This window comes from Rhinolophus ferrumequinum, chromosome 11 (genome assembly GCF_004115265.2).
Source record: "Rhinolophus ferrumequinum isolate MPI-CBG mRhiFer1 chromosome 11, mRhiFer1_v1.p, whole genome shotgun sequence".
NCBI lineage: Eukaryota > Metazoa > Chordata > Mammalia > Chiroptera > Rhinolophidae > Rhinolophus > Rhinolophus ferrumequinum.
In genome coordinates this window covers 14,202,475-14,309,671 of record NC_046294.1, presented here as the reverse complement: position 1 = coordinate 14,309,671, position 107,197 = coordinate 14,202,475, and the positions used below count along the sequence as shown (strand labels likewise).

General features: G+C 39.5%; 2 protein-coding genes and 1 non-coding gene across 7 annotated transcripts; 1 reads left to right on the top strand and 2 right to left on the bottom strand.

Moving 5' to 3' along the window:
- Nucleotides 1-2,252: 2,252 nt before the first annotated feature.
- Nucleotides 2,253-16,307, top strand: F2 (coagulation factor II, thrombin). The gene is made up of 14 exons (XM_033119702.1): nt 2,253-2,374; nt 2,753-2,916; nt 3,597-3,621; nt 3,862-3,912; nt 5,230-5,335; nt 5,448-5,584; nt 6,788-7,102; nt 7,439-7,570; nt 7,666-7,792; nt 8,268-8,435; nt 8,924-9,097; nt 9,342-9,523; nt 15,811-15,881; nt 16,042-16,307. The coding sequence occupies exons 1-14, from the start codon at nt 2,296-2,298 to the stop codon at nt 16,183-16,185; spliced, it is 1,875 nt and encodes a 624-aa protein (XP_032975593.1). The 5' UTR covers nt 2,253-2,295; the 3' UTR covers nt 16,186-16,307.
- Nucleotides 16,308-17,930: 1,623 nt separating this feature from the next.
- CKAP5 (cytoskeleton associated protein 5) lies at nt 17,931-104,203 on the bottom strand. 5 transcript variants are annotated; one of them, XM_033119697.1, is made up of 45 exons: nt 104,117-104,203; nt 76,340-76,433; nt 75,645-75,838; nt 73,863-74,069; nt 70,957-71,128; nt 70,211-70,343; nt 69,878-69,978; nt 67,346-67,459; nt 62,359-62,463; nt 59,816-59,905; nt 59,538-59,702; nt 58,855-58,983; nt 58,111-58,293; nt 55,113-55,226; nt 54,721-54,831; nt 53,650-53,742; nt 51,959-52,144; nt 51,423-51,517; nt 48,941-48,998; nt 48,726-48,851; nt 47,965-48,101; nt 47,647-47,821; nt 46,944-47,057; nt 45,292-45,420; nt 41,881-42,075; nt 41,396-41,531; nt 40,268-40,356; nt 38,415-38,540; nt 35,989-36,138; nt 35,487-35,690; nt 35,138-35,273; nt 34,513-34,706; nt 33,399-33,571; nt 33,147-33,170; nt 32,059-32,232; nt 31,717-31,837; nt 24,953-25,132; nt 24,290-24,477; nt 23,686-23,761; nt 22,773-22,961; nt 22,541-22,678; nt 21,963-22,046; nt 21,709-21,868; nt 18,780-18,931; nt 17,931-18,631 (listed from the first exon to the last, which is right to left on the bottom strand). In XM_033119697.1, the coding sequence occupies exons 2-45, from the start codon at nt 76,394-76,396 to the stop codon at nt 18,389-18,391; spliced, it is 6,120 nt and encodes a 2,039-aa protein (XP_032975588.1). In that variant the 5' UTR covers nt 76,397-76,433; nt 104,117-104,203; the 3' UTR covers nt 17,931-18,388. The 5 variants fall into 5 exon arrangements, with proteins under 5 accessions (XP_032975588.1, XP_032975591.1, XP_032975589.1 ...); XM_033119700.1 differs by having other exon boundaries at nt 18,780-18,868; XM_033119698.1 differs by lacking the exon at nt 104,117-104,203 and adding an exon at nt 86,226-86,308.
- LOC117031382 (small nucleolar RNA SNORD67) lies at nt 34,903-35,013 on the bottom strand. The gene has a single exon (XR_004424528.1). It is a non-coding gene; the product is annotated as a small nucleolar RNA SNORD67 (small nucleolar RNA).
- Nucleotides 104,204-107,197: the final 2,994 nt, after the last annotated feature.

Sequence of the window (107,197 nt, the reverse complement as noted above, 5' to 3'; positions counted from 1 at the left end):
TCCTCAGAAAAAGAAGGACCACTTACCTCCAGACAGGAAGGATGAAACCACACCTCTCTTCTCTCCACTTCTCAGGAGCCCTCTCCCTTTCTTTACTCAACATGGAATTTTTAAAGAAATTAGTGAGGTGAGATCTTTTCACCATTCTAGTTAAAAAAAGGGAGGGGGGATAGGCTCAATGTCATTAGGAACAGGGATACAGATTAAAACCACGATGAGACACCTACATGTCCGTCAGAATGGTTAATACGAAATGGCTGGATAATGTAAGGTGTTGGTGAGGATATGAGCAGCTGGAACCCGCAGACGTTGCTGTTGACACTGTAAACTAGCACAGCCACTTGAAACAATTATTTGTCACAGCAACTTAGCCGAAACATATGCCTGCTGTATGAGCCAGCAAAGCCACTCCTGGGCCTGGAGCCGACAGAAACAAGTGCTTATCAGTCCCAGAAGACTTGTACGTGATTGTTCATAGCACTCTTCACAATAGCCCCAAACTGGAAACTGATCCCAGTGCCCAATCAACAGGTGAATGGAAATAAGATGTTCCATAGTCATCCAATGAGAGACGACGCAGCTTTTAAAGGAAGGACTGCTACACGCAGCGTGGATGAATCTCAGAAACGTGCTGAGCGAGAGAAGGCAGACACAAACAGGTATATCCTGCAGGTTTCCATTAGATGGAGTTCAAAAACAGGCAGAACGGGTCTGCGGTGATGGTGGTTAGAATAGAGGTTCTCTTAGGGATGACGCAAAGGAGGCAGTTGGGGGCCGGAAATGTTCTCTCTCAATCTGGTGATGGTTCCATGGGTGTGCGCATGAAAATTTGAGTTAAACACTTAGGATTTGTTTTAACATTATGGTATATACGTTAAATCTCACCTTAAAAAAGAAAAGAAAAGAAATATATAACATAAATATATATAAATCTAAATGTAGGAACTGGGCAACCCAGGAATTAAGCTGATTCGTGGGAGTCCTGGTCCCCAGTTCTCTGCATTGGGAAGAGCCCTCCCTGTGATCTTCCCAGACTGTACAGAACCGCAGTCCAGACCCTGAACGGTCAGTCCCGAAGGACAGCCAGGTAAGAATCTGTGTTTCTGCTCTTTGTCCCTCTGTCCTACTTAGACCTAGGACTAATATTTACCTTGTGTACTGTAAACAGGAAGTGGGGGAGGGGCGGGAGCAGGGCTGGGCAAGGGGCAGTGTGGGACCACCAGGTGCTGTAGGCTGGCCAGGCCTACAGGGGGAGCAGGAAGGGCCCCACCGTGAGACCCTGGGAACTGGGTTGGCCCCTGTTTCCAGAAGCCAGGCAATAGGTTCTAGGAGATGAGAGGAAGCAGAACAGAAGCCTAGGAGGCCTGGCCCTGACTCCTCCTCCCGGGCACCCCTGCACACAAACACTCCTCCACAGCTCCCCAGGTGGGAGGCAGGGAAAATGGGACCTTCCTTCCGTGGCTGAGAGGCTGAGAGCAAATGTTGGCTGTCCCTGCCCCAAGTGTGTCCTAGGGCAAGGTGGGCAGCGCTTTGCTGACTTCACCCTTGTCTCTCTTGTATCTGTTTGTGGGAATCACACAAACCTCCCTGTTGGTTTACATCCATGTACCTACTGATTAGTAAGCACTTTCATGGGCTTTCCATTCACAATCTCCTTTAATCTTCCCATCAAAGTACTCTTCCCATGTACAGATAAGGAAACTGAGGCACACAGGGATTAAAGCAACCGTCACCATATGTTAGGATTGGAAGGAATTGCAGAGACCTTGTGAACCCACTGGCCGCAGTTGGCACATGTTCAGGGAAGTGGGGGCTGGATGATGGTGGTTACATTGGTCTTTCCTTTGGGACTTCCTCCCAGACCATCCATCTCTGGTCCTAGGAGGACCTGTGCTCCCAAATGGCGGGTGGATTACCCTGTTTCCCAGAAAATAAGACCTAGCTGGACAATCAGCTCTAATGCGTCTTTTGGAGCAAAAATTAATGTAAGACCCGGTCTTATTTTACTATAATATAAAACCTCGTCTATAATAATAATGTAATATAATGTAATATAATATAATATATAGTATAGCATAATATAATAATACCAGGTCTTATATTAATTTTCGCTCCAAAAGATGCATTAGAGCTGATGGCCCAGCTAGGTCTTATTTTCGGGGAAACACAGTATCTATTCACTTGTCCCCATGGCCCTGACCTGCTGACCACTTCCTCTCAGCTGGTTTCTTCATAGTAGTTTAACATTAACCTGAGAGGTCAGGATGAGCCCTCTGCGTCCCAAGCCGACACACTATGGCGCACGTCCGAGGCCCGTGGCTACCTGGCTGCCTGGCCTTGGCTGCCCTGTTTAGCCTTGTGCACAGCCAGCATGGTAAGGGGGGCTTGGAAGCTGGGATAGGCTGGCAGACTGGGATACGGGCCCATGGCTGAGGTCCCCTGGCTCGATAGAGAGCACAGAGCCAGCCCCAGGTGGGCCTCAGCCACAGTATCCAGCTTAGGGAAGGAGTCCAGTGCTCAGATCTGGCCAGACAGTGACGACTTCTCTCTTGCCATATGGGGAGTGGACTGGGGTGACCCATGAAAGGAGGGGAGCTAGTGGGCTACCATTAGCAGCCTTTCAGGTCCTGCCGCCATCCCAGACACCCCTTTTCAGAAGCCAGCAGGCCAGGCCAGGCTTGCTTCCTGCCCCCACGATGGCCAAGACAGCCAGGCTGCCTCAGGCCACTGTCCCATGCCCCTCCTACTGCAGTGTTCCTGGACCCTCAGCAAGCAATGTCGCTGCTCCAGCGGGTCCGACGCGCCAACAGTGGCTTCCTGGAGGAAATGCGCAGGGGCAACCTGGAGCGAGAGTGCATAGAGGAGCAGTGCAGCTACGAGGAGGCTTTCGAGGCGCTGGAGTCGACCAGTGCCACGGTGAGGGAGGGAGGGCCAGGCTGCTCGGACGAGGGCCGGGATCCCTCCCAGTGGGCCCAACTCTAGGAGCACAAGTGAGGGGAGCGAGGAGCATCCCAGCTCTTTAACCTCATTCTATCTCTGGGCCCCATTTCACTGGCTGCCAAGGTGAACAACCTGTGGACCTTGGAGGTCCAGATGTCTGGTCTTGGGGGCTGATGAGGCTCCAGGACATCGGGAGGCCTCTCAGGCTTCAGACATCTGTCTACTTCAAGATCTCTGGAGCCTCTGCCCCCGTGGCCTCTCTGCTTCAGCTTTTCTGCTAAGTCTCTGCGATCTTGGGGCGTGGGGCTCTGGTGGGGCTGGGAGCCCTGGGCCTAGGCCTCTCTGTTCCGGGAACCCTGCAACCTTTCCCTTCCTTGGGGCTCTGCCTGAACCCCACGGCCAGCACCCCATGCCCTCTCTTCTCTAGTCTACCCCACCCAGGGGAATCCCTTTCAGACTTGGGTGCGGGTGGGAAAGCTCTCCTCTCTTTAGTGGGCCGGGGCAGTTGGAAACAAAAGCAGGAAACTGCCACAAACCTTCCCAGAGTGACCAGGGTAAGGGAAAGAGAAAAGTATAAGGAGAAGACATAATGTTTACTAAAAACCAAAACACAACAGCATCCTGCCATAGCCTCATGCTCAGCCCTTGCTTTTCAGGATGCCTTCTGGGCCAAGTACACAGGTGAGCACTGGGAAGGGTCTGCTTCAGGAAGAAAGTCCTGGGGACCCCACTTAGAGAATGTACTACTCTATGGTCCATCCAATCATCCACCCCCACCCCTGCCTCTTCCCTCCCTCACACCCTCCCTCCGTCCCTTCCATCTGTCTGTCCATCTCTCTGTTTCTGAATGTCATCCCACCCTTTACTTGAGCCCACCTTGTCCTTACCCCAACTCCAAATGTGTTTCTGGGTCTTTTCCAGCTTGTGAGTCGGTGAGGAAACCTCGAGAAAAGCTCGTTGAATGTCTGGAAGGTGAGGAATCAATGTGGGGGTGGGAGGTCAGGATATGAAGGGGACTGCCTGGGAGGAAAGCAGAGGCGTGTGGGTCAGCAGGTTGCCCAGCGGCGGCAGCCCCCAGCTTCTGATTCTGCCTTTCTGTTCTGCTGTCAAGGCTATTTTGCACCTAGCTCTGGTAAGATGATTAATGTTGAAGGAACAAATGAATGAATGGATAATGAATTAATGTTCAAGGCCTCATTCTCATCTGAAGCCCTGTCCATGCCAGTCTTCCCCATGTCTCCAGGGCAGAGCTCCGAATATGTCACATTCATTCTCCAAAACCTTGAGTGGCTGCCCCGTGCCTCCAGCATAAAGCACCAGCTTCTTAGACTGGCAAACATTGCAGGTTCTGGCCTTAACCTCCCCTTCTAGCGTTATCTTCCATTGCACCAACCGTGAACCCAGACCCCAGCTACTCTGACAGCAAGCTCTTCTCCGAACATGCGAAGATGGTCCTACTTCCTGGATCTTCCTTACATTGTCATCTTCCTACTGAAAATCTCCCTGTCCTTCAAGGTCTAGTTCAAATGGCACCACCTTGCTGAGCCTTCTGAATACACTGTTAGTGTGACGATGGACCCCACAACATGAACTCTTTAATCACTGGCCATACTTTCATTTGTTAAATCACTTATTAACAGACATTTCACTACGCCCCTGCTAGGTGCCAGGCACTTTGTCAAGTGCTGGATGTTTTGAGAGAATCAAGAAGCTCACAATTTCATAGGAAAACAAAACCATAAAACATCAATGTAATTGCAGGAAACATTCTGTTCCAGGTACCAAGAGAATGCCAGGAGAAAGAGCCTTTAGTTTGCTGACAGAATCAGGGACAGCTCCCCAGAAGCAGCAGAGTTTTACCCGGATTTGTGAGATACATTGATGGACAAACAGGAGAGCATTCCCAGGCAAAGAAAATAGCATGTGCAAAGGCCCTGAGGCACGAGGCGCTAAGCTGACAGGATAGGTAGACCAGGGTCAGGTTAGGCCTTGTTCACTTTTTCATCCTGCTGGCCATGAGGACCCACTGAATATAAGCTCCATGAGGGCAGGGACCTACTTTAATCATGACTGTCTTATTCATCACTATGTCCTTAGTACCTGGCACTGCGCCTGTCCCTGTGTCACAGTAAATATTTGGTGACTACTGTTAAATGGATTGGAGTACTGCTGAATGCAGAGGAGGTGCTGAGTAAGTGCAGGTTAAGAGTTGTGAGCCAGAAGGAGTTTGGAAGGGGTAGATGGAGCTTTGCTAAGACAAAGGGGGGGGACGGACTGGGGTCTCTGCAGGTAACTGTGCTGAAGGTCTGGGTATGAACTACCGAGGGAATGAGAGCTTCACCCGGTCAGGCATCGAGTGCCAGCTATGGAGGAGTTACTACCCACATAAGCCTGAGTAAGTGATGGGCAGCCTGTCTGCCAGTGGGCTGAGAATGGGGGTGGGGGGGCAGGCGGGCTAGGAGACACTGAAGGGGCACGGCCTCCTGCTGAGCCATTTCCTTTTCTAGAATCAACTCCACCACCCACCCTGGGGCTGACCTGCAGGAGAATTTTTGCCGCAACCCAGATGGCAGCCCCAGTGGGCCCTGGTGCTACACCTCGGACCCCACTGTGCGGAAGGAGGAGTGCAGCATCCCCATCTGTGGTGAGCTAGGGGTGATCAGGCTAGGGGTGTAGCTGAGTACAATGAAGCCTCAGACGCCTGGCCCAGGCGTCTGCATGGGGCCTGGGACAGGAACCCAGGGCCTGAGTCCCGTTAAGTGGGGGTTAGTCATTTACAACCTATTTGGGCCTGTTCAGTGAAACCAGGAGACCAGAGGGAGTTGGCTTTCAGCCTCCCCCTCTCCCTCCCACTTCACTTCCTTATGCTCCAGCCTGTGGCTCACTCCAGATAGGCTCTCCTTCCTGCTCGCGGCCCTCTTTCCTCCAGGAAGCCCTCCCTAACTGTCTCAGTCCACGTGCCCTTTCGAGCACCACTGAGCAAGCCTCATACAGTCCATTCTGTCATTTTTATTTCCCGTGATGTGTCAGTTAGCTATAGCTATAATCGTGCTGCAAAACCCACAGAATCACCAACAACCACAAAAGCTCGGGGGCATACATTAATAACCATTTATTTCTCATGCGTCTGAGGGGCGGCTGGGGTGGCACTGCTCATGTGTCTGTGGGGCCCATGAGGTAACCCGGGCTTGGCTGGCGGCTTTGCTTCAAACTATGGGTCCAGCTGGGCTTGGCGCTTTGTGGGGGTTGGGTCCGGGTCTGCTCCATATATACTCCTTCTGAGGCTGCACAGCACCATCTTCCCAGGGTGATGGCAAAAGTACCAAACAGTGAGCAGAAACTCACACTGTGTCTTCAGGCCGAGGCTCAGAACTGGCACCATTAGTTCTGCCTGTGTTCCATTGACCAGAGCAGCCCAGGGTCAAGGTCAAGAGGAGGAGAAAGCATGCTGAAATTGACTTACTGCCCTGTGTAGACACCCTTAGTCATCCCAGCTATATTTCCTGCTGTGCCTCTATAAAAACACAGAATCTTTCTTTAAAAACTCCAGGCAGGCTGTACCAATAGATTACAGATAGCCCTGTAATAGATTACAGGCGGTGAAACCTAGTTACTGTCTCTGGCCTATTATATACCAGACAGTTGTGACATGTATTTTGTTTAAATCTCTCAGTCACCCTACAAGGATGGCATTAGCAACCCCTTTCAGAGGCAAGCAAACTGAAGCTCAGAAAGGTGAAGTGTTTTGAGGTCACACAAGAAGAGGACTGCGAGGCAGGTGTTCAAATCCTGACTGCCTGGTTCTACGTGTAGTCCCACTCTGCTCCCTTGCCTTCTCACCCACCAGGCACAAGTGGCTTCACTGTGGAACTGACCCCACGCTCCCGAGCATCCACGGTGAATGTGTCACCTTTAGTGGAGCAGTGTGTCACTGAGCGTGGCCAGAATTACCAGGGAAACCTGGCGGTGACCATCCATGGGTACCCCTGCCTGGCCTGGGCCAGCAGCCAGGCTAAGACCCTGAGCAAGGACCAGGACTTCAGCCCCGCAGTGCCACTGGTGGAGAATTTCTGCCGCAACCCAGACGGGGACCAAGAGGGCGCCTGGTGCTACGTGGGCGGGATGCCTGGTGACTTCGAGTACTGTGACCTCCACTATTGTGGTGAGAGGGCAGGGCCTGGGGTGGGGACCTGAGACAGGTGACAAAGCCTGCAGCGAATAATGAGAACAGCGCCTTCCTTAACCTATGGCTTGACACATGAGTACCTGAGTGCGCTCATTACAGCTGGTCCATTAACTCAGGTGGGAATAGATTTTATCCCCATTTCATAGCTGAGTACAATGAGGCCTCAGAGAGGTTAAGTTGCCTAGTAATCCAGGTGAACTTGTGCTCTTAACCTCTACACCAAATGGTCTCCAGTGCCAGAGTCTTGGGGAGGTCTAGAGGGTGGGTGAGGAGCGGCGCAGCCCTGTCCCATCTAGTGCTGGGTCCCTGCAGAGGAGCCGATAGAGGAGGAGTTGGTCGACGACGGGCTGGGCGAGGACTCCGACAGGGCCATCGAAGGGCGCACCGCCACGGAGGAGTTCCAAACCTTCTTTGATGTGAAGACCTTCGGCACTGGGGAGGCAGGTGAGGCGGCGGGGGCGGGGCCGCCGGGCCACCCGTGGAGGCTGCGCACGTGGTCTCTCACCGCCCGGTCTCTCACCCCTCGGCTTGCTCTGCAGACTGTGGGCTGCGGCCTCTGTTCGAGAAGAAGTCACTGGAGGACAAAACGGAGCAGGAGCTTCTGGAGTCCTACATTGGCGGGCGCATCGTGGCGGGTTCAGACGCGGAGTTGGGCCTGGCGCCCTGGTGCGTTCCTGACCCTTTACTCGGCTCTGCCTTCACTCGGCCTGGGCCCAGGGAAACTTCTCGACCCTCACAGGCCCAGCACAGCATCTCATCGAGTTCTCGCAACAGTCTTTTGAGATTGGGTTTATTACTTTTCACATGCGGAAGGCGAAGCTGGGCTCAGAGAGTTTAATGGACTTGCCTAAGTGACACCGCTCATGGGTTGCACAGCAGGATTTGAACCCAGGTCTACTGACCCCAGAGCTCTGCTAAATGACGCAACTCTGGACTAGAAGAAGCTGGGGAAAGGTGCAGAAAGCACGAGGCCACCCCTTGCCGTCACGTGGATGCCCCAGTCCCCAAGGGCGGCCAGGTCAAGCTGGGGTCTGGGCCCAGCGGGCAGCTCTGTCAGTTAGTTTTAAATCTGGGACTTCCTGCTTCTAGGGCTGGTGGAGGGGCAGCTCCTCAGGTCTAATGCTTCCTGTTCCCCCTATAGGCAGGTGATGCTTTTCAGGAAGAATCCCCAGGAGCTGCTGTGCGGGGCCAGCCTCATCAGTGACCGCTGGGTCCTCACTGCTGCCCACTGTCTCCTGTACCCACCTTGGGACAAGAACTTCACTGAGAATGAACTTCTGGTGCGCATTGGGAAGCATTCCCGCACCAGGTACAGAATGGGGGTCCAGGGCTGTCTGGCAGGGGTCTGAGTCCTCCTGAGCGATGGTGCCAGGCTGTGGTGGTACAGCTCCCACAGTAGGAAACCCAGCAGCCTCTGCTGTAGAATCCACGAGGCTATGTCCTGACCGAGGCCTAGAGCTGGGGTCAGAGAAACTAAGACTTTGCAGAGTGCAATCCTGGCCTGCCCCTCGCTCCCCCACCAGACACCAGGTCATGTCCCGGGAGTGACTTCTGAATCAAGACTGTTGGGACCTTGCCCTGCAGCCTGCCGTCCTGCCCCCATCTGCCTGGACTGTTTGATTCCAAACTCTGTGCAGCTTCAGTCCAGGAAGGAGCTACCAAGCGCCACCTCACTGACAACCTGCTGGTCACCCTGGCTCCCAGACCTTGAGGGCAGGCAGTTTCCTTCCTCAAGGAACTGCTGCCACTTTCTGGGTGGCTTATGGCTTCCCCGTTTCTCTTTTGGGGTCTGCGCAGGTATGAGCGAGGCATTGAAAAGATCTCCATGCTGGAGAAGATCTACATTCACCCCAGGTACAACTGGAGGGACATGCTGGACCGCGACATTGCCCTGCTGAAGCTCAAGAAGCCCGTCTCCTTCAGCCCCTACATCCATCCTGTGTGCCTACCGGACAAGCAGACGGCAGTCAGGTGGGGCTGCCAAGTGGGGCCGCTGGGGGGCCGCCAGCTAAGAGGCCTGGGCTGAGTTCTGGGCTTGACTGTCCCTGTGTAGGCCTTGCAGAAGTTTCTTCCCTTTTCCAGGCCTCAGTTTCTTGGAGCAAACCCACAAGTTCTTTCTGCACTGGTGTTTGAGATTCAGGTCCTGAAGGGATGGTGCTGGGGCCAGACTCCTACGGGGGTCGGTTCTTACTAGGTCCGTCTCTTTTCCTCAAAGATTGCTCCTGGCTGGACACAAAGGGCGGGTGACCGGCTGGGGCAACCTGAAGGAGACGTGGACAGCCAATCCTACTGACGCACAGCCCAGCGTCCTGCAGGTGGTCAACGTGCCCATCGTGGAACGTCCAGTGTGCCAGGCCTCCACCCGGATCCGCACCACTGACAACATGTTCTGTGCCGGTAAGTCCCTGGGGTTTGGCTCGGCCGGAGGGAACGGCAGGGTCTCCGGGTCGGGGAGATGGAGACAGGTTAGGAGCACAGACCTGTTTAAGTCCTGGCCCCAGTCACTTACAAGCCACATGACTTTGGGCAAAGTTGCTTAACCTCTGGAAGTTCAGTTTCTTCCTCTGTAAAATGGAGATAAAAGCCTCTATTCCAGAAGGTGGTGTGAGGCTTCAACACAACAGTGTATACAAAGTGTTAGGCGTGGTGCTGGTCACTGGTGGTCAGTATGTGTGAGCCCAGATAATGACAAGAGACCATGGTGGGGGAGGAAAAGCCATTCATTTGTTCAGTTGTTCAGCAAATATTGATTGAGTGCTTAGGGGTCCAGGCAGTATTCCACAGTCTACAACAAGGACCCAAACAGATGCCTGTGTCCTCAGAGAGCTTCCTTCCTAGAAGGAGGGATGGTCAATAAAAAAGATCTAGAATCGCAATCCCTGCTAGGAAGAAAAATGGAGCAGAGTGAGGGAGAGAGACATGGGGACAGAGGTGATCGTCTAAACAGACTGGTTGGAGAAGGCCTCTCTGAGAAGGTGGTGTTTGAGCAGAGACTTCTTCACTAGAAGAAGTGAGCGAGTCTAGGGCAAGTGCACTCCAAGCTGAGGGGATAGCAGGTGCAAAGGCCCTGAGGTGGGGGCATGTTTGGCATGTCTGAGGAGGAGCAGGGAGGCCTGAGTGACTGGAGTGCAGTAAACACAGGAAGGGCAGCAGTAGGTAAGGGGAGATGGGTGGGCAGGCAGAGGACGGCCACTTCCCTTAGGGCCTGGAAGAACTTTGGCTTTTATTGAGATACAAAGTTATTGGAGGGTTTGGGGCAGGTGAATAAATGGCCTGACTTAAAATAAAATTTAAAAAATAATTTTAGTATGATTTCAGACTCAGAAAAGTTGCAAACATAATACAAAGAATTCCTGTATACCATCATCTAGATTCTGCCACCACCACTTTGGGTACGTGTGTATGTTCATATACACACACACATACACACGTACTGTTTGAGAGCAAATCATACACATGGTGCCTTTTCACCCATATAATCGAGTATTTCCCAAAACCAAGGATGTTCTCTTACATAACCACAGTACAATGACTAAATCAGAAAACTGATATAATACCATTATCTAATCTGTAGACGTTGTTCAAATGTTTTTCATTTATCCGATTCTTTTATAGCAAAAGAAAAGAAAAATGTTTTTCTTATCCAGGATCCAGTCAGGATGGCTCATTGTCTTTAGTTGTCAATCATTCTTTGTCTTCCATGACCTTGGCATGTTTGATGAGTACAAGGTAGTGCATCTGTGGATTAGCCCTCAGTTTGGGGTTAAGGTTTACTCAGGGGCAGATTCAGGCTAAGTGTGCGTGGCCTTCTCAGTGCATCCCAGCAGGTGTGTGATGTTGATTTATCACTAACTGGTGAGATTTTTAACTCTGACCTCTTGGTTAAGATGGTGTCTACATCTGCCAGGTTTCTGTGTAAAGTTCTGGTTTTTTTCTTTGTAATTAATTAATATCTGGTGGGGAGAAATTTTGATACTGTCTATCCCATTTCTCATCAAATTGTTCTCCCAACTATTGGGCTGCCACATGGTGATTTTCTAATTCTGTCATTCATTCTACATTTATTAGTTATTAATTTACTTCAGGGAAGACCTTTCCTTTCATTCTTGCATTGTGGACTCACGGGGCCTTACTTTATTCCAAGGGTTATAATTTGTTATTGTCATTATTTTGATGTTCAAATTACCCCAGATTTGGCCAGTGGGACCTGACGTCCCTGCAACCTGACGTCTGTGACTTTTGGAGATGTCCCTGTCATTCTTTGAATACCTTCTTTCAGCACAGACGAATGTTGCTGGTTCATCCTTCTTCCTTTCTAGTGGGGAATGGTATTTAGAAACCAGGATCTGGGTGGTAGGTGTGCACATTGCTGCTGGGCTGTCATTGCTCCTAGGTCCTCTCAGTAGACAGAACCGGAAGTATGCTTTACGTATAAAGTAACATCTATATCTATTTCCCCCCCACCTCTCTCTCTCTCTCTCTCTCTCTCTCTCTCTCTCTCTCTCGCTCTCTCTCGCGCTCTCTCTCTCTCTCTCTCTCTCTCTCTCTCTCTCTCTCTCTCTCTCTCTCTCTCTCTCTCCTCTCTCTCCTACCTAGCCATCAGTCTAAAACCATGAGTTCACATTGAAACTCCCATAGCAATCCAACAGGATTCATTTTAGCTTCCCCCTTTCCACATCTACAATGCTTTGTTGACAGTGAGAAACCTGACTCCCATTCTCCATGTTATATTTACTTATTTAATCAATAGTAGAGTACACACTTTCAGAATCACTCATCAATCGCTGTTAAAACAATCCTCCTAACTAGAGGTCAGCGTTTCTTCAATTGTTTCTGTCGTTGGCCTGAGGATATGTAGTTAAAATACTAAGTTCAAAAGTAACTTGGCTTGGATATTTTTTCTCCCCCTCTGTGTTATTTATTTAAAATACAGTTAGGTTCATTTGTTTTCCATTGTATTCAGTTTTGCCCCCCCCACCATCTTTGTTGTTTTTATTTTGCTTTTGGAATATTAACATGGTTCTAAAATTCAGACTCTTTGAAACAGTTATACTCAGAGAACTGACACTCCCCTTTCCCTCCTCTCCTGTTCCCACCCCATCCTTTCCATCCCATTTCCATCCAGGCCCTCTAGTTAACCAATCTCAGTAGTTTGTGGGTTATTCTCCTTGTGTTTCTTCTTGCACAAATGAGCAGATACATGTATACACTTTTATTTACTTTTTCTTCCACATAGGGTAACGTACTATAGATATTCTTTTGTACTTTGCTTTTTTTCACTTTATGTATCCTGGAAATCCACTCCATACTGGTTATAAAGTTTTTCCTTATTCTTTGAAAAAGGTTTAATAGCCACATTATACTCTGTTACGTGGATGTACCCATAGTGTAATCAACAATTTCCTGTGTCTGGCATTTAGATTCTTTCCAATATTTTGCAGTTGAACATCTTTTCATATGCTTAGTGACCATTTTTATATCATTTTTTTGTCCATTTTTCATCCCTTTCTCATCAATTTTAAGAGTTCTTCACATATTAATATTAGACCTTTGTTTGTGATACATGTTGCAAATATTTTCTTCCAGTTAGTTTTTTTAAACTTTACAATTTTTTTGCCACTCAATTAAATTTTTTTTATGTAGTCAAATTTATTAACATTTTATTTTATTGCATCTGGGTTTTGAGTTAGAGTTAGAGAAACTTTCCTTATATTCAGGCTGTAGAGAAATTCACTCATGTTTTCTTCTAGTACTTGGTTTCATTTTTCTTATACTCTTGAGTCATTTGGACTTGATACTTGTGTATTATGTAAGGTATGGATCAAATTTATCTTTTTCCAAATGGCTAACCAGCTGTCCCTACACCATTTATTAAAATTTCTATCTTTGCCCTAGTGATTTGCCCTTCATCACCTACTAGATTTTTTAAATCTGTTTCTATTCAAAGACATTCTATTTGGTTCTCCTGGTCTGTTGTCTATTATATTAAAACATTGTCTTATTTTAATTATAGAGGCTTTAGAGTATATTTTAATATTTGGTAGGGCTTGTTGTGTCTTAGTTTTTCTTTTCCAGAGTTTTCCTGGAAATTCTTGCATGTTTGTTTTTCCGTTTTTCCATATGAACTTTGGTATCAACTTGTCTAGCTCCATAAAAAGGCTTGTGGGTATTTTTATTTGGATTATGTTAAATTTAGAAATTTAGGAAGAACTGACATCTTTTTTTTCCTTTTTTTGGGAAACAGTGTCTTTTTCCCAGGACCCATCAGCTCCAAGTCAAGTTGTTGTCCTTTCAATCTAGTTGTGGAGGGTGCAGCTCGGCTCCAAGTCCAGTTGCCGTTGTTCAATCTTAGTTGCAGGGGCCACAGCCCACCATCCCTTATGGGAGTCGAACTGGCAACCTTGGGTTGAGAGGATGCACTTTAACCAACTGAGCCATCCAGCAACCTGGGAGCTCAGTGGCAGCTCGTTGTCTTCATTCTAGTTGCGGAGGGCGCAGCTCGCTGGCCCATGTGGGAATTGAACTGGCAACCCTGTTGCCCAGAGCTCATGCTCTAACCAACTGAGCCATCCGTCCGCCCAGAACTGGCATCTTTTTGCTGTTGAGTCATTTTATCCAAGCACAAGAAATGTCTTCCAGATTGTTCAGGTCTACATTGTCCCTTTCCAGGGGACATTGTCCCCTTGGCACCTTATTTTATATATTTGTGGTTTTTTTCCTCTTAGTTTCTTGAGTGAATTAGCTAGTGGTTGCAAAAACAAACAAAAGATAACTAGGAATTTGACTTACTAATTAGGCCTATTGTTTTTCAATTCTGTACTTCTGTTAATTTCTGTTTTTATCTTTAAAACATTTTTTTTTCTTTTGCTTTCTTTTGATTTATTTTGCTGTTTTCTTTCTAATCTTTTGAGCTGACAATTTATTTTTTATTTTTGAGTAGAGCTATGCATTTTCCTCTGTTCATAGAAAACACTATGCAGTGTTTTCATTATCATTATTTTTCTAGAAATTCTGTCATTTCAGTTTGTATGTATTCTGCTTTCACCCAAGAGTTGTTTAATAGGTGGTTTTTAAATTTCCAGATGGGAGGGCCCTTTTGTATTTTGATTTTGTTAAAAATTTTGAGTTTTGCTGCATTGTGATGAGATTATTGTTTGTAATATTTCTACTTTATGGAACTGATTTGAGAGAGCTGATTAATTTCTATGAGTGTTATACATGTGCTTGAGGTGTGTAGGTGTGTTCTCTATTATCCATGTGTAAAGCTTGATATATATTCATAAATGTACCACACTTGTCATTTAGGTCATTTATATTTTCAGTTCATTGGAATTGTCTTATACTGAGTTTAGTGTGTTAAATTCTCTTATTAATGTATTTCTGTCTCCTTACATTGCTTGTAATATACAGAGGATGACAAAAAAATGTATAAGCATTTTAAGAAAGGAAAAAATTGAATTAAAATTATGCTGATGGTAACCACTTTGAGCACCTATTGTAATTGCAGAAGTCAAACGTGACTTGTATTCATCTATTGTTATAGATATATATTATTACAATTTTAATACAGTATTTTCCTTTCTTAAAATGTGTACACATTTTTTTGGCACCCTCTGTTATATTTGTTACTTTATAAATGTGGTTGCTGTGTTATTTGGTGCACATATTCATAACTTATTTATTTATTCATTGTGAATTGTGGCTTTTAGCATTAAAAGTGTCCTTCATTAATTATTTTCAATTTCAGGGTTACTATCCCTGCTTTTTTTGTTTCCCTCCTCCCATCTGGCAACCATCAGTTTGTTCTCTGTATCTATGAGTTTCTGTTTTATTTATGTTGTTCTTTAGATTTCACATATAAGTGAGATCATATGGTATTTCTCTTTCCGTCTGACTTATTGTACTTAGCATAATACCTTGTAGGTCCATTCATATTGTCACAATGTTAAGATTTCATTTTTTTTAATGGCTGAGTGATATTCCATTGTATGTATGTATGTATGTATGTATGTATGTATGTTTTTATTCTTAGTTTTTTGTTTCCCTATAGAATCTTTGTATGGATCTGTTTAGTTTTCACCTATTCATTTTGTAGATTTGGGGTTATTTACAAAGGTTTATATTTCAATTGGACTCACTTCTTTTATCTAATAGCTATTTTTCCATCCTCATCTCCACATAAGCTTTAATATTAGGTGTACAATTAGATATATTAAATTGATTTGAAGTTTGGGTGTTCTCTGTATGTTGAAGTTATGTTGAAGGTGTGGTTTTTTTGTGTAGCTTCCGTTGTTGTTCTGCATTGTTGAGGATATGTGGGGAGATTGGATAAGGGCAGCCGCCGTTATCCTCGGCTACCTGTAAGTCTGATGTATTTTTTAAGTCCTTCTGCCTGTTGGGTGGAGAATGGATTGAGGTGGGCAAAAGTGGAATTAGGGAAACTAGTAGTTCAGGATAGAGGTATGTTATGTGACCAGGTATAGAAGTGGTGAGAAGTGGTTGGATTTGGGATATATGGTGAAGAGAGATCTGACAAGATTTGCTGAAGGATTGGATGTGTGGGGTGAGGAAATGACAAGTCAAGGACAACTAGAAGGGGACAAGTGGACACTCACAGCTGTCTCTTGGAAGGGGAGTGGCTGGAGAATGAGCTATGCTTCTGAATACTGCCGTTCTCTCTCAAGGTTACAAACCCGAAGAAGGGAAACGAGGGGATGCTTGTGAAGGTGACAGTGGGGGACCTTTTGTCATGAAGGTAAGCTGGCTTCTCTAAAGGCCAAGAGCTGGTGGGTAGATCTGGGAGGCAGGGTGGGTAGGGAGGGACCCCAGGTGTCAGTAATAGTTACCTGACATGACAAAGTAATACGGACACGACGTTGCACTTGACTATTGGAAACCCCATGTCTCTTCCTCAGAGCCCCTTTAACAACCGCTGGTATCAAATGGGCATCGTCTCATGGGGTGAAGGCTGTGACAGGGATGGAAAGTATGGTTTCTACACACATGTGTTCCGCCTGAAGAAGTGGATAAAGAAGGTCATTGATCGCTTTGGAGGTTAAGGGGCCGCCTGCATTCTAGGCTCCTCACTGCAAAACTACAGAAACTAATCCAGTGAAAGCATTAGTTTTGTGGTTTGTTCCTGTAACTATGGTTCTCAATAAAAGTGACCCACTCTACGAGCCTCCGTGCTCACAGCGCTGTTCATTGCAGCTCAGGCAGAGCCAGTGCCACTAGCGGATAAAGAAGACTTAATAGAATCCACACTCCTACAACAGGGCCAGGTGAGAGGACAGCGGGATTCCTAAATGTGCCTAATCATGTTCTTTAGGTCATTTATGTCCTTATTTGTTTTTAGTTAATTTGATCCGTCTTGTACGTACTGCTATTCCTGTTGGGTGCTATTATTCCTCGGGGGAACTAGGCACTATATACAGCCTAGAACAGGTGTGGGAGTTTCACCTGGTGTGAAATGCTAATAGCTGGTCATCACCTGGAGGACTGTGTTGAGAAGGGTCATCCCTGAGCTTGGAGGCGAAGAGCGGAGTCTCACGTCTGCCCTGGGGACAGGATAGGGGGAGCATGGACATCACGTGGTTACCATGCTTGGCCTAGGAGCTTCAGCTAAGAGCTTTAAACTTCATGGTTTAAAGTGGGAAGGGACCAAAGGTAGGTACCTTTACCTCCCTCCCCTCCCCGTTTTCTCCCCTCTTCCCATTTTTCAGTACGTCAGGGAACAGAGACTTAGGACTGAGTTCTTTGCCCTCATTCTTTGGTTCTGGTTGACCAGCAAGCAGGGTAAAAACTGGGCTTCAGTGAGCTTGCAGGATTGTGGCAGCCCAGAGCTTTAACCAAAGCAGGGAGAAGGGACTAAGAATCCTAACACCCCAAATCTTTTTAAACAAGGGCACACATTCTCACAAGACCACTTCCCTCCAACACAGTGGTCAGCATTGTAAGCTCTGGGCACTTTGGGTTTTCAAACTAGCTGTGTTAATTCCAGACCCAAGCACAGCCATTCTTTCTAAATAGGTTCCACGATGGCAATGAACTTCAGCTTCCCTTCAGCAAACCATTCCCTCAGGCTCCGAGTGTAAGGAAGAGAGGCAAGTTTAGCTTCAGGCAGCGTAGGGGCCACCTGAAAACCGTGATTGGAATCAAGAGGATTCCTTTGCCATCAACCTTTCATTTCTTGACCACCAGCTGAGGAAGAGGTAGTCTAGACAACTTCCTTTGAACTTAATGACTGCCCCAAAAGTCTGCCACCTGAACCCAGAACCTCTTATACTGAAGAGTTTTTCTGACCGGAGTGAGGCCCTGTGGAATTTATTCCAGAGGTGACTCCTCTGTTCACTTCCTGGCCCTCACTCAGACTGTGGGGGAAGCAACTGTTAGTCTAGACTCAGAGACTCTAATAACTGGGCAGGAAGCTCTTAAGTTCTCCCCATACTCCTTTAGTCTAGTGACTCCAAATGTAGTCGCAACCCCTGGGCACAATCTCACGTGCATTTGGGCAGCAAAGTGGCAGGAAGCCTGAGTTCCTTGGAACCATAGTGATGACGGGAGGGAAGCCATGACCAAAACCTCAAAACAGGGAAGAGTGAGATTTCTTTGTTCTCCTCGGAGCTGTCTGTAGAAAGCAGGAAAGGTGAGGTCCTCCTGTTCCAAAGGAGTAAGAGCGCACGTCGGAGCCAAGAAAAGGCAATGCCCACCCTTCTCTATTTGGCTGAATACCCAGCTGGTCCCAAGCACAGGTGACAGAAGAGCTGCCCACCACTCCCGGGTAAGGAGCAGCTTGTAAGATGGGTAGAGTTAATGCAAACTTTATTTATAAAAGACTCTTAAATTAGCTGTCTCATGCCATGCATTCATACAGAATACCGTGACCCTTCAGGGCTACAGGGAGAAGAGCTCACAAACTCAAAGGGAAACTATTAAAGAGTTTCTAATAGTTAAAAGCTAGGAAAGATTAGGACAACTTTACAAATGAGCAATTAAAAAGAAAAAGGAAAAGGATATGGAAACGAGTCTGAGCTGAGGGCAGCTGTTTACAAGTCTGTACACTAAACTAACACACAGACAGTCTCCTAGAGGCAGATGCTGACGGAGAAGCAGGTATGTACAAACGCTTGTGCCACACGACTCCTCCCAGATCCACGTATGATACAGACAACCAGTCCGTGTACCCTAGGCCCGCCGAGGCCACTTGAGCTCTGAGGACCCTAGTTTAGTAAACTAAAGCTGCAGGGCTGGGCGTGGGCAGCTTCATTTGCGGCTGCTCTTTATCCTCTCCAGTCTCTTTTTCAAGTCATCGATGTTAGCTGTGGAGGAGGACGTGGTCATGCTTCCTGAAGAGTGAGTCTGGTTAGAATCCAGGTCTGAATGCTGGTGCTGCTCCCGTGACTCCCGGAGCTGAGAGAGTTTGCTGTGCAGCATGTCTGTGGACGAGGCAACGGTAGGAACTGCTGGTTTGGAGAGCAGAGAGGTCAACGGAGGTCGGTCATCTTGCTGTCGAGAGAAGAAGTGACATTGTCTAAGCAGGTCAAGAGGTGGCTCTGGAACAACATATACCACGACTGGGCCACTTCTGGGGGCCCGCCTGTCCCTGCCCTACTTGTCACTGCCCCCCACCCACCCAGAGGGAAAGGAGCAGCACCTTCGTATTGTCCAGACCACATCGCTGTCGGAGGATTTTTAGCCTTTCCAAGTAGACGGATGGTCCCACCTCTTCTCCATTTGTGTTACCTGTGGAGGACACTGTGCTTGTGGGAGCGGGCACACACGTGACCTCCATCTGAGGGGAGATGCCTAGAAATGTGAAAAGAATCTTCAGATATACACACACCCCACTTCTAGTCAGCCCTTGTTAATCTGCACCAAAGGAAAGATTTGGGGGTTTGAAGATCGCCACTGTTCTTAAAGACTAAAAAATCCACAAGAATCCACCTGGAGTTGGTGATAAGAGATGCTCTGAAATATACACGATACAGAAGAGCAGATGTAAGCTGGGCCACCCACGCACATCCTGGGCTGTATAACTGTAACCCCATAGCTGACCCGGGCGATCCAAACAGCCTGAGCTGAGCTGCCCCTGACTATACGGTCAGTGCCCAGCCGAAGAACAGAAGGACTTGAAATGTTTGGAAGAATCAGACCAGGTTCGCAACAGGTGAGAGACACAGGGGAAAGGTCTTATTCAAACTGGGGAGGGCAGCAAGGAGCGCAAGGATATGGTATATTCACAAGGAAGAAGGGGAAACAGAGGCATCCAACACCTACCCCAGGAAGGGCTAGGAACTGGAGCATCTATAACTCCCAGCACAGAGATCAGTATTCTGGTAGGAGAGGGGGAAACCAAAAGAACCCATCACAGTGCCGAAATTTCCGAGACGAAACAATCACAATAGGCAGGCATTCAAAATACCCAATGTGGTGTCAATGAAATGCGTTACATAAGGCAAAAAGCTCAAGTACTAGGAAGACCCTCCCTCGAGAAGAGTGAAGAAGGTTACTCTAGGGAAAAAGGGATCCTTCGACGTACAGATGAGGAGAACATTCCGAGAGTGAAAAATGAATGAAGAAGCCAGCAGTAATGGCTGCTTGAACACTTGAAGGCATGAAAGCATTCGGTAATTCCTGGGGTCACATGCTTGTGTTGCCAGTGTGCTGTTTCGGCCAAACGCATCAGTCAGCTGTTGAACATCAGCAGCAAGGACTTTGGAAATGAGAAGAGGAGGCCCTACCCTGGTCAGCAGAACCAGTGTGTCCATCCGTCTGTGGCGTGGCATGCTGTTAGACATTCTGCCCGCTGTGCTTCAACAAGAGATTCTAAAGGGGTTAAAAACTAAAACAAAGAACTGACTTAACATAACTGAAACTTCAGCTCAGCAAGATACATGGTGAGCGAGAACAGGACTGGAATCTGAAGACCGAAGAGGAACATGGTTTATAGGCAAACAAATTCTAGAACACAGGGGGAGGTAAGCTTCCCTGGACTCGGAAGCACTAAATGCAGGCAAAGGGGCGAGCTCTGCTCTGCAGGGTAGAGGGCACTTCTGCAGTTGGGTCCCTTTGTGGTTTAAGGCTGCTGACAGCTGTTTTCTGTAACTGACACCCCCTAAATCTTCTTTTTGTCTCTAGATCCTGTGAGCAGTAATTCTCAGATACTGGCTTTTTCACTGTGGAAACAGTAACATTTTAGCTTAACATTACGATAAGCATTCATTCATATCATTCAACAAATACCTATTGAGTGCTTACTACGTGCCAGGAACAAAACAGACAAAAATCTTTACCCTTATGGATTTTAAATTCCACCAGAGACAGAAAGACACCACACAATTCACCTAATAAATACATTAGATGATATGTTAGAGGTGGTTTAAGTGCTATGTGGGGATGAGAGGATGGTTACAAGTTGTAAAGTTTCACTGAGATAATGGTATTTGAACAAAAACCTGAAGGAGGAAAGGGAGCCAGCCACAAGGCTTTCTTGGAAAGAGCAATCTTAGGTTGGATAAGAACTGTAAGAAACAGCCAGTGCAAAGGCCCTAAGTGGGTGAGTGCCTGGTGCGTTCCAGAACAGCAAGGGGGCTAATGGAGTGTAATGGAAGTCAGGGAGAGTAGGAGACCAGAGGTACCAGGGGGCCATATAATGTAGGACCTCACAGACCTCTGCAAGGCTTTTTGCTCTTGCTGAAAGGGAGAGCCTTGGGAAAATGTTTGAGAAGTGTCGTTTTGGTGCTATGTGTGGAAATGAATACAGGGAGGCGACTGGAAGCGGGGATGTCAGATAGGAGAGCTACCACAATCCAGGGGAGACGTGATATGCAGACCAGGGCAGTAGCAGTGAAAGTGATGAGAAGTTTGGTGGATTCTGCATACAGTTTGGAGGGAGTGCCAACAGGATTTCCTGACAGACAGGAACAGAAGTCTCAAAAGCTTTGGGTCTGAGGAAACTAGAAGGATGAAGTTACCATCACCTGCCAAGGAGAAAATGTAAATGGAGCAAGTCTGGGGGGACAGCAGGAGCTTAGTTTCTGACACGCTGAGTTCACGACGTCTATTAGAAACCGCAGTGGAGATGTCATGCAGGACATGTAAGCCAAGATGAGGAAGGACGTCTGAGCTGGACCTCCCCCAAACTGGGCCTTTTGCTGGGATATAAATGGTATTTAAAGTGATGAGAGGAGGTGGACTAGTTAAGGGAGTGAGAGTAAGAAAGAAAAGATAATCATGGACCGAACCCCGGGGGACGGCAACATTAAGAGTTCAGGGGCAGGAAGAATCAGTCAGAGGGGCCCAGGAGGAACAGCAGCGAGGTGGGATGACACCAGGAGAGCACATGGAACCGGAAACTGGGGGAGAAGCTGCTTCAAGGGCTGGCAGGCACACTGCCATTGGCCCACATGATGATGGGTCAAGCAGGTGACTCTGAGCTGACCATTGTCCATTGCAATGTGCACATCGCTGGTGACATTAAGTATCGAGGTGCATGGTTATAAATGTAAACCAATCAAAACCTCCGGTTCCTAAGCTGGGAGCTATTTTGAACTTATTCCTGGAGCTACTAGAGGAAACCATACCTGTTGAAGTGGGAATACGGCCTTTGCCCTCCCTCTCCATCTCAATCACCCGAAGGCCTCTCTCAACATAGCTCTGAAAGAACTGTGACGAGTTCTTCAGAAATGGTTCAATGTCAGCATCTGAATATTTCTTCTTATATTCATATAACTCTGCTAGGCCCTGGTTAACAAGAAAAAGGAAGAGGTAGGGATGGATGTTAGGGACCGTTTTCCATAAAGCAGATCCCCACTTGGCTCAACGCTTTCCCTCTCACCTCTTTAGTATTCTCTTTAGAGCCAATCTTCTTAAAAATCTCAGCTAAGAAATCATTCACTTTGGCCTTTGATGATTTTTCATCCTGAAAAGTTGAAAGACACAAGGAAGGACTGGTTGGTTGGACTTGAGTCATTAATTAGGAACCAATGGTTGGATAAGAATGGAAAATATCTCAAAATCCAGACCTTCCTGGTATGTTCTAGCAGGAAACAGAAGCACCGACGCTACAGGGCTTGGAGCCGACCCACTGAATGCCTCGTCTTAGGTTTTCAACTAAACTAGATGGGAAGGCCCTGACCCATTTCTCCCTGATTAAACAGAGCTCACAGTGGACGTATCTGATGACCCGTGCCTTAGGCACAGACACGCAAACTTTTCTTAGGGACCAGGAAGCACATGGTTGTAAACATTTACATTTGAAATGTTCACGGTGGAAACAGTGACAGCAGCACAGCAGGGGAGGGACTGGACCAATCCCCAACCTTCACGTTACACCTGAGACAGGCTCCATCGCCTTCAACAAGATCGCTCCCACACAACCTCACTTCCCTCAATCTTTCAAGTCAGGACACTCACAATTCGAGATGCTCCCTTTTCTGTTTCCTTATCAGACTTGCTCCCGGTCTGGTCCATGCTGTGCTTCATCATCCGGCAGAGGTGGGCCTCCAGCTCAGACTCATTCTTGTTGTCAATCATTGTTAGGTGGTCTAGGATCTGAGGGAGACACATGCACGTTCAAATGGCAGCAACACCATTTCCATGACCTTCTCCGAAACGCCCTCAGGGACTGGTTGCTGTTCTCACTCACCTTAGGCCCTTTTAATTTGCATAAAGTGTGCAGCAATGTCTTTAGGGTCCTTATGGGAAATTCACTTTTGCATTGCTTCAGTTTCTCTTTGGGGAAGACCTTCATGAAAATGTGTATATCCAGAAGAATTCTGTCCAGATTAATACTGTTGATGGTATCAGGCAAGAGTCGAACCATCCTCCAGAGACACTATTGAACAAAGAAACAAAAGTTAGAGGGAATGACAAGAATGAGGATCATTTCTGTCACCATTCATCTTCCTTAAGTTCTGGGATCATTTCTAAAAGATGCTCAGGGGTATGAATGTGGCGCCTCATATCTTTGAAGCATGGTTGCTAAAAATGAACAATTTTACTCACTTCAAGCATGCCACTGGCTAAAGTGTGACAAGCCATTCATCTAATCATCTCCATTCCTCCTTCCCACTCCCTAGAGAGAGGGGCCTTAATAAGAAAACATGGAAATTCTGTCTTGGGTTTGCGTGGTATCTAAGAGTAGAGTAGTTCACACTGCTTACCCAAATCTAACCGCAGGAGACAAAATATTTTACACTGCTACAGTGTAATGACAGTGTTATAATGTTACAGAAATGTTCATTCGGGGTTCTTCCACAAAGCCAAAGTATTCTAGGGCTATCTATATCTTTTTCCCCAAAAGGAAATGAAACTTCTTTTGATTCCAGGAGAATTGGTGAGATATTTACAAAATAGCTCTTCCTTTTCACTGTTTGAGGCCAGGAATTATTTAGGCCTGAGCTAGGGATATAATTCGGAGGAAGGGAAAATAGAGACCAACTATATTTTTCAGACGTGTTTTGGTTGAGTTTATGTCTTAATTTCACTTCTTCTCTCCCCACACTTTAATAAAGTTTTGCATCTTTGAAAGAAAAGAGATCAAATTATTTCAACTTCACCTTCATAACAAGTTCTGAGAATTTGGGAGAACTGGCTGTTGCTAGCAGGCTGTCTTGGAGCAAAACAAGTAGGGCACTAGAAAAACAAAAACAAATCCAACACAAAGGCATTAAGTTTCAAACCTGCATTCCAAATGAAATCAGTAACTGAAAGGCCAAGGGTAAATATTCTCTATCCATTTAATAAATCGAGAGCGAGCTCATGGATCAAGAACTGTCTTTGAGGTTATGTGACATTTAGTTATTAAGAAAATAAACATTAACAATTTAAGCTTCATAAATCACTGCTTGGTAAATAGTAAAGCTTGTCACTACTTTTCATTGTCACTGGTAGCTGAGAAAGAAAGAAATGTACATGAGAGAGGGGGTAACTGACAAACTTGACAGCCCTGTTCTAGAAAACTCATGATATTGGCTGGCTTACTGAGTTGATACTAGTTTTAGCTGCTATCCAGGTTGGAATACCTTTGGTTCTTGAAAAAAACAGTAGTAAATCGACTTAATAGGCAAACCTAAAATTACAACTGATCTAGTGCCTTCTGGTTTCCATGGGCAGACAAAAGAGAGGCAGTTCTAGGCTGTAGTGCTGAGAGCAGAGATATACCTCAGGATGTTGGTCTGGTCTGACTTCTCCAGAACCTTCACCACCAAGAGGTTCACAGAGCGGATCACCTGTTGTCCTTCCTCCAGATCTTCGATGCGAGAATCCAGCATCAAGGTGATGAGGCCGTGCATCAGGTCTTTCAGTACTCCAGTGGAGGCCTCCCGGGCGAGGCTCTCTATCTGGAACAGCTGTCCAGTCATAATTGTGTTAGAGAGGTACGAAGCTCAATACACAGAGCAAGGAAGATTCTAGTAAACAATTACATTGTATTTTAAAAAATTCAGATTAGGAAAAAATAAAAATCACCACATTCCCCCAAAACTCCAATAATAGCCATAATTAATTTGTGTGCTTCCTTCCTATGACAGAAGTATTTTTAATGTAAGCAGTTATATGTGAAAAGCCAGCCAGGGCCCACCATGCATAATGAAGAAACTGGAAGGATGCAGAATTCTAGGTTGTATGTAAGCATTCTGCTTTCTATCCTAACAATAACTGTAAGCTGGAGTGTTGCCCAGCATCCAATGGAAGTAGTCAGTAGCATGCACGTAAATTTCTACAAGTGACATAGGACACCGCTGGGACATCTACACTGACTCAAGCTTTAGAACTGGGGCGGGATGAGACACTGGAGAGAAGGTCGTAATCTGCAGGTGTCCTCACCGAAATCATGTTGCCAATGATACAGCTGTACAACTTGATGATCTCGTCCTTGTCCAATTTCTCATCTGCCATGTGTGTGTTGTAGACGAGTCTTAGCTGCATGAACGTGGCTATCAGAAACTGATCAATATGGCCAGACATAGCCTCGGCTTTGTCTTCCTGTCTCAGGACCTCGTCGATCTGATAACAAAAATCCAAGATGTGTTTTACAAGCTTCATACTTCTAAGTAGCAGGAAGATACTACAAGGTGTCTCTGTATTATTTATTAGCAAAGCATTTCCAATATCTTAACCTTTAAAACACCCCAGTCATTTTACATATAAATAACTAGTCCTTAGAGAGTCCATTATTCAAAGAATACTTACTGAGCAAGATACTGTTAGGCGAATTAGTTGCAGCTCCTATTCTAAGAGTCTCACTGTCTGGTTCAGAGAATAATAATTCCTGTGTTTAAATGTCTATTAAAGAGTGTTTTTATACCCATTATCTCATTTGATCATTCCAACAGCTCTGAGAGGTGGACAGGGCTGAGAGTAAGATCTCTATTTACCAGATGAGAAAAGTGAGGCTCGGAAAGATCAGACTACTTAGTCTAAATTCAAAACTCAAGTTTCCCACATCCACATCCAGTGTTCTTTCTGCTTTGGTACACGGGTTGTTACTAATGGTAAAATGGTACTATGGGAAAAACATGTATTTCCTGTTCACTACTGTAAAAAGATCTTTATGATTACATAAATAACACCCTGAGACAATCATGTCAGTCTTCAGCGACCATCCTTTCACGCAGGGCTGCCACACTGGGGGCACTATTTATACAGATTACAATGCAAATGGTGCCCCCTGGTGTTGAGGAAGCCAGTGATGGTGCTTTCATTTACCTCCATACATGTAGACCCCATACGTAAGCACATACGACTTTATATAACTGGGACTATTTAACAATGCTGTTTCAACACGGGCACCATAAAATAAAATAAAAAATACTACCTTTTTTTGGGGGAGGCGGCTTCCACCTTTTTCCAAAGTTATTAACATTTAACAATTTGGTATATATTCTTTCATGTTCACAGAATCATACACAATCATATATGCACATATACATGGCTTTGGGCACTGCTTATTCTATAAGAAGATTAGAGTATATGTATATACTCTGCATCTAGCTTTTCTAACTCAACAGAAAATTATGAAAATCCCTGAAGTCAAAGGAATATGGGAACATCTTGTTTTATGGCACTTCACAGATGCTGCATGTTTTACAATTGAAGGGAAGACCCTCTACAAGCAAAAAAGATTACAATTTGCTTTGATACCCACTTTCTTGCAGTGGTCTGGAACTGAACCCACAACAGCTCTGAGGTACGCCTGTAGTTTTATTTTTAAAGGCTCACAATAGTTCACATATGCACATACCAAAATTTACTCAATCATTCTCTTACTGTTTCCCCAAAAATAAGACCAAGCCGGGCCATCAGTTGTAATGCGTCTTTTGGAGCAAAAATTAATATAAGGTCAGCTAGGTCTTATTTTCAGGGAAACACGGTAGTATACTTCCATTCATTTGGAAATTCTCTAATGTCATTCAATAAAGCTTTGTAATTGTCTTTGTAAAGGTCTTACATATACACTGCTTGATTTATTCCTAGGTACTTAACATTTTGTTGCTGAGGGTTTTCTCAATTTTTTTATTATGGTAAAATAATATATAACATAAAATTTATAATTTTAACCATTTAAAAAAATTTTTATATTAGTTTCAGTACTAATTTTTATATTAGTACAAAACAACATAATTAGACATTTACACCCCTCACAACGTGATAATCACCCGCCCCAAGTCTACTACCTCTCTGACATTGTATATAGCCGTTATAACATTTTAACCATTTTTAAGTGTACAATCCAATGGCATTAAATACATTTACAATGTTGCATAACCATCATCACTATCTATTTCCAGAACTTTTTCATCATCCCAAACAAACTTTGTACCCATTAAATAACTCTTTATTCCTCTTTCCCCCAACCCCTAGTAACCTCTGTTCTCTTTTTTCTCTATGTATTTGACTATCCTAGGTACCTCATGTAAGTTGAATCATACAATATTTGTCCCTTTGTGCCTGATTTATTTTACTTAGAATGTTGTCAAGGTTCATCCATGTTGTCGCATGTATTAGAATGTCATTCCTCTTCATGGCTGGGCAATATTCCATTTCACACACACACACACACACACACACACACACACACACTCACCCCCCCCCCCAGTTTTGTCTATCCATTTATCTGCTGACGGACACTTGGATTGTTTCTACCTTTTGGTTACTGTGAATAATGCTGCTATAAACATTGGTGCACAAGTATCTGTTTGAGTCTCTGCTTTCTAGGAGTGGTTTGGGGATCTTACTGTAATTCTGTTTAATATTTTGAGGAACAGCTGAACTGGTTTCCACAGTGGCTGCACCATATTATATTCCCACCAGTAATGCACACAGGCTCTAGTTTATCGACATCCCCGCCAACACTTGTTATTTCTCATTAAAAAAAAAATCCTAATGAGTATGAAGAGGTATCTCACTGTGGTTTTGATCTGCATTTCCCAAACAACTAATGGTGAACGTCTTTTCACGTGCTTTCTGGCCATTGGTGTATCTTCTTTGGAGAAATGTCTATTCAAGTCCTTTGCCCATTTTTGAACTGGGTTTGTTTATCTTGTCTTTGAATTGTAGGAGTTCTTTATGTATTCTGAATATTAATCTGTTATCAGATGTATGATTTGCATGTATTTTCTCTCATTATGTAGAGTGGCTTGTCACTCTTGTAATAATGTCCTTTGATGCACAAAACTGTAACTCTGATGAGGTTCAATTCAATTTTGTTGTTGTTGTTGGCTGTGCTTTTGGTGTCAATCCAAATCACGACCAAATTCAATATGATGAAGATTTCCCCCAAGTTTTCTTCTGAGAGCTTTATAGTTTTAGTGCTTACATTTATGTCTTTGATCTATTCTGAGTTAATTTTTGTATGTAAGGGTCCAGTTTCATTCTTCTGCATGTGGATAAACAGCATCATTTGTTGAAAAGAGTGTCCTTTCCCTACTGCATGGTCTTGTCACCCTTGTCATTCAGACCACTAATCTGGTTTCTGTAGTGATCCTCCTCTCCGTCAGTCCATCTACTCAATTTTAACATTCTACAACTATGATTTTTTGCTTGGAAGAATCTTTGTGTATAAATTCACCTTAAGTACTCTTTCTACACCTCATTCCCCTCCTCCTGTGGTCATCTTGTCTCCTTCAGCAGTTTTATTTTCCTATAACACTCCTGTTCTGGTTATTTTACTTTTCCTCCCAGCTACTGGGTCCCATAAGGTGTGTTAAGTTATTATTCTTCATCTGTCCAGAATTCACTCTTGGGTCCGTCTTTTGACAACCCTCAACAATGGCAATCTGAGAATGGGAAATATAGCAGTTTCTGCCCTTGTAGATTTTTGATATACCACTTGGCAAGCTGTCAGTCATATGGCAAAGCACCAAGAGCAGCCATTTCTGCTCTTCGTTCTCTGAAAGTACAAACACCAGAGACTTGCCAGTCTCAGATAGTGAATTTGGCCTTTTTGTCCAGCTCCCTGGAGTTCTTTGGGGCTAGGGAGAACACCAGGTCCTCCCATTAACACTCACATAGGACATTGTTGCCCCTTCTTTAGGAGACCTACTGATCTCCACAGACGAGGAGAGCTCGCTCTCCAGGATTTTGATCCTGTTCTCTGGGCTCTGCACTATAGAACCTCAGACTCTCTTTAGAGGCATATGGGAAAAAGCCTTAAGATGGACTTGAGGCTTGCATATATACTTCAGGCGCTACCTACCTGACCCAGCAGCTCCTCTGCTCAGAAAAGGCAGATGGGTTTGGACTGAAGTTGATACAGGCAGGCAACAAGGGATGGTATGCATTCAAGTCACTATTTTCCAGAATCCCCTTAATTGCCCCGCCCATATCAAAACTGTTAAGAGAAGACTGTTAAACAACAGCAAAAATCTTGTGCTAGGATTCCCAATTCTGCCTTTCTACTTCTAACTGTCTGTCATGATTCATGGGGATGTCCAGTGGGCTACTCAAACTTAACAAAGCAAAGACAGAGCTATTGATTTCCAACTTCTCAAGACTGCCCTTCCCCCAGCCTTCTCCATCTCAGTACAAAGCACCATCCAGCTGCTCAAGCCAAAAATTAAGGAGCTGCTCTGGATCTATCACCAAGTGCTGTGGACCGCCGCAACCTCTAAAAGATACCCTGAAACCACTCTACGTCCTCTCCACCACGATCATCCTACTGCACATGGTATTATTTCTCATATGAATTTCAACCACAACTTCCTGACAGATCTCTCAGAATCCACTCTTGCCCTGCCTATAATCCGGTCTCTACAAAGTGGCCAGAGTGGCTTTTTCCTCAATAAAAATAAAGTTCAAACATTACAGAAATGTTGGAAGCATAATAAAGGAACTTTTTTTGTCCCGTGTCACTGGAGAGTAAGCTGTCAGTCTGATGCTTCCTGCGCCCGATACTTCAGTGTGTGTTCTTCATAACAAGGACATTCTCCTTCACAATCACAACAATCAAAATCAGGAAATTAGTACTGACATGACTGCCATCTAATCCTCAGGCCCCATTCGATTTTCTCCAATGGCCCTGACTGTTATTTACAGCTAAAGCCAGTCTAGAATCATGAGGTGCATTTGTCGTGTCTCTTAGTCTCTCTTCAGTCTAGACCAGTCCTCAGTCCTTTCCCTGATTTTCTTGACCATGACACTTCATAAAATATCCCTTAATTAAGGTTTGTTTGATCTCCTCATGATTAGATGACATTAGGAATATCAGCAAAGTGATGCTGAATTCTCACTGGATCCTCCTATCAGGTGGCACATTGTTAATGTTCATTTTGATCACCAGATTAAGGTGGTGTCTGCTAGGCTTCTGCACTGTCAAATTACTCTCTGTGTTTTGTATTTTTTTGGCTACTTTTTGTATATTTGTCATTTGCATTTTGTGGGGAGATACTATGAAACTACATAAATACCCCATTTCTATTCAAATTTTTAATTTATGTGCATGGATTTGTGGATTCCTATTTTATTACATTTTCTTGAATCCAATAAATTTATTCCATATTTTCCAATAAATAAGATAGTGATGACTTACAACCCAACAAATGGAAGGGTTATCACTATCTTATTTATTTTGATGCTGAACCTGTCCCCCATCCACACGAGTGTGTTGTAGTTGGCTTCTGGATACCTCTGACATGTCCCTGTCGTTCTCTGAGCCTATCCTTGCTCTCTGGCACAACAAGATGTTTCAGGATCATCTGGTATTTTTCCTGATTTAACCCTGGAATCAACCACTTGTCCAGGGAGCTCTCATTACTTTTAGTAGAAAATGGTATATAGAAGACAAGATTTGAGGGTGCTCCTTGCTGCTGGGGTACTGCTGTTCCCAGGTCCTCTCAGTGAAGAGCTAGGGAATACATGTATGTTATCTGTAACATACATTTATACCACATACATACACCCACATTGGTATTTATTTCTATATCTACATATTGAAAACCATGAATTCATACTGACACATCTAATTCTAGTCCAATACCAGAGTTCCCTCTATCTGCGTTGCTCCCATACTTGTCTTGCCTCCCTCTGACAGTAGGAGATAGCTCCTGTTGTCCTTAACCAATCCCTTTGAATGTAACCAACCTCTCACCTCTGCCAGCAGCCCTGCTCGCTTGCAGATGCTGACTTCTCCAGCTTCGGCTCTGACTCCCCATTCTGAGCCACCTGCTCACTGCCCTGGCCCATGACACGCATGGATGTCCTCCTCCCCTTGCCTTGGGTCCCACTACCATGCCAGACCGGCTGCCTGCATGGGCATCCTCTTCATCCCGCCCGGGCTGATTCCACCTCTGCGTCACCCCTCCTGTGTAACACCCTCCTCACAAGGCTGGGGCTCTGAGACTCACATTGGGCCCTGTGGCCCCACTCCCAGTGCCTTGCCACAAGGTAGATGCTTATCTTGCTCTACCCGCCTATAGGCTTTAGGACTGGACTATTAGGGAAGGGAAGCAGAGGAAGAAGAGAATGATTTTTTAAAAACATGTAGCTCTTTACTTAAAATTCTCTACTAGTGTCCCATCACACTTAAAATCCAATCCAAACAACTTACTCTAGGGCTTTTAAAGCCCTACATGATCTGGTCTCATTCTATACCCTTCTCCCCGCTGCCCATTGGGGCACATGGGCCTTGTATTGTTTCCTTTTACGTGCCAAGCTCATTTTTATCCTAGAGCCTCTATACATTAGCTACTCCTTCTGCTTGAACCCCTGACCACCAACCTGAGTAACTACTCAGTTCCTCTTTCCAATCACCTCATTTGAGTTATACTTAGTTACTATTATCTGATATTTTCTGGCTTACTTATTTGTCTCTGTCCACTAAAATCTAAGTAAGTTCCCTGGGAGGTGGTCCCTACTTACTCGCTGCTCTATTTCCAGCCTCTGGTGAATGAACATGATGATAAAGAGCAAGGCTCTGTAGAGCTGTATCCTGGGAGGCAAGTGACGCCTGAGTGGGCCCTGTGCACTTTGCTCATTGGGGCGATACTGAACACTGGCTGCCTCCGTTAACACTGCGACCAGTGTGCAACCATCACTCTTACAGCTTTCACATCCACCAGTGGAAGGACTGTCATGCGTAACACCCTCATTACCTGCGTCAATGCTTGGATGCTTGTGTTGATGTCACCACTGGCTACTTGGGAGATAATGAAATTGATTGTGGATGCTGTATTACTGTGCATATCATCGAAGTGTGGAGAAACAGCCCGGATCCTAGAGAGCAGAGCAAAGGGAAAACATTCAATCTTTATTACAAGATAGCCCAGGGAGCTGGAATTATGCAATTCCCCACGAGATCCAGGTCTTAGTAAAGAACTGCTATCATCTAGGTAGTAATCAGTTCTAGAAAGTTCTAATTGCACAGAGAGGTCTCTTCACATTTGCACTCCATGATCATGAACTGTTTATCCTCAAAATCAAAGAGGTGAACTTACTTGGGTTCAGGAATAAGGACCGGTTCAAAAATGTCATCCAGTTTGTGCTGAACAAGTTCTGGCATTTCACATCGGACTGTACCATTGTCATTCTCAATCTCATCTAGATCCAGCTGAAATTCTCGGCGCACCATCTGGGCTGCCTCTGGATGCCCACTCATGCTTCGAGCTTGGCTGAGGGGAGCAAAAAAGAGGCTGCTGAACTAAAGAGACTCCACCAAAAGGCAGGAGTAGCACTGCCAGCTGCCCCAAAGGTTCCAGACAGATGTTCAACTTCTGGTTTCAGCCCCCCTGACGGATTTAAATCTTTGAGGTTAACAAGTGTCTTCAATGGGCCACAACGCTGGTTCACGAATAACTTTAATTTCCATTTATAGCCCCTGCCAAATTACAAGTATTCTCTCTAGTTCACTAAAGCCAATAAACCTTGTACTGCTATTCCAGATGGGGCAGGAAATAATTAGTAAAGTACAAACTTATATTGACTTAAAGCTCTACTTCTGGGCAAAAATTTAAGAAAAATCTGGACTGGCTGGTTCTTTGCTACCAAATAACTCAGTGTTTAAGTTTTGCGAATCACAAGCATCATTCCACGCAGTACTCAGTGCTTTTTACACTTTGAGGGACAGTCTCCTCTGTTTAGGAATATTCACTCTTGTCAGGTCAGGGCCAGAATTATATCCAAGTAATAGGTATTTAAGGTTTCCAAATTCAAATTGCTCAAAATATACTCATGATACAACCCAAAACAGAGCTGTCTTGCTTAAAAGGTAGTATTTTGAGTCCCTAAGCTAATTCTGGGTTGCATGCATTTTACTTAGCCTTATCTAAACAAAAGGAACCTGAGCATGGCCAAATATATAACATAAGGAAGAAGGGTAACCAATATTTTAGCCACACGGCATTGAGTTGCCACTTCTGCTAGCCAGTGGATTTGCGTGAAAGGCTGGATTCGTGGGATACTTATGGACACTCTCTATCCTGGTTATAAACTCTAAGCCAATCACCCTCCAGAGGGGATGAATCCAAGTCAGAAGTTAGAAAGATATAAGAGCCCTGCTAATGAGAAATTAGCAGGCAGTACTTACATCCTATAAGTGCGATACATAATTCTGTCCACGGAAAAGCAGTGAAAGAAGGCACAAGACTATTTAGAAGTGGTTTTGAGACAAAGACATAGACAATGAGACTGAAGGATTAAACATTTGGTTACAAGACATTTACCCACTTTGTCATGCATGACAATGGCTACAAGAACGCAAAGTTATGTTACAGCATAAGCTCTGAGCACACAAGGCAAAGTCCACAGAGATGCTCTCAGACTGTCTGCATCTACATACTTGAGCTTGGAGGACATGTCTTCCGCTGGTCCCTTGCGTAGCATGTTGGCATTGGAGCTTATGCTCTGTGTGCGCTGAGGTTTCTCTTCCACCTGTTTTACTGGTGCAGCAGCAGGCCTCTTTGCTGACCGCTTAATTCTTTCCTCGAGCATGCTCATATCCTTCTCAGAAAGCTGTAAAAGAGGCCAAATTCAATTATTAGCATACCCCTCTATTATGAGAAAATAAAAAACCTGATTAAGTGGAGGACTCAGGCATTAATATCCGTTTTCATATCAAAGCAAACAGAATTGACTATGTTAGGATAAATTTAATTTCAAAACACTATCTACATTTTTAAATCAACTACTGTTAAAACCTGCCTTGTTATATAATAAGAAAACATATGAAAAAAGGGAAGGATACAAAAGGAAAGGCTATTAATAACTATAAATAAAAAGGTCAAAAATTAAATGAAGCGTCCTCATTTTTGCTGTGTGACTAATGGGTAAGAAGCTTCACTTTCGGTCATCTGTAAAATTCTCATCTGCTTTATTTTCTTCACTGGCCTGTAGTGAGGATTTCATTAGACTAATACAAGTAAAACTATGTAAGCACAGTGTAAATATGTGTGATGCTAAGAGGTAGCTGGAGTGAAGAACTGAGGTCCAGCCGCACCATGACTGGCTCGCAGGAAGTAAGGAGTTGGACGCAGCACCTAATATGCCTAGAGACTCTTGCTCTGACAGGTACCAGCATCACATTAAACACAAGTGAGTACTTGTTCACCAAACACTAAGTGCACTTAGAATTTAAATCTCAGACGAGCTCAGATGTCTTGATTCAACAATAGCTCTCAAAAAAAAAAAAAAATAGCTCTCAATTCTAAAAGCAAACTGCTAAGGGTAGAATGCTCAGCAAAGAAAACGATGTCCAGTAAAACATAGCCTAACTGTCCTACAATAATCAGAGACATCCTTCAGGGTTTATCAGGATTCTAGGACACACTGATAGGTTGAGTTTAAAAAAAGTGGTAAAAACTCAGCTAGCGTTGAGATGGCATGAAAACGGACACCGAACTGACCTTGAAGTCAATTCACTACCTGCTGATGATGTTCTGAGAAAAGTCACTTACAGTTCCAATCAGTTTGAACACCTGATCCCCGTGGACATTGTACACAGTGACGATGGTGTTGAGGGCAGCATTGCGCACGGCGTTGTCACGGTCTCCTATGTGAATTGCTATCTCCTTTAAAGCTTTCCCTGGGGTTGGTTGGCAAACATTCATGCCATAGGACTCGACCAGACACCCCAGTTCTTCCAGGCACTCTGCCGGGGGAGAAAAGCTAGGTTAACGAGACTCAATACACATTTGACATAGAGATCTATCTTTACTAGATACATGTCCCTTAGCATAAATTAAGGACTAAAATCTACTCCGGCTCTGCCTAGAATTTTCCCTTCTTATAAAACACACAAGGAAACGATGGTGTTAAAGCAAGTGCTTCTGGGAGAAGGGGATGCCTGTGAGTCAGATGGCCCCTGTGCACTTGGTTTTGTCACCAGGGTGGTACTGAGTGGTGCCCGTATCACCTGATACTGTGGCTCCACCAGCGTGCAACTCATCACTCTCACAGTCCTGATCAGAAGGTTAAAATTAACCACAAAGACTCGGAAAACATTTCCTTGTTCATCTATAAACTATTTCTTTTAGAGGTTGCTGCTGCAGACTCCCGCCTCAATTTAAATGGTTGCTTCACCTGCTCTCTGTTTTGAGTTTTTGGATTTGGTTCCTTCCATGATGAAGGGGAACATCTTGCTGGCTGGGTAGACAAGGCACATCCGGTTCAGGATGGCACGGACATCTTTACGAATGACATCCTTTGGTTCTCCAACCTAATTAACATAATGATTCAGTGAGGCATTTTCTGAATAGCAAAGGTTCTCCCTCCACATGAATCACTAGATCTTAAAAATAACAGGGGCATGGGAACGAGTGGTGGAAGGTATTATCCTAAAATAAATGGAAAAGGGAGAGGGAATAAAAGTATAAGAACTGAGGTCAGCTGGAAACTTGAGCAGTCTTCCAGAGTGAGAAAAGCACATTACCTTGAGGATGAGATAGGGGATGAAGGAAGATGCTTCGTTCTCAGTAAGGTGATACTCCTCTTCACTTAGCAGGGTGAAGAGTAATTTTAAATATTCTAAGGCTTTCATTAGGACGCTCGTATTGGTGTCAAAAAACCGCAGGGTAAGCCACTTCAAGATAAGATCCAGGCAACCGATGACACCCTCTTTTTCACTCTCCAAGTGCTTAAACAAAACATGACAAAACCCCGACAAGTAAGACTGCATAAAAATTTAAATTCTATTAGGCAAGTATCTCTTAAATTTTATTAGAGTTCAAAAAGAAAATGATAGATTTTTAAGCCTCCATTTAAGACCTCAAATTATGAACACACAGTCATTTATTCTATCAAATAATAAGACAACTCCAAAAATAGAGAACATGGTTCCAGTTCCTTCTCAAATGCAAACTTCTGATTATTTCCTAGGGTTCAGTATTCCCACGTGGATGAGACACATGCATATTTATCTACTGGAAACTTACATCAACCATGACAGCAAGGGCTTTGTTATGATGCTGAAAGTCTGAGTGAAACATCTCATCTTGTAACCACTTAGCCACACAGCTAGACATCTGAGTCTTTAGTTGCTCAATGTATTCATCCCGTGGAGTAGTAAAATTCCACTTCAGCACCTGAAGAAAAACCAGTGAAAAGGGGCTGTAAGTTGTTCAACTGGAATGAGGTAGAGAACTCTATTTAAAGTAACTTCAGGAATCAATAGGATATTTTTAAATTTAACAAGATTAATTTGTAATGAAATATGACTGAAAATGTACTCTCAAGCTTTCACATCTCTGGAAGCTTAACTCTGAAAATCGTCTAGGAATAGAATTTTTGGCAATTCTTAGTAGAAAAATCAATGCTCTATTTATTATTGGGTAACTTGGTGGACCCTGTTGGTCTGACTTCAGTAAAAGGAATATTTGAAGTATCTATAAAAATTTAAAATGTACATACCATTCTAGGAGTTTAATATGGATATACTCACAAATGTACATAAAGAACACCTTCAAAGATGCTTATGGCAGTATAGTTTATAATAATGAAAGACTAGAAGCAACCTAAATGTTTAACATAGTGGGTTGGGGATAAAGAAAGGTACATATATATGATGCACCAATATAAGAATGAATGAATGAGGGGGCAGGCCCGGTGGCTCAGGCTGTTGGAGCTCCATGCTCCTAACTCCGAAGGCTGCCGGTTCGATTCCCACATGGGCCAGTGGGCTCTCAACCACAAGGTTGCCGGTTCAACAACTTGAGTCCCACAAGGAATGGTGGGCTCTTCCCCCTGCAACTAACATTGAACACAGCACCTTGAGCTGAGCTGCCGCTGAGCTCCCAGATGGCTCAGTTGGTTGGAGTGCAGGCTCTCAACCACAAGGTTGCCAGTTCATTTCCTCGAGTCCCGCAAGGGATGGTGGGCTCTGCCTCCTGCAACTAAGATTGAACACAGCACCTTGAGCTGAGCTGCCGCTGAGCTCCCGGATGGCTCAGTTAGTTGGAGTGCATCCTCTAAACCACAAGGTTGCCAGTTCGACTCCCGCAAGGGATGATGGGCTGCGCCCCCTGCAACTAGCAATGGCAACTGGACCTGGAGCTGAGCTGTGCCCTCCACAACTAAGACTGAAAGTAAAACAACTTGAAGCTGAACGGCACCCTCCACAACTAAGACTGAAAGGACAACAACTTGACTTGGAAAAAAAAATCCTGGAAGTACACATTGTTCCCCAATAAAGTCCTGTTCCCCCTTCCCCAATAAAATCTTAAAAAAAAAAAAAAAAATGAATGCACATATGCACACAGATATGGAATTCTCTCTTAAGATATTTCAAATATTATTAAAAAAAGAAAAATACAGAACAAAAAGTATGGCATGTTCTCATTTGCCCAAAAGAAGGGATATACGTTTATATACGTATGATTATACAGGTATGGAATACTACTACTTCTGGAGTAATGCCAACACACACACAAAAAATGGTTAATAATAGCCTCCCTGTGGAGGGAGACTGGAATAGGAGACATGCTTTTCATGCTACACTCTCCACTTTTTGTACTTCTTTAATGTTTGTGAAAAACAATCTATATATATAAAAAAATTTTGTTACACTAATAAAACCAAAGCAACATCAAAAGAAAAATCACTGAACTAGCCATATATAGTCACCTTGTACCTTTTAAAGTATCAGGTACAAGAAGGATTAACAAAGTAGCCTACCACATGTGTCGTCGATAAAAACCAATGAATAATTTCCATTCTTTCATTCTAAAAATTAAAACAACAACAAGTTCTATTTTCATTTGGAGGAACAATAGGCAACAGCTCTATTCTACAGTTTATTTCCCATAAAGTAGTCTTAGAGAAACAAGAGAAACAATAATTTATAAACAATAAAGATTCAGTTAATGATTAGATGTTTCACAATGATATGAATTTTAGACAGCAAAATTCTTTTTTCTTTTTTTTTTTTGTAAATTTTACTGGGGGATATAGAGGAACAGTGTGTTTTTCCAGGGCCCATCAGCTCCAAGTCGTTGTCCTTCAATCTAGCTGTGGAGGGCGCAGCTCAGCTACAAGTCTAGTCGCAATTTTCAATCTTTAGTTGCAGGGGGCGCAGCCCACCATCCCATATGGGAATTGAACCGGCAACCTTGTTGAGAGCTCCCGCTCTAACCAACTGAACCATCCAGCCACCCCTCTGGAAGCTCAGCGGCAGCTTATTGTCTTCAATCTAGTTGTGGAAGGTGCAGATGACTGGCCCATGTGGGCATCGAACCAGCAACCCTGTTGTTCAGAGCTCCCGTTCTAACCAAATGAGCCATCTGGCCACCCAGCAATATTATTCTTGATTATAAAACAAAACAAACAAGCAAAAAACTCCTGAGAAGTCTTATTCCTTTCTTACCTTTAATCCCTTTTCATCTTTCATTCTTTGCTCCTTTCCATTTGGAACAACAATAAAAACAGGACCGGATTTGTCTTCATCGTCCTTTAAGCTGGTTTTGCTCGGCACTTTCTTTCCTTGTGCACTCTACAGCCACGGTTTAGGAAATACTGGTTAGCGAGGCTACTGCTCCTTGGAAATACGATGTTGCTGCCCAGTAAAGGGCACTACACAAACAGAGACACCTCTCGACATTATATTCCACATGAAGGAAACAGATGAGCCCCAGAAACTTGCACGTATTATGTATCTGTACAGGTTTTCTAGAAATGTTTCTAATAACATTCTTACGTAACTGTTGGTTGGTCCTCAGACTGGCATGTAATGTAGTTGATAAAACTCTATTGTCTATCATTGGTCTGGGTCACAGACTATTTTTGTTTATGAGGTAGTTTTCTTTCTTGAAATCTTCAACACTATTTATAGCTTTCCATACTCATGACATTTTGAATGGTATTCACACATTTTACAACACTTAGTTGAGAAAGCTTTTCTGTTTCTCTCCATTTAAAATATATCTCCATCATAGGACTATAACTGGAGACCCTTTGAACCTGTTTCTAGAGAAAGTTGCTAAAAGCATTTTAAATACTTAATTACTACAGTAGTTTTTAAAAATAATCCAAGATTTAGAATCTTTCTATCAGATGGAAAGAAAATAATGAATAGTCAGCATATATATTTAAGGTAATATTTGAATTTCACTAGTTGAACCATTATAATTATAAAAGTAGCAAGAGTACACTACTTCTAGTTGGCCAGAATTTCTTTCTATTTCTAACGCTGAAGTCACTCAGTCAAAACAAACATGAAATCATTCATGTGAAACTGCTTTGTAAACTGCAAAAGACTGAAAAAAAAAAAAGAGTCAAAAATACTTCAAAGCACTTGTGATCAAAATACTAAAATAAACACTTGTTAAATCTGGAATGAGGACAGGAAAAGAACAACTTCACTGGACAGTTCAGGAGATAATTACCCCTTTAAATTAACTCACTGATTTAAAGGACCCACATGCAGGAAAGGAAAACAAACAATTCTAATATTTAGACCAATGGCCACAGAGCGTTCATTCTATAATGAGCATATAATAAATGTACTGGGTAATAAAACAGTTTCTAGTCTGGTATTTTTTTCATCAGTTACACACAGTTAATGAAATGGTTTTCTTGTTTACATTTACTATTATTGCCTACTTCTGCAATTTTCCTTTTGTAAGTATTAAGTAATCAATACTCTAAATACAATGACAAATTCTGAATCTTGACATACAAACTGATAAATTGGTGTGATTCAAAAACTTAAATGAAAAGATACCCACAGGACATTTAAAGTTGAGTATTTGAACATATTTCTTTAAATTGTCCAACTCTGCTTGGATGCTGAACAGATTGGTGATGCATCAAAATAAGTCCCCTTGGTGTGGGGACAGAAGGTATGTCCTTGCAGATGAATCGGAACACCTTCTGATGACTTAACTGTGCCCAACTTAAAGGAAGTTCATTACCTGATTGATTCTTCTTCCTGAGCTACATACGATTTCTTTCTCTCTTCACTACTACAAATTTTCCCCAAAGATCTGCATGACAGAAATCATGACAGCACCCCTTGAAAGCAGGATATCTCTGTTTTGGGGCCTTATTAAAAAAATGAGCCACAGAAAAATTTAAAGTGTAAATAAATCTTTAAAAGACGATAATATCAAGAGTAATAGTGTCCTTTCGTACATAATATGATCTTTTCTAGTAGAATGATGCAGTGTATAAAACACACTTAAAAGTAATTCTACATCTAAGTATGCAGAGTTAACATACCTTGGCTTTAGAGGAAATTCCTAGAGCTTTGGCCTTTTTTGGATCAGGCTTGGGTTCCACAGTGCCAGAAACAGAATCTTCAACAGGTGCTTTGAGAAAAAAAGCATGTATTATATAAATATAAACTCTAATATCATTTTATTCTGGGCAGGTTAAATATATAATAATGAGAAAGCCTACAGTTTTAAATGTACCAATTTATAAAGTGTTTTCAGTTAGATTTTTTTTCCTCTCCTAATCCCTCTTTAAGCATAACCTCAAGAAATTAATTCAATATATCTACATCTACTTTACCAACATTTAAACTGCAGTTTTAAAACTATTTTCTAAATAGCAGTTAAAAAAAACCTTTTTGCTGTTGATACTTCCTTAAGTGCCTGTTATCTTTGATACTCAGTATTCACTACATAGCAAGATTCCAATAAATGTTAAATATACTTTGATACTAGTAACAGTTTTATACACATAAAATTTCTAACTTTAGAGTATCAACAATTTTTATCCCACAAAGCTGAATAGTATTATTTTGTTTAGGCAGTAAATCTAGAACAGAAGTGGTTATGGTTTAGACTTTTATTTTACATGCTGCAATTTTAACATCGGGAGGAAGAAATCAAGAATTTTCCCTTCAAGATGATTAGTAAAATACTACAATGTATCAGTAAACGGCCAAGTGCAGCAAAAAGAGACTCATTTGGAAATAAGTGGAGTTCTCTGCTGGTTCACGTTCTGGCTGCCTCTCTGGCCTTGGGCAAGTCACTTAACCTTTTAGGTTTCCCTATCTGTTAATAAAGGGGATTAAGCTAGATAATCCCAATTCTTCCTCTAATTATAATATCCAATAACAGAAAGTAGTTGTGGAAACCTTAAAAATAGGCTGGAACACTCGCTTTCTGGAGTATTTCAATGTGCTACTCCAAAACTCCATTTTGGACTTGGAAACCAAATCAATCGTCTTTGTACCCTCAGCACAGTTCCTGGCAAATGTTTGAGAAAGCAGGGTAAGGATAGACGGAGAGAGGGCTTGGGATCTAAGCCATGAGGAAATGTGGTAAAAAATGAAGGCTGATTTCTTTTAGAGTTCCCTTGGGCTATTTCCTTCCCCTTTAACCACGTCGAAATAGTTACCTGAGGCAGGCTGGAATTTGGCTGGAGCTGACCCTCCTGCTGGTTTGGAAGTTGCTTTAGCAGGTGCAGCAGGCTTGGCTGGCATATTAGCTTTGGCTTTTTCTAGCATGGCCAATACCTGATCTTTAGAAGTTGGCTAGGGAGACAATACAACAGAAGTGAAAGACCACATAAATGAGACACTCATACTATGCTTCCTAGTTTTAAGTACCAATGAAATAAGGGAGGCAGCACCCAGTACAAGAGAAGAGACACACATTATGCAGTCATAAATTAGCTACCATTCTAGAGGGCCATAATTTTCACTCCTGCAGTCAGCGGGTTCTTTATTAGTTCTACATTGCTACATATTGTATTTTTGCCCTCACTGGGATTTTAAATTGAAACTCCTAGGAGATAATATGGTGCTCTGCCTGTATAAATTCATGTTCAATATTTTTCCTATGGCTTTCAACAACAGCAGTAGCAGCAACAAGGAGTAGCACCTTTAGTTTCCCTGTAGCCTTGGCCATTTTCTCGTATCCTAAATGCATCATGAAGAATGGCAAGGCATCTTGGGCCTTCTTTCGCACGTCCCCATTGCGATCCTCCAGGCAGGAGTAGAGATGGGGGACACACAGGATAAGGTCTGTGGGCGTGGAACGAAGAGTCGGTAGCTTCTCAGCCAGCCAGCCCAGCAGCTGCCAAAAGAAATAAAGACCGGTTATGAACTGCAAGTGGAAAACTGTTATTATTTATGATCTCAGGCCTAATGATTCCATCAGTACCAAACCCTGACTTAGTTCTTACACTACAACTTTCCAATATGAAATCAGTAATTTTCTTTGGTTAAGAACTGTGCTATATGTAAGTAATATATGCAAAGATGACAATCTTCTTCAAGGACACAGCTCTTTCGTCCATATTTGGGCATTAAATTATAAAGTTTTAACCATTCTTAATGCATTTTAAAGATGAAAAGCTTTCACTTGTCTAAACTTTTTTTTTAATTCTAGAAACTATTCAGCTAGACAAAACACAAAGCATTTATTTGATCAGAAGATAACAAGTTCTACCAGGACTTGTTTTCAGCCTTACATTGACAGTTTTTCTCCGTACTTCTAAAACAATTCATATCTATATTTACTTTTAATTGAGTTTTATTGAGATGATTATAGATTTATTGAGATGATTATAGATTTTATTGAGATGATTATAGATTATATAATGTATGTGTGAACATTCGATACAATTTTATTACATGTATGTTACTATATCTGCCAGCAGTCAAAAATTTTGAATAGTTCCATCGCAAGGATCCCTCGTGTGCCCCTTTTATAATCACATCCATTTCTCTCCTCTTTCCCCCCAACCTTAATCCCTGGTAACCACTACTCTGTTCTCCATTTCTAATATTTTGTCATTTTTTAAAAAAACTTTTATTTATTTTTAAGTGTGTTTTTCCAGGACCCATCAGCTCCAAGTAAATAGTTGTTTCAATCTAGTTGTGGAGGGCGCAGCTCACAGTGGCCCATGTGGGGATCGAACCGGCAACCTTGTTGTTAAGAGCACTGCACTCTAACCAACTGAGTTAACCAGCTGCTCCCTATTTTTACATTTCAAATGTTTTATATAAATAGAACCACACAGAATGTAACTGTTTGGGATTGGTTTTTGTTACTCAGCATAATTCCTTGGCGATTTATCTAAATTATTACATATATCAATGATTAATTTATTTTATTGCTAAATGGTATTACATATATGGACATACAGTTTAACCATTCATCTGTTGAAGGATCTCTGGGCTGTTACAAGTCTTTTGGCTATTATGAATGAAGCTCTATAAACATAAATTTTTATTTTTCTGGAATAAATGACCAAGATTACAATTACTGGGTCATATAGTAACTACACGTTTAGATTTTTTAAGAAACTGCCAAAGTGTTTTCCAGACTGGCTGTACCATTATACATTCCCACCAGCAGTGTTCACGTTTCTCTACATCCTTGGCAGCATTTGGTGTTTTCACTACTTTTTAATTTAATAATTCTAATAGGTGAGTAGTGATATTTATTGTAGCTTTAATTTACATTTCCCTGATGGCTAATAATATTGAACATCTTTCATAAGCTTATTTTCCATCTGTATCCTCTTTAGTGAAATGTCTGTTCATGTTTTTTACCCATTTTGTAATTAGATTTTTTTTTTCTGTTGAGTTTTGAGAGTTCTTTATATATTCTAGATAATGGTTCTTTATCAGATATAGTTTGCAAATATTTTCTCCCACTCGGCAGTCTTGTCTTTTCATCTTCTTCAGTCTTTTGCAAAGTTCTTAGTTTTGATGAGTTCCAATTTATCAATTTTTCCTTTGATGGACTGTGGTTTTGGTGTCAAGTCTAAGAATTCTTTGCCTGAAGAATGTCTATATCCTGAAGATCTGTTCCTATGTTATCTTTAAAAGTTCTGTATTCAAATTTAAGTCTATGACCCATTTTGAGTTAATTTTTGTATAAGCTGTGAGGTTTATGTTTTGGTCTATAGATGTCCATTGCTCCAAAATCAATTGTTGAAAGGCTATCCTTCCTCCACCGAATTACTTTGGTAACCCTATGAAAAATTAGTTGACTGTATTTGTGCAGGTCTATTTCTGGGTCCCTCTTCAGTTCCACTGACCTGGGTCTATCCTCCCTCCTCCCACCCCCCAGATCAGTGTTTTGATTGCATTAGCAATATGGTAAGCCTTAATATATGGTAGAGTGATTCTTTCCATTTGCCCCTTCTTTGTCCAGATTGTTTTAGCTAGAATATAAAATTTAGAATAAGCTTGTCTTCGTCTATAAAAAAAACTTGCTGAATATTTATAGAAATTACATTAAACCAATATACCAATTTGGCGAGAAATGACATCTCTACTATGTTGTTTTCCAATCCACGAACTTGGCATGTCTCTCCATCTATCTGGGTCTTCCTTAAATTCTTTCATCAGCATTCTGTAATTTTCAGTATGGATATTCTATATTTGTTTTGTTAAATGTATATCTAAGGATTTCATCTTCTTTGGAGTGACTGTAAATGGTATTAATTTTGGTTTCCGTATGTTCATTGTACGATTATTATAAAGAAATGTGACTGGTTTTTGTGCATTGATTTTGTATCCTGCAATCTTACTGAACTCAATGATTAGTTCTAGGAGTTTATTTGCAGATGCCTTGGGATTTCCTATGTAGACAGTCATGTTTTCTGCAATTATGGATAGTTTAATTGATTCTTTTTCTAATCTGTATTACTTTCATTTCTTTTTCTTGCCCTATTGCAGTGACTAGAACTTCCAGTACTATTCTGAATAATAGTGAAAGTGGACATTCTTGCTTTGTTCCTGATCTTAGAGGGAAAGTATCCAGGCTTTCACCATTAAGTGTGATATTATCCATAGAAGTTTTTGTAGATTTTCTTAATCAAGTTGAGGTAATTCTCTTCTATTATTAACTTGCTGAGAGTTTTTTTTTTTTAATCACGAATAAGTGTTGGATTTTCTCAAATCCTTTGTCAGTTGATATGATCTTGTAATTTTTCTTCTTTAGTCTGTTGGTATGATGGATTACATTGATGGATTTTTGAATGTTAACTGTATTTTTATATTCTGATTAAAACCTTATTTCACTATTTAAGAGTGCAAGAAATGAAAAAAGTTCACAAAAAGGCTAGTCCTTTAAAAACTTTTATTATTTAAAAAAGCACATGAAAGGGGGAAAAAAGAAGCAGATGAATACAAAAGCTCCAGGAATTTGATTTCATTTTATTAACTGTTTTATAATGAAACACATTCTGTCCATGTATGTGTATTTCTTAGGTAGGTCCAAGCCTCTATGTAGGTAAAAGACATCAGTAAAGCACACGATATTTGTAGTACTAACCTCTTGCCTCAGGAAAGGATTTTCCTTTTTGAGTTCTTCAGAAAGGTCTTCTCCCTCCAACCATTCCTTCATGCCAGTCTGTTCTGCCCAAGCATTCACAGTTGCTAAGGCAGCAGCTCGAACATTGTTCTGAATGGAGGAGAGAATTAGCAAAGATAATCAACTAGGGTTTAGAGGAAATAAATAAAAAGCTTGTTACTTTGTGAACATCAACAATGGAGGCTTCTCTAAGGTTCACGTGAACATATTTGTGTTAGGTGTCTGAATGTTAGAGACCTTGACTTAATGTTAGGTCTCTGAATGTTAGGTCTCAGAGACCTTGACTTACAGACAGAGCCAAAGACTGCTACAGCCCGGGCTACAGCACGCCTAAAGGAGACTTGCAGCCCCAAGGGCTGTTGGTTACAGACAGAAACCAACAAAATGTTGGCCTGCACCTGCAGACAGAGCCAAACTTCTGATAACAGAAAACGCCACAAAACAGCTACTGGCTTGCAGGCAGTCAAATGTTCAAACAATGCTACCCTGTCAGCACAGCCCCTATAAAACCCTCCTTACCCCCTCCTTTGGGGCTGCAAGTCTCCTTTAGGCATGCAGCCCGGGCTGTAGCAGTCTTGCTCAGTCCAGTATACTTTTCTCTCTTACAATAAAAACTTTCTTAATTTGCCTGACCATGCGCGTTCCTTTACTGGCTGACCTATCAACTTGGAGCCATTTTCTCTGAAACATAAGCTAATTCTATAGTTGTACTAAAACTCCATATTAAAGTAGAAACATAAAACTCCAAATTATAAAGATCCTGTACTCAGTTAATTGGGCAAAACTGTAACCTAGGCATAAAATATCATGTAAGGGGAATAGATTCTTAGGTTTTGTTTCCTGAATCTCTGGGGGCTTTTATGTCCATGGTTATCTTCCAAAGAATGTAATTCTACATGTTAGAGAACTCATAATGATTAGACTGAAATTAATAACAACTTAACCTAACATTTATGTTTTTGTACTAATTTGCATTCATAGAATGAGAAGGACTTACAGACACGAACAATATTAAAACAGCCCAATTCCTCACATTAAATGAATTACACGAAAATAAAGAGACATTCAAATATTCAATCTAGGGCTAAATAGAAGAGGCTTGCAACATTCAATGAGACTAATTCTAGGACTGTGAGATTGCCAATATCTTACTGAAGTACTAGAGGATCCTGCTCTGGTAGTTCAGGGAAAAATGGTAGAAAATACATGATCCAAAAGTTCATGTATTTATTCATTCTTTATACCAACACTTTTAACAGCGATGTCATAATCCTAATAGCAACCATTTTTTGAGCTCATACTATATGAAACAGGTACAGGTACTTTATGTACAGACTCTTTATTTAATTCTATAAGAATTAAATTTCACAGATAAAGAAAATGATTTGCAAAAGAGAAATAATTTAGCTAAGGGTCACAAAGCTAGTAGGTGATATATCTGGTTACATTAATACTGCCTGGGAGGTAAAATGTTTACTGTTTTCCTCTTCATGCTCTTTTCTATAGAGGTTATAAACTGTTGACATGTACTCTTACATGTAAGCAAAGAGAACTATTCTTAGCCCGAGTGGCTGGCTTACTCCAGAATGGAGCTGTACGGGAGTCAGGTTTACCTTGCTGTCTCCAAGGACGGTGATGACAGGGATGCCTAAGTTCTTCACATGTTGCTTGATGTTTGGGCCCATGGCCACTGCCAACTGCTGGAGGATATTCAACGTCTGCTGCACCTGAGTGGAAAGAGCCAACACTACGTTCAAATCACGAGCAAGCTGTGTACAGTTTTGTAAGCTTTCTGCTATGTAGTCAGTGCTTAGGAGTTACTGGGAAAGTTAAGAGACAGGGAAACCAGCTCTTTATGATGATACTCTAATTAGCTTATGAATAATTTTCAGGTGGTGGCTTCTCCTTTTATCATCAGCTCGTAACATTGGACTATTAGAATTTTAGACCAAAGATTATATTGCTTTATAACTTTAAAGTAAGGTAAAGCCCAGTTTAAGAAAATCCTGACATAAAAATCCAAATTTAAAAATTAGAAATTAAGCATGTTTATGTGTACTACAAGCAGTTTTGTATAAACATATTTAATATTCGAGTCCTGTAAAAAGCAAATCCTGAGATTCATGAAAATTTGATTAATAAACCTGCCGTCTACCAACATATCTTAAGGAACACTTAAGAAATTAAAGGAAGCTATTTCTAGTTCAAAGCAAATAAAGTGACCAGTCATTTTTTTTGCTGGTGATGATTACATTGAAAAGGAACCTCCTACAGGGGAAAGAGGGGCGATAAAAAGAACAGGCATTTTCTACGTACCAAGATTTTATTTGAATCATTGAGTCGACCTTTCAAGGCAGTTGGAAGTTCACCTATATTCGGTTGGATAAATTTTGCTTCATTGATAATACCTGCAACTTCATCTAGGCCTTCTTTCCTGATCTTCCAGTTTTTGTCCCCAATCTTAGACACCAACTCTGAGGTGATTTTATCACTGAAAAAACAGAAGACAGAACCCTTAATCACAGACTCCTAAAAGAATAATGTTGTCACAGAAGTAGCCCTAACTGAGAAGAGAAGGCAGCATACGAAGAAGTCAGGATAATAAATCACACAAACCATGGCCAGCAAACCTACCTGATTTCTGTCCTTGGCAAAAGATCCACAACATCATTGCCCCCATCATCTGGCTCGTCTCCATCTTCTTCATCGGCACCACTGGTGCTGTGTTTGGAAATCCCTCTGGTTGGAGCAGGTGGGCTCTGTCCCTGCATCTACACACAAAGAAATCCACCAGTGAGGCGAGAACTTGATGAGAGCAAACAAGTTAGAGAATGGTGCCTGTGTCAAACTTTCATGTTTCTCTATAATACTTAATATTTGCACTGTACACGTGTCAATTCCTATTTAGATTCCAATTGGGACATTAAATGGCAAACGATACTTTTATATAAACCTATTAGAATCTGATTTCTCAATCATGAAGCTGTCAATCATGAATGCCTGCCAAACATTCTCAATCATGAATGCCTGCCAAAACTTAGCAATTTCCATTAGAAAGTTTATTCAAGGAAGGTCAAGATTTTTTACTAAAAAAAAAAAAAAATTTTTAAATGTTATATTTAATGTACTTTTTGAATAGGTCATACATTCAAAAAATGTTTGAAATTCTGAAGGCACAAAGGATATAAAGAGGAAACTCTCCCATCCTATACCATAGCTACCCTGTTCTCTTCGTCACAGTCATCAATTTCTTATGAAGTCTTCCCAGGGATAATTTATGCATATAAACGCAAATACATACGTAGTCTTCATTCCAAAGAGTTAAAAGTTTAAACTTAACTAACATGAGCTTTCTCAAGTACACCAATAGATTGTATAATTTGTGAAATCTTTACCTTCTCAAATTCTGCATCTATCTGGGACAGGAGGGCAGGCTTCTCATCCTCAAAGAACATTCGCAAAGAGGGACCAACATACAAGTACATCACACCAAGCAGGGTAATGGCAGAAGTCCTCACAGCCTGGCAGACAGAAGAAAAAGAATTTTCCAAATCAGAGCAGAACCACAAAGATTGCTATAATGTTCCCGTATAAGCTGGTATGTACTCACTGGGTTAGTTGCAGCAAGAGCTGTCTTCACATTGCTAATGAAAGCTTTCACATTCAAACTACAAGAAATAATATTTAGAATTAAAAACAAACGAATCGAATTTATAAAAACAAATCAATCGAATTTATAAAGCCAGACTCTAGAACTGGCTCCCTGTGGATATGTCCCTGGAATCTCACCTATTCTCTGCACACTCCTTTAAAGTGAGCTTTAAATACTATCTATCTGCTCATTACTCCTATAAGCAGTGTTGACTTCTCTCCTGAACTGCAGATTCAGATACCCACTTGCTTTTGTGACACTTCCATGTGTACATCTAACAAATGCCATACTACATCTGTCAAAACCAAACTCTTGGTTGTTCACACCCCAACCCCAAACCTGTCCTTCCCGGTCTTCCCTACCTCAGTGAAGAGCCACATCACTCTCCCAGTGGCTCAGGCCATCCTTGACTTGAGTCATCCTTGACTCGTCTCTCTTACGCCCAATATCCTGTTCAGTTCTACTTTCAAAATATATTCTGAGTCATAACACTTCCACCTCTACAAACTAAGTCCAAGGCACTATAATTTCTTGACAGGCTTATTCCAAAAGCCTACTAACTAGTCTCCCTGCTTCTGCCCTCACTCCTCACTATCTGTTCCCTGACTACAGTCAACGATCCTATTACTCTTGTGCTCAAAACCCTCTCATGGTTTCCAGCTTATTCAAAACTCAGAGGCCCTATATGACCTGGACTCCTGTTCTTTCTCTGATCTTATCTCTCACCACTCTGTACCCCCTCACTTATTCTTCTCCAGCTACATTCTGAAGAACAATCACTCCTTGCTATTTTTAAATACATCACATGTGTTCCTACCATATGGTTTCTATACTTGCTGTTCCCTTAGTCTAGAATATTCTTCTGCCAGATGGTCACAACTAGCTCCCTCATGACCTAAAGGTCTCTGCTCAAACGTCATTGTTTCAGGAAGTACTCTTATTCTACCCTAGAGAAAGTAACACCATTCCAACCACTCCAAAGTGATACCACCTGACCCCTTATCCTTTATTTTTATTCTGTTGCTCTTATATCTCCTGATATATTTTTTACTGTTCGTTGTCATTTCTTCTTACTCAAATATAAATCCCATGAAAGAAGGAACTTAATCGTGTCCACGATGTATTCCTAAGGCCTAGAATAAATGAATGAATATGACAGGTGCTCATACGTAGTTGTTACATAAATGAATGAAAGAATGATCACTGATGAATAAAAAAAGAGAAAAATGTTCACCTGGCTTTTCTGTTATGCCAAGAGATTAGTTTTACATCAAAAACTATATAATTAAGAAAGGATTATAACAATACCCTCAACTATGGGAGGACACTACAGCTACTATACAATTTTTTGCTTGAATGACACTTGAATGATAACTTCTAGAGTAGTGTCTCTTCATTTGGTAGAACTTAGAACACTGTTTTGTAAGATTATTAAGAGGCATGTTATAAAAAGCAGCATGGCACAGAGAAAGGCAACATACCATAGCAGTTATTTATAATATTCTCTCCTGGAACCAGAATGCCTGTGTTCAAATCTTGGCTTTGCCACTTCCTAGCTGTGACTTGGACAGATTACTTAGGCTTTCTGTGCCCTAGCTTACTCATCTATAAAATGGAGATAACAATCCCTCACATGGTTTATATGAAGATTAAATCAAATGAATTATTATTTAGAAAGTGCCTGGTATAAACTCTATAAAATTTTGTTAAATAAAACAAATGTGTTCAATATGCAAATACGTTTGAGAAACAGTCGGTTAAATAGAGTTAGACAAGCTTCTCCATTGGCATGAATTGCCTTTAATTCCCTAGTGTACACACTACAGGTCTCTAAACATGTGATTAGAGCAATTTCCAAATGTATTTGACTAGAAATCCTGGCAACTGGTTTTTCTGTGGGACAGTTATTAACACTAGAGGGAAATCAACTTAGAGAATACTAACGTTAGTGGATACCAAAATGCAGGAGCACAAGTCAATACAGATAGTCTTTGACTTATGATGGTTTGACTTACGATTTTTCAACTTTATGATGGTGCAAAAGAGACATGTATTCTACATTACATGAAATATCCAATACTTAATTTAAAAACAGGCTTTGTGTTAGATGATTTTGCCCAACTGTAGGCTACTGTAAGGGGGCTCTGAGCATGTTTAACATAGTCTAGGCTAAGCTATGATGTGCAGAAGGTTAGGTGTATTAAAGGCATTTTCAAAGTATGATATTTTCAACTTACAGTGGGTTTATCAGGATGTAACCCCGTCATAAGCCAAAGAGCATCTGTATAAACTTCTGAGGAACAAATGTTGTTTTATATAAATTACATAACCCAGCTCTTGCTTCTCGGAAATAAGCAGAGATAGCTATAACAAATGTAATCACCAGTTAGAGACTGGCAAAACATTTAAGTATTTTGTACTGGATTTCTTTCTTACTTACCCAGAAAAACCAAATTCTTTTATTGCATTTGATAGCCAATTCAGAGTTTCTGATTGATTCTTGGGATTCTTCTGTGAGAAAGCCATTGACATAACCTGTAGCAGTAGGGGAAAAAATGGATCTGTTTTCTCTCACAGAAATATAGCATGACATTAAGTCAGAAGTAGAGTAAACCTGGTTTTCCCGATGCTAAAACAATTCCAAGAATGCCTTTATGAATGAAATCTTTAACTTACACAAGAAAATGAGGTAAATGACAGTAGTATCAAAAGCATTCTGAACTGTTTACAACTTTTTATTAGTGATCACTTTGGATGATAATGTCTTAAGAGAAAATTATTCCCGTCTTTTATAGAATATTCTTGACTAAGATAAAGTTTAATTTGCAGGCAACAGTGTGTTATTAAGGGTAAAAATAAAAACACAGTATCAAAAATGGCTTTACTTGAGAAGAACTAAAGCTTAATTAGAAACCTTATATTAAAATTTGGGGAAAAACTCAGAAAACTTGGGGGAAGAAGCTCTGTGTCACGAACCTGTTCAGCTGTCCATGGCAACATACAAGCTTCGGCTATTGCTGTCATAGCTTCTTTTGCATTGTTCCCACATTTCACATCACCAATCTTGTCTACAAGGCCATCCAAAACAATCTGAGCTGAAGTTTTTGAAAAATTTCCCTTCTGGGCAATCAAAGCAACTATGTGAAGCTTCATCTGCATCACCTGAGCAAGGATAAAGTTATCACAAAGATATGAGTAAGCCAAAGACACTTATTTATGTACTTATTTTTCTAGTAGCCTGAAGATGTAAAACAGTTAAGGACAGATGAGAACATAACCAAACTAAAACCAGAATTTTAAACAAAGAAGCAAAATAACTTTTATCCTTTAACTGTTACCAATTAAAGTAGCTAAGTGACAGCTAAGAGAGAAAAAAACCAAACTACTCAATGTTTTAAAATATATAACTATATATATATAATATATAGTTATTTAGTTATATAGTATAACTAAAATATATAATATAAATATAACAGTGTTACCACATGGGAAGTATATGAATTGAAAAATGTAATTTCTGTATTCTCTTCCTCATATATTATCATATAGCACTGAATACAGATCTTGAAATACATAATAAATGACCATACTAACTATGTAACTCAGAGTTCCTACTAGAGTTGCCCACAAAAAACTATAACCCTCACGCACACACACACACAAAACAGAACTTGAGAGATTTAAAGAACCTGTAGATTTTTAAGTGGAAAAATGAAAGAAGCTGTGGGAAACCATTTAAAGATGTTAATGCAATGATGGCAGATATATGGGACTTGGGACCCCTTTGCCCATAAATCTTTCCCTTTGTCCTTGTTTGAATATTTTAATAACAAATGTTGGTAAGGATGTAGAGAAACTGCAACTCTCTTGCATTGCTGGTGGGAATACAAAATGGGGCACAACTTTGTAGAACAGTGCGGCAGTCCCTCAAAAAGGTTAAACATAAAGTTAACATATGACCCAGGAATTCAACTTGTAGGTATATACTCAAGAGAATTAAAAACGTGTTCACACAAAAACTTGTACACAAATGTGCATTGCAGCGTTAGTCACAATAGGCAAAAAGTACAAACAATGCAAATGCTCCTCAACTTATGACGGGGAAATAGAATGTTGTACATCCATACAATGGAATATTACTTAGCAATACAAATGAATGCAGAGTTGATATATGCTACAATATGGATGACCAGTGAAAACACTATGTTAAGTAAAGGCAGACACAACAAAAGGTCATATATTGTGTCATTCCATTTATATGAAATGTCCAGGAGAAGTAATCCACAAAAACAGAACACAGATTAATAGGTGCCAGAGAATGGGGGAATGGGGACTTGGGGAGGAATAGAGAGTGACTGCTGATGGGTATGGGTTTCTTTTTGGGGTGATGAAAATATCCTAAAATTATACAGTGGGAGGAGTTGCAGAATTATGTGAATATACTAAAAACCGCTGCATTGTATACTTTCAAACAGTGAGTTTTATACTCTCAATTCTCAATAAAGTTGTTATACAGGATATATATGTATATATGAGGTGTGATAAAAATACAGTGAATGTTTAAATTGAAAAAATTTATTACAATAAAAGACACATCGCCATTAATCCCCCTCAAAATACTCCCACTTGCTTCAAATAAAGATAGTACATCTCCAATTTAAACATACCTGAAAATTAGTTTCTTTCCATCCAGGTTTTTTGGCCAGCATCCTCACTAATGCCTGGCATGGCATATCAGTTCGGTCCATTAGTTCAACAGCCTTGAAGTAAAACAGGAGAATAAGAGTTAAGGGGTAATGAGTAGTCCCAAGGGAACAGTATATATCAAAATCAAGTAAGGTGGTTGCCTCTGAAGAAGGGAGGAGAACAGAAATGAAGAGTGTTATAGAGGGAGCTTATATAATTCTGTTATAATGCTTTATTTCTTAAGTTGGATGTCTGGTGTATGGTCCTTATGTCAATACAATTGAAACTTTTCCTCCCACATTTTAGAAATTCACAAATAATTTGCTCCAAGGAAAGTAATAGTAACACAGTTTTCATTTGCCTAATGTGTGGCAGAAATTGCTTCATATTTTGACTTACTTGATTTTCCTAAAAACATAGCAAAGTAGGGTAGGTTAGAAGTACTTAAAAGTATTCAGTTTCAAAGATGCACAAGCTCAGGTATAACCCCGACACATGGCCGATGCAGGACTGGAAGCCAGGATTCCTGCCTCAGTCCCAGTGTCCTTCCAGTTTCTCCGCACCCCTCCTCCTCCGAATCACAGAGTACATGCCAAAACGAACTACCATGCTCCTTTTCTGCAACATAGATTGTTGAGAGGAGCTTCTCATACCCAGTGATAATGTCTGTTCTTCCACGAATCAGGATGACAAAGAGAGAAACAGAAATGGATGAGGGGTGGTTTAAGTGGAGAGATCTGTTTGCCTAATAATATTAATGGACAAATACCACAATATTAAAATTCATCTAAACCTTATAATTCAGAATGAAGCTAATTTTCTCGAGTAAGTACTAAGTTATGAGCTTATAGAAACCATAGGAAGAAGATGCTGAAAGACAAACACTAACACGGCAAAAAACCCAAAAATATCCACCTCATCTTTAGTTGACACCCTGAAACATGTTCACTGGTTATAAAACACAGCAACCAGGACAAGTCCTTCACTTGTCAATTTCATCACTTCTATATCATGAATTTTCTTTCACACTTAACTCATTCTTATGTACCTACTTTTTGGAACTCTTCCATACAGGCCAGCCTTTCCTTCCAGTTACTGCTGTCTAGAAGCTGTATACAGGTAGCAGGAAGCACAGCTGAAGCTTTTTCTTCACATACTTCTAGCTGTAAGATACGAAAACATTAAAATTAAAAATTGCTTAAGGAAACAGATGGTAAGAATGTAAAAATATCCCAGCGAAAGCCGTAAGAACAATCCTGTAGGTATGTTATAGTATCTGAGGCTTCTATTTTATTACCATAAAGGAGTTTATCTAAGGCACAGTTTCAAGCTAAAAAGTATCAATCAACTATATATTGTAGAACTCAGCAAAGAAACAACTCAAATCTTTTCATCATGACTTTCCATGGTTTCATGAGCTTGAGGCATACTGTATAATACTGACCGAGAGCTCAGGCTCCACTATTTCTTTGGTCTCCAGTCCTTTCTTGTTCTTGGTTCCAGCACTCCCTGGGCCTCCTGGTGCAGTTGGTTTCCCCTTCTTAGGTGGCCCACCAGCCTAAAAGCAATTACAAAAAAAATTATACCACTTAAGGATTTAGAACAGTGGTTCTTAAACTTTTGTGGCCCAGAGACTTCTTGAAAATTTGACTAAAATGGGGGATCACTGTAACTATGTATGGTGACAGATTAACTAGATTTATTGTGATCATTTTGCAATATATACAAATACTGAATCATTAAGTTGTACACATGGAACTAATACAATGTTATATGTCAAATATACCTCAATAAAAATTTTTTTTAAGTGAGGGATCACTCAATCAATAACAACAACAAAAACCACAACATATTTTTGGTGCCCACAGTATTTAGTAGTTTCAAAGGCAGACAGACCTTCTGAAGACCATTTATGGGGGACTCTGTAGATCCCATTTTAAGAACCTCTAACTCAGAATGAACTAATGAGATAAATGAAATAAAAATGACGGACTGGAATTATATTACATTTACAGATTAATTTGAGAATTAACATTTGATGCTTCGAAATCTATTCTATAATAATAAAGGACAATTTCTAAGTTACCACATTTACTTACTACTTAATCACAAGGTTCCCCAGTTATAAAAGAATCAGTGTTCTAGTTATGTTGAAGATTGGCCGTCTCACTGAATCTTTATTATTGTTTTAGTAATTTTTCAACTGACTTGCGTGGCTTTACCAAGTATATAATTATATAATCTACAGAAATGCTAATTTTGCCTTTTCCTTCCTTCCTCATATTAACACCTCTTACTTTATTTTTTTGTCTGATTGAAGAGCTTTATTAAACAATAATGGTACCAGCAGACATTTTTTTTCTTTTACCTCTCACTTTAATAGGAATACTTTTAGTATTTCATTATTATTAAGCATGATGTTGACTTTTGGTTTGCTGTGTCTACTGCTATTGGTAGATTTCTCCATACATATTTAGTCATGTCAAAGTATTCATTTCTATGTGGTTAAAAATTTTTATCAAGAAGATATGTTGAAATTTATTATATTCCTTTCCAGTGTCTAAAATTAGATTTCTTGTCATCTATAAATTTAGTGAATTTTCTAATATTAACATCAAACCATCCGTGCAATCCTGGAATAAACCAGTTGGTCACACTTTTTACTGTACTCATTGGATTCTATCTGTAAATATTCTATTTAAATATCTTGATTTAAATGTATTTCACCCCAGTTTTGAACGGTCACAAGAAAATAAATAGCAGTTTATCACAAGGTACACAGCCAATGGCAGTAACATTAATATGGCAACACACATCACTGTTTACATCATTCCCTCTACCTATTTTTGGATACTTGTTAAGCAATGCCCCAAAGCTAAAAAGAAAATACAAAATGCCAGAGGACCAAATTAGTCTTCAACAGCCATACCTGTTCTGAAACCAATGTTATTTTAAACATATTCTAAGCTTTAAAGGCGCAGTTAAAAACTAAGATACTGGTTTTGATTTAAATGAAAACCTCTAATAATTGCTGGTTTATGTCAGCAGTATGATTTTGTTGGTTCATATTAATAACCCCATAATGAGAGATTTAATTGTTTTCTAATTCTAAAAATGGAAAAATTTATACCCTTTCATTAACTAGAACACCTCTTCTGGATCCCTTCCTATAATAGCACTCTCTGTATAGAAGTACCTCAATTAATAAATCTACTTTTCTTCTTTTTTTAACAGACATATATGTTTATTGGCTTAGTAGGTTTACTGGCTGATACTGTCCTACTTATCTTTTCAAAACACGAATTGAAGAAGGTTGCAACCCATACATATGTATGTATTTTTTCAAAAAAAAGAATTCCTCATAAGAGAAAGCCACCTAGCATGGAAGGGTTCATTCAGCAAGGTAAGAAAAGGTCTCAAGGTATTGTGCCCAGGTCATTTTTCAGAGGCAGGAGCTTGTGAGAAAGGAGCAAATAGCTGCCAACACTCTATAATAAAATGCTGAAGAAACAGCATAATATGTAAGAATGTACACAGACTCTGTAGCTAGAGAAACTTGGGTTTGAGTCCCAGTTCTACACCTTTAGTCATTCAACAAATTATACGCTAAATTCCTGCTACGTGCCAGAGCCTCTCTATGCATGAGGGATCAAGCAGTGACAAGATCTCTATCCTTTAAAATTTACAATATGATATGGAGAGACAGAGTAAACAAACAAGGGAACGATAAAAATATCAGAGTGGACTGTAAAATTGTAAGAGTCTGTGCAGGACACTTAACCTTGCTGAGCCTCAGTTTCCTTTTCTGGAAACACAGGGATCACAAAACACTATCTCAAGGGTTGATTACATGAAATTATGTAGGTAAAACGCTCTATAAAGTGGTGCTCACTAAACTATCAGTTCTTTTTCCCTAATTCCATGCTGGGTTTCAGGGTGGGGAAAGAGAATCAAACTTTTTGCATCTGCAATAGGTAAGTTCATGCTTAAGAGAGTCCTCCACAGGACAAATATTCACTAAAAGAATTCTGTATTTACCCTTGGGCATTTTCCCTTCTTCTACACTATACAAAGCTAACAAGATGTGGCCTGGGATGGAGACTTGGTGATGCAATTCAGCAGCATTATTAGCAAAACGATGAAGGTGATGTTACTAACATCAAGTGCCTTGCAGCATTTTATTTCATTATTTAATGATACTTTCTGATCCCTTAAAATGCACTCCTGTACTTCCATTACCATTTTTCTCTCTATTAAAGTTTCAAATAAACAAATGTATTGTTGGAATATTCTGACTTCATGAACGAATGTTCTGCTGTATTTTGAATGTGGTAAGGAGTTCCCATCTCAAATGAAATCATACTGGAAGGACAACCATGAACCTGAGACTCTATCTTATAAATTCTAATTTTTAAAGCATATTTTCCAAGTCATCTATGAACCTTAGTAGCAGGAGCCTTTTTTAAGGGTCCTGGTTTGGGTGCTGAAATGTCCTTTGTGTCCTTATCTCCTGCAGCCCCTGAAGCAGCAGTCCTTCCCGGCACAGGTTTGCATTCCTTCTTTTCAGCTGCCAGTCCAGCTTTCTTACCATGTACCAGCTCTACTTTTTCTGAACACTCTTTGATCTGGAGAATAAAGTTGAGATGAATATCATTAAGCCCAATTTTGAAACACAATCACTACATTATTACTTAATAGGTCATCTAAATCACAACTACATGAGCATTCAGAGAGAAAAGTTTCCTTTTCAACAAAGATAAATTATCCGGACTTTCTTACATTTTATTTCTACACAAGTTACAATTATAATAAACTTATAATAACCACATTTATGATAGACGACATTCATGCTTAGAAAGGTAATTTTCCAGATATTAGAAACAAATTTATCTTAAAACACTGTTTTCACCTCCGCTACAGATTGTGGTCACTTAGCTTTCTTTTTTTGTATGATTTGAAAGATATTTCTCCTAATATGATTACTGCAGCTTGGGATAAAATTTAAATCTTCAAAAGCTATGTTTTCAAACTCTAGATTTGAACTACCAGTGGTAATGAACTAAATTTCATGAGTTGGTATCAGCATGTTTGTCTTAATGAAGCAGAACAGACAAAATTGAAATAAAGCCGTAATGCACGGAGACTGGACTGCTGTCCAATTCCATTATAGTCCATTACTAACCTACCTTATCAAGCTTGAGTTTGTCCACATCCACTAAGAACGGGTTTACTACTTTCTCACCAACCACCTTTAGAGCAGTTCCCAGTGCTTCAAATGCGGCATCTCTGACTTCAGGAGCAGAATCATTGATGTGCTACAGTCCGAAAGTAAACAAAATGATCTTAATACAAGGTGCTTTAGGTATTACTGATTTTAATTCAGATTGATGATGGTTGGATGAAGAATTTGCCTTTTACAATTCACTGAACCTAAGTGTACCTTTCTTTTGCCAATTAACAGTTATTCTTTCACAAATTTTTTTTTAAGGAAACCTCTGAGAATCCATTCAGCATGTAAGTGCCTCCTTTCCTCCTACCCTCTATCTAAAATGCCTCACACTCAAATGATCTTCAAATACTCCAAATTATACGCCTGTGCTGGGCCAGATCCAGCCCAACACCAGTAAATGGGCCAAGGAAGAAACAAAATGTTTAGCAGTTAGTAGAATCATAAAGTTAATTTGTGCTTCAAGACTAGGAACACAACAACACAAGAATTTGGATTCAGTTTCCAATGCTGCAGAGGGTCTGCTCCTCAAAAGACCATAATCTACAGTCTGAGAGTCAAGTAGTCACTGTACATAATTAGCAGGAAATAAAAAAATCTTTCTGAGATAGAAAATATTCCAACTTCAAAGGGAGTCTGTACCTTAAGTAGAGCAGCACAAAAGGGCTTCAGCAAGCTCTTTGGCAGGGTAGAGGCAGTGCAGTGGCGGAAGCTTCTTGCAATAAAGAGAGATGTCTGCTGCTTGATGGTAGGATTTTTGTTATCCATTACTGCTAAAACATCCTCACTGATGTTCTGTAGAGTGGTCTTTAGGAAGAAAATGTGGTCAGTGAGCTCTTCTCAAGTGTAAAGAACAATCAAAATATTACGTTGACAAAACCTACTTTTGATAAAAGCACTGACTCATGCTGTCAACTTACAGTAAGGAAGATTGCATCCATTGCCTCCTGCAGAGCTTGTACTACGTGAGGCTTCTTCTCTTTGAATTTCTCCAAAATGGTTGGCACAACCTATAAAAGTGAACAGTTGGAACATTACTTGGCAACAAAAAGGAATGAAAATACTGATACACACTACAGTATAGATGAACCTTGGAAACATGCTAATTGTAAGAAGCCAGTCATAAAGGACCACATATGTATAATTCCATTTACATGAAATGTCAAATCTGTAGAGACAAAAAGTAGATTAGTGGTCACCAGGGTCTGAGGAGAGGGGAGAATGAGGAGTGACTGCTAAGGGTTTCGTTTTGGAGTGATGAAAAATGTTCTGGAATTAGATAGTAATGGTTGCACAACCTTGTGAATATCCTAAAACCACTGAATTACATACTTTAAGAGGGTGAATTTTATAGTACGTAAGTTACATTTCAATAAAGCTATTATTAAAACAATGTTTGGCTCTACCAAAACAAACAAAAAATGAACATCTAAGTTGGATAAAAAGCCATTTCCATTTTTGAAGGGAATAAGACTTATGCTAGAATAATTAAGGGTTCCCATTCTGTACCACGATGGCAGTGCTTCTCAACCTTTTTTCTGCATCTGCACCTTATATGCAACCATAAAGCCCCTTCTGTCAGTAATATCTCTTATTAGACAAAATGAATCTCAGCGAGGTGTATTTACAGGCATAGTATATAATCTTTGCCCCCCACCCCAAGATTCTGATATACCACACTGGACTGGATGTCTCCTGCCCACTAAAGAAAAACGAAATAGTACCAGAAATTACTGCAATTTTGATCAGAATTATATCGTCTTATTCAAATACTCAGTTTAGATCAGTCAAGTTGGAATTTTTATAATTTTTATCTTATAAGTTATCAATAACGTATTAAATATTTATTGAATGCCTAATACATCTATTGAGTGCCAAGCACTGTGCTAGCAGGCAAATTAAAGTTGTTTGTTAAGGTCCAAAAGATATAGGAAAAGCTCATTGGCATCCAAAAAAAATTTTTTTTCAAGATTTCACAGAAATGATACAGATTAGGAGAGTATGGTTCTCATGAAGACATATAAAAGCCTTTTTAATACTAGGAGTTAATTATAAACTTGAAAACCAAAATATTTTAATGGCTATAAAGCTAAAGTTTACTTTTATATATATTACTAAAAAGACAGTTTATAAATAGCTAAAGAAAATAAAGCTGAACCACTAACATGCTTGTTATCAAACAGCATTAAGGGGGAAAGGGAAGAAATCCCCAAACCACGAAGCACTGGAGATATTCTTTAACCTGTACAACTAAATATCACAAAGCCAGGATCAGAACTCAAATAAGAGGGCCAAGCAATCATCCAACTATAATTTAGCAAATTAAAATGTATTTTAAAAATTGTTTTTTAGCTTGAATAGTTATTCCTAACACAAAAGTATAAAATATTCTAATAAGTGACATAAAGCTGACCAAAAGCTAATACACTCTAGCTCACACACACATTATATAATAAATATTCCTAATTACTATAAAAATGCTAATTATAATTTTACTCCAATATGTGTAAGGCTTTTATAGATTCTTATTTTTATTTCTCTGGTAATCAGCTAGTCATGATTTATTTTTATTTGGTACTGTCTTCTTTTTTCAATTAAGTTCTCTGAAATTATTTTTAATGCTATGAGTAAGCAAGCTCCAAATACCATAACTAAGTGAGGTTAGGTATTAGCTTCACATTATAAAAGTGACACATGACTGCAGACTATTAGGAGACTCTGAAGTCAATCTAGAGAATCAAATGATCAAGTGGCTAGTAAGTTAAACCCTAAAGCTCAGTACAATTAATTTTCCGGATGCTGAAGTATTCTAAGTAGTTCAGACCAGATTTAGAGGCCAACTGACAGATGCCACACACAGTTAAACATCTCAATTGATTAAAACTGTTACCAAACTTGATTGCTTCCTAATTTATACAAAGAAAATAGTATACTCAACAAATGTCTCCAGTCAGATTTTCTTAGAATGAACTAAACTGATGTCACCAACAGTGTAACCTATATAAAATGTCTCAAGTATATGAGTAAATTGTTATTTTTTTTTAAATAGAAAAACACTATAAATTACATTTTATATATTAATTCACTTCTGGTTTTATATTGCCTTTCCTACTCTCAATTTTACTCTGTCCTGTTTATCATAAGTTTTATTTCATTCTGTTATACAGTACATAATGTTGTGAGAACCAAGCAAGATATTAACAAGTAATAAGCAAATCAACTCAACTAAGTATTTTAGGCTAAGTGCCTGATTTTCTATATAAAGCTAATGAATTTTGTTATAACTGACATCTTTATTGAAATGTTGTAGAGTTATGCGCAATATTAATAAAACTTAGTGAGAAATTTACTTTGCCCAATATGTAAAGATCTATGCCAAAGAGCTGTTTTAAATCACAGAGCAAACGAGTCTGACATTTTTGATAATATTGCTGATTTGTACTTAAAAAGGAGTGTTACTTACATGTCCTGCGTATTGTCCAAATTTCTTCCTTAGCCCAACAGCCAGGCCAGTAAGACATTTTGCTGCCAAAGCCACCAACATGACATTGGTGTCCTTTCCAACTACCTACAAAAAGGGAAAACAAGGAAAACAAAACAGTCAGAGCCCTGTAGAAGGGAACTGAAAACTTACTTTTAAAAGAGCTCTGAAAGCTGTTATGCTAATGATAACCTATTATGTTTCCTACAAAATAGGAAAGATTCTTCTTTAACAATATCAAATTTGGGAGCTTCCCTTCAGGATGTTTAGTCTCCTATCTTAAAGTTCTACCAATAAAATGTACATAAAACCACAACTTCAAATTACTAACTCTCCATTAGTGGTAGTCTGGGCTGTCAGTACTGCGTGCTGTAGAGGAGGTTACTCTGGTAATGGCAGAGAAACTGGAGGCCAGCTGACTGCTTCCGGGCAGGGGAAGCCAAAAGAGAGTGCATCTCTGGAAGACGTCACAAGGCAGCAGCTCTAACACTCCTGCTGTTAGAAACTGCTGTAGATACCTTCAAGAAGCTCCTGGGAGTGCTAAATTGCAAATGCCACTGCAACCATTCCTCTGAGGGAGCTTCTGGCCTTGCAGCTGCCATTTTAGTTACCTAATGATCATCAAGTTTACATTTAGAGCCTCTGAGCAGAATCTCCTCCAGCACTGTTTATACTACCACCCTCCTATACGACACCCCACAGAGCCTAGCGCTTATCAAAACTCACAGGTCGTAGGTATATCTGTGTCAATTTAGCAGGACAGTGACTTGCCTGGGTTCCTTCCTGCTAAGATTTTACTGTGCTATACTGCCCAAGTCACCTGGTGGTAAAAAGCTGCTTTACTTTTAATTGCCCCAAACCCTTGTTTTTCACTCTTTTCCCAGAAGAAGTAATGCTTCCATTTTTCTTTGGATTTTATCTAGTCCCTAAGATCTGGTAATCTCTAAGGAGAATGTTTCATTCTAGATTCCCTGAATTAAAAAACCTTTAACGCACAGCATGCATGGCACCTACAGGTACTCCCCAGAGCTGAGGAGTAAGGATTAAGAGTGTAACACTTATTAAAAACAAGTTAGATGACATAATTTTATAGGTGCTTTATAATGTTATTTCATTTAATATTCACCCAAACCCTATAAAGTAGTTACCACTATTCTCTCGATTTTGCAGTTTTCAAAAATTAAATGGAGATTAACTTGCTCAAGGTCACAGAGCTAGCAAATACTCGTACAGTAGTGCTGTGGTTCAGACCTCTTGCTCTCCCTCTAGAGCATACTCTCCCTCTACACTCACGTTATGGAAAAATCATTTACTTTATGAGAAGACGAGATCAGGGTCCTAAGAAACATTCTGTTAACATTCTAATTAATTACGATAAATCTATGGAGAAAAAAACTCCATTCAGTCCTGTATTGAACTCACTACCGGCACTTGTAAATGTTTGGATTATTTTTCCTTACCAAAGCACCTCTCAGGTATTATTTAGACGCTAGACTTTATATTTAACATTTAAATGTATATCTAGGGTTGGTCATCACAAACATGCCACACCCCATTCCAAGAAATCCTAGTTCAATGAATCTGGCATGGGATTTGGACATCAGTATTTTAATACAGCTCAAAAGGTGATTTTGTTATACCAGTTAAAGGCCATCATTCACCCCACTCTTAGGAGAATACCTCTCCTTTCCCACTATTAGAGCAGTAACCAGTGGGAGCTGAACCCTAGACAGTGATGATGCTAATGTAAAGCTTTGAAAAGGATCCTGTGAACCTATTACAGTTCAAGATGGTAAAGGATTTTATGAACTTATAGGTGAGTGATGGACCAGGCACCTAGTACATATCTGACTATCAACACTCATTGTCATACACCCGTTTGACTAAAAAAATTGTTCTCAACTGGGAAATGGAAGAGGGGAAGGTAAAGAAGTGTTTATTTTAAAGAAAAATAGTGTATGTGGGGGGACTCCATTCCAGAGTTGAGAAAAACTCAGTGAGTCTATTCTAGACTGGGGAAAGCAAGCTCTAGCTCACAATGTTAATGTAATCTAAATAATGGGAAATACTCTATAATTAAAAGTGCTGTCACTTCTCCCATAAATCTAGGGCTACAATGTAATTTTAGGTAATTATCAATTAGTATTTATCTTTAACTAGAATGTAAGCCACTAGTTAATAGTGATCAAAACAAAAACACTCTTGACAGAGGGAGAAATCAATGAAACCCATCATTATTGTGTTCGGAAATCTATGGTGAATATAAGCAATAATTAATGGAGGAAATGTAGAAAGACCAAGTGTAAAAAAGGTTAATACCACATAGAAAGTCTGGAGATTATATAACAAAACACCTTAAAAACCCAAATATTTATCTAAAGATTAAAAATATGTATATATTAATCAACATCTATAGGTAATTAGCAAAGTCAAAGAAACTTCCTGAGGGATAGAAGGGAGGGGAAAGAGGGAGGACATCATATAAAAGAAAGAACTATAACCTGTCAGAACAGGAAAGCCCACAAAATATCAGGTGACAACTCGAAAGATAGTTTAATAAATTATTTCAGGAATACTATAAAGAATTTCAAAACGAATAGGTCTTTACTCCTTGTGTTAAAGGAAAAAAATTGGGAAATTAGTGGGATTATTTGATACAGAGAGGAGAGACTATGGAGGGAAGAGGGATCGGTCTATATCGTATTCTTCAATCTCAATCTCTTCGATTTCACCATTTTTAATATGTCTCTGTTAAGTCAACATAATATATGAAGTTTGTGTTTACACCTAAGTAAAATCACAAATAAAATATTTTTAAAATGTCATGTCCAGGTCACTTTATACAGCTGAGGTTAACTTTTCATTGTTTTAAATATTTTAGCCACATAATTAAGGTTCTTGTCTGTAGCCTCTGAATGATTGCCCTCATTTCAAAATGTGAAGAGGGAAAAACATTTCTCCTGCTACTCTAGATCTCACAGAAATCTATGTCTACCCAGATATAAAGTCCATGACCCTCTCTGTATAGAATACAGCAAGAGATTACGTTTATATTACAATGCCAGTGGAAATCACAGACCAGTCTTTATCTGAAAAGCTAATATCCTAAGAAAATGCACGTAGAGAACATCGATTAATATTCCTTATTGTCAGATAAGAAAAAATAAAAGCTTTTATTTGAGGCATTGAGAATTCAGTGACAGGACACTAAGATTCCTGATAAAAATTATATACTAGAGAATCTTAAAGTCTCTTCAAGGCCACTAGAATCTCACTTCCCCTCTCTTAGTACCTTCTTCCCCTTCCCTCTTTCCTCCCAGGCTCCAGGTTGGTGCAATCTTTTCCCTCAGGGCAATTCCCTTTTAATTACTCTCGCCTGACTCTGTGGCTCTTCAAGATGGAAGACTGATGACTCAACAAAGATTTTAACAAATCATATCCTTGCCTCCAAATCCCACATAAGAGGGAAGCATAGGAAGGCTGACTAGGAGAAAACAGTCCATCCTCATTATTCATGGACTTCGTATTTGCGAATTCACCTATTGGTTAAAATTTATTTATCATCCCCAAATCAATACTCATGGCATTTTCCTGGTAATTCAGACAAGCACGGAGCTGCGAAAAATCTGAGTTGCCTGATGTGCATATTTCCTGCTGAGACTGAAAAAAGCAATACTCTGCCTCTTCTTTCAGCTCTCATACAGTAAACAAGCATCTTTTTCATGGTCTATTAAATGCCATGTCGGTTTCTTTTTTGTTTTGGTTTTTTGCATTTTGATCCCTTCTGTTGGTGCTTTCCCTGTTAAAATGACCCCCAAGTGTAGTGCTGAAGTTCTGTCCAGCGCAAAAAGGCTGTGATGTGTCTTACACAGAAATTATGTGTTAGAAAAACTCTTTTCGGGCACAAGTTACAGTGCAGTTGGCTGTGAGTTCAATGTTAATGAATCGATAATATATATTAAATAAGGTGTCTTCAAACAGAATTGAACAAGGTTGTGCATTGTTTTATGTATCATTGATGAAAATGTTAAGACCGAAGGTTGCAGGACCCTAACCCTGTATTTCCCCTAGGAACAATGGTTCAGGATTTGCTAATTCAGCATTTGTGGTGACTTTATAGACATAATTGCCAGGAATAATGAGAATTACTGTACTTACATGTGTATATAATTAAAGATTAACCTCCTCTCCCCACTATTTTAATCCTCTGTAATTTCAGGCTGAGGAAGCAAACAAAGTTTTCAACCTAGTGTATTCAAGATGATGTCTTCAGTTTGTTCTTAAGCTCTATAACTATATCCACAGTGTTTGATCTATACTTTCAGATTTTATGAAAAGCCCCATATACAAAAATATCTGCCAGCAGCACTCAAGTTGGTTAGACTTAAGCAATACCAAGGGGATATTTTCTAAAACTATTTCTTTCTTTTCTTTAGATTCCACATATAAGTGAGACCATATGGTATTTGTCTTTCTCTAACTTATTTCACTTAACATTATGTTCTTTAGGTCCACCCATATTGTTGCAAATGGTAAGATTTCATTCTTCTTTAGGTTTCTTCTTATTTAGTACTTGCCTGCTTTACAATTGACACACGTCCCACATCCTTTGCTTTAGTGTGGCATCATTCGCTATCTAAAAAAAGTCTTCATATTTAATATCTGTCCATTAAATGAAGCCAATTTAAATAGTTCATCCTACAGAATTATAAAACTGGAACAGCTGCGTCTAGATCAGCAAGACCCTCTTTTTCTTGAGGTTTGTACATGCTATCAAATAGCATATTAAAGTCAAAGTGATAAAAAACAAAGATTAAAAACCAATCCCTCCAAACTAACCTGGGACAATTATTTTGAACAATGCTCCCTAAATGGCAATGTAGTTGTGATAAAAAGGATGACCGATAAAGAGAAATTCAACAGCTTGGACTATTGCTGGGATACCAATGTTGAAGCTCCTCACATTTACCTTCTTTAATGCTTTTACCAAATCCGCATAATCGCCTGCTTCCAATTTGGGGTTTTTCACTAGTACTTCTACAGCCTCCAGGGCTTCTTTTCTCTCTTGCCATTTTTTTGCTTCCTGCAAGACACAATAGGAGTCACTTATAGAACAGAAAAAAAGAGAGCAAATTAAAGTATTTCTTGTATGCTATGCTACTAATTCAAAGATAAATACCTTTTGTTTTCAGAAACTTTTTCTAAAGCTGGTTAAAAAACAAAATTGCAAAACTGTGCAGCTAATCAGAATGTTTTGTTCATATATATAAAATTTTTGTTCATATATAAAAAGTATTTTCATAACATTTCATAACCCTAAAGTTCTATAATAAGTAAATGGAATGAGTTGACAGATTTTTACTTCTCATTTTCTAAGCAAATATTAGTAAGCGGTATTAAACAGAAAACATTGACAGAAAGCATTTCTAGCATATCTGACCGTGGCACAAGTACAGGAGAAAGTAATTTCCATACTGACAACATTAAAAAGAGCAGAAAAGCACAATCACATAACCAACAACCAAAACTGTTCTAATTTTGGAGATTAGTTTTCTGGATTGGGGGTAAAATGCTAATCCTTTTGTTTTATAGCCATGAAATAGAACATGCTCTAGTAGAGCTCAAGCAATCATTCAGTAATTTGAATATACATTCTTTGAAAGAACTGGGGATACAAAGAAATGGTGAACTAGTCATCCTAGAGGACATTACAGTTCAATTTATCAAATATTTGCTCATCAGAAGCTTATAGGATACTCAAAGAGCTGATAAAGGAGCTAGGAAGATCTTTAGTAAAAAACTACCAGGTCATGACCACTAGGAAAGGAGAAGTAAGTGCGAGCTGCTTTGGTAATACAGCAAGAGGACTCAACCTAGTTTAGGCTGACAGGCAGGATCTCCCCTAAAACTAATGCTTAAGGTGAGATCTAGAAGATAAAGAAGTATTACGAGGTGAATGGGGGAAGAAGAATGTTATAGGCAGAAAGAACAACGATGTTAAGGCCCAGAGTTTAGGGGGGGAAAAAACAAGTGAGGCACATTTGATACTGGGAGAAGTTTGGTATGACTGGAGCATAGAGAGTGAGAGCCATTAGAGATGCAGCTGAAAGGTAAGCATGGGCCTCAAGGGCCACAGGACGATTTCAGACATCATCTCTTAAAACCCATGAAAGCCACTGAAGGGTTTTAGCGAGGTAATATGAGAAGATTTGTATTTTCAAAAACGACACCTCTAAATGCATTGTGAAATATGATGGGAAGGAGAAGGAGGCAAAAGCAGAGATAGTCTTGTAAAAAAGACTACTGTAGCATGCAAGGCAAGCTATGATGGTGGTTGGGATAAGACTGTTTCTCAATGGGGATAATTTTGTCTCTTGGGGTACATTTAGCAATGTCTGGAGACATTTTTGATTATCATGACTTGGAGGAATGTTATTACTTCTAACAGGTGGGTAAGGGCCAGAGATGCTGCTAAACATCCTACAATGCACAGGACAGTCTCCCCAAACAAAGAACTATCTGGAGAAAAAATGTCAACAGTGCCAAGGTCAGGAAACCCTGGGGTAAAGTAGTGGCAGTGGGATGGTGAAAAGGGGATGCATTTGAGACATACTTAAAGGTAAAACCGGAATGACAATGAGGAAAACAGAGAAGTTAAAAATAATGTTTGACAGGAAAGATGGCACTGCCTGTAGGCTACATGTGGGGCGGGCTCCACACAGGGGTGGTGGCAGCTGTCCCTCTAGCCCTCACCCTGAAGCCTCCGTGTGTCTCTGGTGACTCTCGAGTTGCCGCCCCTTCGCCAGAACCCAGGGGACAGTTTCTGTTGCATGCAACTAAGAACCCTGACTAATACAGAGAAGTCAAATGACTTTCCCAAAGTTATCCAGCCAGCCAACAGAAATTTTGCCGCAAACATAGGAATGCAAACATGATGGCTGGAGCTGGAGCAACCATCTTGAACCAGGATATGACACTGGCTATGCATGGAAGCTGTGTGTTGAGAAGTGCAGAGCAACAGGGAAGAAGAACTCTGAATCCCAGTGACTGAAGAGGTATCATTAGTCCTGGATTTTCAATGGTAACATTTGCAAAAAATAAACATCTACCTTGTCTAAGCCAAAAAAAAAAAAAGGATAATGTTCGAGTTTTTGGTAAGGAGTGTAAAAAAGAGCAATACCATGTTTCCCCGAAAATAAGGCCTAACCGGAAAATAAGCCCTAGCATGATTTTTCAGGATGACATCCCCTGAATATAAGCCCTAATGTGTCTTTTGGAGCAAAACTTAATATACGACCCGGTCTTATTTTCGGGGAAACACGGTAGTAGATATATATACAAAGTAGTATGGGAACAAAGAAGAAGCAACTGATTCAGTCTACTAGGGAAGATCCAGATGGAAGCGGCACACCAGGCAGGACACGGCTCACAGAGCATTCTCTAATTTTACTTAAGTAATTATTTAAAATGAAATAAATGAAAGAAGTGTACTAGTACTTACAATTTTGTCATAAAAGTCTTTGGGAAGTTTGGAAAGAATTTCTACTGCTTCCAAAAGCTCATAAGCATCTATCTGTGGCACTTCATCACCATCGTCACCACCTTCCAGGAGAAAAACAAAACAAACCTTAAAAATCGATGGTTTTACTACCAGTCCTTTCACAGCCCTCATGGAATCTTGATACAGACGGGATCAGCGTTATTAGTGCCATATACAACTTATATTGTATTAAGTGGCAATCCTACAAAGTGTGCCTAGCGAACGTAGGTTCTTGTGCTAGGGCCCGTTCTTGCTAATTTTTATAGAAACCAGTGGTGTTTAAAACTGGCTTACCTCCCTCAGCATCTCCACCAGCAGACTGTTGCTGTTCCAATTTCGCTTCTAGTTCCTGCTGGGAACGCAGAAATCGAGTTGGTCTAGGAGCACCTGTTGGCAGTTTGACCCATTCTTCTTCTAGTTCTTTCAACTGCAAATATCATAAAATATTTTAGAAACATATATACATCTCCACTGTTAGAGAACATACTTAATATTTATATTTAATAACACATCAGAATTTAATTTCTTAATTATGTGACTAAAAAGACAAACAGGATAAATTTAAATTGCATACATTTTGTAGCATAAGTCAAACTGACTTATATTTACTATACTGAAGATGTATGACCAAGCACCTAGAAAAAAGAATAAAGTCCATTTTTTAGGACACTTTCATTAGTCCATGAATTCAGATATATTTGTATCAGATAAAGTCTCCAAAACCAATTGTAACAAAAATAAAGAGAATATTTGTTTGGACAAAATACATTTTAAGTCCTGTCACCAAGAACATTCTACAGGGATCTTCTAAAATGCTATAGGTTAAACATTAACATACTGGAATCTTTAACTTGAGAGGACAAAGTAACAGCAGAGACAGTTGGCTATGTTCAGAAAAATCAACTGATTTTAAAATTAAGAATGAGAAATAATTATTAATATTTCTGAGTTTCTGAGGACAGAATATCAACAACAATGAAAGGAAGGAACTATCTTCATATTAACCTTTTGTAAAGACAACCCCAAACTTTGTGCCTCACCTGAACAGAGTTTATGTTCTGTAACGGGGGCCTCAGGGCATCGCGAATCCATCTGTAAATCTCCACAGCAATTAGTTTGGCTTCATCTCGAACAGCCTTCTCTCGAGACTCAAAGAGTTTTGGCAACACTTTGATAATTGGCTTAAGCAAGATGATTTTGGAACCAAATTCACTAGAAGTAAAAAAATTGAAAAAAAAAAAGTCAACATGCAACATGCTTGGGTAAAATGTCTGTTTCATTCACTTAAACATAATTCCCTACCTATGTATTATAATAATAGAGTTATGTAGGTTGAGTTTTAAGGCACCAAATAAAAAGGAACTCATAATCACATGTATGTTTAGATATCATTCGTCCAAGAATACTATTTATGTAGGGTCTAAAATAATATTATCATTTTAAAACTAACTTTCTAGGTAATGAGACAAGGAATAATTCAAGTCTACAAAGGACCAACATTTATGTAGTATCTTAAATACATATGTATATACATATACAAGCTTAAAAATATTAACAAGTCAGTTTATAAATATTTAGATGAGTGAAATCTGCTTTTAATAAACTTTCAATAGTTCTTATAACTAAAGTAGTTCAGTCCACTCGAGCGATCACTAATCCTGGCAGTTATGTGTTTCATTCCTGAAGCTATCGCATTGTAACTCCAGGCAACTTAAATCTCTTTCCTTTAGTTTTCTAAGGGAAAAACAGTTGCATTCTGACTTCTTTTAAAAAGGTAACACATTTAACTTTACTTATCTGTCACATACTATATTTTTGAGGTCCCAACGGGCCAAATTTAGTTTTCTGATTCACTGCTAACATTTCTGAATAACAAATTCTGGAGCAAGAGGGATTTAGTTATGAAAGAACACTGAAATTCTTGGTAGGACCCACATATATTATTTATCTATTATCCAATGTGTACAAATTTATCTCACATGCATAAGTGTAACAAAATTTTTCAGTAATAGCTACTGACATACTCCAATAGGCTAAAGAATGAGACTGAAAATACTCTCCCTAGACAGCAATATTTAAGACACCTGGTTCTGTAAATAGTTTAAATACAGACATCTTAACATGAAACTGAAGTAGATAACTTCCAAGACTACCTTTAAATATCTCTTTTATTTTCATAGAAAAGAATGTTTTAACTTGGCTCAGCTGACCTTTAAGATTAAAGGGAAACCAGAACTGATGGTGATGGTAAACTATTCTTTTAAGGATACTTACTAATCATGGCACCTAAAGAACCTAACATTTGGGATCTCTTAATTTTGTTTTACATTACTACTGTTTTGTCTAGTTTTGTGTTTGTTTCACTATCTTTGCCTGCTTCTGAAAGATTAAAAACAAAAACAGATGGAGCCAGTCCATAGGAAAAAGACCCCTTAACAAAGCAAAAGCTAATCCTGATACTAAACATATTACTATAGAAAAAAAACAAAAAAAGCCCGTTTTAGGGCCCCCAGAACATTTTTAAGTTTTCAGAAGCTACCACTAACACAGACAGCTTGAGGCAGCTCTGGAACCTAGACTGAACAACTTGAACTGAAGGTTCTTGAAGGTCCCAGAGAGCTATCTAGGTTCACTATAGATTCTGGGATGCTTTAGGACAAATAAAGAACCATACAGGGATGGGACTAAATAACAACATCTATAAGGAAGACATAAGAAAATATACCTAACATGTTCTTTTTCTACCCTTCTTCTCCCAGTCAGCTTAAAATGAAGTAACCAGAGTTTACAGCATTCTACACCAGAAACTACTAATTTAAATGGAGATTAGAATATAATACATATTTTTTTATTAGAGATCCAATACTAAGGACAGAACAGATCTACTGATACTAGCAGTCTTGATAAGCAAGTCAATTCACCTAATTTCTAGGATGACAGAATAAGCATACTACTTACTATTCAAAAACACACATGCCTACTATACTATACTAGGCCAGAAATGAGGAAAAATTTATCATATAAAAATCTAAGTGAAAGTCAAATTTTATAAAAGAACATTATGAACCAAGCAAAAGAATGTATAAACTGAGGATAGTTTAACAAAATTTAAGAATTTTGATACTTTCATGTAAGATAAACACAAAAGGAAGCATTTTCTCCAAGAAGTAGGTCATATATAACATCACGAGAGTTGAGTTGGGATGATGTCCGCTCCCATAGGCCACACATTTAGGGTTTCACTAGAGCTGCTTTCTAAAGTATCTCATGTGGATAGTATTGGGGACAGGGTATCAGATGAGAAGGACTGCCAAATCAGAACAAACTAGTGGTTTGTCTAATTCAGATTTCCACAGCAAATTACAGCCACTGGTTCCTGAAAGAGATCCCATTCAAGAAAAACTTCACTGCCAAACAACAAGAAATTCTAGGATTGAAAATAACTTATTACATAAGAGTAGAAATTATTTTGTACTTGCTGTCGCTGTACTTCTGTTTAAAGACATACAGCATTTGCTTCTACTTTACTAAAAAGGCAACCAAGCAAAGGTTTGCTCTAGCCAACAAAGTGACGTTAGCCAACATTTCAAAGTATATAAACTTATGCTTGAGGACAGCAAGAGAGAAAGAGCTGCTTAAATACCCCGAGGAGTGCTTTTCCACAAAAAGGCCAATTCATAATCTGAGAACAGGTCAGAAATATCCCCTGCTCACCTTCATTACAAAGGGATTTAGGTAAAGTAACTATACATCACATTTGAAGGCTAAAATTACGGAATACAAAGTGCCACACTTGAGGAATGACTTCAGCTTTCCAGGTCACCTTCCCGGTTGGTGTAGCATGCCAAGTCAAATCCAGCAGTTTTCATTTCTGGTTAAACCAGGAACCCAAACGCAACTGAGACATTCTAGATAATAAAACTGAAGTGAAAAGAAAGGGTCTTACCTTAAGGCTTTCCTCAGTGTCTCTATACAGGCCACTATGATCTTGGGGTTCTTACTGTCCAGGCCTTTTAGGAGCTCTTCTTGCACAGCCTCTCCTTTCTCTATCTCTATGTACATCAAACAAATCTCGATGCCCAGCTCCTTGGCTTTGGCTTTGGGTTGGTTGAACACTTTACTTACAACACCTGACACAACTTCTCCTGTGGTTCTGTAATGTAGATTATAAACAACCACCACACACACAAAAACACACATTAGTAAAAAAAGTTGGAAAAAGGTCATGGAAGGTGATAGGGAAGGGGGAACACCTGCACTTTAGAAAAATGCTTAGAAATAAAGTAAATGAGTCTCTAATTTTTAAATTTATGTTCAAGAACATTAAAAAACTTATGCAAACCATAAAAGTTTAAGACGTCACACCAGACAATAACACAGAACCACAGATTCTTATAAATGCAGAAAATTCAAATAAGAAAGCAACAATCCCTTGAAATCTCACTACCCGGAGACAACTAAACTTTTTGGTATTCATCCTTCCATACTTTTCTATATACGCATATATATATATATACATATATATATATATGTATATATATGTATATATATATACACATATATGTATATACATATATATGTGTGTATATATATGCATACACACACACATATATACAGATACAGTTTATGAAAATAGGATTAAGGAATCCTTGCTTTTTTGAAATTTCTTTAAAAAGTCATTTTAAACACTTAAGAGAATTTCTGCACAGAGGGAACGGATATGCACCTTTAGTAACAAAAGGCTGCTCCCAACTCCTTGGTAAGACTTTATAGTGACTTTATTGCTTCGAATCTCTTCTAAATTAAATAAAACCTGTACTATTGGAAATTAGAGGAATTGAGTGGGTTGGAATTACAGGCAGCATTTGTCAAAAAAGTTTCTGATAGCAGAAGAAAAATGAAATAAAAAAAGCAATGAGTTCACTAATGGCAAGGGAAACTTGGTGTTGCTGGTTAACAAAACTGTCAAATTATGATTATGATTGTCTTTATTGGTATAATCTTTGAAGTCAAGTATGTATTTCTTGTGCAGATTTGTGTGTGTCAAAGGTCCACATTTGTGTGTGTATGTGTGTGTGTGTATGTGTGTAGGGCTCCTTCAATGATATCAAGACTAGAGTTAGAAAAGAAAAATTAGGTTTATGAGGTATGGGAGAGCAGAGTGACTAGAAACATCTATTATCCATAGCTCAAGTGAAACAGGCTGAGAGCCACAGAGGTTGTCTATGTAGCATTACCTCTCCTAAGAGATAAAAATGCCTAATGACCACAGGGAGAAAGATGTGATTCTAAGATCGTCTAGCTGGGAAGCCCTGTGGAAAAAGATTTTTGTAATGCCCAAATGTTTTCAGTGAAATTCTAATAATTCTTTGCTGACAACCTCTCAGTTTCTTCTAGAAGTTACTGAAGATTATCCTTTTGGTCTAGAGTAATTTCCATAAAAAAGACTCAAAAGGAAAAAAGTCACTTGCTCATCAAACTTTAAGGTAAAAACAAGATCTGATTTCTAATTTGCTCTTCTTTACATATCTCATGTACCATTTAGACTTCTGAGAACAGATAAAGACTGAATGAAAAAAACAAGTATCAAAGGAGCTATGAAACTAAGAAAATTAATATATTTTAAAAGTACTAAGAACTAAGGACGGTGATCCATAAAGATACACAGATTAACCCAGGAAGCGCCAGACAGGGGTTTCTACCCAGAATATGGAAAGAAACTACTTACTTTCCTGCTACATGGGCATTTTCGACATAAACAAGTGCAGCTTCTAACCCTTTCAACTGAACCACTGCATTGGAATCAGTCACAAATTTTTTGATCAATCCTAAAAATTTGGACCATTCTGGGCTCTTTTCATCCTTTATTTTCTGGAAGATCTTCAGGGATTCTTCATACCCATTTAACCTTGCTTTCCACAGCTAAAAGAAAAATAGTATTTTGAAAAACAAAATTTAATGATATTATCATTTACTGTTAACTAAGGGGGCGGTAAAAATAACTACTCTATTCCAGGTAATTTAAATAAAGGACCCTATGATTGGAAATAAAAAAAGGTCTTAAGAAATTCAGATAGTTTTCCAAGAAGATTAACTAATAAACTTTCTTTTGTAAGTATTTATTTTGTATGATATTCTGCCAAGGCCATCTAAAATTCCTAATAGGCCATTATAAATGTATCTCACTTGGTATCCAAGTATTAGTTATTACTTCTTTATAATACGGCATATTTTTAAAGATGTTACAGTTCAAACATGAGAAATCATCCTGCTGAAACCACCCAATCTCCAAAGTATGCTGTTTTTCAGTTGTACTGTGTAATCATTAGGCAGCTTTATACATAGCAGCTACACAGTAACACAGTATAACTACTGACAAAACAAGCCAATGACACTGAAATTTGAGTTCCAGAAAAGTCTCACCTTGTGTTCACATTTCTGATCAACCGGCAGTTTCATCCACTCACTGTCATCTCCCATTGTGCTTCCAGTTTCTCCTTAGAGTTAAGAGTAATTCCTGGACAGATAAAAATTGATAACTATTAAGTCTAGCATCAATCAGTCTCATAAGAAAAAATGACTTTTCTGAGATTATTATTTATCATGCATGCACCAGTAAGATTAACAAGCCCATTCTTTGTTTATATGCCCGTTTAATTCCATTAACAGAACATTTAAAAAGTAAAAGGAAAAAAGTCAATAAAAAATCTAAATAAATCTAGAAAGAACAGATATTTATTTTAAAAAATGATGCTTATATATTTTTCAGTTTTCCATAAAACTTAAGAGCTGAGCTTCTTGGCCTTTTGAAAGGGCAAGAGAAGAGTTTCAAAGAAAGTCGTACTTTCAACCATTAACCTAAAATTCCTTACAGAAAATAATCAATAGGGAAAAATCTCAATGCTACCCAGTTCTCTACCTAATTCTGGTAAATATGGCTTTAGTCAATGTTTACATAAACTAGTAAAAAATTAAAACTAGTAAAAAATTAAATCCCTAAATGAACTCTTCCTTTATAAACTTTATAATTAAACCGTTTTTTAGTGAGGTTTATTGTCAACATTCCTTTAATAACTTTATGCTATTGATTTAGATAACATTTCTTTCTGATTATAAAAGTAGTATGTTAACTGCAAAAAATCTGAAAAGTACAGAAAATACGTAAGAAAGGAAAGTATTAAAACACAATTTCTCATTGTGTGCTCACCACCCAGAGTCAGTTCTACCATTCCCCCTCCCCACTTACCCTCTGGTAACCACTAATGTGGTTATAGCACACAATGTGATATACAGATGATGTTGTAAAGAATTGTACACTTCAAACCTATGTAATGTTACTAACCACTATCACCCCAATAAATTAATTTTAAAAAACCCACATAATTTCACCACCAATTAGTAACTGTGATGAACACTGAAGTGTGTATCCACTTGAGTCCTTCCAGATTTTTTTCAATGCACATACAGTGTATAAATTATATGGGGAAAAAAAGAGGGCAGATTCTCTTACAATCTTTTTCTTATAAGGTCACAAACATTTCCCCATATTTGAGAACATGATATTTAAAGGCTGCATAGCACTCTATTTTATCATCAATCCTAATGTTGGACATTTAAATTGTTTCCAATTTTCAATATTATAAACAACACAGGAGGGATTCTGTTTCCCCAGTCCAGGTGTGAAATAAAATATATCTTCAATAAATATTTGTTTAACGAATATATACCTTGATACTGTGTTTCCCCAAAAATAAGACCTAGCCAGACCATCAGCTTATAAGGTCTTATATTAATTTTTGCTCCAAAAGACACATTAGAGCTGATGGTCTGGCTAGGTCTTATTTTCGGGGAAACACGATGGTGTCTACTATGAACAGGCACGTAAAAGTCCTTTTTAAACATGTTGAATCACTTTGTACTAACAACTACACGAAAGAAAGATATTCTCCTCACTTTACACACTAGGCTCACAAAGGTTAAGTAACTTGCCAAACACAACAAAAGTGGTAGGCAGTGAGATCATAATACGATTCAAAGTCTAGGCCTCTTCCTTTACAACTTGTTCCCTCCAATCAAAATGTAGGAAATGTTCCAGGGAAAGTTAAATACTCAAAGACTGAATTGTAAAAAGTTTATTAAAGTGGCACTTTCACTGAGGCTTCTTTCCCAAATCCCCAGGACCCTGGGAAACAACAGCAGCGCATTTTAGAGCAGGAGTCAAACCTTAATAACGAATGTACAGTAACTCTAATACAGCAATGGCAGGAAATGAAACGGTACAACAGTTTGGAAAACAGTATGCATTATGTAAGTTAAAGATGCACATAGCCCACCATCCAGCAACTCCATTCCGAGGTATATATTCTAGATATTGCACTGGAAGACATATACAAGGATATTCAAAGCACTGCTGTTTATAAAAGTCCAAAGTTGGAAACACTTCACAAGTTCATCAAGAAAAGAATAAATAAATAGTGGTATATAAACTCAGTGCAATATTATACAGCAACAAGAATGAATGAACTATGCAGTGCTTCCCAAACTCTATAGTGATGGACCAGTCTTTTTAAAATTTTTTCAAATAATTGTACACTGATGTTTGTAAAATACAATAAAAATTAAGTATTAGATCTGTGTATTTTTAAAGTTCCCCAAGTAAATGCGAAATAATCTGGTCACCATGTAAAACAATTTTGTGGTTTCTTAAAAAATAAATACAGAATTATCATATGGCTCTGCAATTCCACTCGTAGGTATATACCCCAAAGAATTGAAAACAGGCACTCCAAATACGCACGAGTATACATGCATGTTCATAGCAGCACTATACACAAGAGCCAAAAAAAACAGCCCATATGTCCATCAACGGATGGAATAAATAAACTGTGGTATGTACATACAATGGACTATTACTTAGCCATAAAAGGGACTGAAGTACATACATGCTACAACCTGGATGAACTTCACAAACATGATGCTAAGGGAAAGAAGCCAAACACAAAAGGTCCCAAATTGTATGATTCCATTCTATGAAATATCCAGAATAGATCAATCCATAGAGATGGAATGTAGACTGGTGGTTGCCAGGGGTTGGGGAGAAGGGGTAAATGGGTAGAAACTGCTTCATGCGTAAGGAGTTTTACTGTGGAATGATGGAAATGTTTTAGAACTAGATAGGGGTGGTAGTTGCACAACATTGTGTATGTACAAAATGCCATTTGAATTGTTCACTTTAAAATTGTTAAGTTTTATTTTTGTGAATTTCACTTCAATACATTTTTTTAAGTTCCAAGGTGATTCTAATGTGCAGCCTGCAGTTGAAAACCTCTAATGTTACTTTCTTGGCACAAGTTTGAGCTGCAAAAGCAACCTTTCCCATCTGTTTTTCAAAGAGAAACACTCAATGAAAGCTTTTAAAACATTTTCCAACCAAGAGAATATGAGCAATAATATTCAACCGTCAGCATTCTAAGAGTCCACTACAATACTTTGCTTTTTTTCCTGTTGGTTCCTTTTGGAAAAAGAAACAGGTTAGCCAACCTAACTGCCTCATGTAAAATTTAGATGCCATTTTTGTGTTCTATTTTCTGAAATGGCTTCTACTACTTTATAGCCTGAGTTTTTTAAAGTTGGTATTTATGATCTTTCTATTAAAAGGAAAGGCTTGCTTCATACCAAAACCTCCCCAGCCACTGAAATAACGGATACAGTGTTTGTGTATGCATGTGATACTGAGGACTCTTGTTCTGTCTTTGCATTTGTCTTTTCCAGGATTGATATACTAAGGGAAAAAAGCACATCTCCACTAATTTCCCCCATAGTTATTTTAATTATAAAATTAACTTTAGAATTTAATATTTTTACATATATAAGAAAACGTATGCAATGTTTGTGAGCTATGAAGCATTCTAATAAAACTTACCTACTACCCAATCTGATAATTCAAACACTATTTGCGTTTCTTTCCTACATAGTTTCTTTCCTCCCCATAGAAGCACTTTCCTGAAGTTTGTTTAGTTCTATGCCATAGTCACAGTCATATATTCCTAAACAACAAAATTAATTCTGCTTGTTTGTGAGCGTTAGAAAAATGTTAGCATACTGTTTGTAATCTTCGTAATTGGCCTTTTTTCATTCAAAATTTCATTTGTAAAATTCATCCATGTGGTGTACTATAGTTCAAAGCCACTCAAAGTGTGGTCCAAAGACTTGTGCTGGTTCACAACTTATCATTCAGAGATTAACTACAGAAATGGAAATAAGAGTTTAGAAACAACCATAGTACCTATTCTAGATTCTTTTATTATTATGGTGGTTTGAGGAACTGAAACAAGTTCAGCAAGGCTAAAGTATAAAATGCAACAAGGAAAGTAAGCGGGCTGTAGAGTCAGGCTAGAAAGTAGTCAAGATCAGACTCTAAAAGGTTTTATAAGCAATGTTAAGGAATTTGGACTTTATCCCAAAGGTAAAAGGAGACTTTGAAGGAATATTAAGTAGGAAAAATTGCGGACACTATCAAACTTGCATTTTTTGAAGACCATGTGATGTAATTGTAAAAGCAATGTAAAGAATGGCTTGGAAGGCAGTAACAATGGAGGGAAATCAGTTAGAAGGCTGTAGTCAAAATGAAGATGATGGTAACTTGGGCCTAAGGGTAGTAGTGTGTTTCCCCGAAAATAAGTCCTAGCCGGACAATCAGCTCTAATGCATCTTTTGGAGCAAAAATTAATATAAGACCGGATATTATATTATATTATAGGACCCGGTCTTATAGTGACGTAAGACCAGGTATTATGTTATATTACACTATAAGACTGGGTCTTATATTAATTTTTGCTCCAAAAGATGCATTAGAGCTGATTGTCTGGCTAGGTCTTATTTTCGGGGAAACACGATAGCAATGCAGATGGAGAAAAATGGATGGATTTTAGAGACATGAAGAATGTCAAAGAACGTCCTTACTGAGTACGTGTACAAGGGCTGAAAGAGAGGGATGAAGGTGAGTTTTGGACAAGCTGAGTTTGAGATGCATGCTAGACAAGTGTAGATGTGTGTAGCAGTCACTTAAATAGGGGAGACTGGTCTAAAAGAGATTTCTTGATTCCTAGTTTGGTGATATGCCTATAATTTGTATACATATGGTTTCTAGATTGTCTACAGTGAAAATTATTCACGCTTTATAAATAATAAGATTTATTTTGGTCATTACCTAACTCAATGAAAATATAAAGAGCAAAAGAAAGTACATGAGAAAGGCAAGTTTGTTTGCCTCCAAAGGAACTCAGGTAATTTAGAGAAATTTAAAATAGCAAGAGGAAATCATCCCCAATCAGCAGCTGCCTAATAATCAAGTCTAACCACCTAATTGGGCCTTAAGACACTGTTAACCTGCCCTTGCACAGGAGAGGAATGCCTCCAGTTTTAACTGTAATTGTGGTTACCCACGCAGACCAAACCCCTACCGCCACCCTGCGGCAACCCCTGTTCCCCTGAGAGTTGACTCTATCAGTTGAAAAGGAAAATCTTTCCTTGAGATTAATAGAAATACAACGGGTGGTAGACTATGATCTCTGTATTAGTTTTAAACTTCTGACTATAATTCTAGAATATTTGGGGTAGGGATCATTAAAGTAACTACTATTTGAACTAAACTTTGCCTCTATCTGCAAAATTTAATCATTATCACAAAAGAAAGTAAAAGCCTTGGGAACATTCAGAACATATTCAGGAAGTAATGACGATGGAGAAAAGTGGACAGCATACGTGTAGAATAAAACTTAACGATTTCATGAAAAGTCACAAGTTAATGTCCTGAATGATCTCGTTAGAGACCGTAGTACTGTTTTCAATATACACAGCAAATTAAAACCAAACTAACATTCATAACAGCCAAAGAGTGGTAACAAGCCAAATGTCCATCAAGAGATGAATAGACAAATAAAATGTGGTAAATCCATACAATTCAGTAATAAAAAGAAATGAAGCTCTGTAAAGAACTCCTAAAACTCAACAACAAAAACCAAACTAAACAATGGGCAAAGGACTTGAACAGAAGTTTCTCCAAAGGAGATATACAAATGGCCAATAAGCACATGAAAAGATGCTCATCATTACTAATCATTAAGGAAATGCAAATCAAAACTACAATTAGATACCACCTCACACCCACCAGGATGCTACTATTAAAAAAACCACACCCAAAAACATTAAAAAACAAGTGCTGACAGGATATGGAGAAACCGGAACCCTTGCACACTGTTGGTGGGAATGTAAAATGGTACAGCTGCTGTGGAAAATAGTATGGTAGTTCCTCAAAAAATTAAAAATAGAACAACCATATGATCCCGCTATTGCACTTTTAGGTATATGCCCAAAAGAATTGAAAGCAAGGTCTCAAAAAGGTATTTGTACACCCAGGATCATAGCAGCATTATTCACAGTAGCTAAAATGTGGAAGCAACCAGAGTGTTTATTAACAGATAAATGGATACGCAAAAAGTAGCATATACATAAATGGAATATTATACAGCCTTAAAAAGGGACATACACTATAATTCTGACATAAGCTACAACCTAGATGAACTTTGAGGATATTATGCTAAGTGAAATAAGCCAGTCACAGAGTGACAAATGCTGTTTGATTCTACCTTCACAAGGTACTTAGAATAGTCAAAACCATACAGACAGAAAGTAGAATGGTTAATGCCAGAGGATGGATGGAGTACGGGAATAGTGGGTTATTGTTTAACGGGTATGAAGTTTGACAAGATGAAAAGAATTGTGGAGATGGATGGTGATGATGGTTGTACAACACTGAATATATTTAATACCACTGAACTGCAACTTAAAAATAGTTAAGATAGTAATAGTAAATTTTGCATTATGTGTATTTTATCACAATAAGAAAGAAGAAATGAAATATGACACATAGCTACAACATTGGTTAACTGTGAAAACATTTTGCTAAGTGAAAGAAACCAGTCACAAAGGACCATATATTGTGTGATTCCATTTACATGAAATATCCAGAGTAGGCAAATCTATAGAGACAAAAAGTAGATTGTTACTTGCCTAGGATTGGGGTGTTTGGGGATATTAGAAGGGTGATGACCAAGTGGTGCGGGGTTTCTTTTTGAAATAATAAAAATATTCTAAAATTGAATGTGATGACGATTGCACAAATCGATGAATATACCAAAAGTCATTGACTTGTACACTTTAAATGAGTGAATGGTATGTGAATTATATACTTCATTAAAACTGTTCAAACACAAACTAACAAAAAAGTTTACTAACAAAAGTCCTTAGGAGACAAGAATTATTTGTTAAAGCTACCAATCATTTTACATATGCATAGGTTGGCTGTAAAGGTTAGAGTCCTATCTAATTGTAGGATCTAGCAATAAGGAATTACTCCATTCCAATTTTACCTAAGTTCATTCACTAAATTTCCCTATGGGTAAACCATGATATGTTCAAGGAGTTCACAGGAGTACAAGATGTGCAAACAAATAATCATAATACAAGATATAATGCATGTGGAAAAGGACATTGGCAAGGGACAAATAAGGGTTATAGGAGTTCAGAGATAGGATTAACCACCAGTGAGTGAGGGATGGTCAGTGAAAATCTCGTACCTAGAAAGGACTGCATCTGAACTTAGTGATGAATAGGTGGGCTTTTTCAAAAACACAGGAGTGGAAGAGGAGACATTCTACACTGAGAAAACAAAAAAGGCAAAGTCTGGGATGTAGCATATTTAGGGAACACTGAATGGCTCCATTTATTTGAGTGTAAGATCAGAAAGGTAGACTAGGGTCAGATCATGTAGAATCTTGAACATAAAGCTAAACAGCAGAGGATGCTGATGAACTGAAGCAGGGCAATGACATGATTCTATTTACTTTAGAAAAATAAATCTAGGGTGGTAGATGCGGGTAAAGGGGATCATATATATATATATATATATATATATATATATATATATATATATATAGTGATGGAAGGAGATTTGACTCTGGGTAGGAATGGAAAGGGTGGGCAGGGGAGATGGAAAGGAGTTACATTAAAGAAGTAGAATCAATAAGCCTTAGCAACTAAGGATGTGGGAGTAGGAAGAAGAGTCTAGTAGGAGACTCCCGTCTAGGTGATGGGGGAACAGAAAAATATGTTAGACAGAAGTTCTGGGTTGTTTGGGGGAAGTAATGGAGAGGTGAGGTGAGGAATATGATAAGTTTGGTTTTAGAATTGAGAAATATGATCTTTAAGTGATTAGAAGTGTGGTACCTGGGATGAACAGAGGGTTCTGGATTTTATAAACATAAACACAGGAAAACAACTTTTCACTACACAGCAAGGTTTGATGCATTAAGAGTGAATAAAATTGCCAACAAAGAGAAGCATTAATAAAATTAATCTGAACTACTGTATATATGATGCTTGCTATGGTTCATTCAATCTAGTCCATACTACAAATATGCAGAAATTTCAAATTATTCAGAGTTCTCAGGTTTTACCCTAGCTTAAAAGAGGCAAAGGTAAGGAGGTTAGCTATGAAATAAATCTGTTCTACAGAAATATTATAATCTTACACCACTGATGTACCTAAAATGTCTTCCAAAGAGCTCAAATACCAGATAGTCCACATTGCTGAAAAGGTTTAGATGTAATTGTTTATTTTTAGACTAGAAATGTTTCCAAGGTCACACATAAAGGCAGAACTTAGAATATTGAACTGTCTGACTTTCCAGTTTAGTATTCAATTAAATAACAAATTACCTATTCAATATGCATTATGTACTATCATAACATATAAACCCATGCAATCTATGCATTTTCTCATTCATTATTAAGCAGCTAAAAGTAAGACACCAGGAGATGAAGTCATGAGTAAGGTTAGAGCTTAGGCCTAGAACCTACGTCTCCTATCTCTCAGTCCACCATTCTTCCCCACCACCCAAGGCTCCAAGGTACAGTAATTTTATTTTAAATTCCTGTACCTTGACAGCCTGTAAGATAATTAGATAGCTACTAAATAGATTGCTTTAGCTTTCTACTTGGGAAGAAGCTAAGGCAGTGAAACTATTTTATGGACTATTTCCAAGCCCTTGACCTACAAAAGCTCCTCACTATCACAATACAAGAGATCTGGATCTGATTACCATTCCTAGACTCATTCTGGCTAAGGAAATGCTACTGCAGAGGCACAGAATGAGTCTGAGGGGAGTTTGAGGAAAAATTTTGCCCACTCAAAAAGCAACCCCTTTGAATGACCGAGGTGTGATGACAGACTCACTCCAAAAAAGAAAATAATTATAAAACAAGGATAAAACAGAATACACTGATACATATCCAGAAATCTTTACTCAAACCATATCTAGGAAGAACAACTGGACTAAAGAAGCATAACAATTATGTAACTGGCATACAAAATTTAAGATTTTTATTACTTGGCCAAGCCAGCCGAACTCTCTAAGTAGCCAGTAACAAAACGGCAAGTCTTTCCTTTTAATTTAAAAAGCCTCACTGCCTCTAGGTAATTCACATTCACAAGGACAATTGTTATCCTCTTGCTAGAGTATTCTGCATTGTCAGGGGGCCAGAAATCTGAACTGCTTCTCTAGCAGATAATCTCAACAAACTTGGGTGTGCTTGCTGTCCTAATCCTGGGATGGTGGCCTCCCATAAATTCTTTCAAAGAGGGAGAAGGTTAAAGACCTGTCTCTTTCCCTTCATGCTACATATTAGCAGGAAAGAAGGTTAACTGTTAGACTCTCCCTAACAGATGATCACTGTCAATGTCTCCAAAAGGTGGACCGACACCAACACAGGCCTCTGGGGAGACGGAAAGCTAAACCTGGCTGTGAATTAGGTCAACTTTGTTACTACTCAATTGTACCAAGGTAGCTGAAAACCTAAGACGTACTCCTCCGGAAGCTACTCAAGACTCCAAATCCCAGGCTAAGGACCCAAGGCCCAGGGCACTAGATCCAGCTCCACCCATCTAGCTCAACGGGGTTATACCCGGGTAAAAGCAACCCTCTCCTTACTCCAAGTAGGAACCAGACTGGGGCAAAGCCAGGTGTTAAGCGCCACTCAAACACTGCATATCCAAACAAGCACCCTAGGGCCGCTGTCACCACCCAGAAGTAGAGCAGATGCCCCAGGCTTCAGCTCACTGCAGCCGGCATTGTTTATGCTCTTTCACCGCCTTAGCCTCTGATAGGCCAGGAAAGTCCCCTGTACTGTCCACCAGGACTTCCGGCATGGGCACGGGACGCTTGACCCTCACCCGCAGTGTGACACTTACGCTCCCTGAGCAGGGAGAGGTCGGGGGCCCTAAGGTCCGAGCAGAATCAGCAGGAACACCGGGCGGGCGGCAGCATTGGTGCGGCGGCCGCTGGGAAACGCCTCCTCCGGGGGCGGGGCAAAGAGCGCGCTGTCAGAGTGCCCGCCCCACCTCGGTCCCCCGCCCGCACACACTGGAGGCTTAAAGGCGCCGCAGCCCTTCGCCCAGAGGTCTGCAGGACGCAGGGTGCTCCTTCCGCCCACAGGGTTTCCAAGGAAAGAGGCAAATGAAGGACCCACTAGGAAGACTCTACCGCAGTTGGGTGGGCCTCTTTTTTGGTGGCAACACACAGCTAATGTTCCAGAAACAAAGGAGATAGCTAGTTCCTACTATCACAATCCCAATCCCTCCTCCAGGGATGAAAAAAATTGCTGCAGGAAAATTGCCAAAGCATCAGGGTAAATATATAGCCCCCATTATGTAAACTGCGTACTTCATTAACTTGAGCAGTGTTCTTCAAATGGCAACTCAAAGGCCCAGAAAAGAATCTGGCATCCTGTACTGCTTCACCTCACCCGTTCACTGACTTCCTTCTCTTCTCTACAATAAGAGGAATCCCCGACAGTGATGAGTAGGAAGGTAGGTAATAGGAGGCAAAATAGAAAAATAACGTTCTCCTTTTTGTGAGCAAAATGTGATCTTTCAAAAATTGGCCAAGAATTCACTAGAAGTCTATTCAGATAAAGAAATCTTGCATGCAAATACAACTGTGATACACAACAACCTAATTTAATATGAAGAGTTCTTGAGAAATTTGTAGGAGAAACTGGATTAATATCTCAGGATGTTAAGTAGTAGTCTCTGAGCTCTCCATAGGTTATCAATGAGTTTTAACTTTTTTTTTTCCTTGGGAAGAATTTTTCCTCAATCTCAGCTTACAAGGTTTGACTGCATTTTGTGTCTTCTTCATATGTCAGGAAAGAGATTTATGAGTTTTTTAAGCCTGTATTCCTCCACCTAAACTAGGTGAAAAAACACACCTTACTAAAGCCTTAAATCACCTCCAGACCAGTATGGGGCTCAATCTAGTGAAGCTAAAGACCATTTATAGGAACCCTAACACCTTCCTTCTTGAATAGGGGCTCAAGTGGAAACTTTGATTCCAAATGACAGGCATGGAGACTGCTCTCCTAGGGAGCAGACCCAGGTTACCTTCATTCAGGTCTTTAAAGAATTCAAGGCTAAGGAGATGATACTTTTGACTAAAGTAATTAAGATACTCTTTTATTATATCCCCATCAAGCTTATCACACTATTCTGAGGGTAATAATAGTTTGTAGGTCAGCCTTCCCGTTAGATTGCGAGCACCTCCAGGGCAAGGGCTGGAATGTATCTTAATCATCTTTTTCTTCCAGTGTGATATGAAATGAATACTCAATAAATATTTATCACAAAAGGTATGATCAATACTATCTTCAATGCAGGAATTCAGGTAACCTCAATATGCATAGTATAGTGCACACACACGTAAATGGATAATACCCAGTGCAGTGCTTACTAGTAAATTAAAAATTTAAAGAAAAATCCACTGATTGTTACAGCTCAGTCTTTGACATCAGAGCTCAAGATTATTATTATTACATGGATTTCTATCTTTTGTCCCAAATGCATAGATATTTTATGTAAACATTCAGGAATAACTCTTAGATTCTAGCTTAACAAATATCACAGTCCAAATACAGCTCATCTAATTTTGGTTATTGCTTCCTTTTCTTTATTATAACATGAAGAGACTAAACTGAACATGTAAAACCTTCATAATTCAACCAATTGCCGGGTAGTAACAAACAGTCTGTTTAACACGCTAAAGAAGAAACTGGTTAGGAAATGATTTAGTAAATATTATCTATGCACATGAGTAAAAAATGGAAGAGAACATGGGGAAATAATAACAATTCATGTATCAGGAAAGTAGCATTTCTTGTGCTTTAAAAAAATCTTCACTGGGGCAGGCCCAGTGGCTCAGGCGGTTGGAGCTCCGTGCTCCTAACTCCAAAGGCTGCCGGTTCGATTCCCACATGGGCCAGTGGGCTCTCAACCACAAGGTTGCTGGTTCAACTCCTCCGAATCCCACAAGGGATGGTGGGCTCAGCCCCCTGCAATTAAGATTGAACACGGCACCTTGAGCTGAGCTGCCTCCCAGATGGCCCAGTTGGTTGGAGCGCGGGCTCTCAACCACAAGGTTGCCAGTTCGATTCCTTGAGTCCCGCAAGGGATGGTGGGCTGCGCCCCCTGCAACTAGCAACGGCAACTGGACCTGGAGCTGAGCTGTGCCCTCCACAGCTAAGACTGAAAGGACAACAACGTGAAGCTGAACGGCACCCTCCACAACTAAGATTGAAGAGGACAACAACTTGATTGGAAAAAAAGTCCTGGAAGTACACACAGTTTCCCAATAAAGTCCTGTTCCCCTTCCCCAATAATAAAAAAAAAAAGGTTAAATTGCAAAAACCGCAATTACTTTAAAAAAAAAAATCTTCACTGTAATTTTTTTTGCAACAAATTAAACATAGAGAAATATTTAAACATAGAGAAATATTTAGTGCACATATTACCAGTGAAAGGAAGTTTTAAGCATTAACTAGAATTCTTTATTAGATCATATTCAATGAAGGAAACAAGCCAAGTTAGTGATTAACAGCATGGACTCTGGAACTAGAATGCTTAGTTCAAATCCTCATTGTGCTGTGTATTGGCTATGTGGCTTTGGACAAATTCCTACCTCTCTGTGCTTCTGTTTTCTATTTGTAAACAGGGAAAAATAATACTACCTACCTCACTGGGTTATTAGGAGAATTAATTGACTTAAGTTTATTATATTTGTAAAGCACTTAGAAAAGGACTTAAAATAAAGTCCATATCTAAGTATTTGGTAAATAAAATAAACAATGTTCAACAAGTATTTATTTTCTAGCTTTTCTATCATATTCCTTTTAAAAATAAAAAGCAAATATATGGCTCCCTCCAACTGGCTGTTCCTAGCTCCCGTGTTCTAGTCGCAGGAGTTAATGAGGATACGGAGGAGAGGAGAGATTCCTTGAGCTTGTAAGTTAGGTTTACTAAGGTGTAACTTACAAACAGTAAAATTCACTCTTTTTAGTACACAGTTCTATGAGTTTTGACCAACAGTCATGTATCCATCACCACAATCAAGAACATCTCCGTTAGTCAAATATATGGTGATGGAAGGAGAACTGACTCTGGGTGGTGAACACGTAATGCAATCTATATGTGATGTATTACAGAATTGTACACTGAAACCTATGTAGTTTTGTTGACCATGTCATCCCAATAAATTTTAATTAAAAAAAGAAAAGAAAGAACATCTCCGTTAGCCAAAAAACTCCCTGGTGTCCCTTTGTAGTCAATCTCTCCCCCAGGCAATCACTGATCAGTATTCTGTTACTCTGGTTTTGCCTTTTCCACAATGTCATATAAAAAGAATCATTCAGTATGCACTTTTGAGTCTGGCTTTTTTCATTTAGTATAATACAACTGAGATCACCCATGTTATAGCACAAATTGGTAGTTTGTTCCTTTTTATTGCTGAATAGTATTCCAATGTATGATCCAACACATTTTGTTCATTAATTTTCCAGTTGAAGGACATGTGGGTTGTTTCCAGTTTTGGGCAATTATGAAAAAAAAAAACTGCAAAAGATTTTTATATGAACACAAGTTTTCATTTCTCTTGGGCAAAGACCCAGGAGTGGTAATGATGGGTGGTATGGTTAAGTGTATGTTTAATTTTATATGTAACTGCCAAACTGTTTTCCTTAAAAGCAATATGAACCATTTTGCACTCCTCTTCCACTAGTAATGTATGAGTTCAAGTGTAACTAGATAACTACTATTAATTTGCAGTATGGATCTGTATTTTTATACCTATGAATTAAAGCCAGTTCTTTCTGCTATCTAGTATGAATGGTTTGGAACATACTCTTCTACTTGCAAAACCAGTCATCGCTCATTTGGTATGAATTGTGGAAGTTACTTTATAACACTTTCAAAGGGCAACATCAATGAAAATTTCTCTTTTGAATCCCATTCAAGGGCAGTCAAATCTGGTCATTTTATCTGGATCAACAAGCTATAAGGATAAACAAAAAGTAACAAACCAAAACATACACGTTACACACCTGTTAATCAGACTGGTTTTCCAATATTCAAATGAGTTTTTCTGCAGTCTAAATAAAATTCCTCAACAATCGCTTTACATAGCAAGTCATGTTAAACATCTTTATGAAAAGTAATTTCCTTGATTGGGAAGCAAAAAGAAGCTTACGAGAAAATATTTAGAAGCTTAAAAGGGGTCTGAAATTTTTGTACATTGGTGGTGGGTATGTAAATTGGAAAATATGTGATATTAACAACCTATTCCCAAGAGAATTGAAAACATATGTCCACATAAAACTTGGACATAAATGTTAATAGCAGCATTATTCATAAGAGCCCCAAAGTGGAAACAACCCAAAAATCTATCAACTGATAAATGGGTAAACCAAATGTGGTACATCCATATAATGGAATATCATTCATCCATAAAAAGGAACAGAGTGCTAATACATGCTACACCATGAGTTAACCTTGAAATCATTATGCTAAGCAAAAGAAGCCAGACACAAAAGGCCGGCCGTATGTTATATGATTCCATGGGTATGAAATGCCCAGGTCAGGCAAACCCACAGAGGCAGAAAATAGAGTCGTGGTTGCCAGGGGCTGGGGAGGGAAGCGGGAAAGATAGGGAAAGGAAGAATAGGGAGTTACTGCTATGAAGTCTCTTTTGGGGGGTGATAAAAATGTTCTGGAATTAGACAGTGGTGATGACTGCACAACTTTGTGAATACATTAAAAGCCACTGAATTGTATGTGCACTTTAAAAGGATAAATTTTATGGCATATGAATTGTATCTCAATTGTAATAAAAAACTTATTGATGGGAGAATGAATAAACAAGCTGTGTGTGGTATATTCTCAGAAAAGATTATATACAGCAGTGAAAACAAATGAAGTAAAAAAAGAATTTCACAAACCATGCTGAGAAAAACAGCTAGTTACTGAAGAACGTATATGATTATACAAACAAATAATATACTGTTTAGGGACACACACATTTGTGGTTAAAGTAAAAAGAAAAATGCAAGGAGGATACACTGAAAACTGAGCATAGTAGAGAAGGCAGAGAATATAACTCAGGGTGCAATTAAGGAGGGTTGCACAGGATACTGGTAATGATCTTAAATTGGGTGGTATGAACATGAGAGTTTCCTTTTAAAATTTAAAACATAAATAATTTATTATTTTTAAAAAGTATTAAATATTCTATGAGTTTAAAAATGAAACAAAAAAAGCTCTGCCTCTAGCTAATAGGATCTTATAATTTAAAAAGTTCCATACTATAGGGTTCAAGCTGAAATGTTAGGAAAGCACTTTTTTTTTTTTTTTTAAAGAGAGAAGTACTGGGCTGGAAAGAAGAAAATTTACATCCCCAAATCCCTACTCTGCCATTATTAACTAGCTGTGAAACCTCAGGGAAGTCACTTAATCTTTGGGGGCTGTAGTGTTCTCATGCATAAAACAAGGAGTTTGTATTAACAACTCTCCCACCTCTAAAATTTAATGAAACAGTATTCCACAACAACTATTTATGTATAATAAATAGCAAGCTTGCAATTCCAAGTTTTTCAGAACTAACGTATCTGCAGTTCAAGTTAAATGTCTAGAAAATGCTCTACTTCAGTGGTAAAAATCTCAAAGCCCCATTCTCTTTGGCCCTTGGTTAAATTACTATAAAGAAATAGTTTGCTTTATGCTAGAATCACAGAGGTAGTGATAACACACCCATAGTTTGCATACATGTGGGTTTTACCATTATTTTTCTTTTTCAGGCACTCCTAACCCTGGTAGAATATATTTTGTCCCCAGGTCAAAAAGTACAGATTCACAGAAGCCATTCAAAAATGCAAAATTTTAATTATTAGTCTCTTCTGCCTGCCAAAGAAATATGGTAAAAAGTAAAAAACACTGATTCAAGAAGTGAGAAACATGAATTGTATTTCCTTCTCCATACACAAAGTACTGAGAAGAAAAGCTTCTGAATCATTTAGTCACAGCTAGCACAATTTATAGCACCAAGTAGTCAGCATCAACATTCAGAGAGGCTTTTCTGGGGTGTGTACTCACGGTGCTACACCAAGCTGAACATTCTACTATCAACCATCACTGAAAAGGGATTTAAAAGTGATACATTAAAAGCTCGGGGCAGATGGTTTCACTGGAGAATTCTACCAAACATTTGAAGAAGAATTAACACCAATCCTCTTGAAATCCTTCCAAAAAATCGAAGAGGGGACATTTCCAAACTCATCCAATGAGGCCAGTATTACCCTGATACCAAAGCCAAACACACTACAAGAAAACTACAGATCAATATTGCTGATAAATATCGGTGTAAAAATCCTCAACAAAATACTAGCAAACCCAATCCAACAGCGTATTAAAAGGATTACATATCATAACCAAGTGGGATTTATTCCTGGAATGCAAGGATGGTTCAACATACCATAATTAATCAACGAGTATATTATATCATTGTCCTTCATTAAAAGAATGCAGGACAAAACCCATATGATCATCTCAATTGATGAAGTAAAAAGCATTTGACAAGATTTAATACTTTCCTTGATAAAAAAAAATACAATCAACAAACTAGGAATAGAAAGAAATACCTCAACATAATAAAGACCATTTATGAAAAAGCCCACAGCTAACATCATACTCAATGGAGAAAGACTAAAAGCTTTTTCTCTTAGATCAGGAACAAGGCAAGGATGCTATTCGTGCTAGCCATTCCTATTCAATATAGTATTGGAAGTCTTAGAGCAATTAGGCAAAAAAAAAAAAAAAAAAAAAAGAATAAAAGGCATCTAAACTGTAAAGTAAGAAACCAAATTATCTTTGTTTGCAGATGACATAATCTTATATGTAGAAAACCCTAGAGATTCCACAAAAGAAAATTGTCAGGATAAATGAATTCAGCGAAGTTTCAAGAAACAAAATCAACACACAAAAATCAGTTGTGGGCAGACGGATGGCTAATTGGTTAGAGTGGGAGCAACGAGTGTGGGCAAGGCGGCTGCCGGTTGGATTCCCACATGGGCCAGCAAGCTCCGCCTTCTGCAACTAGAATGAAGTCAATGAGCTGTTGCTCAGCTTATGGGTGGCCAGATGGCTCAGCTGGTTGGAGCACGTTCTCTCAACCACAAGGTTGCTGGTTCGACTCCTGCAAGGGATGTTGGGCTCCACCTCCTGCAACTAACAATAGCAACTGGACCTGGAGCTGAGCTGCGCCCTCCACAACTAAGACTGAAAGGACGACAACTTGACTTGGAAAAAGTCCCGGAAGGAAACACTGTTCCCCAATAAAGTCCTGTTCCCCTTCCCCAGTAAAATATTAAAAAAAAAAAAAAAATCCGTAGTGTTTCTATAAACTGACAATGAACAATGTGAAAAGGAAACTAATAAAACAACTCCACTTACAACAGCATCAAAAAGAATACTTAGGGGCCGGCCCGGTGGCTCAGGCGGTTAGAGCTCCATGCTCCTAACTCCGAAGGCTGCTGGTTCGATTCCCACATGGGCCAGTGGGCTCTCAACCACAAGGTTGCCGGTTCAACTCCTCGAGTCCTGCAAGGGATGGTGGGCTCTTCCCCCTGCAACTAAGATTGAACACGGCACCTTGAGCTGAGCTGCTGCTGAGCTCCCAGATGGCTCAGTTGGTTGGAGCGCCTCGTCTCAACCACAAGACTGCCGGTTCGACTCCCACAAGGGATGGTGGGCTGTGCCCCCTGCAACTAACAACGGGCAACTGGACCTGGAGCTGAGCTGCGCCCTCCACAACTAAGACTGAAAGGACAACAACTTGACTTGGAAAAAAAGGCCTGGAAGTACACACTGTTCCCCAATAAAGTCCTGTTCCCCTTCCCCAATAAAAATAAATAAATAAAAATTAAAAAAAAAAATACTTAGGAATAAACCTAATAAAGGCGATGAAAGAGTTGTACACTGAAAACCAGAAAACAATGCTGAAAGAAATTAAAGAAGACACAAATAAATGGAAAGACATCCCATGTCTATGGACTGGAAGACTTATAAAGATGTCTATACTACTGAAAGTGATTGACAGATTCAACACAACTTCCTATTAAAATCACAATAGCATTTTTTGCAGAGAAATAGAAAAATTCATGTTAAAATTCATATGGAATCTCAGAGGACCATGAATAGCCAAAACAACTTTGAAAAAGAATAATGTTGGAGAACTCACACTTCCTGACTTCAAAATATATTATAAAGCTACAGTAATCAAAATAATGGGGTACTGGAAATAAGACAAATAGACAAATGGAATCAATTAGAGAAATCAGAAATAAACTCTCGCATGAGGGTCAAATGATCTTTGACAAGGGTGCCAAGACCTCTCAGTGGGGAAAGGACAATCTCTTCAACAAATAGTGTCGGGAAAACTATATGTCCATGTGCAAAAGAATCAAGTCAGATCTTTATCTAACACCATATACAAAAATTAACTCAAAATGATTAAAGACTTAAATGCTAAGATTTAAAACTATAAAACTTCTAGAAGAAAACATAGAGGAAAAGCTTCTGACATTGGAATAGGCAATGATTTCTTAGATATGATGCCAAAAGAACAGGCAACAAAAGAAAACAAACAAATAAAAAACAAATGAGACTACATCAAACTTAAAAACTTTTGTGCATCAAAGGACACAACAGTGTAAAATGGCAACCTACAGAACTGAAAAAAATATCTGTAAATCATGTATCTGATAAGGGGTTAATATCCAAAAAATATGAAGAACTATAATAACACAAACCCAAAAAATCCAATTTAAAAAAATTGGCAAAAGACTTTATTTTTCCAAAAATTATATACAAATGATCAAGAAGCACATGAGAAAATACTCAACATCACTAATCATCAGAGAAAGCAAGTCAAAACCACAATGAGATATCACCTTGCACCCAGTAGGGAATGGTTACTATCAAACCCTCCCCCACAAAACAACAACAAAAAAACAAAACAAAAACAGAAAATAAATGTTGACAAGAATGTAGAGAAATTGGACCTCTGGGCACTGTTGGTGGAATTGAAAATGGTGCAACTTCTATGGAAAACAGTATGGAGGTTGCTCAAAAAATTAAAAATAGAATACATATTATCATATGATCCAGCAATTCCACTTCTGAGTATATACACATTTACCCAAAAGAATCGGAAGCTGGGTCTAAAGAGGTTTGTACACCCATGCAGCACTATTCACACCAGCCAGAGGTAGAGGAAACTCAAATGACCATCGAAGGATGAATAGATAAACAAAATGTGGTATATACATACAATGGAATATTAGCCATAAAATGACATAAATTCTATCATGCTAAATATGGATGAACTTTGAGGACATTAAGCTAAATGAGAGAGCCAGGCACAAAAAGACAAATAGTATGATTCCACTTATATGGGGTATCTGAACTAGTAAAATTCATAGAAACAAAAAGTATAACGGTGGTTACCAGGGGTTGGGGGAAAGGAGAAATAGGGAGTTATTTAAGGAACACAGAGTTTCAGATTTACATGATGAAAAAGTTATGGAGATGTTTTACAACGATGTGAATGTACTTAATTAACCACCTTAAATTTCAGACTTCTGGCCTCCAGAATTCTGAGAATAAATTTCAGTTGTTTTAAGCCACCAAATTTGTGGTAATTTGTTACAGCAGCCATGGAAAACTAATACAACATTGTACATGTTTGAGAGCCCACAAAAATTTTCTGGAAGGGTCCATAGAAAACTGTTAACCATGGCTATTTCCAAGAAGTGTGTCTAAGGTGGCTGGCTAAAGAACTTCTACTTTTCACTTTAATACCTACATGCCTACTTTTTAAATATACAATCTTAAATTTTTTATCATAATATTTTTAAAAGCTCTAAAAATTAAACATTCCAGCTTGGAATCTTGAAGCTAGTTCTGTCTACACTCATCCCATAAAATAAGCCTCACTTCCCCCACTTAACATGTTTTTGGGCAGCATAGCTCCTTTGAAAGAAGGAATTGAGTCTTATTTATTATCCCAGCATGTAGCAGAATGATTTGTACTCTAGTATATAATTCCTAAAATTGCATAATTTCATCAAATCATGGAAGATTTAGATATTCAATAAGTGAGTTTCTTGAGTTGTTTATAAATAAAATTTTGTATGTTGAATGTGTATGTCAAATGTGTCAGGAAAACACCTTATATTTAATAGAATTCTGAAGTAAATCCTTTTTCGAAGTGAAAAACTGCTCAGTGACAGATTTTGAAATTTTATACAATTTTTGCCACTGTTTTCTTAGTTACCTACTTTTTGATTATAAAATCCATTAAAAGAGGGTAATTTTAATTTTAGAATCTTTCACTTTGGCAAAGCTACGGCAGTCGAACAGATGCTCGCAATAAATCTTATTGTAGAGAGCTCTAGTCAAGATTAAATTCAATCTAAATCTGTCATGTTGGGCTGTGGAGTTAGACAGACCTGAATTCTAAAACTTGCTCTGCCACACATTAGCTCAGCCTCCGTTTTATCATTCATCATAAGAGTGCCATGTTCATGTGGTTCCTTATTTAATAGACACTTCTAAAACAGCATGTGCCAGACTCTATTCTAAGCACTTCACATGTACTAACTCATTCAATTCTCTGAACTCTAGGTTGATACTATTATCCTCATTTTACAGAAGAAAAAACTGAGGCACAGAGTTTAAGTAACTTGCCTAAGGTAATTCAACTAATTGTTGTTATGAAGATTAAATGAGATTTTGCCTTATAGATGTTAAGAATCCCCCCAAGTATCTGTTATTCTTTGGGTGTACAAGCAATCTATTCCTTTTTATCCTATAGAAAGCAGATTTACTGTTACTTAAACAAGTAAATGCCATTTTACAATACTCGGGAACCATCCATATTTTGTTTGGAAGAATATCCCATATTAAACATTGCTCAAAATAAGCAGGCAGTCCTCTGTTAAAAATAAAAAAAGCTGTTTTTATTTACTGCACAGAGATTCTAGACACAGAATTTGGTCTTTACTCCCAAGTGAAGCACTTACACTAGTTTTAGTCTGGGAGAGATTCATGAGACTTTTTTTAAAGGAATGTACCACATTTTTAAAAAGGACTAAAAGAAAAGTGTGTAATTACAGTACTGAAAAAAAATTCCTAAAATCTACACATGACAGACTTCATACTGCAAGGTGATAAGGACATAAAATGATAAAACAAACACTGCAAACAAATACAAAAGAGAAGAAATAATAAAACAGCAAAATTGATTAGGGAATGAGATGTTCTAAACAGCCAAGTTTGCCAGAGATGAGGTTTATCCCTGAAACACCACTTATTTATTTTTTTATACTGATCTAAGAAAATACATAAGTCTCTTAGACTTAAACAAAGTACACTAATAATCATTTCAACTTTTCAGGGTAATCCCGTTGAGTAATCAATGCAGCAATACCCTCAAGATCTATGGCCACAGAGGTGTGAGAGACTCTTACACCAAACTAAATGTTTCCAATGTGGTTTTGAATTTTAATGTTTTATTATTTTGTAGCTTTCCTTCCTCAACCTTTGTGATCAAGCTAGCACTTCTAGATAGCTTGCAGTAGTGCCACCTTTCTAATTTTAGCCTTGATTTAAAGAATGAAGCAGTATTGTGCATAAAATTGTGCATAAAGAAGAGCAGGATCTACTTGAGGGAAATCAATAAAATTTGTGGTATCTACTTAGGCTGCTGAAAAGACTTTTTTGGTTTATTTCCTGGCAGTTGACGTTTGGATAAATAAAATGCTACTTTAAGTCTTATGATTGAAAAAAAATAAAAGGACATCCACATTAAACAAAAGAATTTCATTTCAAGAAATACTTGAGACTACTCAACCTTTTCTTATCTTTATAGAAAGTACCTAAAAGTCACTAACAACCTACTAAGAAATATAATCAAGATATCAAAAAAATAGGTCTATCTCAATAAAATAACATAAATCATGTCTGAAGAGACACAGGGTCAACATGGCTTATCTGACATCATATCTATGCCCAAAATGTATGAACATTCAAACTGAGTCAGAATTTATGCTTTGAATGCATCTCTAAACAAAGATCATGTCCCAGTAAACAAACAACTATTTACCAAGTCTTGGAAAACAATATTTTCTATGGCACTTAAAAAGCGTTACCAGGAGAAAAAAGTTAGATCTCAATACAAAAATAAGTTACAAAAAGGACTTGTTTGGGACATAAGTTTCCTCTGAAAGTTGGAGAGAACTGTATGAAATCATGTTTAAGCTTAACATAAACACAGGTGGAAGGACACAGAAACAGCTATATGTATGTGCATATACATGGCTTAGTATACATACATATATTCTCCTGAGCTGTCTACTGAGCACACTGAACACCCAGGTTTTGGTTTCTATGTACCACTGTCCAATAAAAGGAACGAGGACTCCTTGGAGAAATGGCTGCTTCTAGGGTTGAGGCAGGGAAAATATAAGATGAGCCTGGAGCATCTTGTAATAACACAAATGCTCAAAGAGAAAAAAAGAATGGGGGCATGTCAAAGGGACACAGGAGCCAATCTGAAAGAGCTCTCAATAGTCAAAGTTGGAACAATTAGAGGAAATAAATAAATAACGTAGAATCAGACTATAACTCAAAGTACAAAACAGATACACATACTAAAATAGATAACTGGTTGAATAAAGAAATAAATGGGGCAAGAAGAGACAAATCTTCCTTAGAAAATTCCGAACAATCTATGTAGATACTCTTCCCTCCAGGAAGTGGAACTTAAGCCCACCACCCGCTTTGAGGGTGGACTAGATTTAGTGACTGACTTCCAAAGACCAGGTATAAAAAAGGAAAAACAGTAACATTGCTACTTAACTTAGCAAACACGACCTTAACCAAGTGGTCAAGGTTAACATCATCAGCGATGTCATGTGGACGTCACATATTCTCTGATGAGAAAAGATGGTAGTCTTTTCCAAAAATACGTAACCCTTGTCTAATAATGAGAAAAACATCAGACAAACCCCCAAACAAGGGATATTCCATAAAACAAATGACTACGTACCCCACAAAATTGTCAAGGTCATAAAGACAAGAAAGACTAAGAAACTGTCAAAGACCAGAGAAGACTAAGAGAGATGACAACTAAATGTAATCCCTGAGGGGGCCGGCCCGGTGGCTCAGGTGGTTGGAGCTCCATGCTCCTAACTCCGAAGGCTGCCGGTTCGATTCCCACATGGGCCAGTGGGCTCTCAACCACAAGGTTGCCAGTTCAATTCCTCAAGTCCCACAAGGGATGGTGGTCTCCGCCCCCTGCAACTAAGATTGAACACGGAGCTGCCGCTGAGCTCCCGGATGGCTCAGTTGGTTGGAGCGCGTCCTCTCAACCACAAGGTTGCCAGTTCGACTCCCGCAAGGCATGGTGGGCTGTGCCCCCTGCAACTAGCAACGGCGACTGGACCTGGAGCTGAGCTGTGCCCTCCACAACTAAGACTGAAAGGACAACAACTTGAAGCTGAACGGCACCCTCCACAACTAAGACTGAAAGAACAACAGCTTGACTTGGAAAAAAGTCCTGGAAGTACACACTTCCCCAATAAAGTCCTGTTCCCCTTCCCCAATATAAATAAATAAATAAATAAATGTAATCCCTGAATTGGATCTTGAAACAGAAAGGCAATATGAGTAGAAAACCTGTAGAAATCCAAACAATATCTGGAGTTGAGTTAAAAGTAATGCATCAGTGTTGGTTTCTTAATTTTGACAAATGTACCATGTAAGATTTTAACAGTAAGGGAAATTAGTTGAGAGATACATAGAAATTCTATGTATCATCTTTGTAACTTTTCTGTAAATCTAGAATTATTACAAAATACAAAGTTCATTTAAAAAAGTTTCCTCTTTAAAAACAAAAACTGTCATTTCTCTTTTAAAAAGTCATGGCCATGAAAAAATAATTATTTTTTTTAAAGAGGGAGCACTACACACCTACTAGAATGGGGGAAAAAAACAAAAAAAACAAAACACCACAACCCAAAAATTAAATGCTGACAAAATGTGGAGCAAAAGGAACTCTCAGTTATCGTTAGTGAACATGCAAAATGGTACAGCCACTTTGGAAGAAAGTTTGGCACTTTCTTACAAAGCTAAATACTGTTTTAACCATATGATCCAATAATCACACACCTAGGTATTTACCCAAATTAACTGAAAATTTATAGGCACACAAAAATCTGTACACAAATGTGTATAGCAGCTGTGTTCATAATTGTCAAAAACTAGAAGTGTCCAAAGATATCCTTCAATAGGTGAATGGAGAAACAATCTGTGACACATCCATACAATGGATTACTCAGCAATAAAAAGAAATGAGCTGTCAAGCCACGAAAAGACATGGGAGATCCTTAAATAGATATTGCTAAATGAAAGAAGCCAGTATGAAAAGGGTGTATGTTGTATGACTCCAATTATATGACATTCTGGAAAAGGCAAAACTATGAACAATAAAATGATCAGTGGTTGCTGGTGATGGGGGGAAAGGAAAGGACAAATAGGTGAAGTACAGGGAATTTTTAGGGCAGTGAAACTATTCTCATGATATTGTAACGGTAAATAAATGATATTATCCATTTATCAAAACCTACAGAACTTAACAACATAAAGAATGAACTTGAATGTAGGCCAATTTTAAAATCAGGAGGTTGCTTTTTAAATTTAGGAAGTTGGGGGCTCTCAGAAAATGCAAACTGTGATAAAAGAATTTAACTGTTTAACAAATGAAACAACCTTACTTTGGGGGGAGGGGGGAAGTGCTGACCTAGGTAATTTCAGAAATGAATGGGGTCTTGTAAGACTAAAGGCAAAAGGAATTGCACAAAAGCACTGTACTCTAGTTGATAAAGTTGTTTCCCATAGGGGTATGGGTTAACAATTCACAGATAGGGGGGGAAAATCTGTGCTCTGCTTTCATTTCTGTGAGGAAATCAGGCAAAATACAAGCAAACAATAAATGACCTATCAGAGAGCAATAAATGCTATGAAGTAAATAAAAATGAAAAGTAAGGTAAAAGTGATCAAGAGGGCTACTCTAATTGAAAGCTTAGCAGATCCCTCTTTAAGGAGATGATATTTGAGTTGAGACCTGAGTGGAGCCTATATACAAAGACAGGCTCGAGGCAGGGATAGAGCAGGGTGGGAAGTTCCAGAAGAGAACAGCAAACTCAAAGGCCAAAAAGAATAAGCTTAATGCGTTTGAGATATATCAAGTAGATAGGACAACTGCCCTGATTGGAATGAACTAAGTAACATATTCTGAAATCTAGAGGTAAGAATATGAGAATCATTTAAGAATCTCAAATCTCTTACTAACAATTGTCACCCCAATAAATTTTAATTTAAAAAAAAAAAAGAAAAAAGAAAGGTTGAATTATAGAAAAACAAACAAAAAAAGAATCTCAAATCTCTCCAACACTGACCACCAGGAATCCATTAATGATAATTAGATCAAGATCTTAATTTTATGCTCCCCTGTACCCTCCCCACTGTCACAGCTATCCATCTCCCATATGGTAAATATTGTATTTTGAACTGCTTCATCTTGCCTCTAAAAACTACCACGCCTATGATCCCTATTTCATCATGTCTCTGATAGAAGTATCCCTAACAGATCCTATTACTTCATATAATACAACCACAGGTTAAAAGCAAAGGCCCTGGACATAGACTAACTTGGGTTCAAATTCAGGTTCTATCTGTTGTACGCGAATGATCTTGAAGAAGTTGCAAAACATTTCTAAGACTCAGTTTCCTCATCTGTAAAAAGTTATGAGGATTAAAAATGATAAAACGTGGTACCCAGTGAGTATTCAATAAATGTTAGTCACTGCTAGAAGTAGTTGAGCATTTATATTGTTCAAGAATCAGAGCTGGGCCAGAGGGGTTATGGAAACTACAACTTGCTAAAGCAAATTGTTTGAGAGATAAAATTGTCAAACTCCCTTAGGTCAGAAGCTTTGTCTTTTTCTGGTTCATTAGTCTATTTATTCCCAGACTCTAGAACAATCTTTAACACACAGTAGGCATCAATTTCAATATTTGTTGAATGAGATTCCATTAAGTCAAAGTAACCTAAGAGAACCTTACTTTACTCCAATATAAAGAAAGTTTTCATTCCCCATCAAGATTTTTAACAATATCCTAAGGCATTGTTAAAGATGTTTATTATTTTTAATTGCCTCACCAAAACCTAGAACAGTGTTTATAATAGTAAGGTACTCAAATTTATTGCAATTAAAACTCTGCTGCTAAAACTGAGCTGTCAGCTGTAGAAGGCTATACCACTGTTCGTAATTCAAAGCTGATGATCAAAACTTTAAAAGTAATAAAGTATAAGGTATGTTAATTGTTATGGAATACCTTTGCCTGCCATTGCCTGAATGAACAGACTTTAAAAACTTATATTAATTTTTTCTCATGAGTTTACCAACTAGGTTTAATTTTTACTGACAAAATTAATTGATTTCACCCTTCTCTATATCATTAAATTTTGTAAAAACATTAAAGTTTGTCCAGTCACTTAAGAAAAGTCCAAATCTTTTAGACTTCTTAAAGTTTTCAAAAGATTGGTACCTTAATTTATTGGCTCTTTAGGTCAAAGAAGGACTTTTCAGGGTGATTAAAATGGAGATAGGAGGGGTTCACCTCTCTAAAAATGAGTTTTCAATTACTATAATTATGTATAAAATAAGACAGGCAGCATTTCTGGGCCAAGATTTGATGCCTTGGTTCCCACGAGAATTAAATTAGAGCCATGCATAAATTTGGGGCAAGTTCTGCAAAATTCACTTCATCCTCTATTGATGCTAAATAAAAAACTCAGTTAAGATTCACAACGCGAATGTTTTCTAACACACATTAGCCACTCTGGCAACACCCCTTTCATCATCTTCTATCCCAGAAACAAAACGGGATGCATTTAAATCCTGCCTGACAATTACCACGATTGCAGGGTAGCTCTCTCAACAGCCAAAGAGTAAGAGCGAAAAAGTAAGAATCTCGTTCAAGTACCAAGGCCTGCTCAACGTGAACTGCTGGTGATTGTATTCGTCCCTTAAACCTTCAGAGCTGGAAAGATACCTCAACTCTACTGACACCTTTGGAGAGGGGAAGCAGGCGTAAGGGCGGAGCAGTATGATCGGAATTGTTAAAATCGCAGCAAGTCGGAGGGGACCAGGTGCGCAGGCAGGGCCCGGTACCGCTGTCCTTGTCACGCTCTGAGGCGACCAGGCCCTGCGCAACCACCACGGCCCTCATAGGCTCTTATTCACTCATTCATTCATTTAACAATTACGCGATGGACACTGTAGCAGGGCCGTTTCACAGGGTCCCCGCCCCAGTCCCGGAACACCCTCAGCCGCCAGGCGCGGCCCTGCGCCTCCCGCATCCCTAGGACGCTGCCGGCCGCACCTCGCCGCGGCGCGCTCGGGTCATCCGGAGCCAAGCCCCGGCCTCGGCCGCACACGAGTGCCCACGCCCCCCGCCCTTCCAGTTGCCGGTCCCCCGGCCTCCGCCCCGCTTTGCCGCCTCAGACCCGCCGGGTTCGTGGGGAGAGGGAGGCGCGCGTCCGTGGAGCCCCCCGCCCGGGATTCAGGGACCCTCGGCGCGCGTGACGCCGGGATCCAGGGGCCTGCGCGGGTGGGTAGGGGCCACTGCCCACTCACCTCCGCCGGGTCAGAACCAAGGGGCCTGCTCTAAGCCGTTTGAAACCGCTTGGGCCGCCGCGCACCCCGCAGTGTCCTCGTTGTTTATTGGTCCTCGACGGACCGCCCATCGCCCTGTTATTGGTTCATTTGAAGGGACAGTGGGCACGCGCCGCCCGCAGCCTTAAAGGAGCCGCGCGCGATCTTGTTTCCTTGGGGACCTGCGCTGCCTGTCTGGTGGGGAAGAGGTTCGCTGGAGCGAAAGCTGCCGACCACCCGGCAAAGAAGGGCTAAAGGTGTGTGGAGAATTAGTTGTGCATCCCCAGCCGTCAGCATGCTTGCTTTTTTAAATTATAGATATTTAAGCGGCTGTCAACACCTGGCAATTTTTTAAAAAGTCATTTCATTCAGCAGATATTTGTGCAGCTAAGTGCATGAGGGAAACAAGAGAAGCAGCTGGGGTATAATGGAAGGAGCAGTAAATGAAGCAGGATGCTGGGTTTGGTCTTGGACCTGCTCTGTGTAAACCATTTTCTCAGTAAATCATCTGGAGCTTAATTTCCTCATCTGGAATTTAGTTTCCTCATCTGTAAAACAGGATAATGATGTTTTCCTTAAAAGCTTAGTGAGGCTTTAATATAACTAAATGAATGTCTAAGAGAGGCCTTTTGAACAGTAACACATTCTGCAAAAGCTTAATACTCCTCTTATTTATAAAATGAGAGGCTTGGTTAATATGACCTCTAAAATTCTTATTCAGCTCTACATTCAGTGTTTCTAGGAATAAGATCAGGTCCTCATTTCCAAGAAATTTGCAAAGGACACTGGTCAGAGGAACAAAACAGAGTAGTCACTAAAATTCAAAGCAGTTAAGACTATATAACAGAAAAGCTGTAGATACTTAGTAATGGGAGAAATTTGATGAGGAGGGATCTGTGAAGGGGATGGACTTTTAATCTGGGATTTAAAGAACATGTAATTACCTAACAGGTTAAAAAATAGAAAGGGAATGGATAAAAGTAATAAAACAATAATTTTTTTAATCTATCAATTTGGCAAAGATGAAGAAGTTTAACAACCGTTGGTTGGCCAAGATTTTGAGAAACAGACACTCAAACTCACTGTTGGTAAGAATATTGTGAGGCTCCAGAGCCAGTCTCCCCAGAATGTGCTACCCTAGCATGCAGATTATTTCGAGCTGAAAACAATTAAAGCCCCAAAAATCCGGGGAGAGTTTTTTACCTCCCCCCCTCACACCCCCACCCTACCTGCCGAAGAGATTCGGATGGAAAAACATGCTTCAGGAAGGGAACCTTAGCATATTCACCTTAGCACATATGAATGAAGTATGGCAGACGGAGAGGATCCAAGAAAAATATGTTCCACTAGATTCCCCTTTGTCCCATTGTTTCTGGGTGGCCCTGCCAGAATTTATTTACCAAATGTTTGCTCTTTCTCCCTACCTGTGAATTGCCTACCTCCACCTCCTTAGTCCAAAATGACATATATACCTCATTTTGCCTCACTGTCTTTGGAATTATCATCCTTATGTGACTTCCCTGTGAGCATGTATTAAAATCTGATTTTCTCCTGTTAATCTGCTGTATGCCATCTGAATTATTCCACCAGCCAGAAGAACTAAAGGACTAAGGAGAAAGTCTCCCCAGACGGAGAGTATACTTGGTGCAAACTGGTGCAGTTATTAAAATGTAAAATGTACATAACCTTTGGCCCACTAATGCCACTGTTTAGGAATTTGTCCTATAGCTCTATGCAAGTATGAAAAAAAAAAAACGTCCAAAGATATTCATTGCTTAAGATAGGGGAGGAAAAAAAGAAAACCTTGGAAATTACACGTCCATTCATAGGGAACTTGTTTTATAAATTATTGTATATTCAACTGTTAAAAAGAATGTGGTTAACCTGTGCTGGTGTAGGAAAATACACACATTTTGTTTAATTGAAAAAAGGAGGCAGGCTCGGTGGCTCAGGTGGTTGGAGCGCGGGCTCCTAACGCTGAGGTCGCTGGTTCGATTCCCACATGGGTCAGTGAGCTGCACCAGTGAGCTGCGCCCTCTACAGCTAAGATTGTGAACAACAGCTCTCCCTGGAGCTGGGTGCCCATGCCAGGGGCTGCTGTGTGCTGCCAGGAGCGGCTGGTGGCCAGTGTCGGGTCAGCAGCCATCATGAGTGGCCAGCAGCCAGTGAGCACTACTGTGAGCTGCTGTGTGTGGCCGACCAATGACTGGTGAGCGACCAATTGCAGTGCAAGGCTCATAATACCAGCATGGGCCATGAGTTGTGTCCTACACAACTAGACTGAGAACCTACAGCTTGAACTGGAGTTGGGGAGGTCAGGGGAGGTGAAAGAAGGGGGGAAAAAGGTAAGTTGCAGAAAAGCACATATAGAATGACTTTATCATATATGTACAGTGGTACCTCGGTTTTTCGAATAAAATCCATTCTGAAAGACCATTCTAGTTCAGAAACATTAGAAAACTGAGGCACAGTTTCCCCATAGAAAGTAATGCAAAATAGATTAATCCGTTCCAGACCTTTAAAATCAACCCCTAAAACTGCAAATTTAGCATGAATTTTACTATCTAATGATACCATAGATCCATAAAATTTACAGCGTTCGTAAACCGAAATGTTCGTCAACAGAGACTTTCGAAAACCGAGGTACCACTGTATGTGTATGTGTGTGCATGCCTGAAAATGGTTAAAACATTTCTGGAATTTCAAGAAACTATTTAATAGGGTGACTTGGTAGGGAGGGAAATGAAATTTTTACCATTGTTTGTTTGTTTATTTATTTATTTATTTATAGTAGAAGGAGAAGGGAGAACGTCCAGTAGCAGGAAAAGTAGGAGCCGGGGCAAAGAAAGAAACAAGAAAGTGCATTGTATATAGGGAATTGAACATGTGGCTTTGATTTTAGAACAGGGTTCATTTCGGGAAGTAGTAGGATACAAGATTAAAAGAGAAAGTTAGGAACAATTCTTACAGGGTCTTGAATACTAGGGTAAGGAATTCATACTTTATTTAAGTAGGAAATGGGGAGCTATTGACGGTTTCTGAGCAAGGGAGTGACAAAATCAA

Excerpts from the sequence above, each read along its gene's own strand:
- F2 (XM_033119702.1), top strand. The coding sequence starts at position 2,296 with ATGGCGCACGTCCGAGGCCCGTGGCTACCTGGCTGCCTGGCCTTGGCT. Across the intron at positions 2,375-2,752 it reads CCTTGTGCACAGCCAGCATG|TGTTCCTGGACCCTCAGCAA; the intron begins GTAAGGGGGGCT and ends CTCCTACTGCAG. Across the intron at positions 9,098-9,341 it reads GACAAGCAGACGGCAGTCAG|ATTGCTCCTGGCTGGACACA; the intron begins GTGGGGCTGCCA and ends TTTTCCTCAAAG.
- CKAP5 (XM_033119697.1), bottom strand. The coding sequence starts at position 76,396 with ATGGGAGATGACAGTGAGTGGATGAAACTGCCGGTTGATCAGAAATGT. Across the intron at positions 58,984-59,537 it reads TTTGTGCTGCTCTACTTAAG|CACATCAATGATTCTGCTCC; the intron begins GTACAGACTCCC and ends TTCGGACTGTAG. Across the intron at positions 40,357-41,395 it reads CAAATTCCAGCCTGCCTCAG|CACCTGTTGAAGATTCTGTT; the intron begins GTAACTATTTCG and ends TTTTTCTCAAAG.